General features: G+C 39.4%; 2 protein-coding genes, 1 long non-coding RNA gene and 1 pseudogene across 3 annotated transcripts in view; 3 read left to right on the top strand and 1 right to left on the bottom strand.

Annotated features, from left to right (window-relative positions):
• VWDE (von Willebrand factor D and EGF domains) overlaps nucleotides 1-10,763 on the top strand; it is a 52,518-nt gene extending 41,755 nt beyond the window's left edge. The window contains 6 exon segments of the mRNA XM_059711270.1: nucleotides 2,597-2,692; nucleotides 3,999-4,094; nucleotides 5,588-5,683; nucleotides 9,345-9,440; nucleotides 9,545-9,640; nucleotides 10,380-10,763. Of these exon segments, the coding sequence (XP_059567253.1) occupies nucleotides 2,597-2,692; nucleotides 3,999-4,094; nucleotides 5,588-5,683; nucleotides 9,345-9,440; nucleotides 9,545-9,640; nucleotides 10,380-10,513 (614 nt within the window). The 3' untranslated portion in view covers nucleotides 10,514-10,763.
• LOC132242989 (ribosome biogenesis protein NSA2 homolog) lies at nucleotides 10,377-12,303 on the top strand (annotated as a pseudogene).
• Nucleotides 12,304-43,973: 31,670 nt separating this feature from the next.
• On the bottom strand, nucleotides 43,974-68,032 carry TMEM106B (transmembrane protein 106B). The gene is made up of 8 exons (XM_059712437.1): nucleotides 67,858-68,032; nucleotides 65,216-65,437; nucleotides 62,158-62,221; nucleotides 59,810-59,969; nucleotides 58,799-58,939; nucleotides 58,337-58,386; nucleotides 49,094-49,147; nucleotides 43,974-47,797 (listed from the first exon to the last, which is right to left on the bottom strand). The coding sequence occupies exons 2-8, from the start codon at nucleotides 65,433-65,435 to the stop codon at nucleotides 47,659-47,661; spliced, it is 828 nt and encodes a 275-aa protein (XP_059568420.1). The 5' UTR covers nucleotides 65,436-65,437; nucleotides 67,858-68,032; the 3' UTR covers nucleotides 43,974-47,658.
• Nucleotides 68,033-68,052: 20 nt separating this feature from the next.
• On the top strand, nucleotides 68,053-125,949 carry LOC132242988 (uncharacterized). The gene is made up of 3 exons (XR_009454755.1): nucleotides 68,053-68,178; nucleotides 87,681-87,775; nucleotides 125,912-125,949. It is a non-coding gene; the product is annotated as an uncharacterized LOC132242988 (long non-coding RNA).
• Nucleotides 125,950-144,179: the final 18,230 nt, after the last annotated feature.

Raw genomic sequence — 144,179 nt, 5'->3', positions numbered from 1 at the left:
TGTAATCCTATCTAATAATAGACAAACATGGTAATTAACCATAGCTCCAACACGCTTCCCATTGGCTAATCAGGGCGATATGCAAATTAACTGCCAACCAAGATGGCGGCCGGCAGCCAGGCAGCTGAAGCAAACAGGAGGCTTGCTTGCTCCAGTGATGGAGGAAGCCAAGGTTCCCCGCCTGCCGCTGCCAGCCTCTGAGCTTGCACTCTAAGAAACAATGTTGCAATTATAGAAGTTAAACAAAACCCAGAAACCTGCTTTCAGTCAGCCGGGCTTCAGCCAGCAGGATCGCAACAGTGTTACAATTATAGAACCCAAACAAACCCAGATCCCTGCTTTCAGCAGCCGAGGTCTCAGAGCTGCAGCCGGGCCTCAGAGCTAAAGCTGGCTCTCAGCTCCAGTGACAGCCATAGAAGGTAAGTAAATCCCAGAATAAAAAAAATAATAAAAAAAAGGAGAAGTTCAGAGCTTCAGTCGCCTGCCAGCCTGAAAACGGCCCTCAGCCCCTCACCCAGACTGGCCAGGCACCCCAGTGGGGACCCCCACCCTGAAGCAACAAGATGGCGGCTAATTTGCATACTGAAGGCAGGCGGCAGCGGGCAAGGCTGTCCGTGGTCCGGGACCCAGATCTGTGACCTGGCGGGCGGGGGGCAGCGCTTGAGGCTGTCTGCGGTCTGGGACCCGGATCCGTCACCTGGCGGGCAGGGGGCAGCACTTGAGGCTGTCCATGGGACCAAGACACGGATCTGTGACCCTGGCGGGCGGGGGGCAGTGCTTGAGGCTGTTCGTGGTCCCGGGACCTGGATCCATGACCCTTTCCAGCGGGGCGGCAGCTCGCACAGGGGCAGATTGGCCAGGGTTGGGCAGGGCAGGACGCCTGTCTTCCACCCAGCCCCAGTCACTTTGGGCAGGTGAGCAACACAGAGAGCCTCTGGACAGGGGAGGCAGGCCGGCGGAGGGCGGCCTGTACTTTCCACATGGCGGTGGTGACAGCTGTGAGCGCGCCAAGCGGAGCCTGCAGGCTGAGCTGAAGTAGCGCCTGCAGGCCATCAGCGCCCAGGAGTGGCTGCGCAAGATCTGCCTCCTGGCCCAGAAGGTGCAGGATCGCAGGGACAGCCACCGTGGCAGGCCAGACTGATGTCCTCCTGGCTGCACCACGGGGGTTTGCGGATCTGCAAAGCCAGAGGCCTCCAGTGTGCACATCCTCCCCTGGAGTGGGAACATCCCCCAGCACATTGTCACCCTCCCGCGCCTGCAACAGTTGCAAACCAAGGCGTGCACAAGTTCCCCCCGCCTCTCCACCACACTTCCATCAACCCAGCATGCCTAACACCCCCACAGGATGTGCACACATCCCCTCTGATGCGCTCACATCCTTTGGAGAGTGTCTGGGTGTTCTGGGTGCTGAGGGTGGACGCCTGTGAGATGACAGTGAGAGGGCGTAGTGGTGATGCCCTGTTCCCATGGAGGCCAGTGCAGCTATGAGATCACCTCTATGGGGTTAATGCAGGTGCTGAGGCGGTAGCAGATGCAGACAGACACACCTGGTGGGCGCGGGCAGCCCTCGCTGAGGTGCCTTTGGTCAGCGTTCAAGATCAAGAACCCAGAGGTGGAGAGGAATTCCGTCCTCTCAGTGAAACAGTGGGATAGTCGGGCCAACTGTAGAGGAGGAATGTGCACTTTGGGTGCCAGCACCCATGAGCAAAGGTTGCCCTGACTGAGCCTCGCTTGCTTGGGGCCTAGCGCACTCCTGCCAGGCAGCGGGTGACAGGACGTGCTTTTCCAAATTAATGAGAGAAAACGTTGATTCTCCTGCTGCCCACGAAGGTGGAAAGTGAAGTGGGGAGACGTGGGGAGTGAGCGAGGTTCCCTGTCTGGGGGTTCCAAATCTGCTGTTGGTTTCTTTCACCGCTGACTAGAGATATACAGGGTGTCCCCCCAAAATGTATACACACTTTGAATACCTACTAATTCCAATGGTTTTAAGCATAAGAAAGAAACAACAATGGAGCTATTATCTGTTAAAAGTGTGGGCACAAACAAGTAGTTGGACATTCCCTAAGGGGTCTCAGATTGGAGAGGGTGAAGGCCAGACTGAGGGGCCCTTTCCCCACCACCCCTACCCCAGTGCACGAATTTCATGCACTGGGCTATTAGTTATTAATAAAATAGAGCCATATTAAATGCTTTCATAAAAAGGTACAAATTAACAAATTAAACTAAATCTAGAATAAACCAACAGAAATAGTCAATATCAATAGCATATGAAAATAATTATGGAAATATAAAAGTATTGTACTTGTAAGCTAGAATGCATATGTCTAAGTATCACTTTCCAGAAGAAAGCTAAGATGATATATAATCTTATCAGTTAATCATAAGTTTTATAAACCAAGACATGCTAATGATTTGTGGGTGTTTTTAGAGCCCAAACTCATAGTGAATCCTCCAGAACAAAATTTCATAGTAAAAGATAACTGAGCTTATTATAATTTGCTCTTACAAAAAGCTTTTATTGTGGCTGTATGTTATAAACAAAAACTGACTTTTTTAAAATTGAGAGCTGACTTAATAACATAATCTGTGTCTGCAGAATATTGTAGCCCACCTTGTCAACATGGTGGCACCTGCTTGGCTGGAAACCTCTGTACTTGTCCTTATGGTTTTGTGGGACCAAGGTGCAAAACAAGTAAGTAAAGCTCTTCTGGACTCATATAATGAAATTGCTCCTTTGAATAGTTGATGGCTTTAATGCTAATTGATATAAACCCAACCCCAAGGAAAAACCACACATTTGTGATTTATTATGACAGTTACCATTCAGCATACTACTGAGAGTGCTGGGTGCCAAAACTAAAATGAAAGTTTCTTCTTTTTTTTTTTTTTTTTTTTTTTTTTTATTTGCCCAACCATAGGTTTGATATGTACTGTGTTTACAATGATAACTTTTTTTTTTTTTTATTGCTTAAAGTATTACAAAGGGTATTACATATGTATCCATTTTATCCCCCCGCCCTAGACAGTCCCCTAGCCTCCCCTATCACCCAGTGTCTTATGTCCATTGGTTATGCTTATATGCATGCATACAAGTCCTTTAGTTGATCTCTTACCCCCCTACCTCCTGCCCCCCAACCCTCCCCGGCCTTCCCGCTGCAGCTCGACAATCTGTTTGAGGCAGCTCTGCCTCTGTATCTATTATTGTTCAAAAGTTTATAATGGTCTCTATTGTCCACGAATGAGTGAGATCATGTGGTATTTTTCCTTTATTGACTGGCTTATTTCACTTAGCATAATGCTCTCCAGTTCCATCCATGACGTTGCAAATGGTAAGAGTTCCTTCCTTTTTAGAGCAGCATAGTATTCCATCGTGTAGATGTACCACAGTTTTCTAATCCATTCATCTACTGATGGGCACTTAGGCTGTTTCCAGATCTTAGCTATGGTGAATTGTGCTGCTATGAACATAGGGGTGCATATATCCTTTCTGATTGGTGTTTCTGGTTTCTTGGGATATATTCCTAGAAGTGGGATCACAGGGTCAAATGGGAGTTCCATTTTCAGTTTTTTAAGGAAGAAAGTTTCTTCTTATAAGCAACTCTTTTTTTGGCCTTCCATGACCATTTCTCCATTTTTTTTTTTTAGATGACAGGAATTCAGTTTGTTGAATTACATATAAATGTATCTCATTTAAGTTATGCCTGTGATTACTTTCATTAGTAACTAATAATTTTTCCAAATGGCCATTTCTTGTTTACCATTCAGCTCAATGGTTTCCTACTTTCCCATCTCTATCAGCAAAATAAGTAAAATAAAAATAACTTGATGTGAGAAATGGAGACCTTGTAAAGCCAATGGAAAAATTATTTTTATCTTTCTTTCTGATATTATTCATTAAAGATGTAATAGGCAGTTATGAGCTAACCAGGTAATAATCAATAATATAACCAATTCCAAGCCCAATCTACCTTTCTTTTATTTGTGTCCTATGATCTTAGTGGTTTGTAACAAGCACTGTGAAAATGGAGGTGAATGCCTTACACCAGATGTTTGCCAGTGCAAGCCTGGCTGGTATGGCCCCACCTGCAGTACAGGTAAAATAAAAAATATTTTCAATAAATATCAGTTAAAAGAAAATTTAAATGCATCAATATCCTAAAAACTTGTACCCCAAATCATAAAACTAATCTGACAAGATTGGTATGAAGTTTTTTATTTCAGACATATTTTTAAAAACCTATCTTTCATCTTCATTCTTTTTCTTCTTATATTAAACCATAGACGGTATAACAGCTTTATTGTCATCCAAACTGACCAATATATTTTTTTTATTTTTGCTTCTATATTTTCTTCATCCACTTGCCTCATGGTGGAGAGACATATCTGTGTTGTATCTTCTAGACCTCAAGTTGTTGTGGGATTTTTTTAAAATCACAGACATTCTATTTCATTAAACATTCAAGCAATTTTGAGTTAAGTGGGCACCATCAAATGAATTCATTTATCACAAAATCAGGCTTACTTCTTGGCAGCAGTGTTTGCAATTATCTATGTTTAATCTAATACATTGTATTCTAATGACTTTTTTCAACATAGATTTAATTCAACATTTGTAGCTTGCCAACTATGTGCGAAGCATAATGCAAAGGGAAACAAAGATCAATCTGATTTTGCCCTGCTTTTAAGGAGCATATCATTAGTGAAGGAGAACAGGACTGCATTATTAAAAAGACTCTGATACAAGTTGAGTTATAATAAATTATGTAATTAATGTACAGTTTCTTGGAAGCAGAGAAGAGGAAAATTAATTTTGGCAAGTCATTTTGGAGGGAAAAGGGTTTCACTCATATGTGGGGTATAAAACAAAAAGCAACAAATGAACAAACAAAATAAACAAACTTGCAGATACAGACAACAGAATGGTGGTTACCAGAGGGGAAGGAGGTTGGGGAAGAATGAAGAAGTTAAGGGTGTCAAGGATATGGTGATGGGAGGAGACTAAACTTTGGGTGGTGAGCACACAATGCAGTATTCAGATGTTGTATCATAAAATTATACACTTGAAATTTGTTTTAACCAGTGTAACCCAGTAAATGAATTTTTAAAAAGAAAAATGTAATTGGGGGTACCTTTTAAAATGAAGCAAAGGTAAAGAAGCAAAAACGAAGATTGTTTTTTAGTGTGCTAGGACTTGAGTGCAGTGTTCCTTATGAATTGGGAAGGAGACTTAAAGAGGTCCGCATGGCCACTTGTACCTGCGCAATTATAGACCATCCTGTTAGAGCGTTTGAATTGCCTTCTCCTAACTTCTAGTCACCCTTTCAGCTTAACAAGGGCATTCTGAATTCTAACCATAATCTTAGCTTGGTATTATTTGTAAGCTTGATGAACAGACTTTCAAAGCTATTATCCAGTTATTTTATTCCTCTTGTATTTGGCAAATTCTAACTAATTGTAAGTTATGGGTTTTATTTGCAGTAAAAATAAAAAATATTTCATTATGCACCATTTTGCACTTCCATGCAGCTTTCATTTTTTTTTAAATAATAAAACTTTTATGGTCTCTCTCCTTCCTGCTATTCATTAGCTTTGTGTGACCCTGTTTGCCTCAACGGTGGTTCCTGTAATAAGCCGAACACTTGCCGCTGTCCAAATGGATTCTTTGGCGCACAGTGTCAGAATGGTAATTATTCTTTCTTTATAAATAAAAAGGCTAAGGGGAAGTTAGACATAAACAGAGATCTGAGTAAATATAAAGACAAGTTCCAAAGGAAAGATGCTATTTTTTTTCTCTATTTCTTATGATGTTGCAAGTTTGGTCATCAAAGGATCACTTCATAGAAACATATCAGAGTTATGATGAATAACGATTATATTTATTCAGCATATGTTAGGCTCACAACTATGGCAGTTGTCTGTGCAGTTTTATAGAACCAAGGTGTAAAACAAATAAGGAAAGTTTTCTCACAGTCTAGTATTATAATGAAATGGTGTCATTTTTGTTGCCTTCACAGCAAAAATGTTTGACTTGTGCTCAATTTAATGTTCACTTTTATCTCATGATCTCTCTTGACTTCAGTTTTATTAAACATTTATGAAGAGCCAGATATGCACAGCACTATGCAAGGTGATATGTGAACATAAAAATGCATCATTTCCCCTTTATGGCCTGTTATTTTAATACTTTCCCTCATAATGTTAATGCTATGGGTTTTTCAGAATAGTGGGCATGCCTGAAGTTGTCAGTGTAGACATGAATTAATGTCAATAAATGAAATTTAAAATGCATCTTCTGATCTTCATATTTTTTTAGCTAATGCAAAGTGTAGGGTAGATTTTTTAGTAAAAAACAAAAAGCAACAAATGAACAAACAAAATAAACAAACTTGCAGATGTCAGAACATGTCAGAACTTAATTCCTAAAATGTATACTTTTTTTGTCCTGTTACACTTTGATTTTATTCCAATTTTTTATTTGGATGTTGGCTAGAAGTATTAGGTGGCAATTGAGGCAGAGAAAAAAAACACATCATTTTAATACTAGATATGTGCACATTGGAAACGAGTTCCTATAATTCAAATTTCCTGTAAGAAACTAAATAGAAAAAGAGAAGAAAGTAAAGACAGAGATAAGGCAAATCTTGAAAATTAAGAGACTATGTTTAAGCCCATGTTTATGAGTTATAGATATAATGTTAAGTGGAGAATGTTAGAAGGGAAACGAAAAGCTTACATCTCTTATACTATTTGAAGTAGATGTAAAATATAATTTTAAAGTTCTCTACAAATTTTTAAGTTTATTTTATTTTCTAAATTTTTTTAAAAAATATATTTTTATTGATTTCAGAGAGGAAGGGAGAGGGAGAGAAATATAGAAACATCAATGATGAGAGATATCATTGATCAACTGCCTCCTGCAGGCCCCTTACTGGGGATCGAGCCCAAAACCTAGGCATGTGCCCTGACCGGGAGTAGAACCATTACCTCCTAGGTCATTGGTAGCTCAATCACTGAGCCACACTGGCTGGGCAATTCTCTAAAATTTATATGCATGCCCTAGCTGGTTTGGCTCAGTGGATAGAGCGTCAGCCTGAGAACTGAAAGGTCCCAGGTTCAATTCCAGTCAAGGGTACATGCCCGGGTTGTCTTTTGATCCCCAGTAGGGGGCGTGCAGGAGGCAGTCAATCAATGATTCTCTCTCATCATTCATGTTTCTCTCTCTCTCTCCCTCTCCTTTCCTCTCTGAAATCAGTAAAAAATATTTTAAATAAAATTTATATGCCAACAGTTAACTAGGAGAGTATTTCTCCATAATAAAAAATAGCAACAGCCCTCGCCATTATTTAACATTCATTTTTAAAACACACACTAAAATTTATTTATTTATCATTTAGGAAAAATTAAATTTAAAATTGCCTATGTATTATTATTTTTAAAACAACCACATTTAATTGTCATAGCTAGAAGAAACATGAAGCAATATAATAATCCTTTCATAAAAGATGATATTAGATTCTGAGCTTCATAGAATATATATATATATATATATATATATATATATATATATATATATCCTATCTAATAAAAGAGAAACATGGTAATTGGCGTACGACCGATACCCTTTTCATTGGCTAATCAGTGAGATATGCAAATTAACTGTCAGCCAAGATGGCGGCCGGCAGCCAGGCAGCTTGAAACTAACATGAGGCTTGGTTGCCTCAGTGACGGAGGACTCCAACGTTCCCCGCCTGCCACTGCCTCTGAGCTGGCAGTTTAAGAAACTCTGTAACAAATACGCCCAACTTCAGCCAGCAGATTCACAACATTGTAAGCAAAGGCCAGAAACCTACTTTCAGCCGGAGGCCTAAGAGCTGGAGCCAAGCCTCAAGCTAAAGCTGGCCCAGAATTAAAAAAAAAAAAAGGAAAAAAGGAGCGTTTGGGAGTTCAGTCACCCCCAGCCTGAAAACAGCCCTCAGCCCCTCACCCAGGCTGGCCAGGCACCCCAGTGGGGACCCCCACCCTGATCCAGGACACCCTTCAGGGCAAACCAGCCGGCCCCACCCGTGCACCAGGCCTCTACCCTATATAGTAAAAGGGTAATATGCCTCCCAGCACCGGGATCAGCGGAGCCACGAGGCCTCCTGGCACCGGGATCAGCGTGACAGGGGGCAGCACCCAAACCCCCTGATCGCCCTGCGGCTCTGTGTGTGACAGGGGGCGGGGCCACAACCTCCCTATCCACCCTGCTCTGTGCCTGATAGGGGGGAGCTCCCCCACCCCCGACGGGCCCTGCTCTGTGTGTGACGGGGTAGAGCCATAACCTCCCCATCAGCCCTGCCCTGAGTGTGAGAGTGGCGGCGCCCCAACCCCCTGATCCGCCCTGCTCTGTGGGTGATAGAGGGCAGCACCCCAACCCCCTGATGGGCCCTGCTCTGTGCGTGACAGGGTACAGAGCCCCAACCCCCCTGATGGGCCCTGCTCTGTGTGTGACAGGGGGTTGCTCCACAACCTCCCCATCGACCCTGCCTTGAGTGTGACAGGGGTCGGCGCCCCAACTCCCCAATCAGCCCTGCTCTGAGCCCGACCAGGGGCTGCACCTAGGGATTGGGCCTGCCCTCTGCCACCCGGGAGCAGGCCTAAGCCAGCAGGTCGTTATCTCCCGAGGGGTCCCAGACTGCTAGAGGGCACAGGCCAGGCTGAGGGACCCCCCCTCCCCCCCCCCCGAGTGCACAAATTTTTGTGCACCGGGCCTCTAGTATATATATAAAATACTACAGTATGTTCAAGATTACCCAATAAATATTCCTAACAAAGCCAAGGATTTACTGTTTAAAAGATTTTTACCAAACAGTCACAGAAAAGTCACATTTAAAGCTCTACACTCATTACCTCGGTAGGTATTTAAAAGTTAAAGTATTTTCCAAATATTATGTAACAGATTATTTAGATTTTTCTGATTTCCACAGGAACAGATACATTCTTACACAGAGCTAGGTTTTGACATATTTTCTTGGTTTTGGTCAGATCATTTCATTCTTTACTTAAAGTGTGGTAAAACATAAGATAAGGTTCATACTATGTGCACTATAATACCAAAGACTCCATTTGTTATGACCAATTCCCCAATCCATTGCAAACTGTGCTAACCCACTAGCAGCTTATAGCTCCAAGAATTGTATTTTGATTTAGAAGGGGTGATTTTAGTACTTGCAGTTGTGATCTTTTATTTTAATAGCACATCTCTCTGCCTTATGGCCCCACAGATAACAAGCACACGATGCAATATGTAATATATAGCAATTGAATGTGTAATATTCACAGATTGCTGCCATGTATTCTTTTAGCTATCTGTCACCCTCGCTGTAAGAATGGTGGCCACTGTGTGAGAAATAATGTGTGCACCTGTCGTGAAGGATACACTGGTAGGAGATGCCAAAAAAGTAAGACACCACTACATGTATTTGCCAACTACAGGTAAATAAAACACATTAAATAGCTAAACTATTGCTATTGAAGACCTGACATTTCATCTTTTTACCTTAAGGTCTCTGTGATCCCATATGCATGAATGGAGGAAAATGTGTGGGACCAAACGTTTGCTCTTGTCCTTCTGGTTGGAGAGGGAAACACTGCAACACACGTAAGAGGAATACTCAGTGCTAACACCTCCATTATCTTGTGAATATGAATTCGAATTTAAGACAAAGAACATCTTCCTTGTTTTTATTTTTGCTTTATTTGTTTCTATTTTAAGTGATATCTTTAAAAAAAAAAAATCTGAGTAAAATGCCAAATCCGTTCAACTTGTTCTTTCGAGTTAGCAGAGGAAGCAGATATATTGTATTTTCCAGTCTGTCCACTGCAATTGCCAGGATAAATAGCCACTCTTTAAGTCCTGGTCTTCTAGTTTTAAAGAGGAGTCAGGAGAAGGTTTTAAAAAATTACTAATTTCATGGTCCCATCTCAGACCAACCAATTTAGAACCTCCCAAGGTGGGGTGCCACTGCTTTCAAACCTGGTTAGTTTTTTAAATGATAGCAGCTCTCCTTATTCAAATATATTTTTCCTTTTTATAAATTATTAGTTAAAATGAGCAGCTATGATAACATATTGGTCAAAGAGAAAAATGAGAAGCAATATGATGTCTAATTGGAGGAAAGTTAAATCACTATGCACTTTATCAATGGAACATTATACAACCATTAAAATCAAGAATAAGTAGTGACATTGGAAATATTCTGGATAAAATGTTAAGGGAAAAGATCCTTTCATCACTGATTTTAACTGTCATTTTATTTCTCTAATGAACATTTCTGCATTTTATGATAGGATTTGTTTAGTAAATCATATTTTTGACTTGTGTATGTTTCTGTTTGCAGCTATCTGCGTTCAGAAATGTAAAAATGGTGGTGAATGTATTGCTCCCAGTATGTGCCGTTGTCCTGCCACCTGGGAAGGAATGCAGTGTCAAATACGTAAGCCTACAGCATTCATTTTCTACGATAGATTCTGACTCTCAATCTGTTATATTGATTAGCCAGAGAGCAGGGAAGAACCAAACAGCCATCTTGGGTTTCCCATAGCCCCTACTATTTGTTTAATTTAAAACCATTGTTTATCCATACAATATACCCTAGAAGTTTTCATCACTAATTTTATGATGCTTCCCATGCAATTTCAAATATTTTGAGGTATTCCAGGGGTCCTTCTGAAATACCACCAAGTTATTCCTACATATATTGAGATTTTTAAACCCTTAAACTCAATTTCTAGCAAGCCTCTGAGACCCGAGAATTGAGAGCTTCTTCTCGCGGGGGACTGCACCCGAGGGCCCAGCGGCTGTCACCATGCCACAAAAAGAGTATATTGAGTTACCCTGGAAGCTCTATGGATATCTTTTGGATTACCGTGAGAAAAAGAGAAAGAAGGCAGGCCGAGAGGTTCATGAACATTAAAAGGCAAAAAAGATGATTGGTCTGAAGGCTAAGCTCTACCATAAACAGCACCATGCTGAGAAAACACAAATGAAAAACGAAACACCAAACAAAAGAATGAGGAAAAGACTCCACAAGGAGCAGTACCTGCATACCTACTGGACAGAGAGGGACAGTCGCGAGCCAAAGTACTTTCCAGTGTGATTAAACAAAAACGAAAAGAGAAAAGTGGGAAAATGGGAAGTCCCTCTGCCCAAAGTTCATGCCCAGGGAGAAACAGGTATTAAAAGTTATTCGAACAGGAAAGAGAAAGACAAAAGCATGGAAGAGGATGGTTACTAAAGTCTGCTTTGTTGGAGAGGGCTTTACTGGAAAACCACCTAAATACGAGACTCATCAGGCCAATGGACATACATTTCAAGAAGGCCCACGTAACACGTCCTGAACGGGAAGCTCCCTTTTGCCTGCCAATACCTGGTGTAAAGAAGAATCCCTTCTCCCCACTTTATACAACTTTGGGTGTTATAACCAAAGGTGCTGTCATCGAGGTGAACGTGAATGAGCTGGGCCTTGTGACACAAGGAGGCAAGGCTATTTGGGGAAAATATGCCCTGGTTACCAAGAGTCCTGAAAATGATGGGGGCATAAATGCAGTCTTCCTGGTTTGACAGCAGTTTCATACAAGTAACTCTTTGTAATTGTTGAAGACTATGCACCAATCAGCTCCTTTACTGTGCTGTTCCTGAGTGCTATCAAACAGCGTATATGTCTGCAGTCATCGAGAGAATCATTTATTCTATCGTAAAGAACATTAAAATGGGCCAGTTTTACAAACTGGTCTTTATTTTGGGGTCTGTTTATCACTTAGATCAGTGGTTCTCAACCTTCCTAATGCCGTGCCCCTTAATACAGTTCCTCATGTTGTGGTGACCCCCAACCATAAAATTATTTTCGTTGCTACTTCATAACTAATTTTGCTACTGTTATGGATCATAATGTAAATATCTGATATGTAGGATGTATTTTCATTGTTACAAACTGAATATAATTAAAGTATAGTGATTAATCACAAAAACAATATGTAATTATATCAGTGTTTTCTGATGGTCTTAGGCGACCCCTGTGAAAGGGTCATTCGACCCCCAAAGGAGTCGTGACCCATAGGTTGAGAACCGCTAGATGTTCATGAAATTGAATGATTAAAAAAAGCAATTATAGCAAAAAAACAACAAAAAATTTCTAATGAAACCTAAATAAGCAAGTAGAATCCTTTGGCTTGGAAATTTTATAACCTCTAGAAACATTAGTTATATTAGACCTAAAAGTCATTACTAACATGGAATTATTTTTTTAAAACTGGACAAAATAAATGTCTGTTTTACTTAAACCAACAAACTTAAGGTAGCTTTTATTTACTACTTGAAAAGCATTTGTGTTAGCTTCTATATTTCTGAGACTTTTAGAATACCCAAATATTACAAGCCTTCATCTTTGAATTAATTTTTAACAACACCATCCAGAGGTAGAAAATTATCTCACATGTACAACATGGACAGACACAAACAGAAACCATTTGACCATTAGAAAAACTCACTAGCTTATAAAAGGACAACTGAATCCAAATTTTCCCTGGAGGCATTTACAATTTACATTGTAAATTCCATGACAAGTCAAGTTCCAAATGACCAGCCCCCTTTTAAAGTTAGGACAACCCTGGACAGCATGGTTCAGTGGTCAGAGCATTGGCCTACGCACTGGAGGGTTGTGGATTCCCCTCACACCCCCCACCCCCTGCGTTTTGGTGCATGTGGGAAGCAACCAATTATTGTGGTTTTTTTTTATTGTTTAAAGTATTACATGTTTCAACCAATCGATGTTTCTATGTCACATCGAAGTTGGTGAGAATTTAAAAAGATAAAATAAAATTAGGACAGACATTTTTTAAAACAGGTTTTTATTGATTTTTCGAGAGAGGAAGGGAAAAGGAGAGAGAAACATCAATCAGTTGCCTCCTGCATGCTTTCGGGCCCCCAACCCAGGCATGTGCCCTGATCAGTTGGTGCATGAATCGACACTCTACCACTGACCTGCACTGGCCCGGCCGGACGGACATTTTTAATTCCTTGAAGAACTGGGTTGACCAATGACATCCTAGTTGAAGTATTTATCTAAATCCTCTTTTTGAAGCTTGGGGAGACCAATACATTTTCCACTCATCCTGCCTAACATTATAGCCAGCTTTTTCTAATGTGCACAGTAAAGTTAATTTAGAACTGTCAAAGGATCCCCATTTCAGCCACGTTAGTGGTTTTTTTAGTGTTTTGTTGGTTTTTAAAAATATATGTATTTTTTTATTTTAGAGAGAAAGGGAGAGAGAGAGAGAAACATCAATGACGAGAGAGAGTCACTGACGGGCTGCCTCCTGCACGTCCCACCGGGGATCGAGCCGGGCCCTCCTGGTTCACAGGTCGGCGCGCAGCCACTGAGCCACACCGTCAGGGTCACGGAGAGGCTGACCTCGCGTGTCCTATCAGCCGCTGAGGCATGATTTCCCGGGATCACTGTGAGACCTGCAGGTCTAACGAAATTCTAGGGAAACCAGGCCTACATGCCTGTCTCCGGACAAGCCGAACGCAGTGGGCCTCCTTCAGCCCCGCCTTACGCAGGAGGCCGCTTTTCCGCAGGCGAAGCCTCAAACACCCTGGTTCACCTCCGAGTCCGGGCAAGGGCCGGGCAGAGCTCACCGGCCGCCCGGGGCCACCAGGCTTCCCGAGGCGGCCCTTCCCGAGCCTCCCGGGGTGCACCCGGCCCGGGCCGCTGGGGCCGGCCGTCCTCACTGCCCGCCACTCCGGATGCGGAGGGGTGAAGTCTGAGTGCCGGCACCTCGGCCATGGGGGCTGGGGAAGCAAGTGTCCTCTCTCCTGGGGAAGTGGGAGCTGGGTCTCGCATGGGCCCAGCGCAACGTTCGTTTAGCCTCGGATAGCAATCCGACGACAAAGCCGAAATTAGAAGCGGCACCTTTTTTTTTTCTTTCCCCGGTGATCTCAACCCTTACCCACCTTGAGGGTTTCTGAAGAGCAGCTTAAATACAGTCATGGCCGGCTACTGAGAGCAGGAGGCCGAGAGTCCTGAGAGAAACGCACGGTTGGCGGGATGGGAGGCAGAAGGCGGCGGGCTTCCCCGGGTCCTGACGCACCGCGCTGCGTGCCGTCCGGTGACGTAAGGACGTCCAGGCCCGCAGAGAATTCTGATGAGCTTATTGGAGCCAAACTGATGACATGTGCAGGGGCGAGGGGTGGCAATAGGTCAAATGCTCCTCCATTATGTCTCTCTTTTAAAAATCCCCTTCCTCAAAATGCTTTGTTTCCAACTATCCAGAAACTAAGTATTGATGACATTTTTAAAACACAGGTTTTTATTGATTTCAGCAGAGGAAGGAGATGGAGTGAGAGATAGAAACATCACTGATGAGAAAGAATCATTGATCCGCTGCCTCCTGCACGGGATCAAGCCCACAACCCAGGCATGTGCCTTGACTGGGAATCGAACCGTGACCTCCTGGTTCACAAGTCCATGCTCAACCACTGAGCCATGCCAGCCCGGCTTGATGGCATTATTTGAATAAGATGTCCTACTGTCTTTTTCAGGAAAATTGTTTCATAAGTATTCAAATCCATGATGTCTGTGACGTGAACAGCTCTTCCTTAGCTGTGCGGCTTGTGCATTACACATCCTGCCCAACCATTCATGTCAGTCCCGATGAAAACAACCTGTAAATGCTGCATTTATACCAAAGGGAGTATTATTTTGGAAGGCAGCTATGCTCACCACTATACCACCAACGCCTTCAAGGGAGTATTATTATGAATTATACCAGTTTGCAGTATGAGCTATTGAAGGAGATACTTCTCTCATGAAAAATAAGAGTGGTGATTATAAATTTATATTATGTTTATTTTCACTCAATATTATTTAAAAGCATGTCCATGTCCTTAAAAACAAACACTCAATGGTATATTAAGTTCTATAATACTAACACTACAATTCACTTGACCTTTCCCCCTTATGTGGAACATTTATTTAGAAGTTATTACTATTATAAGAATTTTCTCAGAGGCCATGACGATGGCAAACTCCCATACTTACAGCCTCCCACAACCACATCAAAATTACAACTAAAATACAGAACAACCATCATACAGAAGTAACGAAGAAAGAACACTGATGTTGTGCCCAGGTTTCAAGATTCCCAAGACCCCCAGGGAGCCAGCCAGTCCGATGCAAAAGCAAAGAGTCCTTTTAATTCAAGCCGGCTTGCGCTCCCCGTTCACCAGACTCACCGACACAACGGCAAGCCCAGTGGCTGAGAGAGCGAGGCCTGATGGGATAGGGGGTTTTATAGGGGGGTGGAGTAAGGGCAGGAGAGCGGACTGTGGGCCCCGCAGATTGGCCAGGCACGAGTCGGTGTCTCATTATGCAGGATGTGGTCATAGTGATGGCGTGCACTTCCCTTGATTATTATTGGTTAGTCCAGAGAAATCCTGGGTGTGGCTAGCAGAGGCTTCTTCCTGGAAGAAGCACATGGCTCTGTCCAAAAATGGAGGACCCAAGGCAAGATGGAGGGCGAGTCCGATCGCCGGGGGGTCCAGCAGATCGACCAGTTCCAGCCCAGACAGGAAGTCCACATCCTCCGTCTCGTCCCCGGGGGCGCGGCGATCGCCTCCTCCTCCTCCTCCTCCTCCATCTCCTTGGGCCGCCGCCACTGCCACGTGGGTCCGGTCCGGGGGGCAGCGGGCAGGTGGCGGCCCACGCTGGGCTCCCACTATGGGCCGGGGAGTCGATGCCTGAGGCCACCAGCAGCACGGCTAGGCCGTGCCTCATGGGGCCCGGCGGCCGGCCCACGCAGGCCCCGGCCCCTCTGACCGGGCCCTGAGGGCTGCATGGACCCCCGGCCCCAGTGCGGGCAAGCCAAGTGGGGAGCCAGCCACGGGGGAAGGGAGGAAAGAGCCAGGCGGTGAGGCCTTCCGCTCCCACGACCTCCCGGGTCGGTCGCCACTTGGCCCCACCCCTCGGCCCGCCCCCGCCGGCCGCGCACAGCTGATCCGGACACTCGGACCCACTCTGGGGAGGCCAGGCCCTACGGAGGGCACGGAGGGGTTCCAGAGCCCAGCGGCCAGACTCCTCCTCCCACACCGCCCAGATTGGCGGGCAGTGCGCCTTTCAACTGACACTGGTAGGGGGTGCAGAGGTGCGGAACAGACTGGTCCAGCACCACATGTGCCACTTTTTTAATCAGGAGAGAGGTCATCTCTGCGGAGGCCACCCAGAGGAAGAAGGGGTCCCAGCCCCACACAGGGTTGCCCAGCCCAGTGACTCAGAGACTGCTGGAGACCCAGCTGTTCCTCTTAAAAGGCCAGCGCACAAACTGAACTTACAAAGTCCCGCTTCCTCTGAGCTCCAACACCAGGGCGAAGCTCTGGGGGACACAGACACATACAAGGAGGAACTGGAGGATGAGGAGGAGACGGAGGGTGGTGTGACATAAGGTCGTATTAGACGGTCTGGAATCCACACAGGTGAGCCTGCATCCTGTGGAAATATACAAGCATCTCCTCTCCCCCAGGTTAAAAGTACATCAGGTCCCCTCCAGGCTCCTGTAAGTAAGTCTTTCCATTTGACGAAATAAGTGAGTTTCTGCTAAATGAAAGGTTTTTTTGCTGATTTACTCAGAGTCCTTGGACTTGGCTGAGAGAGTAGCTTCCACTTCTTGCTTTTCTACCATCTCTTGGGCCTCAGTTGTTAACTTCTTCAGCTGACCCCATGTTGGCACCTCAGACCCTTGCATAGCCTTTCTTTTCTTCTTTTTTTCCGCTTTTCTGTCATTGGGGCAACTCTAAGTCTTTGGAACGATGGGACAAGGAGCTTCTCTGGGTCCATTGTGGTGACGCACGTAATGCATTTACTCAATCCAAAGCAGGCATTAAAAAGAAAAACCCCAAATGCTCTCTTGTATCCATTTTAAGAGTAGGATTGGCGCTTTCTGCTATTACCTGAGTCCTGATCTATCACCCCAGGGAGAGCTTGCCAATCCTGCACTTTCCCGGGGTGGAAAGGCTGCAATGGGGTTAAGGATAAGGCTCCTTGGGCCTACCTTCTCCCATGCCTTTACATTTACCTTTCCAGCACCTTTCCTTCCTCAGAAAAGTATGGACATACTTCTTGTATAAAACGTTCCATCTGACTGGGCGTAACCTTAACTCCTTTGCTAGCAAGCATATGTGTTAAAAGATCAATACCGAGTCTTTTTTCTTTAGAGTCAGTATGGCACATCTTCTTAATCTAAAGATCAATACAGAGTCTTCTTTCTTTGGACTCAGTATGGCACATCTTCTCAATCTAAGTTCTGTACTATCCACCTTCTTACCCTACTTATCTTCTATAGGGGGGATCTGCAGCACCCTGGTGGAGTTCTCAATGGGGCGGGGGGGGGGGGTGCTTACCTAGGAGAATCCTGTTCCAGGGGTTCCCAAAGGTGTGGACGGAGTCGGCAAAGACTATCCACCCTCTTCCTATGGTGGAGTCCTATCTGTCCCAAGTGTGGGGGGGCTTACCCAGGGGAATGGGGGGCTTACCTAAGGGTCCCTGTTCGGGCGCCAGGTGTTGGGGTCCAGCCGCAGCAGGTCCAGGGGTTCTCAAAGGTGTGGACGGAGTCGGCGAAGAAGGAATGACACACAGGCAGCGTTCAGGTGATCATCATAGCCAGGTTCTGTAGTCAGGTTCTATCCAAGTTCCCTTCCACCTTCTTAGGTATAATAAATATAGGCATATTCCAAGGGCTATTGGAAGGCCCTTGACCAAAATAGAACCCAGGACCTTTCAATCCTCAAGCCAATGCTCTGTCCACTGGGCAAAACTGGCCAAGGTTCTAAACCAGCACTTAAAATTTTTCATAAATATTTCCTAGGTCCACACCACAAATCCCAAGCTTTCATTAAAGTATTAATCAGTAGGCTATCCATTTATAATAGACTAGAGGCCCACTGCATGAAATTTGTGCACTTGGGGGAGGGTTCCACTGCACAATTGAGGCCGGGGAGGGACACGGGAGGTTGGCCAGCCAATGAGGAACCACAGGAGGGCTCCAGGGCATGCCCTGCCCGTCATGCTCAGACCCCAGCAGCAAGCTAACCTACTGGTCAGAGAGTCTGCCCCCTGGTGGTCATAGTGAGCAGTTGAGTGGCCTTAGCATATCATTAGCATATTATGCTATGATTGGTTAAATGGGTGACCAGACAATCGGACACTTAGCATATTAGGCTTATCTACACTAATAAAACAGAAACATGGTAATTGGCGTACGACCGATACCCTTTTCATTGGCTAATCAGCGAGATATGCAAATTAACTGTCAGCCAAGATGGCGGCCGGCAGCCAGGCAGCTTGAAACTAACATGAGGCTTGCTTGCCTCAGTGACGGGGGAAACCAACGTTGCCGCCTGCGGCCGGCCTCTGAGCGGGCAGTTTAAGAAACATTGTAACAAATACGCCCAACTTCAGCCAGCAGATTCGCAACATTGTAAGCAAAGGCCAGAAACCTACTTTCAGCCAGAGGCCTAAGAGCTGGAGCCAAGCCTCAAGCTAAAGCTGGCCCAGAATTAAAAAAAAAAAAAAAAAAAAAAAGGAAAAAAGGAGCGGTTGGGAGCTTCAGTCACCCCCAGCCTGAAAACAGCCCTCAGCCCCTCACCCAGACTGGCCAGGCACCCCAGTGGGGACCCCCACCCTGATCCAGGACACCCTTCAGGGCAAACCAGCCAGCCCCACCCATGCACCAGGCCTCTATCCTATATAGTAAAAGGGTAATATGCCTCCCGGCACCGGGATCAGCGTGACAGGGGGCAGCGCCCAAACCCCCTGATCGCCCTGTGGCTCTGTGTGTGACAGGGGGCGGGGCCCCAACCCCCCCCCCCCCCCGGCCCTGCTCTGTGTGTGACGGGGTAGAGCCATAACCTCCCCATCAGCCCTGCCCTGAGTGTGAGAGTGGCAGCGCCCCAACCCCCTGATCCGCCCTGCTCTGTGTGTGACACAGGGGAGCTCCTCAACCCCCTGATGGGCCCCGCTCTGTGCGTGACAGGGTACGGAGCCCCAACCCCCCTGATGGGCCCTGCTCTGTGTGTGACAGGGGGCAGCGCCCCAACCCCCGGATTGGCCCTGCTCTGTGCGTGACAGGGGGTTGCTCCACAACCTCCCCATCGACCCTGCCTTGAGTGTGACAGGGGGCGGTGCCCCAACTCCCCAATCGGCCCTGCTCTGAGCCCGACCAGGGGCTGCACCTAGGGATTGGGCCTGCCCTCTGCCACCCGGGAGCAGACCTAAGCCAGCAGGTCGTTATCTCCCAAGGGGTCCCAGACTGCGAGAGGGCACAGGCCGGGCTGAGGGACCTCGCCTCCCCCCCGAGTGCACAAATTTTTGTGCACCGGGCCTCTAGTATTACATAGAGTTTAATAGACCTGTATATGCTAATAATGAAGAAATGCTATAGTTTACAGATTTTATGAAAGCACTCCTATGAAAGCTAATGACTTATGCAAATGAAAGAAATGTTTTAGAAATATAATGAGTTTAGAAAAGAAAGTAATTTAATAAATTTATGGAAAAGAAATTTAACTTTTTGCTTATTTTTTAAATGCTATTTTCTCACCTATTACCTGCTTACATTTAAAGTGGCTGTATTTGAATGCACATCTGTCTCATATAGAGGGCTATTATTTCTTTATTTCAATGGCATAGCATCACTTATTTTTTTAAAACATATTGTTATTGATTTTAGAGAGGAAAGGAGAGAGTTAGAAACATCAATGATGAGAGAGGATCATTGATTGGCTGCCTCCTGCACGCCCCACACTGGGGATCAAGCCCACAACTCAGGCATGTGCCCTGACCAGGAATCGAACCATGACCTTCTAGTTCAGAGGTTGAAGCTCAAACTGGGCTCACTTATTTTTTTTAAAAGCCAAGAGTTTTCAATGACTTTAATGGCTCATGACCACTTGATAAGGGATCTTACTTCAGTATCTTTCCCTATTTTTTCAATCCATGTCATGGGTAGACAGAAAAAGCTATGCCTTGACTTTCACAGAGTTTCACCTCCCTCTATATTTAATTCCTTCACTTGTAAGAAGAAACGGGTGTTTTTAATTTAAAATGAGATTATTATAAATAATTTTTTCACAATGAGTGTCATTTAATAAGTACTCAATATAGCCTGGCCAGCATGCCTCAGTAGTTGAGTGTCGACCTGTGAACCAGGAGGTCATGGTTTGATTCCTGGTCAGGGCACATGCCTGGGTTTGGGCTTGATCCCCAGTATGGGGTGTGCAGGAGGCAGCCAATCCATGATTCTCATCGTTAATGTTTCTATCTCTTTTTCCCTCTTCCTTCCTCTCTGAAATCAATAAAAATATTTTTAGATGCCCAATGTACAGGTTTTATTATATGTTTTTGTTGCTAAAAATGAATCAGTGGCCTCACTGGCATGGCTCAGTGGGTGAGCATCGACCTATGACACAGGAGGTCACGGTTCGATTCCCGGTGAGGGCACATGTCCGGGTTGTGGGCTCAGTCCCTGGTGTGCAGAAGGCAGCCATCAGTAATTCTCATCATTGATGTTTTTATCTCTCTCCCTCTCCCTTCCTCTCTTAAATCAATGAAAATATATTTTTTAAAAATGAATCAGTGGAACCACTCTAGGAAATGATGACAACTTTCTCATTTGGGTTTTAGGTTTTCCAATGATTACTGTTTACTAGTGTTTCTTGTTCCCTAATTAAAGAATTTAGTTTTTAAAAGCATTGATTAAACAATGTGTGAGAAAAAAGAAAGATATGTGAACATAAATTTTAAATCATCTCTGGCATAGCATTTGTAAGAACCAGACAAAAAGGCTAAAAGCAGTCGATATATAATGACAAATTTTCTAAATTGGCAAGGATTTATAAGGATTAAGTTGATTATGACTCCTGACTCTTCGTGGTCCTTCAGCATTGAGCAATCAGCCTGCCAGTAGGACCTTTGTGGGCTCTAGGCACATGTGTCTTCCCAGACCCCTTTCTCCACTTAAAAACATTAAAAAATTATATTCTATAAGATGGATTGGTATATTCACATCATATGTTAAAACATTTTCCTTGACCTAGAAGTTCATTTTTATTTCTGAGTTTAAAAGAAATTAAAACGTTCCCATGAGCCTTTAAAGGTATTGTGGACCCTAGATGCTGTGCCCCCTGGTCCCAATCAGAAAGGTGGCCACTGTGAACGCTCTGAGAGAATAAAAGGAAGACAAACTAGATAGCGTTTCAGTTTATATTTTTATTGTAAGCACAGCCCTCTCCGTCATACGGAACTAATTTTAACCTCAATTGTAAAACTTTTGTGAAATTTGCTGCAGATCTTTGCCTGCAGATGGTGCTAGATACTCAGTTCCCAGGTAACAGGCCTGAAATGAAAAATTCAACTTTGGAAATGGAGCATATTAAACATTTAGTGCAAACATGACATCTTTTCAAAAATAAAATTCTTCATTGACACAACATGGGTCTTTTCTGTGAGCCTAGAAATCTTTCTTACACCTAGTGATTAATCAATAACTGTAGTCACTTGACTGAGTGCTGTTAACAATCCCTACTTGTGCTAGGAAGGGGTGTTACTTTCATTTGAAGATCTGATACATTCCTCAATATATATGAGATTAAAATTGTTGTGAGTGGTATTAAGATAAGCAGAAACATTTTGTTTTTCATATATACATTGAACTTGGAAAATTCTACCAATTAAAACAGCCAATACTTTCAGGTATTTCAAAATGATATATTTTTTTCCTTGTCACTGACAAATAATCATAAATCAATAGGCAGCACACCCTGAGAGAAAAAAGCCTTTTTAAAAAATATATATTTGTATTGATTTCAGAGAGGAAGCGAGGAGAGAGAGATACAAACATCAATGATGAAAGAGAATCATTGATTGTCTGCATCCTACATGCCCCTTACTGGGGATCATGTGCCCTTGACCGGAATCAAACCCTGGATCCTTCAGTCCCAAGGCCAACACTCTATCCACTGAGCCAAACCGGCTAGGGCGAGAAAAACGTCTTTGTAAAGGATAATGCTTTCCTGAATATGCTCCTTCTTGACACCATGATTTTGTCTGAAGTAAGGAGGGTCCCCTAGCTATACATCTTATACATGGCAATGCCTGGAGAACCTTTGACCTGAGACACTATGAACTTGAAAAAAAATACTAAGACTTCTTAAACATAAACATTATAGTGAGAATAATCCCAATATACAATAGCTAGATAAATAGATACGGATAAAGATCAAATGTTTACAGAATGAATTCTGCTATTCAGCTTCCATCTTCCTCACCAAGGAACCAGTGGGAATCGTGTTAGTGTGGCCTAGCAGTAGTCTTATGGTCTAGTTTGGATTCTCATTCTAGGATCTAAGGATCTCCATCTGCATTTCCTTCACGGCTTCTTGAGCTGAGATGTTCCTCTCTGGTTGAGGGCTCTGATTAGGAACTTCTTAGGGTTTGCCTTTTTCCATGGCCCCAAGTTGTGATTTTAGCCACCAAGACCTGCCCTTTGTTTCTAGGGAAGACTTTGATGATACCTCCTATATTAGCTAATGGAGATGGCAGCTGCCAAAGACTCATCCCTTACTGTGACTGCTCTTTGCCACCCCAGTGTTCTCTGCTGATGCTTTCTAACTGATGATTGACAATTTCTGAGGACTGTGGAAATGGACAGGATCTTTTTTAAAATCGCTTCTTGCGATAATAACCAATTCTTTCTTTGGAGTTCACCTGAAACCTATCTCTCCATATCAAAGAATCCAGCCATTTTCAGTGCAATGCCATAAGCATACCCTGCTACAGCATTACAACTGAAATAAATAAAGTATTAGACATGACATGTATAGTCTGACCTCATTTCCTACACAGTGGTCTACATGGAAGAGTAGAATGGTTCAATCTAGGAAAAAAGTTACAAGGCAGCAGCAAAGCTTGGTCAAAAATCTGGGCACCTTCCCGTAGAAAATGCATCATGCTTCACATGAGTCGGACAAGTATTTTAAAAAGACATGCTTTCATTATGTTTTTCTCCCCATAACAGAAGAAATAACTGTAGGAAATGGAAATTGGCATTGCCGGAGCATAAAACCGGAATTGCTCATTTTGAGGGTTGGCGTATGGCTGTGTGCCTGGCTCTGCAGAGAGGTTTTTCCAGAGCCATATGGTTGAATCAAGAAGGGCAATGGGCTAGAGCAGACTGAAGGCAGTTTACAGTTAATGATAAAGTCCTGATGCATAATATATTTGAAAAAGCTCCCAATCTTAGATGCACATTAAAAAGGAGGCAACCAAGAAATACCCTGATGTTTTTTTCTCCTGCAATGAGAAAACAAAGATGCCAGGCAGAGCACTACCTGTCAGCTCTTCTTAGATGATCTACCTTCCAATTACTGTGAAACCAAACTATTAAGAGAAAATTCCTATTCTAATTGTTTTAACTCCATGATAGCCTTCCCGATGGGTAAATCCTGAGTTTCCGCGAAAACACAAAAATCCTTTACCAATCCGTGGAAGTGGACAGGGTACAGGCTCAGCCTGTCTATCTCACTAAGCACAATGGAGACAACTTTCTAGAAAGAAAGTTAGGTTCCCCAACCCTCAGGGAAAACTAAAATGACAAGCGTGGTTGACACTAAAATGAATAATCAGTTTGTAATTTCTGATGGACTACTCACGCTGAAAATATTACAGATGAGATTTTTAACTAATTAGGCCCCAAGCTCTTTGCAAAAGCCGCATTGCAATTAATTAAGATGATTGCTGCTCATTATTTTTTTAAAGAAGCAAATTCTTGTTTATATGTACAGAACTGCCAGAGAAAAATAAACACTCTTACACTACCATATTATGGTTTTTATGCTAAAATAAATAAAATATTTAAAACTATTTTTAAGCTATTCATTTGAGTTGAAACTGGCATACTGTTATGAATTCTTTAGCTAATATGTAATCATAATTGAATTAACAATGAAAATTAAAGTCAAGATTTGTAACCTCTTATTGAGGCCCAAATATAAAGCCTATAAAATCCACTAGTAAGAGCAGTGCTATGAAATTCCTACCTGTAAGTAGGAATTTTGAGAGAAACAGCAATTTAAGGGAGGACATAAAAAATTTAAATATTACTCTTCTAATAATTCATTTTAATTATTAGAATAACAGTTTCAGAGCCAAGAGTTTATTTTGGCATTTTTTTTAAATACTAGAAAATAAAGATTAATACATAAAATATTTAAATAATATCAACAGAAAAATAGTTAAATGATTATAGATCCAACTATGGAATTTTTATATAGTCAATAAAACAGTGATTCATGTAGCGTTGTATCTTATAAATATGGATATTTACTGTTGAAAAGGCAAATTTCCAGACCACAATTATGGTGTTGTCTCATTTTAAAATGTGTATGTGTTTGCATATGTGTAAACACATATATGTTTTTAATAACAGAACATTTCTAAAAAGACAAACATCAAGTTTTTAAAATTTGTTACCTCAGGTAAGTGGGATTAGGAACTGAGGGTTGATTTAGATGGATTTTACTTAATACTTCATATATATTTGTACTGCTTAAAATTGTATAGTAGTCATAAGTTATTTTGTAATTTATGTTTTTGTAGAATCTCCCATTTGCCTCCAACAATGAAACTTTCTTAAAATACCAATTAAGAGACATTCAGAATAATGTAAATTGAAAATCAAAGAACTGCTACATAGTTTTTCTTAACTGAAAAGGGGCAATAAAATTAATTTAAAAATTTGTGTCATTTTCATAAAATTTTTGTTGTGGAACTTATAATTATACTCTTTTTAGAGTAAACGATTTTGCTAATTCAGTACTGCATATATATTTGAGTAGGAAACCAGTGAATTTAAGTTAATGAGAATGGTTTACAATCCCATGAGTGTTATCATAAGATTAAAATTAATTGCTCGGAATTTTCATGAGGCCAAACTGGACAGGTAATCAGTCATGGGCTAATGTCATTAGCTTGATTCATGTTATCAAACTATATTTCTTATAATACCAGGCAATGGGATAGATGGGAGAGAAATATTACATATCAAAATGATGGAACCAGGTTCTTTTGTTTGCATTAATTCTAATATTTACAGGTCACATTTATAGCAAAGAGTTAGGTTTATTGAGTCATTCAAACACAAAGCTCACATTTGCCTAAATTTATAAAAGCAAAGACACCACAAAATAATGTTTCCTCTTATAAGTTTGTAGAGTGCTTTTAATATGAAAATTTTGGAAACTTTAAAAGACTGAATTAAAGATACTTTAAAATGAGTTCATGAACATTTTACTTTAGAGATAGAATTAAAGCACACTATTCATTTGACATATATAACCCGAGGTGTGAAGGAATGAAGTGACCTTCCTCAGAATTCATAAATCAGATGAAATGCAATGGCTAATTTTCAATAGGACCTAAAGTTATTAAGGGTCAGTCTTGAATATGTACAGATGTTTTGTTTCAGAAGATGAACTCTTTCTTTCATTTTGAAAAAAATATATTTTATATACATGAAGGAAAATAATATTGTATCTATAAAGTTAAAAAACATATCAAAATGAACGCCTACAATTCAATCATCCAATTCAGAAATATGCCAATGCCAACCTCTAGGCTCCTCTTAAAATCCTGCTTCTTTCCACCCCAATAAACACAAAATACATCCCTGTATTTTGTGTTTATTGCCTATGCTAGACAATCTCTAAGATGGTCCCCGAAGACTACCACTTTCGGTTATTCACACCCTTATGTAATTCCCTTGCTTTGAGGGTGGGCTGGATTTAGTGATTCACTTCTAACAAATAGAATATGACAGAAGTAATGACTGTCACTTTGGAAATTAGGTTATAAAATTACTGGAGCTTCTCTCTCTCTCTCTCTCTCTCTCTCTCTCTCTCTCTCTCTCTCTCTCCACTCTCCTCTTGCTCTATCTTGCTTGCTCTGAAGAATGTCATTTGCTGAGAGGTCAGTTTATCTATGAAAAGATCTATATATTTCCAAGAACTGTCTCCAGCCCAACCAGGAAGAACTGAGGCCCTCAGTCCAACAGCCCAGGAGGAACTGAATCTTAGAGACCTAAGGCCAGGAGAAGGGAGTTGTCAAGGCACTTAGTTCCCTCTCTCTACCTGAATACTGTTAATGTTTTTACTTCTTTGTGAAGCTGGGCTTTATTCTTTTATTTATGAAAGACACAAAAGCACAAAAGGTATTTTTCCTCAAACTGCAATGGGACAACCAATGGGTCTGGGCTGCCTGTCACTACTTGAGCCAATGAAGCAGAGACAGGGTTGAGTCATATATGAGCATTTATTCCAATGCTGCCAGCAGAATGGGAGAGCAGCTGGTCATCCACAAAAACCTGCTCTGCAAAGGACAAAGATGACCTGGGGAAGTAGGAATTACAGGCATGGGGAAGTAGGCAACGGGAGCTGGGACAGGACTCCATCCTTTATGCAACAAGGTTGTTAATCTTTCCATGTTAATAGCAGTTCTTTAATGAGAATGGACCGCATTCCAAAATTGGCTCCTAGGTCCAAGGTTGACTCCCAGGTCCTAGGGGTGTACAACTCCCAGCCAAGTTAGAATGTCCTTTCTTTAATCAGAACAAGGCAATCACAATTAACAGAGCATGATTAATATTTCTTATAACTATAGCTAGTCCCCAATATTCTATTTTTGTCCCTAACAAAACAAGACTGAATTGAATTCTTTGGAATCATGAGCAATTCCCAAATAAACCAGGAAAAACAAATAATTTTTTTTTTTTGCTTCACCTGAATATTGCCACGCCAATCATCACTGAGTATTTTATGTGAAATTGCTTTAAGAATATGAAAGATAAATAAGCAAACCCTTTTCCACTGTAAATAAAAGGGGCAGAGCAATTCTCCAGATGTAGCACCTCTGGCAACAGAATGGACATTGTTGAATGGAAATGGAGAATCTCATAAAAAAGAAAAAAAATGTTTAGAGATTTGGCCTAATGTGATCATGTTACAGAATTTACCAGGAGACCAAAAAATACACAGGGAGTACTGGGAGATCCAGGAAAAACCCATTTATTCTCAGATGTACTAGTACAGTGACTCAGGGGGTCATTCTCCAAATCCTTGAGTGAATATGGAGGAAGCTTTTCCTTTATCCCTTTTGGTTTCTTTGTCCTCCAAATATTGATCAGACTTCCGGACCTTTCGTGGGCTTTGCGAAAAGCCCCGTGTGTTGGGATGGGGGACGTGAGACCACACCCAAAGGCCTGGCCTGGCACCAGAGCTGACAACTCCCTCCCGGGTTTGTGTATGGTTCATGGTTTATAGTCTGTAAAATGGGAGTGTTCTGGGAAACAGGTTCTGCAAGACAGGACAGGCATCCATGGAGTTAATTATCGGCTAGTAAGAGTGTGCGTTAGAAGGCAGGTTACTGGCACAGATTCAGATTGCTAGCCCCCCAGAAATGTCTTATATTCCCCATCAATCAAAAGCTTTCAGAAAAAGAAAAATAAAGACTACTGAAAAGTGAATTCATAATCCAAAATGTTTTTTTCTTACTGATGGAAAAGATGGATGCCAATCATAAAAATGCTTTGCTAATTTTGTATACAGTTTTATTTCTTATTTATAGGCAATTACTATATTAATGACATATATAAAGAAAAAAAATCACTGTAAGTTAAGAAGGAAGAACAGAATAAAAATAAGTGGAAGAAACTAATTCCATACCATAAAGGAAAGCTGTCACATTAGCACAAAACTTCTTCACTCCTGTCTATATTTTATCAACACTCCCTGACTACCTACTTTTAATACATGTGAGAATGGGCACTGCCATAGTCCAGGGTCATTTTAGGCTACCTGGAAAGTGCAATGAAACTGAAGCATGTATGCACCATTTCCAGAGCTTGTTTTTTCACTCCCAACACGCCTACTTTTAGTTGTTAGTAGGAAAGCTTAACCAACTACCCTGGTCTACCCAATGGTTATTTCAAAAAACATAACCTGTCATAGTCTCACCCAGGTCCTTGAGATGAGAATTAACTAGGTCCATTTGTCCACTCCAAAGCATCTCTAACCAGTCCCTCTTTCTTGGGCTTTCATTCTGACCTGACTGTGCTTTCAACTATCTGACAATGACAGAAATAAAATAGTAATAAAGGCTACTATGACAACTTTTTACCTTGATATGCATGCTTCTAGTTGTTAGGTCAAAAAATATTTTAATGCTTACGTAAAGAAAATTATTTACAATATTTTAGCACAGATAAAATATAGTTCAACTATGACATTATAAAGTGTGTAGCTCAGCCAGTGTGGTTCAATGGTTGAGCATTGGCCGACCTATAAACCAGGTCACGGTTCAATTCCTGGTGGGTCTGGGCACATGCTTGGGTTTCAATCTTGATCCAAGTAGGGGGCATGCAGGAGGCAGCCAATCAATGATTCTCTATTATCATTGATGTTTCTATTTCCTTTCCTCTGAAATAAATAAAAATATATTAAAAACAAAACATTAAACAAACAAATATTTAAATCAGGGGAAAAACATCTAATAAGATCTTGTCTAGTATAATTCACGAGACTAAAAAGGACTGGTATTTATGTTTTGGAGGTAATGTAAGCTTGTCTCAGAAGTTTTAGATTTAGCTAAAGAGAAATCCCCAATTCAGAGGATTATTGACTAAAGTTACAGTGTATTTCTTTTAAAACAATGTTTAGCCCTAGCCAGTTTGGCTCAGTGAATAGAGTGTTGGCCTGAGGACTGACAGGTTCCAATTCGACTCCTGTCAAGGGCACATGCCCTGGTTGTGGGCTTGATCCTCAATAGGGGGCATGCAGGAAGCAGCTGGTCCGTGATTCTCTTTCATCATTGATGTTTGTATCTCTCCCTCTGTCTTTCTCTCTGAAATAAATAAAAATATATTTTTTTAAAAAAATAAATAAATGTTTAAATTAAAGTTTACTACAAACCAACAAAGGCATACTTTGTGTTTTCAAAGTGCTGAGAACATGGGAAGTATAAATATTTCTAAAACTAAACTCAATTTATTCTAATCCTATATAATAAAAGCAAAGTAGGCAAATTGTCCCCTTGACTGGGAGTTTGTCTGGGAGTTTGACTAGGGGGTGGGGCTGGCAAGGGGAAGGGAGGGAGGCCCTGGCCAGCAGCTGGCAGCCCATAGGGACCCTACCAGTGCACGAATTTTGTGCACTGGGTCTCTAGTTTTAAATAGATTGACTGGAGTGTAATGTCAATGAGAAAATGTGAAAAGCACTCTCTCTGTTGCCTAAAGTTAGACAGGGAAAACCATGAACAAATGTATCTGTCTTGAAAAATACATAACTGGGCTCAGCAAATAGGTACTTTTAGTTAATTATTAAGGATGCATGTAAAGGGAATTTTTCAGCACACTTTTCTTCCGCCCTCTACCTTATAATTTTAAAAGCTCCTTGTTCCTTCTGATTAATTGTCCTGTTTGTGCATTCTAGCCTCAGAGTCAGAGTTAAGGGGACAGCTAAAATTAAGGGACTAAGAAACAATCTGTCAATCTTTGCCCCTTGGGTAGAAGGCTGCTATAAAACAAATGAAAAATGAAGCATCATTAAGAATAAATTGTAGGTTTTCAGTACATTGCTTTATTCTCAAAATGGGTTTTCTTTTTAGAGAATCGTCTCTTTCCATTTGAATTGGCTTGTATTATAAGCTGATTGTGGCATTCTGTTTTCATCTGAATCCACCCAGATGTTCCTTTCATTTACAGGAAAAATTTCTATTTCACATACAAAGTTCTGTATTTTTAGGCCCCATCTGATGACCTAGGTTTCAAAATCCTAGGAAAGTTCTCAGAAGCTTACAACTTTTTTTCTTTGAATCTGTATTTTGCTTTTTAATTTGAACAAAACTTTTGTTGACCTTTTGGTTTTGTTAAGTTTGGAATGTTTTCTCCCATATTTCCAATCAGTTAAGTTTGGCATTTCAAAGCAGCATCTTCATGTTATTTAAAAATGTAACCTAGAGTGGGGGAGGGGCGGGCGGGGGGCGGCGGTTGGGCAGCATCTCTTGAGAAATAAAGAAGAAAAAAAATAAAATAAAAATGTAACTTAAATATTCAGCTCTGAATGTGTCTCAATATTCCCATAGACGGGGAAGAAACACCTTGAGGTAACTCTAGTAACTGACAGGAGGCTAACGTCCAGACCCCTGTCATGGCAGGAAGCACGCTACAGGTTATGTCAGCAAGAAGAGAATAGTGACAACTCCCCAATAGCCCAGCCACCCTGCAGATCGTGTCCCACCAGCTAGAGTGGCCTCTTTCCTCCCCAGGCTTCTCTCTCCTTTCCCAGGCAGCTGAGCACCTGCATGCCCAGACCTGTGCATATTTTAACTGTCTCTTATACTCCATTATACACTCCTAGCATCATAACCACGCCTTATGTATATAGTAGGTGATCAAAAAAGTGTCTGGGGGATTCATGAAGGGATCAACAGAGCAATTTAATTCTATTTAAAACATAGATTGACACAAGATGTTTTAAAAATTAAATTAACACAGCTAATAATAGTAAATCGTGCTTATCTTAAGGGGATTGATCATGTTTCTTTTAGAAAACATATCTTCAAACTTATAAAAACTAGGTGTAATTATTACAAGAAAGAGTATAAGTGATTCCAGTATTAACTTTTACTGATTGAAATGCTGTTATAAATTTTTAAAAAAGGCAGGATCCTCAGTTACCTAGTGCAAACTGTTGGGCCATCAGTTTTCACCACACTGAAATTTAGTAAAAGTGTAGAATTTTTGTCATAAAGAGACTCTGAGGCCAAATTACATGTCACTTTACAAGAATTGTGTTCTAACTGTGACTTGGAAATATTTCTTAGAGGGGACATTGTTTAAACTCCAACATTTTTTAGATACAAAGTGTTAACTATAAATCAGAGGAAACTGAACTTTGTTTCTAGGTTCTGAGTTACCCAGGAGTGGACAATTGTGAAGAGAAAATACCAATATTTTCATGTGTACAAAGCTGAGTCTATATTTGGAGAGAAAATAATTACTTTATATCTTCAAACTAGATTATGTAGAGGTCAGAGAGTTATCCCGGCCATCTTTATCTATGTTACTTTTTCTTTCAAATTATGCTGACATGTGCATATCATCATCCCAACTTTTCTTTTAGTGTGGTTATTCCTTGGGACTCTTTTATAGCTTTCCCAGTGCCAAGATGAAAGAGATGGCACACAGTGGATTTACAGGCAGTGGAAGTCTTTTTAAACATTTTTGGGAATCAAACCTGGGACTTCCTGGTCCATGGGATAACCCTCAATCCACTGAGCTATACTAGCCAGGCCAAAGTGACTTTTAAAAAAGTCAGTTGCTTATACTTGTATATAGGGGTTTCTGGTAGCAAGAACTAACCAATCAAATGCAGCCTTATTATGCCATGTGACAAATAAGAAGCAACTCTATTATATGATCCATGTATTTATGGTTCAAGATGGCATTCACACCAGACAGCTTTGGTTGTGTTGGCTGTTGTCATTTTTAAATTTGACAATCTACAGGAAAAGAGGCCAGTGCCCCTGACTAAAGAGTCAGGTATTGCAAATTAAAAAAATTTTTTTCGCCCCAGCTGGTTTGGCTCAGTGGATAGAGCGTCAGCCTGCAAACTGAAGGGTTCTGGGTTAGATTCTGGTCAAGGGCACATGCCAGGGTTGCAGGCTTGATCCCCAGGAGGGGGCATGCAGGAGGCAGTCGATCAAGATCAATGATTCTCATCATTGATTTTTTTTAAATCTCTCTCTGTTTCCCTCCCTCTCTGAAATCAATAAAAATAAAAAGTAAAAAAAATTGTATGGCACCCTAATTGCAAATCACTGCCCTAGATGCACAAAAACAATGGACAGGGCTTAGTTAAGGTAAATATAAAATTTGATCTAATAATCAAATTGACACGTGACAGATTAGTAGGAGAAAAACAAATAGAAGTTTAATAGCATGTGTACCTCCTGTGTACTTGGGAGAGACTGAGTAACTCACCAAAATTACTAAGGCCAGCACCTTAAATACCGTCCTCTGTAAAGACAATAGCAGATGTTGGGGAGCAGGGGAGGCAGTGGTGGGAGATTACCAGGAAAAGCCCAGTAAGTAAGAGTATAGTTGTTATGCAGATTTAAGTCCTTGCCTATTCCAGTGATAAGAGTTTCTGGATATGTCATCTACCTCTTCCTGGTACAGGGCTGAAAACACCCTGAAGAAGGTATATGTCTAGGGCATGACTACCCACTGTGCTCTGTCCAATTGGGAATTTATGATCAGATCACCATATAAGCTTACTTGCTGTAGAACCCCTTTTCATCTACAAATATATACTTAAACCAAAAGTCATCATATGGTGATATTTTCTTAAAAGCTAGGATGCATGGGTCTGGGTACAAGGCACGGGAATGGGGGTAGACTCTCATCATCACTCCTACTGACCCACCTGGGGACTGTGTGCTTAACTGTCTAACAACTTTAGACTCTGCTGAACTCGAGGTACAGGTCTGGAGAGAGGTATGGGATGAGATGCTTTCTATCAGGGACACAGCAAGGGTTTGCAACTAAACCTACAGTGGTGGTTGCCACCTGGGCATTTTAGATTCCTGCTACCAAAAGACAAACGAGCCCACAAAAGTTACTATACTGGGAGGGGTCATGGGACCTGATTATCATGAAGAGATAAGGTTGTTGCTAGTAGCAGAGTCAGGAAAGAGTGTCTGAAATTTCAATGGTTCTATTAGTTGTCTCTTGCTACTTAGTTACTCCCAGTGATAGACAATAAACTATACACAATCAGTTATCACATTGATAAGGAAAAAACTCAGCATTGTGATGCTGGATTGATATATAGAATTTTTAAGATACCGAGAAAAAAGCAGTTTCTAAATTCAGTTGAAATTTAAAGAAACATAATTGTTATTCTTATTATATTTATCATATGGAATATGATTTTCTTAATTAGAAAACGGGTAATGGACAAGGCACAATTAAAAAGATAAAGTTGTATATACAAAGTCCACTTTTCTTTAACACTAAAATTTGTTTGAAAAGCTGCTGTGTAATAAAACCTCAACTGAAAATTGAGAAGGTTAACCTATTTGTCAGAGAACACCTATTTCTAATTTCAAAGGTTATTAAAATCAATTGAGTAACTGTTTCGCCATATCCTTCCATTCCACTTCACAGCACTCATATCAAACCCCACAGGGCTAGAAAAATCACACCAAGCCAGTTATCATTTTAGTCTGTTGGCAGATAATGTAGTCATTGATTTTTTTCTAGAGTAATTTTCATATTTCTGATTAAACCTTTCCATGGATTTATTTAAAAGGTGTGGAACACATCAGAGATGTATGGTATAGTAAATTAAGCCCAAGTTGAGACCTCATTTAAAGCACTATGTTATATCGTATTTTAACACATTTAACTAATTGCTCCTGCGAAGTAGGAATTTTTTTGAGATATTCATTTATGTTTTGTTTCCATTGCGGTACTGACTACCTTCTCTGCATGCAAATACCTTCTCCATTTTTTCACTCTGTACCGCAGGATCCTGAATCTGGAAAACATCAGTGATTCCCTTGCCCATAGGCTTTGGCTCCAGCCAATGGGACAAAGCTAGGAGTTTAGAGCGAGTGAGGAGATTCATTCTTTCATATTGCCCCATGTGACATCACCTCAGGTTGTCTCTGGTCTGCTGACAGAACACCTTCTCTATAAAGCTTTCTTCTCCGAGAAAACCCCAAGAAGGTGGGAGAACGAAAGGAGGGGACTAGATTACAAGATAGTTAACAAGATTATGTGTTCTCTTGAGGTTAGCTTCTGGGGAGCGTCCGAAAAAAAAAAGACTTTTCAAAGGTATTAATTTAGATGCACAGAAACAATGGATAGGACTTGCTGAAGGCAGAGATACAACTTTTACTAAAAAAGTGATATGCCTGGGGTGTGGCTACCCACATTGTTCTGTCCAGTTAGGAATTTACGATCAGATAACCCTGTGAGGTTCCTCTTGGTTACAGCACCCCTTTTTCATTCACAAAAGACACAGCAAACAAGCCAACAAATGGTTGAATAAAATAGTGTCTACTTTTAAAAAACAAATATGCCACAACCTGCATGGCTAGGATCTGAAGAAGAGGCAGATGCACAAATGAAAATGCTATACAAGAAATATGGATTTAGAAGGCATTGGTGGTCAGGGGTGTCTCTTTCGTGAAGAGCACACACCGCAACTCTAGCCAGTCCACTTTTTATTCAGTTTTAGATACACATCTTGCCCTCAGTAAAGCACGGCAAACAGGTAGCAGAAAGACCATCTCAAAGGTCAGTAAAGATCAGTAAAGATTCAGTAAACATTTTCTTTGAGGCTATTAGGTCAGGAAATTGCTTCAAGCCATCACTACCTCAACACAGCCCTGCTAAGTCCAAGGTCCACCGGCCTTCCGTGTTCCTTGGTGCACTCTTTTGACAGTATTGGGAAAGCAGTGGCTTCCCACACAAATACAGCTTTAAAACAAAAAATTTTTAAATGTGGGTGAAAAAAAAACAGTAAGATAACACAATTTCAAAATTAATTTAGTTATTTGCTAAAAACACAGAGGCAAGGCAGCCTAGGCAGGAAAAGGGAATCTGTCTTGAAGGCTTTAATGTTTCTCTTTATGCAATCTGGTCAGTACCTGGAATCCCAGACTCCTCCTCCTCCTGGGTTCATCTTTAAAAAGTCTTGAAAGAAGTTTGAGGCTGGAAGGCCAGGTTCTAACTGAACTTCTCAGAATTTTCTTTGTTCTGCAACTGAATGTGGGGATGGCAGGATTTGATCCCCTTCCTCCAGCTTTCTTTCTTTTTTTTTTTTTTAAATATATTTTATTGATTTTTTACAGAGAGGAAGGGAGAGAGATAGAGAGTTAGAAACATTGATGAGAGAGAAACATCAATCAGCTGCCTCCTGCACATCTCCCACTGGGGATGTGCCCTCAACCAAGGTACATGCCCTTGACCGGAATCGAACCTGGGACCTTTCAGTCCGCAGGCCGACGCTCTATCCACTGAGCCAAACCGGTTTCTGCCCTCCAGCTTTCTTCATTCCAATTCCCACTCCTCTTCCCTGTCCCTCCCTACCCCAACATCACCATGCCCTTGAGGGGTCTTCAGGGCCCATAGGACATCCTCAAAGCCAAGATCCATAGACGTCCCACAGTCTAGAAGTGTTGGCCCCACTGCAAGCAGGCCTGTGTGAAGAAAGACTCTAGGAAAGAACCCCAGACGGCTGAAAAGTGGACGTGGGACTTGTGGAACAGACCGTGCTGAGTCCCAGGTACCCATGGCATGGTCTAGAACAGTGGTCAGCAAACCCTGGCTCATGAGCCACATGCGGCTCTTTGGCCCCTTGAGTGTGGCTCTTCCACAAAATACCATGTGTGGGCGTGCACATACAGTGCGATTGAAACTTCGTGGCCCATGCGCAGAAGTCAGTTTTCGGCCTGGGCGAGTCTATTTTGAAGAAGTGGCGTTAGAAGAAGTGGGGGGTGTCGGTCGATCAGGCAACAGGAGACATGGCACAGGCGGGTCGCGGGATAAGCAGTGTGGGGGAGGTACATTGTTTTGAGGTCCATTTGCTGAGGTCGAACCCTTCCAACTCTCCTATCTGAAACAAGTATACAAGACGAGTGTGGATGGGAGAGTTGGAAGGGGTCGACCTCAGCGAACGGACCTCAATCAGATTGAGGACGTTTTTAGCAAAGGCCAGCTTAGGAGTACCCTAATTAAGTTAATAATAATGTACCTACCTATATAGTTTAAGTTTAAAAAATTTGGCTCTCAAAAGAAATTTCAATCGTTGTACTGTTGATATTTGGCTCTGTTGACTAATGAGTTTGCCGACCACTGGTCTAGAAGGTGGAACACAGTCTCTGGTTGGCCACATGCCCTTGGCCCTGTGGGGAGTGACATGGTGAAGGACAACTCCAGCACCTGCTGGGGTAGTGGCCCCTGTGGTCCACGTCCAAGAATGATATAGGTCATAATGCTACTGGAGTGACAAAATTTAGGATGTTCAACACATGAAATATGGTTAACTGTATTCAAACAATGCTGTAAATAAAGTGCTGGCAAGAATATTCAGTGACTGGAAAACATGATCAGAAGCATAGGACTCTGATGCTTATTGGCAATCACATCTAGTCCTAGGTAGAACATAAAGTGTGTGGGTTTGGTACTGGTGTCCTCACATCTCTCTGTGTCCCCTCTGCCCTCTGTCAGGATGAGGAACCTGCTCTAAGTTTGGTATGGAGTTATCCCACTCGGAATTACTCTTCTCATAAAAAGGTGACATTATTTTTCTTTTCCTTCTCACCCTGACAAACTTCCTTTGTCTTGAGGAAAGTGATGTCAGGTAGGCGAAAAGGAAAACAACAAAGGATGAGAAGAGCAGTTTCCTCAACATAATCTTCTCAGGAGATTTTTCATTTTATTAATATTATTATTTTAATTATAATTTTTATTGATTTCAGGGAAAAAGGGAGAGGAAGAGAGAGAAACATCAAAGATGAGAATCATGAGAAATCACTACTATATATTATTTAATATTTTATTTCTTCTATAACTTTCATCTCATACAGTGCCTACCTTAGAAGAGACTATAAGAAGAAATTATCAGGAGAAATTCAATGAAATAACAATGGTATATATGTTATTCATTTATGCTTACAGAACTTTAGAGGTTCCACAACCATTGAGTCATCAAATCTCAGTAACCCTGTGAGTGCACTTGGCTGTTATCATTGTAACTTACTGTAATTCAGACAGGTCAAGTTTCCCCCGGAGTGCTGAGTGTCTCTTGCAGAAAGTGTTGGCTTTTCAATATTCTGCATCTGAGAATCACATTTCACATTTATAAAATTAGCTCATTTTCCCTAGGATTGTCTCTTGTGAGTTTACCAGCCATCATCCACTCCAGGTAGCATAGCAGAAATAGTGCTCACCCAGCTTTTAGAAATCCCTCAAGTTCAAAGGCCATTTTGTTTCCTTCAAGAGATATGGAGAAGACGAAAAATACTTGAGGGGATAAAAAGTGGTCAGTGGATGGTTTGCTTTCCAACACTACCAAACAATGCTCCAATTCTCAAAGGACACTGCCTAGGTATGCTACGGATTTAACTCACTTCTGACATTATCTCCCTGGCGATAGCATCAGATCCCACAGGTAAATGGCAGGTTAATCCTCAGTCCCATGAGGCGGCCCCTGCTTCAGACACCAATTGCAAGTCCAGGTTGTCACCTTATTTCTGACCTACTGGCTAAAATCTGCGGTTCCCATGACCCCTTCCTTGGATTCAGTAATGGCTCACAGAGCTCGTTTACTTAGAGTTACCGGGTATTACAGAGGATATCATAAAGGACACAGATGAACGTGGGGCCACAGGGTCCTGAGCATCCTTGCTCATGGAACTGAGTTTTACTACCTCCCAGCACCTAGATACATTCATCACCTGGAAGCTCTTCAAGCCCTGTCTTTTTTTGGTGTTTATTTATTTATTTATTTATTTATTTATTTATTTATTTGAGGCCCTGTGCATGAATTCATGCACAGGTGGGATCCCTTGGCCTGGCTGGCAATCGGGCTGATGGGGGCCGGCCCTGATCGGGGCCCATTGGCTGGCCGGGGAAAGCTCCAGGGTGTGTCCAGCATCTCTTGCCCAGTCCTGACAAGCCGGACCCCAGCAGCAAGCTAACCTACCAGTTGGAGCATCTGCCCCCTGGTGGTCAGTGCACATCACAGCGACAGATTGATCAGACACTTAGCATATTATACTTTTATTATATAGGACTAGAGGCCCGGTGCACAAAAATTTGTGCACTCAGGGGGGAGGGGGGTCCCTCAGCCCGGCCTGTGCCCTCTCGCAGTCTGGGACCCCTCGGGAGATAACGACCTGCTGGCTTAGGCCTGCTCCCGGGTGGCAGAGGGCAGGCCCAATCCCTAGGTGCAGACCCTGGTCGGGCTCAGAGCAGGGCCAATTGGGGAGTTGGGGCACCGCCCCTGTCATGCACAGAGCAGGGCGGGTCAGGAGGTTGCGATGCCACCCTCAGTCACGCTCAGGGTAGGGCTGATTGCGGGGTTGGGGCACCGCCCCCTGTCACACTCAAGGCAGGGTCGATGGGGAGGTTGTGGTGCCACCCCCTGTCACACACAGAGCAAGGCCAATCAGGGGGTTGGGGCGCTGTGCCCTGTCACTCACAGAGCAGGGCCCATCAGGGGGGTTGGGGCTCTGTACACTGTCACACACAGAGCCGCAGGGTGATCAGGGGGTTGGGGAGCTCCCCCCGTCACACTGATCCTGGTGCCAGGAGGCCTCGCAGCTCCGCTGATCCTGGTGCTGGGAGGCATATTACCCTTTTACTATATAGGATAGAGGCCTGGTGCATGGGTTGGGGCCGGCTGGTTTGCCCTGAAGGGTGTCCTGGATCAGGGTGGGGGTCCCCACTGGGGTGCCTGGCCAGCCTGGGTGAGGGGGTGATGGCTGTTTGCAGCTGGTCACACACCCTTCAGGGTGGGGGTCCCCATTGGGGTGCCTGGCCAGTCTGGGTGAGGGGCTGAAGGCTGTTTTTGGGCTGGTGGGTGACGGAAGCTCCCAACCGCTCCTTTTGTTCTTTTTTTGTTTTATTCTGGGCCAGCTTTAGCTTTGAGGCTTGGCTCCAGCTCTTAGGCCTCCGCTGCTGAAAGCAGGTATCTGGTTTGTTTCCGTTCTATAATCAAAACAATGTAGAACTCCAGCTCTGAGATCCTGGCTCGCTGAAAGCAGGTTTCTGGGTTTTTTTTTTTAGCTTCTATATTTGTTACAATGTTTCAAACTGCAGGCTCAGAGGCCGGCAAGGCAGGCGGTGAACGTTGGTTTCCTCCGTCACTGAAGCAAGCAAGCCTCATGTTAGTTTCAAGCTGCCTGGCTGCTGGCCGCCATCTTGGCTGGCAGTTAATTTGCATATTGCCCTGAATAGCCAATGGGAAGGGTAGCGGTTGTACACTAATTACCATGTTTCTCTTTTATTATATAGGATTATAGAGGATTTTTATGGAGGCTTCATTACTTAGGCTTGATTGATCAAAATATCAACCACTGGTGATTAAACTATGAGTTGGAAATAGATTATTTATTTTCAGTCTTTTTATTTTCTAATATATGCATTTTAAGATATAATTTTTCTTGTCATTTTTGATATATTGGACACATTTAAAAATGTAATGCTCTCAGTTCAGTTTCAAGTATTTTCAATTTGTCTTTTTTTTACACCTTTTAATTTTCTATTTTATTTTTTTTAAATCCTCAACTGAGGATATTTTTCCATTGATTTTCAGAGTGGAAGAGGGAAGGAAAGACAGAGAGAAATATCAATGTGAGAGAAACACATTGATTGGTTGTCTCCTACACAGGCTCCGACCAGAGCCCTGGCCGGGGAAGAGCCTGCAACCATGGTACAGGCTCTTGTCCAGAATCAAACCTGAAATCCTTTGGTCTGCAGGCCAATGATGCTCTATTCACTGAGCAAACTGGCTAGGGCTACACCTTTTAATTTTCGAAAAAAACCCCAAAAAACAAAACACAACCCTCATGAACTTGTTAATGATTCTTCTTTCTCCCTTAATTGGCTAGGTAGAGCATACCCAGGTAATCTCATTATCCTCCTTATTCTACCAGGAGATAGATAGATATATATATATATATATATATATATATATATATATATATATATACCTGGTGCACAAAATTTGTGCATGGGGGGGGGGTTCCCTCAGCCCGGCCTGTGCCCTCTTGCAGTCTGGGACCCCTCGGAGGATGTCCACCTGCTGGCTTAGGCCCGCTCACTGGGGGATCGAGCCCAAGCTGGCAGTCAGACATCCCTCTGGCAGCCCGGCAGCCCTCGGGGGATGTCCACTTACCAGCAAGGAGCAGACCTAAGCTGAAGTCGGACATCCTTAGTGCTGCTGAGGAGGCGGGAGAGGCTCCTGCCGCCACCGCTGTGCTGGCAGCCATCAGCCTGGCTTGTGGCTAAGCAGAGCTCCCCCTGTGGGAGCGCACTGACCACCAGGGGACAGCTCCTGCATTGAGCATCTGCCCCCTGGTGGTCAGTGTGTGTCATAGTGACCAGTCATTCCCAGTCACTCTGCTGTTAGGGTCAATTTGCATATTACCCTTTTATTATATAGGATAGAGGCCTGGTGCACAGCTGGGGGCCAGCTGGTTTGCCCTGAAGGGTGTCCCGGATCAGGATGGGGGTCCTGCTGGGGTGCCTGGCCAGCCTGGGTGAGGGATGATGGGTGTTTGCAGCTGGCCACACCACCTTCAGGGTGGGGGTCCCCACTGTGGTGCCTGGCCAGCCTGTGTGAGGGGCTGATGGCTGTTTGCAGGCTGGTCAAGCCCCCCCAAGTGGGGACCCTCACCCCATGGAGGTTTGGCCAGCCTGGGTGAAGGGCTGATGGCTGTTTCCAGGCTGGCCACACCCCCGTTAGGGTGGGGGGTCCCCACTGGGGTGACTGGCCAGTCTGGGTGAGGGGTTGAAAGCCGTTTTCAGGCTGGCAAAGCCCCCATGTGACAGAAGCTCCCAGACTCTCCTTTTTTTTTTTTTTTTTAAATTCTGGGATTTATTTACCTTCTATAATTGAAACTTTGTAGCCTTGAGTGGGGCTCAGAGCTGGCCAGGGCGGGGGGGAAGCTTGGCTTCCTCCATTGCCAGGGGCAACTCAAGCCTCCTGCTTGCTCTAGCTCCATGGCCACGGCCGGCTTAAAGCAGGTATCTGGGGTTTATTTATCTTCTATAATGGAAACTTTGTTGCCTTGAGTGGAGCTCAGAGTTGGCTGCGGCAGGCGGGAAGCTTGGCTTCCTCCATCACTGGAGCAACCAAGCCTCCTGCTTGCTCCAGCTCTGTGGCTGCCGGCCGCCATCTTGGTTGGATTAATTTGCATATAGTCGCTCTGATTGGTTGGTGGGGGCTTAAGGCATAGCGAAGGTATGGCCAACTTGCATGTTTGTCTTTTATTAGCGTAGATATATTTTTCACAACTTCAGAACATACTATTTTTTAAACCATAATTAAAACACTAACTCCAAGCTGACACTATTTTTTTCAGTTTAAAACAAAAAGTTTTGAGTTAAAAAAAAAAATTTCTGTGATTGGGCAATTCTTTTAAAAGTACACATTGGGGGTGGGGAGAAATGTCACCAAATGTTTTAGTATGTTTGGAGGGAGAGAGGGGTGGAACACCCAGCTGGGCATTGAAAGAAATAAGATTATGGGATTAAAAATATGGCCAAATAACTTTATTGGAAAAAAGACTTCAAGTATGAGACAGACTCCAGAGATATCAGAGATTAAATAGATAGAATTCACCAATGAATCAGAATCTAAGTGAATGAAAGAAAAAGAAATCAAAGATGATGTTAACATGGAATCTGAGTAAAGGTTGTAAGGACTTAAGGGCTTTAAGCTAAAGGGCTTTCAATATCTAAACTGATTTATTTATGTAAAGATAATTTCAAAAGCATAACCAACATACTTGACTAATACAACTTTTATTTTACATGCTAAAATTTTTACAAATTTTATTGTGTCATACACAATTACAAGAGTTAACAGTTACAAGTGAATTAAAAATAATAGTATTTGGGGCCCTTCTCATTTTACTATAATAAGCGTGTTTTGTTACATGAACAGCAACAATAGTTAACTGCTTGACTTGGAAATTTAATAAGTGTTATGATGGAGGCTAATGTATAATATGAAGAGTAAATACCCTATACACAGTCTCATATCTATATTACTCTTTACTCCATAATTAGAATCATGGGTTAGAATCTACCCAGTAATGCCATCATTCAAATATTTGACCAGGGAGGTCAAGTCAGCAAGCATTTCAAATTATTTTCCAAAATCTTATGTAATTTAGTTCTACAAGGAAATATAAAACAAAACACTCAAGATATGGCTTGCTGATACTTTATGCCTAAAACAAACCATTACATAATGAACTTATGCATGTTTTGCAAGTTGGCATATGCTCCATGTCACATAATAATTTTAAGATGAATCACCCAACTACAGCTGATGCTGCATCTCCCAGACTTCTAGTTTCTAAAATTCTGGGGAAGTGAAACAATTTACACTGTAACAGTCTACATGGTAGTAATATTACCGCTTGGCCATTGGCTCAATACTAATTCCTTTTGTTTTTTTAGTATACAAAATATGCTGAAAACATTTAAACACATTTCATTTAATGTAATTAAACAGAAGGCAACAATTTCCTTCTAGAAGAATTAGATTTAGCTATGAAAAACTTGACGTTTGTTATATTAATTTATGAAATATTTTTTTGGATCAATACAGACCATAGTATATTTTTAAACTTACAGCCTGTGCTAAACACATGTAAAATGAACTACAAACATAAGCAATCATATTATTTGTTTTAAAAAAATTAAAATTACCATTTTCCCCCAGTAGTAACTTTATAAACATATTATTTGCTTTCTTCCAAATTAAGGATAATTTTAAAAATCCACTGTGAAATTTACATTCTGACTAAACACAAAAATACACAAATATTAGTTCTAATCAGAAATTTCAGCTGACAAATGAAAATGTTTATTTTGAAAATAAGAAGCTCTTGGATAGAGAAGTGAAATTTTTGTTCCAAGAACACTGTAAATATATTGTTTTCATGTAAAAATACATTTTTTAAAGAAATAATGTTTAACAGTCTTTTAACCCTACCTTCTCAAACACATTTTTCCCTTAAAATAAAAGTTTAAGATAAACATCTCATTTCAAATATTTTACAAGATAAATCAAATTATTTTTTCTTATATGAATGTGAGCCAAGTATTTGCTGCTTTCAAGACGTCATGACCTAATGTAACAACCTTTGGCTTGCAACTTAATAGCTTGAAAGTCAATTTATGCTGCTAATCAAAGAAGGTTGATATGTATTTGTAAATTTAAAATTTTTCATCTTTTAAAAGAAATAAATCCTAAGAAATAATATATTTTAAAAATCAATGATAAACATTTTTATTACACCAAAGATCAACAAAACAATAAAGCCTCCTAATATTATTTTTGAAAACAGTTGATCCTTGAACAACACAGGTTTCCACTGCAGAGGCCAATTTATATCCAAATTGAACAGTGTAATTTAAACCCATATTATTCAAGGGTCAACTCTGCGGTTGGTTGAAAATCTGTATATGGCCTATCAAACACCTCAAAGTTTTATATGTTAAGTGCAACAACCAATATATTTTTGCAATCACTTTCAAAGACTGGAAAGAAAATATGCTAATTACAAGAGCAATAATGCTTGAGTTACAGACTTGTAAATCTTGAATCTGCCACTTAAAATCTTAACTATAACTTCCTTAAAAGTCAATTTTATCAGATATAAAGTGGGAGGTAACAACAGTATCCACCTTAGAGGGCTCTTCTGAGAAGTAACATAATGCACACAAAAGATTAATAGAGTATGTGACACAGGAAGTAACAATAAATACTAGCTATACCTAGCAGTGACTTAAAGGTTAAGTACCTAACAAATTATATTCTTAAATACGATGTAATCATTATTTAAAGAATTAAGAACTCTCAAAAAGAAAAAATAGCGTGGGAGACAGTTGGGGACATGCCCTCCAATGAAATATCCAGAATTATATTGCAATAATAATAAGGCTAAGAACCACAAAGGGCTCATTAGACTAACATTTGAAGTCTCCTAGGTTACTTTTATTGTGTTTTGGCAGTCATTTCCTATACATTTTAACACTGCACTGTGTCATTTTCAAACTACAATTCAGAAAATCTGAAGTGAATTTTATTTTCTTTTTTGAATTTTATTTTGTCATGAATTTTTAGAAAAAATTAACTCACTGACCTAAACAAAAAAGGCATAGAAAAACTGTACACAAATTAAAAGTCATTTACATGTTATGTATTATATAGTAACCATTTTAGCAATTTCAAGTAATTTGTCTGGGATCTAATTAATTTTCATACTGTTCATATTTCAAATCTCAAAAAATCTCTATTATTTATGAATAGTCTATTCTGATGACATGTCATATCTTTATTGGAATGATCAAGTACTAAATTTTACAAAAACATTAAGCTATAGATTATGGTCCAAAATATTTTATTGGTGTTAATTTCTCATTTAAAATATTCCAGGTACTAACTTAAGTTACCTAAACCATAGTCCACAATATTATTTCGAGTGTGACTATTAAGCATGTGAACAGTCCCTCTAATTTTTGATCATACTAACCTGAGTCAATGACATTTCCAATGGATATATTAAATGACAGAGCACAGATATAGGAGACAGAAAAACTAGGTCTGGCCCAGTCAAAGTATTTACTAAATATGTTAAGTTCAGCATGTCCTTCAATTTCTCCATGCCTCTCCTTCCTATTTCAAAAGAGGAGGATCCTACCCTCTTTTGTCTAACTCACAGGGCTATGGTAAATCACCTAAGAAAAATATATGAAAGTACTCTGAAAAGGACACAGTGCTATATACATGTGATATCAACACACACGGGCTTGTTATAGTATTATACCTTGTTAGAATGGCCAGGCTATTAAAAGTGTAATTTAAGAGAAAGTTATCCTTGGAATTATCAGAAAAAAAATTATAATATCTTTACCATGTCCTTTGGATAAGGTCTGAGAGCAGTTTTAAAACAATGCACTGATACCTATCCTATTACCATGTAAGAAACTAAATCAGACAATGACCTAAGAAAAGATAAGCCTCATTTATTCTTCCCAGATTTTTAAAAAATGACTATAATTCGGCCTTACCAGAATGTGTTTCTGTAGTGTTATTAATATTAATTTATAGCCAGCTGTTTTAGGCTTATTCTGGTAGTTACTTAATCCACTCTGAAAGTAGTCATAGGTGATCTTTATTTCTCCACTACCTTTTTAAAAAATACTTACTTTAAATTATTCTAGGTTTTTTTTTTTTTCTGACTTAAACTCACAGAAAGTAGGTATAATAAGTTTTTAAAGAGAAAAAAAATATTCAAAACTAAATTAATAAAAAGCAAATGTTCCCTCACTTTCCCGCCTCTTCATTAGATACTATGAATCCAAAGGAATTTTAGAATCACAAATCAACAAAAAAATCCATTTAATTTACACTATATAATTTTCCAAGGTTAAAAGATACAAAGCAAGAAAATAAATTAGGATTGATTTTTGTAGAAGATGATTCTGAAGAAATGAATGTGATTTTGAAGGAAACAGGATATGAGGACAAGATGAGAACAAAACAAAAAGTAAGATTTTGTAAAACATTGTTTGGTTTTAGACATAGTCACTGAAATATTAGTATCTCTAAGTCACTAGCTACATGGGAAACTAGATGGGTAATCGATCAGGCATGTGGAAACAGATTTGGAAGATCTGATATAAATGATTGCATTGTTGAAGTCACAGGAGTAGAAATTATGAGGTGAAAGACTCAGGGTCTAGATAATACTCATTAAAAGATGTCAGAAGAGAATGAGGGAAAATGAAATGACAATGATTTGAAAAATATAAATAGAATTAATACACTAGAGAAGTGTGGGATTTCAAGAATGGGAGTAGTCAAAAACTAAGGAAAAAACTTAAAAGATTGGGTTTGACCAGAATTCCATAATAAATGTGAAGAGCTGATTTTAGCAGTAACACTGGATTAAATTAGCAATAAATTAAGGGAAGCTTAGTTAGAAAGGAGGGCTTCATAATAATTATTAATAAGTAAATAATAAATTCAGTATTGAGTTATTAATAGAAATAATTTAATACAACATGTTTCAGAATTGAGTCAGACTGTTTAATAATTATGTTTCAGACTTAAGTTAGACATTTTGGGGGAGGTGGCCAGGGGAGCCTTATTCCTGTAAGGAGGCAACAGAAAGATACTAATCAAGCCACCCCCTCCCCCTTTTTTTGAATAGCATAGTCAGCCCCTACACTCAGTGGTATGTATTTAAAAGGTACTTAGACCTTAGTAAGTAAAAAGGCAAAAAGCCCAGTTGGTAAGTGGTATTGAAAGCATAAACAACAAAGTGAATAAGTCAATAATTTACAGTTGAAAACAATTTTAAATAAAATTCAAACCAAAAGTAGAAAACCTTAAAAATGTAACTGCTAGAGGCATGATATCCATGTTATGTGCAAAGTGATTAAATATTTAAAAGCATAATATAGATTTTATTTTGATATAGCCACTTTCATTCAATGACAGGATTTCTTGGATAATTTTAACCAAAGAAATTTCTACCTCAAAGCATCCATAAAATTGATAATTTGGGTACCTAATAGTTATGAAAAGTGTCTTCACAATTTTTAGTATGAAAAGCAATATTAAAAAAATGGAGCATCAAAATATTTTATTTAAAATTTATTTTATGCCTAACCTAATATGTAAATGGAAATATATCCACATTCTATAGGTTTCTGAATTTCATTTCCTATTTTATTTTTATGAATATCTTACTTTCTTTTGAATTTGTATCATTTGACATTAAAGCTGTATAAAAGCCATGCAGTTTATTTACAATATTATACATTAATTATGTTTGAAGATTATACCAAAATTTCACAAAATTATAATTAAAATGAAAAGACAAGTGAAACATTTAGAGACTTTAAAAATTTTAGGTATAGAATTTTGCAAAGATTATTTTGGTTTATTTGTAAGTGTTATTCAAGCACTGGCTTGAAATAAGATGGACAAAAAATGCAAATGAGTAGAATTTCAACAAATGAAAAACTAAAAATGTTTAGCTAAAAGATGAAATACAATACCATATAGATGAAATACTTCCTTGTAGCAATGGGAATTAGAAAACAGGAAAAAAGGTTATTCCTTAAAAGTCTTTCATAAAGAATAAGCTACCAATAATAAGTCTATAAAAACTTTCAGAAATAAAGTTTCTTGAATTATGTTAATCACCAAACTTATGTTTTCAGTAGTGATTGGAGCTATGAACCTTAAATATTTATTTTACTGTAGGGAGTCTCAGTTTCCACCTTTGGGGAGTGGGGGTGAAGGGGTAGGGGGAAGAGAAAACCAGTCAGTAACCTTAGATTTAAGTAAAGATCCTGGTACCAATATCATGTACTTGGGAGTAGAGAGCTACAGAGACTTGCAAGTCCACATACTTTTAGCTGTATAGAATAGTGTAAATACAGAGTAGTGTAAAATTTAGGTTGTTCAATGTATGATCCCCTATCAAAGTAAGTCCCTCATCCTTCAGAGTTTAAAAGATATCAATAGGGCCCTGGCCAGTTTGGCTCAGTAGACGGAGTGTCGGTCAAGGGCACATACCTCAGTTGCAGGCTCAATCCCCGACCCCATGTCTCTCTAAACATGGATGTTTCTCTGTGTCTCTCCTGCTCCGACTCTCTCTAAAAATCAATAGAAAAATATCCTCAGGTGAGGATTAAAAAAAAAAATCAATACTGTTTCTTCTTCTCTAGCAGCATCTCGTCCAGCTTTCACTGTTGTGGCTGAAGGACATTCAGGTACTCAGACTGCCCCAGCTGATAAGTCGTGTTCCTTCCACAGTCGACGTACTGGTACCTCTCCTGGGATATCTGTTCAGAGTGTCCAAAGTATGTTGTTGTCACAGTGACTCTAAAAATAAAATAAATGCGGGGAAGCATTGAATAGTTACATATAAAAAAGTGTTCTCAATTGAGAATACTTTTATACATTAAAATTCTCTCCAGAGAGAGATTATTTGACTGATGATAGCTTCATAGTCTGGACATGGGTCTCTTAGGGAATATTTTCCCAACAGACAACAGAAATGCTGGCTGAGCAAGCGCTATCCAAATAATTATATACAACAAATGTATTTTTTTTCAAAACACCTATCTTTAGTTAAAAATATAGCATAAGTTCATTATGTTATTAAAAATCATACAGTTATAGAAAAAGGGTTCATCAAATGTTAGGCTCATGGCCCAAATTCCAAACCTATAACCTACAATGTTTTAACAGCTTAGGGCAGTGGTCGGCAAACTGCGGCCCCTTGAGTGTGGCTCTTCCACAAAATACCACGTGTGGGCGCGCACGTACAGTGCGATTGAAACTTCGTGGCCACACTCAAGGGGCCAAAGAGCCGCATGTGGCTTGCGAGCCGCATTTTGCCGACCACTGGCTTAGGGTAACACCCAATATACAAACCAGTAACATTATTTCTCCTCACTAACACTAATGATCATTTACCAAAGAGAGCAAGGAATTGGATGCTAAGTTCAGTCCTCCCCTCTGTCCCAACCCCTGACATTTCCCTGAGGTCTTGCAAGGTCCAGGTTCACTATTCAGCAGCATGTGATCCTGTACTAATACTTCTTGAGCTCCCATCTCCTCATTTGTAACATGGGATAATAGTTATTTGACATCAGAGCACTCTTGTAAGACATAACACCCAAATGAGATGGCATTGTAAAAATGCTGCGTATGCTCCAAGTCAGTGATTTTCAACCCTGTTCAATTCAAGGCACACATAATCTAATTACTAAAATTCTGAAACAGACCAAAAACTTATTTGCTGATCAAAAAAAGGGTATATTTTTGATTTACAAATAAATAAAATAATAGTGATTACCTACCCTTTTTGTTTCAAAGTAAGTCAGATGCAAACTTATTATGCAACATGACCAATGAGATGCAACTCTATTATGTGACCTATATACTTATGGATCGTGACAGGGCATTCACACTAGAAGGCTATATTGTGTTGACTGTTGTCATTTTTTTGTATTTGACAATCTAAGAGAAAAGAGGTCAGTGTCCCTGACTAGTCAGGTATTGCATGCTTTAAAAATCTTCAGAGTACACCAGTAGAAAATCGCTGCTCTAAGCCAATGTTATGAATCTGAAATTTAAACAAAGAAATGTCTCTTTCAAAAAATTCATACTCACTGCATCATGAGAACTATGTTATGCACTTTGATGGACGGCAGTGTACAGAAGTCACTGTTAAAGAGAAAACAATGTGAACACATGATACCTATGACATAAATGTAAAAGTTTAATTACAATTCTTCCTATGTTAAAGCTAAGTGATACTATTAAGATATAATAAGCAGTATTGGTTGATCATTTCCTCTATCTCATATAATGATTAATATTTTCATGCCTTCTTATTCTATAAACAAATATGCTTTCTTACTATAGCAGTTGTAGAGCTGTTTTAACATTGGCCACAACTTACTTTCACTTTTTAAAATGTTTTTATTGATTTAAGAGAGAGAGGAAGGGAGAGAGAAGGAGAGCCAGAGAGAGCGAGAGCGAGAGCAAGAGCGAGAGCAAGAGCAAGAGCGAGAGCGAGAGCGAGAGAGAGAGAGAGAGAGAGAGAGGGAAAGAGAGAGAAACATTGATGTGAGAAACAACAATTGGTTGCCTCCCAGACCAGGATCAAATCTGAAAACTGGGTATGTACCCTGACTGCGAATGGAACAGGTGATGAGTGCACGGATGACGCTCAACCAACTGAACCACTTTGGCCAGGGCAACTTACATTTACTTTTTAAAAATAATTATTTTTTTTATCGATTAAGGTATTACATATGTGTGCTTATCCTCCCATTGCCCCCACTCATGCCCTCACTCCCCTGGTGTCGGTGTCCATTGGTTAGGCTTATATGCATGCATACAACAAGTTTTTTGGTTGATCTCTCCCCTTTACCTTCACCCTCCTCTACCTTCCCTCTGAGGTTTGACGGTCTGTTCGATGCTTTTCTGTCTCTGGATCTGTTTCTGTTAATCAGTTTATGTTGTTCATTACATTCCACAAATGAGTGAGATCATGTGATATTTATCTTTCTCCGACTGACTTATTTTGTTTAGCATAATGCTCTCCAGGTCCATCCATGCTGTTGCAAATGGTAGGAGTTCTTTTCTGTTTTACAGCAGCGTAGTATTCCATTGTGTAGATGTACCACAGGTTTTTAATCCACTCATCTGCTGATGGGCACTTAAGCTGTTTCCAAATCTTAGCTACTGTAAATTGTGCTGCTATGAACATAGGGGTGATATCCTTTCTGATTGGTATTTCTGGTTTCTTGGGATGTAGTCCTAGAAGTGGGATTCCTGAGTCAAATGGGAGTTCCATTTTTAGTTTTTTGTTTTTTTTTTCTGTTCATCAGATTATTTATTCACTTGACTCTTAGCTTCACTTGTTGATAGATACATATTTGTTGTTCATAATTTGTATCTTTACCTTTTTCTTCCTCTTCCTCTTCTTAAAGGATACCTTTCAGCATTTCATATAATCCTGGTTTGGTGGTGATGAACTCCTTTAGCTTTTCCTTATCTGTGAAGCTCTTTATCTGACCTTCAATTCTGAATGATAGCTTTGCTGGATAAAGTAATCTTGGTTGTAGGTTCTTGGTATTCATCACTTTGAATATTTCTTGCCACTCCCTTCTGGCCTGCAAAGTTTCTGTTGAGAAATCAGCTGACAGTCGTATGGGTATTCCCTTGTAGGTAACTGAGTTTCTTTCTCTTGCTGTTTTTAAGATTCTCTCTTTATCTTTTGCTCTTGGCATTTTAATTATGATGTGTCTTGGTGTGGTCCTCTTTGGATTCCTTTTGTTTGGGGTTCTCCGCGCTTCTTGGACCTGTAAGTCCATTTCTTTCACCAGGTGGGGGAAGTTTTCTGTCATTATTTCTTCAAATAGGTTTTCAATATCTTGGTCTCTCTCATCTTCTGGCACCCCTATAATTCTGATGTTGGTACGCTTGAAGCTGTCCCAGAGGCTCCTTACACTATCCTCGCATTTTTGGATTCTTTTTTCATTTTGCTTTTCCGGTTGGATGTTTTTTGCTTCCTCGCATTTCAAATCATTGACTTGATTCTTGCGCTCTTCTGGTCTGCTGTCGGGCGTCTGTATAATATTCGTTATTTCAGTCTGTGTGTGCTTAATTTCTAGTTGGTTCCCCAATATAAGATCGAGGGTCTTATTAGTTTTCGTGTAGATCTCATTAAGTTTATCGGCAGCTTCTAAACAGTTCTTGAGAGACCTTAAAAGTGTGGTTCTGAACTCTATTTCTTCCATTGACAATTTTGTCCTGTTTCTTTGTCTCCGCATTTTGTTATGCTTCCTTGGTGCACCCCCTAGTGGTCTTTGTTCGCAGTCTTATAGATAAATCTTGATTGTTGTAGCTAATTCCAGGGAGGGTTTGACCTCCAGGCCAAGTGGCTATGAGAATCAGCTGTGTCAGCAGTGAGAGAACTTCTGTCCTCTAGGGAGGTGCTAATCTAGCCTTTGCCTGAGGCTATCCGGCAAATGCCTCTGTGCAGGGCTTGGGCGGGGCGGGTCGCACAGGATCAACAGGGTGGGCTGGAGAGAGCAGTTATGGCGGCTCTCAGTCCTGTCCCCAGGGGCTCTGCCTCTCTGAGTCCCAGCACCCGCTGCAAAGCTCGGAGAGAAAGCTGCACTCGCTCTGACCGAAGCCAGACAGTCCCGCTTCTGCCGTTTGAGTCTGGGTCCCTAAAGACTCGCCTGTATCTGGAGCTCAGAGTCTGCGACTCCCTCCCGATTGAAAACAACAACCGCGCCCTCCGCCGCCAGCCCGCTCCGCGCACTCCGCACCTCAGAATTTGACTTCAGCACTGCGCCTCCTCTGAGTGTCCGTATGCGTTTCTCTTTCCTCCTAGTTGTAGGACTTCCACTCAGCCAGCGTTCCTGTGGTTCTGGGTGATGTCCCTTCCGTCTTTTAGTTTTACTTTTGAAGTAGTTGTTCAAAGCAGCAAACTTCGGCGTTAACCTATGCCGCCATCTTGGTTCTCCTTCCATTTTTAGTTTTTTGAGGAAACTCCATACTGTTCTCCACAGTGGCTGCACCAGTCTGCATCCCCACCAGCAGTTCCTTTTCTCCATGAGGGTTCCTTTTTCTCCACATCCTCACCAGCACTTGTCATTTGTTGATGACAGCCATTCTGACAGGTGTGAGATGGCACCACATTGTTGTTTTGATTTGCATCTCTCGGATGATTAGTGACTTTGAGCATGTTTTCACATGTCTCTTGGCCTTCTGTATGTCCTCTTTCGATAAGTATCTATTTAGGTCTGTTGACCATTTTTTTTATTAGGTTGTTATCTTCCTTTTTTTAAGTTGTATGAGTTCCCTATAAATTTTGGAGATTAAACCCTTATCGGAGATAACATTGGCAAATATATTCTCCCATGCAGTGGGCTTTCTTGTTGTTTTGTTGATCGTTTCCTTTGTTGTGCAGAAGCTTTTTATTTTGATATAGTCGTATTTGTTTATTTTCTTTTTAGTTTCCATTGCCCTAGGAGCTGTATTGGTGAAGATAATGCTTTGGCATATGCCTGAGATTTTGCTGCCTATGGATTCCTCTAAGATTTTTATGGTTTCCTGTCTTACACTTAAGTCCTTTATCCATTTTGAGTTTATTTCTGTGTATGGTGTAAGTTGGTGGTCTAGTTTCATTTTTTTTTTTGCATGTATCTGTCCAATTTTCCGAACACCTTTTGTTGAAGAGACTGTCTTGACTCCATTGTGTGCTCTTTGCATCCTTTGTAAAATATTGAGCATAGTGGTTTCTGGGTTCTCTATTCTATTCTATTCTATTCTATTGGTCTATGTCTGTTCTTGTGCCAGTACCAGGCAGTTTTGAGAACAGTGGCTCTGTAATATAGCTTGATATCTGGTATTGAGAAACATCCTACTTTGTTCTTCTTTCTCAAGTTGCTGCAGCTATTTGGGGTCTTTTTTTTATTCCAGATGAATTTTTGAAGAGTACATTCTTGGTCTATGAAATATGCCATTGGTATTTTAATGGGGAGTGCACTGAATCTATAAATTGCTTTGAATAGTATGAACATTTTAATGATGCTGATTCTACCATTCCATGAACACAGTCTGTTCTTCCATCTGTTTACATCTTCCTCTATCTCTTTTTTCAGTGTCCTGAAGTTCTCCGAGTACAAGTCTTTTACCTCTTTAGTTAAGTTTATTCCTAGGTATCTTAATTTGTTTGGTGCAATGGTAAATAGGATTGTTTTTTTAAATCTCGCTTTCCGTAAGTTCACTATTGGTGTACAAAAATGCCATAGGTTTCTGGACGTTAATTTTGTATCCTGCTACATAGCTGAATTCATTTATTAAGTCTAATAGTTTTTGATGGAATCTAGGATTTTGTATGTACAGTGTCATGTCATCTGCGAATGACAGTTTTACATCTTCTTTTCCAATTTGGAAACCCTTTATTCCTTCTTCTTGTCTAATTGTTATGGCTAGCACTTCCAGTACTATGTGGAACAGGAGTGGTGAAAGTGGGCATCCCTGTCTTATTCCTGTTCTTAGGGGAAATGGTGTTAATTTTTGTCCACTGAGTATGATGCTGGCTGTGGGTTTGTCATATATGGCTTTTATTATGTTGAGGTATGATCCCTCTATTCCCACTTCGCTGAGGGTTTTTATCAAAAATGGGTGTTGGATTTTGTCAAATGCTTTTTCTGCATCAATTGATATGACCATGTGATTTTTATCTCTCAATTGTTTATGTGATGTATCGTGTTTATTGATTTGCGGATATTGTACTATCCTTTCATCCCCGGGACAAATCCTACTTGGTCATGGTGTATGATCTTTCTGATGTACTGCTGAATCCGATTTGCTAAGATTTCTGTTGAGAAATCACTTGATAATCTAATGGGAGATCCCTTTTATGTAACTTTCTGTTTCTCTCTTGCAGCCTTTAAGATTCTCTCTTTGTCCTGAATGTTTGCCATCATAATTACGATGTGTCTTGGTGTGGGTCTTTTTAGATTCATCTCACTTGGGATTCTCTGTGCTTGTGTGACTTTTTTCTTCCCCAAATCAGGGAACTTTTCTGACATTATTTCTTCAAAAAGGTTTTCTAACCATTGTTCCTCTTTCTGTTGTTATGATATTCCTATTATTCGTATGTTGCTTCTTTTCATGTTGTCCCAAAGCTCCCTTAGGCTCTCCTCCTGTTTTTCAATATTTTTCTCCAATTGAAGTTCAGTTTGGGTGTGTTTTGCTTCCGTCTTCTAATTTGCCAATTCGGTCCTCCACTTCTCCTAGTCTACTGTTGAAACTTTCCATAGTGTTTTTTTTATTGCAGCTATATCACTCTTTATTTCCTCTTGATTCTTACATAAGTTGTTTATTTTTTTCATCCATCTGGTTTATGAACTGTATAACCTTTATGCTGAATTCTTTGTCTGACATATTGCATGCTTCCGTTTCACTTAGCTCCTTTTTTGCAATTCCTCCTTTCCTTTGGGGGTTTCTTTGTTTTCCCATTCTCACTGAAGTATCTAGGTGTCGAGTCATGCGGGGGCTGCTCCTCGGGTTGTTGAAGCTCCTTGGGTGGCAGCTTCTCCTTGGGCTGTCATGGCAGTAGCTACTCCTCAGTTGGCAGTGGCTCCTCTGCTGTGTGCTGCTTGCGCAGATGCTCGCAGCAGTGGTGGCTCCTCTGGCTGGTGGGGGCAGGCTGCTCACGTGGCTGCTGCTCCTTGGACGGCAGCGGGATGCTCATGCTGCTGCTGCTCCTCAGACAAGGGTGGGCTGCTCACATGCTGCTGCTCCTTAGATGGGGGCGGGATACTTGCAAGGCTGCTACTAGTGTAGTTGTGGTGCCCGAGGCCAGAGCATTGGACTGGCCAGAGGGGAGTGCGCCTCACAACTCACAGGAGCCCGTGGCCAGGGTGGCTGAAGTCTCGGTGACCATAGGACCACAGCTGAGGCAGCAGGTCCTTGGTGGGGGTGGCTGTAGACCCTGGGTGGTGTCTGAGGGCACCCTGGGTGGAGGTGAGGCTGGGTTCCCAATCACAGCAGCTCTCCCCTTCAAGAAGGCACGGCCTCTGCAGTAGAGCCAGCCACCCGGGACTGTTTGCAACAGTCCTGCAGAGTCCAACTGCCCCTCACTCACATACACACACACAGACACCCCTTTTGTTCCCTCACTCACTCACACTCTCTCCCTCATTGACGCCATCTTCTTGCCCTCTGTAGTTGTATCTGGAGTGTTATCGACCTGTTCGTGAATGGAGTCTCCTCTCTGGGTGTCTGGTTATGTGGCTTGCTCTCTACCACATTGACCAAATAGGAGAAAATGCAAGACACAAAACCCAACACAAAGGCAACAAAACACGAATGTACTCACAACACTGATAACCCCACTATTAGTGACCACCAGAGAAAAGAGAATTGGGGGAGAGAAAAGAGAGCACAAATGGTATCAAGGAGAGAAAAAATCGTAACAGAGAAAAGAAAAAGAATAAGAAGAAAAAGGAAAAAAATATATATGGGGAGAAAACACCACTGAACAAACAGATAAACCAGTTCAGTACAGATGAAGTCGAAAGAGGATGAGTGGATAAGAAGAAAGATGTTACACCTGTCCAAAGGGACACGGCCTTGGTGCCCTACGGTTTCCTTCCGACCCTCCGGGCTTGGAGGTCTCCCGCCTCTCCAGCTCAGATCCCTGATTTTACCGTTCTCTAGGCGCCCTCTGCCCTTTCCGGCTGCGAATTGTCTCACCAGCTGTGTTCACTTTGCCAATTCAGGGTGGATGTTATTCGATTTAGTTGCTCCCTCAATCTGCTCCATGACAAGGCTCGGGACACATCTGCCTATTCTGCTGCCATTTTGTCTCTCTCCCTACTTTTACTTTTCACCTTTTGAAATTTCACTAATCAGTTTGTAGTTCAGAAATTTTATATCAGGCTGATAGAGGATAAAAATTTATCACTGTTTTACTTAGCAAGAATTAATAATCATTTAGAACCAATTTATAAGCTTTAGAACATCAAAACAACAGAGCATTACACATTACAGTGGAACATCGGTTTGAACTTAATTTGTTCCACAAGCGATTTGTTTGAAAACCCAAATCATTTTTTCCTAGTAGAAATAATGTAAATTGAATTAATCCATTCCAGACCCCCAAATGATTCCATTTTAACCTTTCTTACATAGAGTACATGTCTAATGTACTGTTTAATCTAAAATAAACACTTTATTTCTTAAATTTATCAAACCACCCCTTACTAGCTTTTAAGGAATCACTTTCAGCACTTGGTCCAGGGGTGTCATTCAGGTCAGCATGCAGTGTCTTTGCTTGTTCATATATCACTGCCTCTGAGATGCTATCACTGGCTAATGGCTTTTCATTTATCCAAATCAACAGCAGTTTTTCTACCTCTTCAATAGCCTGTAATCATTGTTTCTTTCACACCGTTAGCAACACTAGCACTCTTTTTATTTTCCCCATTTTTTTAAAGAACTTTACCTTCTTTTCCTAAAATATCAATGTCATTATATATTTTATTATTTTAATTTTTTAAATTTAAATTCTTTATTGTTGAAAGTATGACATATGTCTCCATTTCCCCCGTTGACCTCTCCTGCACGCTCTGACCCTTTCCTAATGTTTTTATTGATTTTAAATAGGGAGAGGGATGGAAACACCATTGATTTGCACGGCCTCTACTGGGATTGAGCCTGCCTCCCAGGCATGTGCTCTTGACCGGAATGGAATCAGGAACTCTTCAGTCCACAGGCCAACGTTCTATCCACTGAGCCAAACCTGCTATGGCCATTAGCACTTTTGAGGACCTTTTTATGTTTTAACACATTGTATGCAGGAAACGTATTTATACGTTTTACGTTGACTGGTAGTAGAGCGTGGGACACGTATTTTATAGATGCGGGATACGGTTTTTATAGACTAGCGGTAGAATGCGGGTAACATATAAATACGTAAACTAAAGTTATCGTAATTTTACTGAACGTTGCCATTTGCGCAAAAAATTAGCAAAAATGGCCCACGCCACCTGTTAGCACGCGATAAAAACTACCGGCAAACAATGTGTTAAAATTGTACTAATGGTTGATTTAGCCAGCAAAAAAAAGCATTCTCTCCCAGTTGCCTGAGAGAGACTTTTTGTCATGCTGAGGTATTGCCGGGAGCCAGTCCATCCTTGCTGTTTCAAAGGACCTGGCATATATGGCATACTGTTCTTAAAATGTTTGCTCACCTTCTTGGCACTATGTGTTTTAACCAAGGTCTCCTCTCTGAGAAAGGTTGTTTCCCCAGGTAGGGATTTTCCCCTGAAGTTAGGAAGGGAATAAAACCCCTCAACTAAGTGCCAGGCGGGTAATTAATCACTACGAACAATCATGCTTAAGCTACATAATCTTTACTCCCTGGAATGGAGATAAGAAACGCCCTAACCTTTGTAATAGAGCTTGATAGGATTGAATCAACTGGTATAAATACAGATGTAACAAGACAGAAAGACACAGAACTTAGAACACAGAACCAAGAGAGACAGAACTTAGGCACAGAACCTACACAGAACGTTCTCTAGAGACAGAAGAACTTCGCTGGAGAGAACATGGCAAAAGATCCTGGACTGAACCTGACTACAGAAATTGGCAAGAGAACCTGGCTAGAACCTGGTGACTGAACCTGGCTGGAGAACCTAGCGAGGGAACATGGCTGCAGAACCTGGATGGAGAACCTGGAGAACCTAGCAAGAGAACATGGACACAGAACTTCGCTGGAGATCCAGACCAGAACTTCGCTGGAGATCCAGACCAGAACTTGGCTGGAGATCCTGGCTAGGCTGCTGATCAACTGAACGCTGTCTCCGTGTCATTCCTTCTTCGTCGACTCCGTCTATGCCTTTGGGAACCCCTGGACCTGCTGGGGTTGGACCCTGGCAAGGTATCAGCATAAACATTGAAACCAAAGTTTGGTTCATTTTGACCCAGATTTTTTTTTTTTTCTGTGAACTGGGTTGAGAACAGAATTGTTCGAGATGAGAGACATTTGAGAAATGAGGCTTGACTGTATTAGCATTATTAATCTTCCTATAATAAAACATCAACAAATAATAGAATATAGGAGAATATGATTTTAAAATAATAAACATAAAGTGACATGGTATATATGATCTTAATTATGAAAAAAAAAATCAGGTATTGCCATAAATGTCATGTATGTTGAAAAGGGAGAAGAGAAAAATAGAGATGAGCAGAAGCCAGAAGGAACATTCCAAAATGTGGTCTTGTGACTGCTAAGATTATGGGAGATAAAATATATACATATTTACTTCATATTTTATAATTTAACGAGAGAAAATAAAAGTCAGAACTTACTACATGTAACTCATTTCCTCTGCTATGATAGTTGGTACTGTGTAATCAATCTGAAAGGCAAAAAAATAAAAATAAACAGAGAGAATAGGATCAATAATCAAACATTTCAGATACATTCCATAACTTCAAAGAGTTCAGAAATCTCTCCCTTTATGAGTCTGATTTACTCTCATATATTCACTAGAGGCCCGATGCACAAAATTCGTGCAAGGGGCCCGGCCTTCGTAGCCAGAGCAGCTTGCCTCGGCCCTAGCAGCCCCAGCTTTATCCAGAAGGTCATCCAGAAGGACATCTGGAAGGTTGTTCGGCTGTCCGGTCTAATTAGCTTAATACGCTTTTATTATTATAGACGGGGCATATTTCAAAGTCAAGTTTTTGAGGAAAACCCCACCTCCCTCAAGGTAGTACAGTAAAGCTGAGACTCCTTTAACTTATTCAAAATATTTCATGACTGAAGCTTACCTGTCTCATATCCAGTGGACCAATGTTTGTTATGTTGTTTAAACGTGACTTTCCAATAACTGTTTTTGAAAACTGAACTTGTGCAGTGATGTTTTCAACTTCAACAGCATAATAGTTATTGTTTGTTATATTTAGTGTGTTCTGCAAAAGAAAGGAGGCAGAAAATGTGTAAGTTATCTGAAAATAAGCAAAAGGAAGATGTATTCAAACTAATAAAAATGACTTTAGTTGTGCCATGCTTCATTATTAGAATAAAAGTTTTAACAAAAATGTCAAAGAATATCAAATGAACCAATTCTTTGGTTTTATGTGAGTCCAATGTATTGAATATGCTACAATAATGTAAAAATAAAAGACCCAGAAATGGTATAGGCCTAGAATGTTAGAAAAGGTATTTGTGGCATTAGCAAAAATTCAATAAAAATAATTTTTAAATTTCATCTAAATGTTTACTAAATGTTAATAAAGTTATTTCTTATTCTAATAAATACAAATATGGCCATATAGCAGTACTTTAAATAAATTTTGTTTAAAAGAAATTGGTATTTTAGCTTATAAACAAATAGAAATTTCTACCAGGTCACCATGGAGAAAAAATGGAAAAGGAGTAAGTCTGTTTGGTTGGAAAAAAGATAAAGGTGCACCACTTCTATACTTAGGTAACACAAGGTTCAACTTTTTTTATTCTAATTCACAACTGTCTCAAATTCAGAAACAAATGTTGAAAAATAAACAGATTATAAATATATTTTTTGGTAGCAATTAATTGTTTAATTCATTTATCCTCCTAAAGGCATTTTCAAATGCTAAATGATTGTGCATACACAATTGACCGTATTTATTATTCAACACTTTCAGCAGAACCAGAAATGAGAGAAGGTCAATACTGTAGACACACAGAAAGCAAACTGACCAGCGAGCTTCACATTTAACCTCTCAACAAGGACAAAGGTTCTAATTAACATCATAAAGGAATGAAGTAATCTATTATTAATATAAGTTTTTACTTACTGTGATATTTAAATATATTGTACGCTTTTCATCATCATAACCGACGTATGCTGATTTGACACCAATGTATTTCACGTCGATAGAGCGAGGGAAAAGGAAAAACACAGCCAATCCAGAAATCAGCAGACAGACAAACACAGAAGCCATCACATACAGTTTTCTGAAAAAGAAAATGGAGTATTTAAATATATGTCCACCAAAAATTACACAATGAAACATTTAGAGAGGATATTTTCAACTTGAATTTCCCCCCTATTATGCTAGCTGTATAAGATGTATTTTATCAACTTTTTACATTATAAAAGTATTGAGTAGGCTTGGGTCTGAGTCTACTAAGTGCTGAAATGTTCTCTTTATAAGATGTACTGGTGTTTACCTTATTGGAGACTGGGATTTCAGGCTTATTACAGATATAACATCACTGCAGTGATTCCCAAACTGGGCTGCACATTAAAATCAAGACAGGGAGCTTTAAAAATATAGATTTCAGGACTTCCTCCTGAATTCCCTAAAGCAGAATTTTCACAAGTGAATTTTGCCACTGTGTTTCCCTAAAGTGACTACTTATCAATAACCACCTCTGACGCTCTTAAAACAATGTGATATCAACACGGCTTATCAATTTCACCTCAAGTTTATAGCCATTCTCTGTTGTTATAAAAGGTATTAAAAGATGGCCAGTATGAATATCCACTTCTATAGTTTTGAGAGTATTTCCCTAGGTGCTGAATCTTTTCTCCCCTTTATCCATATTCTTGCCCTGTGCAAACTGGATTCTACCCCCAGCAGGTTCTTCTTAGGATGTGCTTGTCCTTTTTGTAAGAGTTTTTATCCAGTTTCCCTCAGGTCTTTGAAGGCTTAGGATGGCCCAGTTCTCTCTAATCTTTTCATGGTCCCTTGCTGGATTCCTGTGGCCTTTTTCACACTCTCTCCATGCTGGAGCATGAGGAGCACTCCCATTTTAACAGGTTATTCTCAAAGGTATTTGCTGGAAGTCCTCTGAGTGGGATCCCCTTCTTATAGGTATTTGCTTTGGGTATCAGTGGCATTAGGACTCTTAGGAACTCTCTATTTGCTTCCATTCACAATTTCCACACAGCTGCTCAACATGTTAAGTCTTTGCTGTCATCAAGGTTTGAATACCCATTTTTATCCTGTGGCTAGTGGGAACACCCATTTTTAAAAAATAAACATGTTTTCTCTATGTGTGTTTCTTACTATTATTTTAAGTTTGTCTGTTTTAATAAATGGATTTGAGAAGATTCAGATACTATGCTGCTTTCAAGACCTTACCCCAACCAGGAATCTTTTCTTTTTTTTTTTTTGATGACACAAAAGCATATGAGAGCATTACTTAACAACCTGATAGCATTTTTCCCTTTTAATAGTGTTAACCAGAGTAACTATTATATAGTAGAGGCCTGGTGCATGAAATTCATGCACGGGGGGTTGGGTCCCTCAGCACAGCTTGCACCCTCTCCAATCTGTGACCTCTTGGGGGATGTCTGACTGCTGGTTTAGGCCCAATCCTTGAGGGAAACTGGCAGTCGGACATCCCTCTTGCAATCCGGGACTGCTGGCTCCTAACTGCTCGCCTGCCTGCTGGCCTAATGGCCCCTAACACCTCTGCCTGCCAGGCTAATTGCTCCTAACTGCCCTCCCCTGCCGGCCTGATTGCCCCTAACTGCCCTCTCCTACTGGCCTGATCACCCCTAACTGCCCTTCTCTGCTGGCCTGATTGCCCCTAACTGCTCCCCGCTGCTGGCCTGATTGCCCTTAACTGTCCTCCCCTGCTGGCCTGATTGCCCCTAACTGCCCTCTCCTACTGGCCTGATCACCCCTAACTGCCCTTCTCTGCTGGCCTGATCGCCCCTAACTGCTCCCCGCTGCTGGCCTGATTGCCCTTAACTGTCCTCCCCTGCTGGCCTGATTGCCCCTAACTGCTCCCCGCTGCTGGCCTGATTGCCCTTAACTGTCCTCCCCTGCTGGCCTGATTGCCCCTAACTGCTCTCCCCTGCTGGCCTAATTGCCCCTAACTGCTCTCCCCTGCTGGCCTGATTGCCCCTAACTGCTCTCCCCTGCTGGCCTGATTGCCCCTAACTGCTCTCCCCTGCTGGCCTAATTGACCCTAGCTGCCTCTGCCTCGGCCCCCGCCACTGTGGCTTTGTCCGGAAGGAAGGCAGGACAACGGGAAGATGTCGGTCAACCCAGTCTAATTAGCATATTACCCTTTTATTAGTATAATTTGAAAAGCAAAAAACAAAACAAAACAACAAAAAAAACAAAAAACAAAACAAAACCCCCACAGCAAAACAATTTGCCACTTTCTTACTAGTATAATCACTTACGTTCTTCTTGGCCTTAATCTCTGATCACTATATGGAATCAATGCCACCAGCTGGTTTTCTTGCCCTAAGAGTTAAAGAAGTTTAAAAATTTATTAACATGGTTAATTAAAAATGCAGTGACTGCTCAACAAAGTCTGGTTTGAAGAGACCAAAATACCATGTGGTTCTCATCACATTCCTTTAGTAAACTGCTCTCAAAATCTCCAGAAATTACCCAACTTGGATCTTTGTATTAGCCATTAAAGCAACAAAGTTAAATTCTCTTTCAAAGCTTTCCATAATGCTTCAATTATTCCTCCCTGACCCCTCCATAATCCTCCCCTCATTTACACTACCCCCAACACACCCACATATAAATATATATTTATTATGTATATATGTCTCTTTGTGTATATATACATATTGCATCTTGGTATTCATTTAGCTAAACTACAATCCTGGTTAAAACCAACCCTTTAGCTACTGTGCCTATAGCCACAGTTAAATGTGAGAGAGAAAAACATCCAACTATACTTACTGGTCTGATTTTAGATCACTAATCTCAAGTAGCCCTTAATGATGCCAACAATCATACTAATTTCCTTAGTTCACACTCCCAACCTGACATACCAAGACCACCATTTCATAACTTAAACTTTTTTTGAAACATCCAATATCTTCTTCCCCATACTCACTCTGAGCACAGAATGTAGCAAACAGAAGAGAACTTTCGCAAGCTCCCACCACCACATCCATCTAAACTATCTACTGCCGTGTCCACTCATTCTAACTTCTCTTCTGTTACTAAGAGTAGCCCTCTGCACTAGGTCTAATTCTCCTGGCTCCTGCATTATCAATGCTTTCTCTGTGCATCATTCTCATTAGCAAATATTATTCACTCCATCTTATAAAAAGCCCTCTCCTGACCTCACAGCCCCCTCCAGCTATACCACTTCACTCCTTTTTTACACAGTAAAACTCAAAGCAAAAACTATCTTCCCACTATATAACTGCTCCTCCTATGTACTTGATTCCACTCTACACACAATATACATACTTTTGCAGGCTACCAAAACTTTACAGGTCCCCAGTGGTCTTTACATCACCAAATCCAATGGTAAGTTCTCAGTCCTCACATTAATTGATCTATCAGTAATATTTAACACAGTTGATCAATTTTTCTCCTTGGTATATGTTCTACATTTACCTTCTAGGACACCAAATACAGATTTCCTCCTTCTACACTAGCTGCTCTGTCAGTGTCTGCTAATTCTTTCTCAAGTAACTGATCTCAAAATGTAATGCTCGAGGGTTCAGTGCTAGGGTTTCTTCCTTTTCCCCCCTATACTGCTGAACTTGGCGCTCTTGTTACCTGTGAGACTACAAGACCTTGGTTCTTATCTTCTTAAAGGAAAGATTTCAATCAAGAGACGAAGTGCAGAAGAGCAAGCAAGACTTTATTGACGGTAGCAAAAACACATTTAGAAACAAGGAAGGGCATAGAAGAAGCAACTGGAGAACCTAGGCTAGGCTGCCTTGGCTCACTGGGAAGTAAGAGAAAAGGGGGCCTTGGAGACAGGTTCAGGGTTAGCCTGGGACAAATTGCTGCAGCCCATTGCTCCCCTGGTTGCAAGTCTCATGGGGTCCCTTAGAGTTTAGGAGATTCATGCCTGTGGGGGAAGAGAATGGCATGGCCTGCTGGGACCTTTGTTTTCATGGGGTTTTAAAGGGTGGGCATTTAGGAGAGGCCTTAAGGGAGGATCAGCAGAATACCCATTAGCTTTATGTGGATGTACCAGAATGAGATTTAGTCTCTTAACCTGTCTGTCCTTGGGTGTGGTTAGCAAATGGCAGTAATTGGATTTCTGTTATTTGTCTCCCTGAGTAGAATGATTTATACTATTTACCCTCTGGTTGGGGAGAAGTACAAACCATTTACTCTTAAGTGTCCTTGTTTAGGGAAGATAGGATTTACTAGGTGGCTGCAAACTGCTGTTTAATTATCTGTTTAGTTTCCCAATTTCACTTGTCCTAAAATTTTCCTACCTTCTTACTATCCTATAACGCTCTCATCCATCTCAGATTTAAGTATCACCTGTGTACTGATGACTCCAGCCTACACGTTGCACTTGAATTCCAGGCCCTCATTATAACTGCCTATTGCACATACCCACTTAGATGTCAAATATGCATCTCCAAACATACATAACTAAAACTGAGCTCCTGAGCTCTCTCCTGACATACACCTTCAAACCTTTTCCCTATCCTAATAACTAGTCCATTCTTCCAGTTGCTCAGACAAAATATACCTTTGGAGTCATCCTTGATTTCCCACCATCCACTTCCAGCTGCCAAAAAAGCCCACTGGCCATACCTCAAAAACATATCTAGGTAATCTTCCCCTCCCCTAGTCCGGTACATTAATCCCTTCAACGAAAATAGTCCTTTTATTCTCAGTCACTATCACTGCAAAGATAAAATCATCACATTCAAAGGCCAACTCAAATATAATTTTTCCCAACCCAAGGCATTTATCAGAGACTCTGCTAGACCTTATACTGCCACTCTGTCCTTCCCCTGGCTTCTCCAGAGTCACATCATCAACTCTAACCAAGCAGACAGTGGAAGAGCACAAACGTACTTTTACTATTTCTATTGTTGCCATTGCGCCTAAAATAGCCTGAAGACAGCACACGGGAATTATTTCCTTCTGATTTCTATGATATTCCACAAACTGATATTTTTTTTTCCTATTTGACTCATCATCATATGCTATCCCTCTTCATGCAGTTCCTCTTTTGCCAATGCCTAAAATCATTCTTTTTTTAAAAAAATGTATTTTATTGATTTTTTACAGAAAGGAAGGGAGGGATAGAGAGTTAGAAGCATCAATGAGAGAGAAGCATCGATCAGCTGCTTCCTGCACACCCCCTACTGGGGATGTGCCCGCAACCAAGGTACATGCTCTTGACCAGAATCTAACCTGGGACCTTTCAGTCGGCAGGCCGATGCTCTATCCACTGAGCCAAACCAGTCAGGGCTGAAATCATTCTTTAAAGGGAAAATAAAGGGCACATACCCCTAGGAATTCTTCCTGTTCCTTGACAAGTGGGGCAGGTGACACTATCTCTTCCTGTAAATTCCACATATGGAAACTGAGAGACATCTCCACTTCTTCCATCTTCATTATGGACTTCATTACTAACCAATCCATTCCTCATGTTTTCAGTTGATGCGACTCCACCGTAAGCATCTTCTTTATTTGAATGCAAAGGCAAATGGGATAAAGACTTTCCCATGTCTAAAGAAAAAGAATAATCTTATAGTAAACTTCACACACAAAACATGTATACGCAAGAACCGTATGGAACATTTATACGAATCTAATTAATTTAGAAAACTTCAGGGGAATGTTCATTCAGACAGACTACTTTGGGAATTAGAATTATATTTAATCAAAGTAATGTCTGAAACAATGAAGCCACTTACTTGAGTCCAAAAGTGTTTATCTATCAAAATATCTATATATATATAAAACCCAAATATGCAAATAGACCAAATGGCGGAACAACCAGTTGCTATGATGTGCGCTGACCACAAGGGGGCATGCGGGGAACATGGCAGGCATTAGCCGTGGTGGGATTATGGAGCAGGTGAGTGGGGGCCAGACCAAGGCAGGGCGCCAGACCAAAGCAGGGTGCCCATCGCTATCATCAGGGTGAGCCTCTGGTGGTTACTGAAAATTCTTTGCTCCCGTGTGCTGTGGTCCCGCCTGGTGCTCGATACCATCAGTGGGTGTGAGCGGCAGCAGCTGGCCCCGATCTCCCCTCAGAGATTCTCCACCTCCCCCTGCTCCTGGGTGATCGGGGTAGCAGCCACTGCTTGCACCTGCTGATGGTGCCGGCCCACTCACAACCGCTGCTGGCGACGGCCCCAATCTCTCCACACTGTCAGCGGGTGCGAGTGGGGTCGGCGCCATCAGCATGTGGGAGCGGCGGCAGCGGGAGTGGAGTTGCCAGCAGACAGGGGACCAGGGGCCATGGTGGAGGGGCTGGGCGGGGGTGTGGAGGATGGGCCAAGACCTGCCCCTGTGCCCACCGCAGCCTAGCGGTCCACAGTTCCTTTCAAGTGCATGAATTCGGGCACTGGGCCCCTAGTTATGAAATAGACTTGTGATGAGAATGGGCTTTCAAACAACATTATAATTTAACAAGTCTATACTTCCTCTGAAAAGTAATGTGGGCTTCACATTTCTTAGAATAAAAAACAAACACATACTACCTTTAAACCAATTAGCACCAAAGGCAAAAGTTTCTTTGGGCAGATAACAATTAGGTATCACCAAGCAAATTAAAAGTAGTATTTTTCAATCTTTTAAAATTCATGCTCCTTTGTGATAAATAAAATTTACAATCCCTCTCATCCACACAGTTCTTTGCTTTAAACACTTAGACACTTGCAACAAAAACAACTCAAAAACCAAATTCTACATGTTTTTCTCTCATTCAGCAGTGGGCAGAGCTAAAATTATGAAAGGAACATTCCAAAATATTGACTATAACTTACCCCCACAAAACATCAATTTCAAAATTTTAGCATAACAGTGTCAAAAATAATGTGGGGAAAATTAAGTATAAATTTAAAGCCATTTTTATTATGTGTAAGTTCCAAAACATAACTTATGACTTCTACAAAAATGCATTATCTTCTCTTGATTTGTTTCAATGACACTCAATCCCAGCCAAATCCATTCTTGCCAGGCACAGGTATTTCCCAGGAGAGAAAGACACAGAAGGCAAAACCAGTGGCCTTCTGGGCCTCATTAGCAGTGGCCTTGAAGAGTCGGCCTCAGAAAGGTGTGCTTGCCCTGCCTGCGTGCCTCAGGCATGGCTCAGCTCAACCTATGAACCAGGAGGTCAAGGTTCCGCGGTTGCAGGCTCTATCCCCAGTGTGCGGCGTGCAGGAGGCAGTCGATCGGTGATTCTCTCTCCTCGTTGATACTGATGTTTCTCTCTGTCTCTCCCCCACTCTCCCTTCCGCTCTGAAGTCAATAAAATTAAAACGAAAGAAAGAAAGGTGTTTGTTTCCAGGCTAATGGACAAACACCAGACCTTGTGGGGTACTGGGCATCCACACTTCTTACTGAATTGTCCTCGGACCCCTTCTGACTTTTAAGCACTTTTATTCCTGGCGGCTGGTTGGCATACAGAGAGGTTCTAAGCCCCCTTCTCTTCCGTGTGCTCAGAGTGTTGTTTGTTTGTTTTATCGCAGCCGTTTAATGTACTGAAAACCAATATGGAACTCAGACTCGGTATGAAGAGAGAGAGAGAAAAGTACAGCAGTCCATCCCATTTAAATGGGTCGTAACTTTCTGCGATAACAAGGAAGCCAGTCCCTTCCGTAAGCTACACAAACAAAACAAAACAAAACCCAGCAGACAGTCTACTCCGGAAAGGTTAACACGAAGACCCAGTCAACCGTGCGAGAAAACTCAAAAATGGCAAAACCCGCGGCCTCACAAGGAGGAACCAACCCAGCGCGTCCAGGGCTTGGCGTCCCCACCGCAGGAGTCGGGGTCAGGGCAGGAGGCGGAGGTGGCACTGCCCCTCCATCCACACCGCCCAGCGCTCCGCCCCTGTCGCCAGGCGGGCCCAGCTCCCCGCGGTCTCCCCTCCTTCCGCTCTGGAAGGGGACCTGCGGCCGCGCATCGGGGTCGCTCACCAGCGCCGCGTAGTCCCGAGCTGCTCCGGCGCGGACGGGCCCGAGGACAGGGTCGCGGAGCGCGCGGTCAGGCTGCTGGGCTGGAGCGACTGGCCTGCAGCAGGGTCGCCGCGGAGTCAGGGGGCGGGAGCAGCGCGGGGACGGATCAGCTGATGCGAACCCTGTTGCAACCTGCGCCCGCGCCTGCGCAGAGCGCTCTCAGAGGCGTGTGCGGCCAGGACCCGGCCCGCGCATGCGTCCTTCCTCCGCCTGCAACCCGAAGCGCAGCGGCCGGGAATGTGCGCGCTTGCGTTTCTTACCTAGGTCTCCCAAGACTTGAAGGTAAAAATTGGTCGCCTGGCCCTAGAAAATTTAAAAGTAATAGTGTGACTCACCCCCCCCCCCCACTCCCCGTGGAGGCCATTTCCCTTTACAAAAGGAAAAGACGTGCGCTCTGCCTCCGCCCTCAGCTGAGCTGTCGTCTCGTCCTCGCTCTGCAAATCGTCCCTGACTGTCGCGGCGCTGGGAGGGGGATGAACTGGACGATAGACTCACGTCTGTTTTAATTTAATTTAATTTAAAAGTCGCACTTATTTTAACTTGGAGCCTCTTGTTCAGTAGAAGGAACATGTACGCAGGAGGCATCCAGCTGGTGTTCGTTTTGGTTTTGGTTTGGTTGGTTTTGCACACGCGCCCCCCTTCCCCCGTGGCGGCTGGTTAACCAGAGTGTGAGCCCCGTGCTCCCCGCATCCGTGTAACTTGGGCCGCTTTCCTCCGCGTCTCAAAGGGTAGGTTATCGCCTTTAGAAAATGAGAGTAACAACAGTACACAGTTCTGAGGGTTAAAGGACATACAGGGAATCACTGTTCAGCACAGGCGGGACTCATGGCTTGCAGAACGTTTGACATTTCATGCATTTAAATAACATTCTCTCCTAGTATTTGTATCTTAACTGGTAGCTCCTGTGTTTGTAGTTTCAGGTTGTGTATTAATTGAATCAGAGCAGCAACCTCAGGTGAGACAGTAAGTGACCTGGGAGACAGTGGGGCTCTTCAAGGTGGAACTCTAGTCATAGGGAAATCACAGAAATTTTCTTCTTCGGAGGCCATAACTGTAGCTGAAGTCAGAGAATTAGAGGCAAGATTTGTGTGTTCAGCGGGGCAGTCCGCCAAATCCAACAGGTCAGCCCAGCTGGGATGGAGCACTTCCAGATTACAGGGTTAGACAAGATGGTTAGAATTAAAGAAAAAGGTTTCAGGAAGAGGCCATCCTTTTTTAAAAAAAAAATATTTTTATTGATATCAGGGAGGAAGGGAGAGGGAGAGATAGAAACATCAATGATGATAGAAATCATTGCTCGGCTGCCTCCTGCACGCCGCCTACTGGGGATCCAGCTGCAACCCAGGCATGTGCCCTGACCTGACGGGAATCTAACTATGACCTCCTGGCTCATTGTTTGACCCTCAACCGCTGAGCCATGCTGGCAGGGCCATCCTTAAAACAGTATGACAACCCTGAACAAACAGCCACCATAATGCAAGTTAAGGATCTAGGCAAAATGTTTGAACAATACATGTACGGTAGGTACTAAACCAAGAGTGGAGCTTAATAAACCAAGGACCTTTAAGGTAAGTTCTACTTACATGTTTCCTAAGAAAGGTCAAAATTGTTCTCAAGTACAGGGAGGCCCAAGAGAATCATTGCTCGGCTGCCTCCACCCAGGGGATGGAGCCCACAACCCTATTGCAGAGGTAGAAAAAAGGGAAAGCATGGCTGGAGCCAGAGGCTCTGGGAATGAGAAACAAGGCCAGATAGACAAGTCACAGTGGGGTCCAGTGGCTTTTGCCTATGCGAATGCAAAGGAGAACAGTAAGTTAAGTGGGAAGGGGAGAAAAGGAGTACTTTCAGTCTTTTAGCGATTGTCACTACTACTTAATAGAGGCGAATTCTGTTCAGGAACCCTGGAGGAGGTATTCTGAAACGGTTACAAAATAAAAATAAAGAGACCAGTCAGGATTTATAAAGTTATAAGAGACTTGCTCCACTCCACAACAAGTACAAGCCAGAAAAGATTTGTTAAAAGCAGTTACAAATGATCAGAACTGAGGGCACAAATAAACATTCATAAACTTAAATCCAGATGGTAGTGAGAGCTAAGAGAGGAGGGAATGACAGTTTTTTTCATTTCTTACAGAACAGTTTATGGTACATCTAGTAACTTTTACTACATGAATGCATCCTAAACAGGTAATAGGAGACCATCCAAATGTTGAATGGTTGTGTGTGGGCTGGAATGCTAGATTACATGCTCATGGAGCTCCAGTCCAGAGTGAGTCTTCTGCACCCACCCTCTAACTCTGTCCCAAAGGCCATAAGTGCCCAAAATTAGCATGTGAAAGTCAGGATGGAACAGTCCCTTTGAGGACTCCAGGCCTTTGTTAGGTGTCCAGAAGCAATCCTCTGAAGGCTGGGAGAGGGCAGCAGGATGGAGAGAATTCTTCTGAGGCACAGAAAGAAGGATAAGACTGGAAAACACACAACAAATATCCATCAAAGGATATACAGTTCCCATGGAATACTAGTCAGCAAAAAACAGGAACAAACTACTGATAAAAGCAACATGATGACTCTCAAGAACATTTTGTACAAAACAATCTAGATGCAAAAAAAAAAAGCGTACAATCACAATGTGTTTCCATTTACATGAATTCCAAGAAAAGGCAAAACTCATATATAGTTAAAGAAATTGGAAAGTAATTGTCTTAGATAAGGGCAGAAATGGAGAGGAAAGGGGGCAAAAAAGGAACTTTCTGGGGTTATATAAATGTTCTTTGGTTTGGTTTTTGACAATAGTTAAAAGGTTTCATGCAACTGCCCAAACTCATTTAACTGAACAGTTAGGATTTTTAATTTATTATATGTAGCAATACTTCAATAAAAAATTAAAAATTCATACTTAGAAAAAGTATTAGATGAACTTTTCTTTCTCATCATGTTACTTCATCTTCCAGCCTGGAGGTTCCTATTTATCTTGGATTTTCATTACTGACATTCAATACTTCATACTTTTATACTTCAACAATAGGTCATAAATTCAGTTCATTAGTTTGGGGCCCTATTTGATGATGATATTCTATAGTTCCCATTACTATTCAGAGTTGGGCTCTAAATTCCTATTATATAGAAGATTTGCCTTTATCTGGCCTGTGTTGCCCAGTCTCTGCTCCATTTTCTTACTTCTGTTGTCCAAACTGTTTTCCTGGATTTAGAACCTATTGCCACTTCTGACCATCAGTACCTGCATGAACTTTAGAGCCTCCTCTTGTGCCTGTGTATCCTTATCATTCACTGCACTATCTCTGTAATGCTGCTCCATGAGATAGAGGAACATGTTGGTTTTGAATACTATAAATTTGAAAGAAATTACTTTCAAGAAAAGTAAATTAAAATAATGAGGGTGAATAATAAATAGAAGTTGACACTTTGACTCTGTATTTATTATTTTGTAATAATTCTTCATTGTTGAAAGTATTACATATGTCCCCTTTTCCCCCCACTACCCTGCCCCCACCCCAGGCCTTCAGCATCCTATTGTCTGTGTCCACGGGTTATACATATGTGCATACAAGGTCTTTGGTTGATCACCTCCCACCCACCCACTTAACCCCGCCTTCCCTCTGAGATCGGCACTCTGTTCCATGCTTCCATGCCTCTGGATCCACTCCATTCATCAGTTTATTTTGTTACTTAGATTCCACATATGAGTGCGATCATGTGATACTTGTGTTTCTTTGACTGACTTATTTCGCTTAGCATCATCCTCTCCAGGTCCCTCCATGCTGTCTCAAAGAGTAAGAGATCCTTCTTTTTTTACTGCTGCATAGTATTGCATGGTATAAATGTACCAAAGCTTTTTTTATCCACTCATCTACTGATGGGCACTTGGGCTGTTTCCAGATCTTAACTATTGTAAAGTGTGCTGCTATCAACATAGGGGTGCATACATTCTTTCTGATTGGTGTTTCAGGTTTCTTAGGATATATTCCTAGAAGTGGGATCACTGGGTCAAACGGCAGTTCCGTATTTAATTTTTTGAGGGAATTCCATACTGTTTTTCATAATGGCTACAACAATCTGCATTCCCACCAGCAATGTACTAGGGTTCCCTTCTCTCCACATTCTCACCAGCACTTATCATTTGTTGATGGTAGCCTGACTCTGTATTTGAATAGATGCATTTTCTCTTGTACACCTGGTCTGAGCTTATCCTAAACAGTTTGGATGAAACATTTACATTTAATACAAAATCATTGTGTATTATATATTTTAAACTCTCATATTTACCATTAGTTATTTTCTGATTTATTTGTAGGATCTTATTGGACAGTGACTAAGAAGAGAAAGAAAATAGGCATATGTAATATCCAGAATTTTGAAACAAACTATAGATATTGAGTCCTATAAACCAACAGCTGACAGTGGCTTTAACGAGCTGATATGAGATGATGGCAGCACCATGCCATTTGCACTTTATTCTAGAGAAGGAGTTAGAGAATATTGTCAGGTACTAGAAAAAAGAAATGAGAATTATGTCCTGCAGAGCTGGCTCTTTAATTCCACACAAGTGTGGCCTTTTATTGTTCATCTGGTCACATTTGTTGTAACTTTTAGCCCCTCAGGGTCTGACCCTGGACATATGGGTTGAGTGTTTACTAGGATGGCTATTTATTTGTCAGGATACTGATACTTCAAATGGAATTGTGCAAACACTCTGCCAGGACACTACAGTCCTTGCTCTTCTGCATTTCTGCGTTTCCTATCTTGTTCTTCCTGCCACTGTGGTTTCAATCCTGTTTGGCTTTCTGCTTGGGATGTGCTCATCACCTTCCAGTCTTAGTTTTACATGTTTTTACTTCTTAATCATTATTTCCCTGCTAATGGTAAATACTCCAGTGTCTTCCTTTTATTATCCTTATTGATAGAGTTAATGATCTTGCCCAGCTGGCATGGCTCAGTAGTTGAGCATCGACCTATGAACCAGGAGGTCATAGTTCGATTCCTGGTCAGGGCTCTATCCCCATTGTGGGGAGTGTAGGAGGCAGTCGATCAATGATTCTCTCTCAGCATTGATGTTTCTATCTTTCCCTTTCCCTTCCTCTCTGAAATCAATAAAAATCTATATATATAAAAGCCTAAGTGACCATTCGGCCATTTGGCCATTCAACCGGTAGCTATGATGCGCCCTGACCACCATGGAGCAGACACTCCGGTTGGTAGGTTAAGTTGCTGGCTGTGGGTTAGCTTGCTGCTGGGGCCCTGTCAGCCCCGCATCTGGTTCACCCGCACCCCGGACCCAGAGAGGAGGGAGGAGGGAGCCTGATTCCTTGTGGAATTGGCCATGGGTTAGCTTGCTGTGATATTAAAATATGTCTTCTAATTAATTTCATTTTAATGTGCAAAATCTTTGCACCGGGCCACTAGTACTATATATATATATATATAATTTATGAGTCCTAGCTCAGTGGATAGAGCTTCGGCCTGCAGACTGAAGGGTCCCGGGTTCGATTCCTGTCAAGGGCACATGCCTAGGTTAAGGGCTCTAATCAATAAAAAAATATTTTTTAAAAAAGAAGTGCCAATTAAAATTAGATTTTAAAAAAGAGTTAATGATCTACATGGAAGTGCTTCCCTTCCCCACTTGCTTGTACTTGAACATTTTTGTCAATATAATCATTTCTATGACATTTGGCAACCTATTTTCATTGAAGTAATTTGGAAAGCTCATAGAATACTTGGAAGCAAGACTTTGAGTCACAAATACAAAAGTAAACAACACATGGAACATTTGAACAGACTTTGGCACCAGCCAAATGAATGAATTGAAAGACAATCTGATGCTTGAACCTAGTACCTGATGACGAATGGAAAATTACAGAGCCTCACTTCTAACCTTGACATTCCTAAGAGGTTTTAGTTTCACAAGAGGTCAGGCATGCATAGATAATAAGTGGAGCACCCAAACAAAAATAAGCCTTGTTAACAACAATCATCTGTGAGAAGGTTCTACATAATTTGTTTTTCCTGCTCCTGGCACTAGAACATGGCTAGAGTAATAATGTAGAGGTCATTGTTGCACATGTGCCTGAGAGGATTGCTTTATTGGTACTCTAAAAAGACTGTATGTTTATGTTTAAAATCACTGAACTCACTATGGAATGATAACTATATAAATTGTACTGTGCAGTTAACTGGGAACATAATTATGTGCACTAGACAATGGGTTTACATATAGCTTTTCCCTAAGAAATTGCCATAAAATTTACCCTGTGTATGTAAGGACATCACTTTTTAAAAATAAAGTCTGGGTTCATTTCTTGTGATTTACAAATAACTTTTGTCTCTTGAGCAGCTCTTGACCAAGGAGAGACCGCCATAGAGGATGTATGGATTTGTTATCCAAGCATTCTTCATCTTATGAAACAGAAAGATCTAAAAAAGAAAATGAAATGAGATTTCACTTACTATAAACTGTCATATACCTTTAAAAAACCCCACAAAACACTATCCTGGACAATAGCACCTCTAGCTACAGGTTTGTACCTTTTATTTATTTTTATTTTTAGAGGAAGTGGAAGAGAGTGGGAGAGACAGAGAGAGAAACATCTATGCAAGAGAGACATATTAATTGGTTGCCTCCTGCATGCACCCTGACCAGAGCCTGGAATGGAGCCTGCAACAGAGGTACATGCCCTTGACTGGAATCCAACCCAGGACCCTTCAGTCCTCGGGCCAGTGCTCTATCCACTGAGCCAAACCGACAAGGACTAAACTGTCAATATACCTTAACAAATTGGTCAAAAATATTTTTGTTTCTTTACAATAAGATGTTATATATAAGGAACTAGGAGGATTGTCTCAAATTTGGACCACCTGGAAAATATTGAAAGTGAAAGCAGTACATTAATTCATTTTTTTAAAAAAAACAGGGAAACCAAGGTAATTTAAGTTTTATCGATTGATTTGAGAGAGAGAGAGAGAGAGAGAGAGAGAGAGAGAGAGAGAGAGAAACATCAATATGCTATTCCACTTACTTATGCATTTATTGTATGTGCCCTGACCAGGGATCGAATTCGTAACCTTGGAATATCAGGACGATGCTCTAACCAACTGAGTTTCCTGGCCAGGACTACATTAATTCATTTTCGTAAATAGTTTTCTTTTTGTGTGTGTGTTTAATTAATTTAAGTGTTCATTTTAAAATACTAAAAAAAGCATGTGGTAATTAATCCTAAATTTGAATGTTTTCAGCTTTTGTTTCTAGGTGGTGAGATTTCTGATGTTTTTATAAGTCTTTATTTTACTTTGTCATAGTTTTGAAATTTTTGAAATAAATAAATGAAGTCTTATAACTCAAAATATGAAATAATCTCTAGTTTGAAATTTTTCTGAACCAGGCAGGGCTGTCAGGAAAATGGCAGTGTAGGAGTTTCTAGCGCTTTCTCCTGCTAGAAGCATCCATTTGAATAACTATCCATGCACAGAAGAATCTTCACAAGAGCTAAGGATACCAGATGAGGGATTCCTGGCCCCTGGCTTATCCCAGCACCTGCCGGCTCTAGGATGTTGAACAGATAGATACTTGTACTCCCATGTTCACTGCAGCATTATTTACAATAGTCAAGACAGAAATACTGAAGGCACTGGGGGGCAGAGAACATCCATCCTGCTATGCTTTGCTTGAATTTCTACCCCGCCGAACCTATGAAGATAATAATAGTTGTTTGGAGTAATTTGTCACATAGTGTAACTAGAACTGAAGGTGTAGCCTCTCTCTTCAGGTTATAGCAGTCGATAAATAGAAGTTGGGGTTCCCTTATCAATACATTTTATTTAAGTATAATATAAGGAAAAGGCCAAAAATAAATATCCAGATAATGAATAATCAAAAATGAAAACGAGGAACGAACACCCAGGAAAAAAAGCTATGTTCAGAAATGACTTATCTGTGTTTTTTCTCCCATTCGTCCTTTTGTTATCAGTGGAAATAGGGTATCCCCTTCACTACTGGGTGCTGGGGATGGGCTTCTTAAAATATATAGGGAAAATAATCTTCTGAGGTCTGCATGGGAGAATGAGTGATCTTTATTTGCATGGGTTTCCAAAATCCCATTTCCTTTAATCCAGTCCTAGAAGAAATGTAACTGGGGCTTCAGCTAGGAGTAAAGACAGTGTCCAAAATTTCCACTCCATGTTGGAGTTGGGTCCGGTATAGCATCCGACTACTTGCAGTCCGTTAGTCCATTATGTGGGGTCTCCAAGGCTCTGGGCCATGTGGGTGAATGTAGGGAAGCCAAGAGAGCACACCACCTGCAACAAGAATCCCAAGGGAACCAAGAGCACCAGGAGCCAAGAGCATGACAAGAGAGCCAACTTCTTTGTGTAGGGGATTAAATATCTCAAATCGGCTTGCAGTGGCCACACATACTCTGGCCAATGACCTGTTCTCAGGTGTGTGATTGGTACGCAAGTACCTTTCCCATTTCACCCAGACTACTGGGCATGCATCTGTTCTCCCCTGTGCAGTCCCTTCCCCCTGTGATCTGTGAAGAATAGACTGGTGGCTTCCAGGGGAGCATTAAACTGCAGCTTCCGGGCAAAGCTGCGCAGATGTCATGCCTATAATACTTGGCCTCCCCTTTGCTCCTTTCCTGTTATGAATAACCAGATTAATTACAATGGTATCGCTTCCACCAAATGAGATACACGAATTTTCTCACCATCTGCCAACTCACCCTTCTCCCTATTGAAACCAAACAATTCTTGGTTTTGTATCTCAGAATGAGACACCTATTTGGAGAATGTGTTCTGTCAGCAGTGTCAGGGATGTACAGCTGGGGGCATCCTTTCTCCACAGTTTCCTGCATTCCGTTTTACCTGAGCTGCTTTTGGCAGTCCTTTAATCTGTTGTTTGTTGACAGTGAGTTTCACATCTCTGTTCTCTTCTAGCATCTTTTGAGGGCGATTATGACTTCTGAGAGAATAGGCAAACACTGTATTTATTTAAATAATAAACTATTAAAACTTAAAAAATCCCTTTATTTAAATTTTTAAAAACTGCATTTCTTATGTATTTTATGTAATTTGGCCTTGATAATGGGATGGGATTTTGAGAATGGAGAGAGTCAGTGAAAGGAGTGCCCTCAGACGTCAAACACCTCTCCATTTCTACTTTCAATCTGGGCAGATCAGCATGCCTCAGCCAACTTAAGGTTTTTCATTTTAATGGGATTGTTTGACTTACAGAATTTCAAGTATTCTCCATATATTCTGCAAAAACAGTCATTTATCAGATACGTATTTTTCTACGAGTGTCCTTTTTTCTATTCCTAGATCCAGTCCAGACTATTGTAATGTGTTTAGGCCTTATGTCTCTTAATTTCCGCTGGCATTTTCTCAGCCTTTCCTATATTTAAAAATATATTTATTGATTTCAGAGAGGAAAGGAGAGGGAGAGGGAGATAGAAACATCAATGATGAGAATCATTGATCGGCTGCTTCATGTATACACCCCCTACTGGGGATCGAGCTCACAAACCTGGACAAGTGCCCTGACTAGGAATCAAACCTTGACTTCCTAGCTCATAGGCCCATGCTCAACCACTGAGCCAGGCCAACTGGTATGCATTTCCTATTTTTCAATACCTTAGGACTGTTGAAGATTACTGGTTAGATATATCATAATTTGGGCATAACTAATGTTTTCTCATAATTACATTGAGGTTCTGGGTCTTGGGGAAGAATGCCATATAGATGAAATGCCCTTCTCATAGCAGCCTACCAGAGGCAAGTGATACCAACTCCCATTATCATTGGTGAGTGTAAACTTGATTACTTCTTTCAGATTATATCTGCCCGGTTTCTCTGTTGTAATGTCACTATTCTCCCTTTGCATAATTCTGTTCTTTTCAAGTGAGTCATTAAATCCAGCACACTCTAAAGAGTAAGATAATTTGGCTTAATTTTCTGAAGGAAAGAATATCAAAAAGTCTATGTACATGTTAAAATGACCGTAATAATTAATACATATTTGGGGGGGGGGCTACTTTGAAGCTATGCATCTATCCAGTTTCTCCTTAAAGTTTTATCCACTAATTTTACCATTCATCTGTGAATCTTGTCTGCAGCAATTATTACTATTCTGTTCTAATGGTTTTCTGTTTCTCACACTTCTTCTTTATTTAACTTTTAGAGTTCTTCTGTAAGGGAGTTTTGTCCTTTCTCCCCCACTTTTAAATTTAATTCCAGGAGTTGGAAAAATTTTTCTGATATGGACTAAATAGTAAATATTTTAGACTCTGAATGCTGGATTTTGGAGGAAAAAAATAAAAAAGTATCTGTTATTCTACTAACTTGGCTCAAAGAAAGACATGTTCCGAACTTGGTAACCTTTAATGATTCTGACATCTGTTTAGTCTAATGTTAATTGGGTATGTGTAAATGAACATTCCATCATAAGACATCTTTTAAAAAATTGAGACATTTGGACATTACTTTCTGGATACCTTTTAAAGAATGGAAGGTGAAATGTACTCTTGGATGAACTGGTTGGTCTTTAAAGATTTGATTATTGGGAGATTTCCCCCCTCCCCCCTAACTGGAAACACAATTATCTTAAAGCTTCAGCTGCCTGACAGGTGTGTCTCAGTGGTTGAGCATTGACCTATGAACCAGGAGGTCTTGGTTAGATTCCCAGTTAGGGCACATGCCTGGGGTGCAGGCTCTATACCCAGTAGGGGGCATGCAGGAGGCAGCCAATCAATGGTTATCTCTCATCATTGATGTTTCTGTCTCTCTCTCCCTCTCCCTTTCTCACTCTTAATATAAAAAGAGGAAAAAAAAAGCTTCAGTGATTCAAAAGTTGGTTTCTTTATTTTACAAATGGCAAAACCAAGGCTTGGATGACTAAGTAAATTGTGTGAGGTCATATGTACAGCTGGGACCAGAATCTTCTAGACTCTAATGCTAGTAAGTTTTTTCTTTCATTACCCTTTGCTGCCACATATAGGAAGAAATAAATATGTCAGATTTAAATAATGTAGGGTTAAATTATTCCTTAAAAAAGTTTTGCAACTAAAATGATTTAAAAGTGGCCATTATATATAATATTGGAAAAAGAAATCCTGGTTTATTTGGTCTTTATAACTGTTCACTGCTATGAAAGGTGGTGAGCAATAAAATAAGTTTACAGAAATAAAACAAGTGTTCTGGCTACCACTTATTTGGCAATTGTCAGGAGAGATGAATTAATCAGCACGAATCCCCCAGAGGGGGCATGATGTGTAAGACTAATAAAATGATACCTGATGATTCCCTTGGAGAGTGAACAAATAACCTCAAAGAAGAATCAGAATTAACAAGAAATGAGACCAATCTTTCACAGCAAGGTGAAGGTTAGAAAGATAAAGCTTTCGTACTCCAAAAGCCATGAAATTACTTCCAAAGGCAATAATCGATTTAGTGGGAAACATTAGAAAACTACAAGTCAAAAACAGCATCAACAAGAATGGTAAGCCCTGGAGGTCACAACTGTTGAGAAAGTGCCTGGTAAATCCTGATTCTGTCCTCCTGCTCCTCAGCTAAGATTGATTCTAAGCTGAATCCTGAGCCTGAAACAACTGTTTCTTGAGGGGAAACCATTTTACTTACTAAGAATTACCCTTCCTTTACTTTTTACAGAAAAGGAAGGGAGGAAAGAAGACAGAAGGAAAGAAGGGAGGGACAGAGTGAAAAAGGGGAAAAAAGAAGAGGAAAATGTCTGCTATTGTCTGCTTGCTTTCTTGATTATTTTCTTTACTTGCTTGATCAAAAAATCCTTCAATGAAATAGTTTAACTGAGTGTTCTCACATTCTTTACAATAATATAATTGTGTAATACATCACAATTAATGATTTTCTTTATAATTTCAAGTCTTTTCTGAATAGTATGCTTTGCTCTGTGCTCTGATAATCTGCATCGACTTCTCACATTCAACTGTCAGTGGGGAAATTTCAATCCATATTATTTATTAAACTGGCATTTTGTTATATTCTGTGAATACTGAGATAGAAGATAGTTTCAGTATTCTAGCTAAACACTGATGTCTAGTTGAGTAGTTTCTTATTGCATCTAAGATCATCATTTCCTGTGTGAGACAGAACAGCTCTAGACATTGGCTAAGGAAGTGTAATAAAGGTAGAGGGATAATTTTCTGGTTTTGTAAAATGAGTACATATTTTTTGTTAATCACAATAATATTAAATATTAAAAGAAAAATTAAAGACATCAGCCCTAGCCGGTTTTACTCAGTGATTAGAGTATTGGCCCACGGACTGAAGGGTCAGGGGTTTGAATCCGGTCAAAGGCACATACCTCAGTTGCAGGCTTGATCCCCAGCCCTGGTCAGGGCACTGTGCGGGAGGCAACCAGTCAGTGTATCTCTCACATCGATGTTTCTCTCCCTTCCACTCTCTCTAAAAAATTAATTGAAAAAAATCCTTGGGTGAGGATTAACAATAACAACAAAACATGAAAGACATCAAAACAGAAATTAAGATGATTGAAAAGGAGAATGTGTAAATACATTTTGTTTCTTTAATTTCACTTTTACATTATTTTATGTAAAAAAATAAATACAGATACCTCACTCCCAAGTTCTATTATCCAGAGAGAGGCACTTTCAACTCAGTTAATGGTTTATTCTAGTGCTTTGGTTCCTATTTCTAAATAACAGGCATACTGATATTTCCTGATTGTCCATTACAGATGTCTATTTGACATTCTAACTTACGAGAAATGAAAATAAATCTAAGGCCAAACTTAATTATTACATGCATATTTGGTTTGTTACTATACTACATTTCAGTTTTAATTATTAAAAATCTGAAATAATAATTATTTTATGTTGAGAAAATTGAAAACTCTGACTATAAATTACCTCAGATAATAAAAATGCTAGTCAGACAACTGAATACCAACCAATATTACATGTTTACTTTAGGGTTTTGATGAAGAATATTAGTATAATGACAATTCAGGCCTTTACTCACAAGCGAATTTTTTCCCCTCACTGCAAAGTAACTATCATTTCAGGTCCAGTAAGCAAATAAACACTACCCATTCATTTCATGCAGGCCTCTGATGAGCTGCCTATGGAAACGAATGTCTCTCCTTGCTCAACTAGTTTGGGTTCAAACTGGTGACTTGGAGGTGAAAGGTTGTGGATTCTGTTATCAATCATCTAAGCTACCCATTGCTCATCAGCAAAGCACGGACTCAAGACAGGAGAGGGAAGAATTATTTGATTTCATTTATTGACACATTATACAACTCTGTTAGCATGTAAGATCTTGTATAAATTATGAACATCAGAAAAAGCAGCTTTCTTTTATTGAACATGTGGAACATGTGAAGAAAATGTGCAAAATACAATGTTCTGAAAATGCTATGAACTGATCGTGAGAAAATTCATTTGCGGTTTCTAGGTATTTCTTCTTGTCTGTAACTGTCAAACAATGGCAGAGTGATGGATTGAGTCCCCCCATGCAGATCTCCGTGAACACAGTCTCTGGCGTCTGTCGGATAACATTACAGACCTGACTTGAACACTCAACTGCTCACATACTTGGGGGAATAAGTTATTTTACTTTTCTGCTACACTATTTTTTTTATTGCTTTGCCATAAATACACAATAGAGAGTATAAAATGATTGTTGAGATGTAGCTGGCAGAGAAGTCAAGAGTTGCACTTTGGGTATGCATTACTTCATGAAGATAATTCATCTAAGTAATTTATCAAAACAGAGTACAGAAAGATGAAGACAGAATTTAGTCTTGAGATTAGTTAGCATTACTCAATAAACATTTGAAATACACTCTTGTGCTTTTCTCTGAGATAACTTCTAAAAGCACTGAGGCAGACTATCTTTTCTGGAAGGATTCCAAATGATTTCAACTGCAATTTTATGCCAAATTGATCAACTTCTTACTTTGTGCCATTAGTGTTCTAGAATATAGAAATAAAATCAACAAGTTACTTAGCATTATGTAATTTATTTTCTACTTAGAAGACAGGATATAAATGGATAAACAAATGATAAGGATAGTTTTAATAAGTCCTATAAGAAATGAAACCTAAGGCAAGAAAGTGAAATGGGAGTATTGTAGTTTTCTACTTTTGATAGCTCACTTAAGAAAGGCCTGTATGAGGAGCTAGCATGTGAGCATAATTTTAAATGAAAAGGAAAGTAAGTTGTGAAAATATTTAAGGGAAAAAATTTTAGAGAGAAAGGACAACAATTTAAAGGCCCATAGTAGGGAATTTGCTTGGAGTTTTTTAGAACTGGCGAGAGGATCCATGTGGCGGGAGGAAAATGAATGAGGGGAGGAGACGAGGTATGAGATAAGAGAGTTATTCCTGGGCCAGATTATTTGGAATCCCAGGTCATATAAAATACTTTGGATTTTGCTCCAAGTGTCATGGGGGTGTTTGGAAGGCTTGAGAGCAAGGAATTTATAAATTATTTACTTTTTAAATGGTATCTCTGGCTGTTGTGAGGGCATAGACTCGAGAGGGTCAACACTTGAAGAATTAATGGAGTATGGAACCAGATGACTGAAAGAAGTATTCTTATTTTGGATGTAATGTGTAAGATTGATAGGATTTTTGAGTCTCAGAAGAACAGAGCCATCAGGATGTTTTACCTGATCAGCTGGATGAATGGTGGGCCATTAACTTAGGGAACACGAAAGAAATACAGATTTGAATGGCAGGAGGACCAATACTACTCTGTATTAAACCTCTAATACAGGTTTAATTTGTGAGAAGATGCCTATTAGATATTGCATTTGTTTTCTACACTGCGTAATAAATTACAACAAAATTAGCAACTTAAAATAGCACACACTTATTATCTTACAGTTTCTATGAGCCTGGATTCTGGGCATAACTTAGCTGGGTTTCTGCAAGCCTGCAAACAAGGTATCTGCCAGCTGGGTTCTCATCTGGTGCTTCATTAGGGAAGGATCTGCACTCAAGCTTACTCAGGTTGTACACTGACTTCCTTTCCTACCATTTTTAGGATTTATGAAAGGTTACTTCTTTAAAATCAGCAAGGAGAGTAAGACTAGAGCAAGCCAGCTAGCAAGTTGGAGTCATTTATAACGTAACATAATCACAAGAGTGACATCCATCATATTCAAGCCCTAAGTCCTGTCCACATTCCTTCCCTCTCTCTCTAAAATCAATAAAAACATATCCTCAGGTAAGGATTACAAAAAAAAAGACTGCAGAAAAAAATTGTAGGGTCAGTTTTTCTATTTAATAGGTCAATTCTTGTCTGCTTTAACATGACTACCACTCCTCACTAATAGTTTGCTGATAGCAGATGCATAGAATGTGCCACACAAAAACTGTGCTAAGAGCTTTATAAAGGTCATCTTACTTTATTCCTATAATAAACTTATGAGAGGTAATATTGTTTTTTAAAGATGAGAAAACTGATACTCACGATCACACAGCTACTAAGCGATACAGTCAATGTAGTGTGACTCAAAAACCTACACACTTAACTGCATCCTTTATAGGACCTCTCTTTGTGGCTTGCTTAGATCTTTGATTTCAAGTTTCCACTTTTGATAATTGATTGGTATTCTTCATGCCTGTATGGTTTTTCTATTATTCTTTTTTTTTGTTTTACAACTTTTTATTTTGAAATAATTTTAGACTTACAGAAAGGTTGAAAAAATAGTACAATTTTATTCTTCTTGATTTATTTTCTCTTGCTTCCATCCAGATCATAGCAACTTATTTCCTTCTTCCCTAGGGAGCTCTCAACTTGTGTCTTTGCAGGCCACAATAGCTTTAACACTGTATAATAGTCTTTTACCAACTTCAGTCTGTTCACTAAAGACCAAAATACCTGCAAAATTAAAAAGTGAGTTAAGCTAGTGCACAGGATGGAATCAGAAAAAAAAAATCTGTTAGTTTGAACCTAAAGAAAGAGGAAGCCCAAGAGGAAAGATGGAAAATATTTTTGAGTCTTAGCTGGTTTGACTCAGTGGATAGAGCGTCAGACTACAGACTGAAGGATCCTCAGTTTGATTCTGGTCAAGGGCACATGCCTGGGTTGCAGGCTTGATCCCCAGTAGGGGGAGTGCAGGAGGCAGCTGATCAGTGGTTCTCTCATCATTGATGTTTCTATCTCTCTATCCCTTCCTCTCTGAAATAAATAAAAAAATATTTTTTTAAAAAAGAAAGGAAAATATTTTTGAGTAGGAGAAAAAGAAGTAAACATATTCATCATTTTTATAATTATTATATGGTAGGTTCTATGAATTATACATTAGAATAACCTAGAAATTATGGCTTGAAGAATGAAGCCATAACTTACATTTACCTTCTCAAATATTAAAAAGGATGATACAAAATATGTTTCTCATTATAATGGAATGCTTTATAGTAGAAATTTTAGTTGATTTCTTTTTGTTATTTTGTACTCAGCTTATGATGAGTGGTTATAACTAATACATATTGTGCAAGGCATGTATTTACTGTGGTTCAAAATATATAGAGGATGTGGTTTATATCTCTTTCACTCTAAGGGTTGTTATCCTTGACTCAATGTTAGCAGTAAGTTGTGTGTTTATTGCATATTCAAATCAAGGTGTGCAAGAACATAGAAAATCCAATTTCTGACTGAAAAACAGTTCAAGATAAATCATTGTAATGAGAAAAAAAGACCTCTACAATTTACATTAACTTTTTTAATAGAAATCCTTAATCCAGTTTTTCTGCATAAGTAAAATACACATTTTACAGAATATAAGAAAACAGTAAAATCTACTGAAAAAATCTGACATGTCTGTGGCGTCACACTTTCAGATTCAGTAGTACATATATAGGGATGTGACATCCTTACTGTAACAAAGAGCCACAAGCTGATGACTTAAAACAATAAGCAATTTCTTGTCTCACAGTTCTGGAGGCCAGAAGTCTGAAGTCAAAGTCTAGGGGAGGGAATTTCCCTGTCTTTGTTCTGAGGCCCAATTCTTACAGTCTCAGGCATTCCTTGGCTTGTAGATGTATCACTCCAATCTTCATTTGACATTCTTCCTGTGTGTCTTTGGATCACCTTCCCTCTATTTGTGTCTGTCTCTGTGTCCAGATTTTCCCTTTTTATAAGGATACTAGTCATAGTGGATTAAGGCCAGTATAATGACCTCATTTAAACTTGATTACCTTGTATAGACCTTATTTCCAAATAAGTTTACATTTGGAGGTACTGAGGGTTAGGATTTCAACATATCTTTTTTGGGGATACACAATTCAACTCATAACATGTATATAAAAAGCTTCACATTTAAAATCATATTTTAAAACATTTGTGCTGAAATATTGAATTCAGATTATATAATTGAAATTTATGTCCTCAGGTTTACCACCTCATACAGACTAACCAAATTGTTATTTAACTTATTTTTAATTAAATTTATTCAGATTCCTATACATTATTGAACATTTATTTTTTTATTTCTTTTATGTGATTCAACATGACAGAACATAGACTCAAGGAGAAATTAATAGTATCATCATAGCAATAATCTAGAGGAGAAACTCTAAAAGCAGTAAGCAACAAATATTTATCACAGATCTTAACTGTAACATCAAAATTAAGATACATAATTATGAGCAATATTAGACATCAATTTATATTTAAATTCATGTTAAATAAATCACCTGTGGTTAAGATAATATACATGTGATTTTAGCTATAGGCATGAGTTTAAAAGGTAATCCCAGTCTCTGAGTCTACTTTATGTTCTGAATATACCCATATAGTACTGTTTAGAGACAAATTATTAACGTTTATAACTATCAAGCCATTAGAAATTCAATGAATTACTATTATGTATATGTTTCATTTGTAAAATTTTTTCTGGGTGCATTTTTGCCTTGATTAGAGGTGTCCATCAATAACTCAGTACCCTTGTTAAGATACACTGCTGCTGCTAGTGGTACTACTACTACTATTACTAGCTAACATTAAATAGCAGTTTTTATTTCTTATTTGTCATAACACTATGAGGTAGATACTACTATAATCTACAAAATAGAGAGGAAAAGGAGGCACAGAAAGGTTAAGTGACTTGCCCAAGCTCACACAAGTTATCAGATCTGGGATTAGAAACCAGATAGTTTGACTTAAGAGGTGATCTAATTATTACTATGATCAAAGAATATTACAAGTAATCCATATGAAATTATAATGTATCATGCTCTTTTGTCATTTTCCCTAATAATAATTATTTCAAGTCTAATACAGTTTGTTTTCACAAAAGAAGTAGAATTGGAAGCCTTTCTTAAAAAATTACTTAACTTTTTTAAAATCAATGTTTACTTCATTTGATTTTTAGATTTTAGTCATGACATGGAAATGAAAGCATGCATTTTGTAGTTCTATCTCGGATCTTGGGATTCAGGAGCAAATGAAACAGGTGAAGATTCCCTGAGCAGGTAGTCGTCACATCCTAGTGAGGGAAGAGTGCACCAGCCTCTTAAACCTGTAAACCCCCCCCTTTTTTTTTTTTCATGGTATGCATTTTTCTCAGCACTTACTCCTACCTTTTTTGAACCACTTGGCTATTTTGCCATTTTCACCCAAAATTATGGGTTGAAAAATTTAAAAGGTCGCTTAGATTTGTGTCTAAGTAGAAATGGATGAAAATTTTATACTAAGCCTATTCATTAAAAAATTACTCCTATACAGTAGCATGAAATGACAAATTACCCTAAAATATTTTAATTTTAGTGATTTTCAGTTGTGAAGTATCTAAAGATAATAAAGTTTAGAGACACCAAAATACTTTACACAGCAAATTCAAATTCATTGGTCTCATTTTTCAAATGTTTTGAAGAATAAAGAATACAACTTTGGATGATTCTAGATATATGCAAATCACTTTCATATCAGAGTTATAGAGTATATGCCTTATAAACTAATGCATGACTAATGTTTAATTTCTTTACAGAATAAGTTGCATATAAAGTCAGTGTTGACCTTTCTTGAATTCCTTCATCGTAGTAACCTGAACTAAAGATGTAAATATAATCTGTAGGGTTGATTGTTTCTAAGAAGGCTTTTAAAAAATAGCAAGCATAATACCAACAAGTGTTATTGATTGAATGAATTCCACCAAGACCAATAGTTTATTTTACTCATTCTTTATGTAGTAGAATTTGCTATAATTAAGGGAATAATTATAGTCTCTAAATACAAATGATCTCAATTTGCATAACATTTACCTGATGTAATTAATTCTGATATTTTACTGCATTTACTCTGGAGTTGTATTCTTTTCTATTTTTTTTTTTTTTTGCACTTTATCTTGCATTCTATGGAGAAAAAGGGATTGAATACCAAGTTCTGTTTTTTAAATTATAAGTCATTCTTTCCTCATTGTTTCTACTTCTAATTCTGTCCCAGGATCTTAAAAAAGGAAGTTAACTCAATTGTCAGAACTATGCATTTGAGACCTACCTCCTCAAAATAAACAAGAAATAATCCCCCACAGATTTGCACTGTATTTGGGCAAGGATGTTGCAGGTTGATACTAATTTTGCTCACTTTCCAATCCGCCCAAAGAGCAGACTGACACTAAATACTACTGGGCCACACTCTAGGTTTTTTAACTTTTGAATCAATGTGTATTTACTTTGTAATAATGTAATAGAGACACAGAAGTGATAACAGATTTATCAACAGTGATTGGATAGTTACCAACCATCTCACTTTTTTGTGCTTTGTAGGAAAACATCAGTACAGAGAACTCATGCTTGCTTTTCTGAACTTGTGATTTTTTTCCTGAAAGGAATTATAATCTCTGCTTAAAGGAAAAAATATGGTAAGTGGCTTGAAGAAATTACACACGCACCCACCCACACACACACACACACACACACACACACACGCACACACAGTTAGTGCTAGAAATTTTCCTCTTGGCCACTGCTTTAGCTATCTTCTTCAAATTTTGATATGTTTTATTTATATTTTTAAACTATCATTTAGATTTATATGTATTGTTTAGGAGTATATTTTTCTGCATGACTTTTTTAGTAGTTGCTCTATTATATATATGTATATTTATGCATGTCTAGTTTGTATTAATATACTAGGGGCCCAGTGCACGAAATTCGTGCACTGGGTGTGTGTGTGGGGGGGAGTGTCCCTCAGCCCAGCCTGCCCCCTCTCACATACTGGGAGCCCTTAGGCGTTGACCCCCATCACCCTCCAATCGCAGGATCGGCCCCTTGCCCAGGCCTGACGCCTCTGGCCTAGGTGTCCGGCCCGGGCAGCGGGGACCTGCAGCTGCAGCGGCCCCACGATCGTGGGCTTCGCTTTAGGCCCAGGCAAGGGACCCCTAGCTCCCGGGACTGCCAGCTTCGACCATGCCCAGCTCCCATCGCTGGCTCCACCCCTACTTCCTGCTATCACTGGCCAGGGCGGAAAAGGCGCCTGATTCTCTGATCATGGCTGGGGGGCAGGGCAAAGGCGGCCCCAGGGCCGCCTTTGCCCTGCCCCCCAGCTCTTAGCTCCCCCCTGGGTTTCCGATCACTGTCAGTGGCAAGGGGCTTCTTCCTGCTTTCCCTTTCGCCTCCCTGCATTGTGCCTACATATGCAAATTAACCGCCATCTTGTTGTCAGTTAACTGCCAATCTTAGTTGTCAGTTAACTGCCAATCTTAGTTGGCAGTTAATTTGCATATAGCCCTGATTAGCCAATGAAAAGGGTAGCTCGTACACCAATTACCATTTTTCTCTTTTATTAGTGTTGATAGCACAGTCTATTGGTATCATTTCTTCAGTATTGAGTGAAATATAGAAACATTGTCTCCTCTTTTATCCCCCATTTATAATTTTAAAAAATACTTCATCTACATGTATTTAAAACCACATCAACAAGTCTTAGAATTTTTGCTTTAACTACCTATCATAATTTTAAAACTCAAGAAAGGAAAGTCTATTTTATTTACCCATAATTTTGCCTACTGTGTTCTTGAACAACAAATTTTCTTAGTTTTCCTTCATCTGATGACATCTTGAATTCCCTTTTACGTGAAAGGATATTTTCATTGTATTTAGGACTGTAGGTTGACAGTTTTTTACACTTGAAAAATATTGTACCACTCTCTTTTGCCCTCTATAGTAAGTAAGGTATTCTTTTTCTCTAGCTATTATGGTTTCCTGATGGTATTATTTCCACCACCAGAAATTCCTCTTATAATTATGAATACAGCAAGAAGTGACATACTTGTTCAGCCCTTTCTCTAATCATAGGTTTTTTTCTTCATGAGAAATAAATTAATGAGCACATTTAGATTTGAAAGTAATTCTGATATTTTTGTTTTAGATTCCTTAGATGTTCATACAAAATTAGAAATGTTTTAATAAGAAATAAGCCATTCAAATTACCTACCCATTTCTCCTTAATAAGGGCAGTTAAAAAGTTTGACAATTAAATATTTAATATTCAATTAGCAGTCTAGTTTTAAATCACCTTTGTGATCCTAAGAGACATTTTTTCCATCTGAAAATTTGCCTTCCAGTTTTCCCAAGTTCAGTAAAACTCTCTACTGTATTTCATATATTTAACCCAGAAATAAGCATAATTCTGGACTCATCGCTCATCCTACTCCCCAATTCAATACATTCTCCCATCCCCCAAAACACACTCTTTTTTCCCTTTCTATTGAACTTATTGGGATGACATTAGTTAACAAAATTATACCAAAAAAGTCACTCTTGAATCCATCCATTTCTGTGTTCACTGTCAACTAGACTGCAGTCATCACAGCCATACACCCCTGCCTATCGTCTCTATTCTTCATGGGCAGCCAGTGCGATTTCATGGCCTATGATAGCTAGCATTCCTTTCTATGAGTTGTGACTTCTTCATTGCTGCCTCAGCTTCCCCTCCACTTGGGGCCTAACTGTGCATAAAATGGCATCTTTTCACAGATTTCTGGATAATATCCACAGATGGCCAGAACTCAGTGAGTGTGGGAGACAAGAGATTTGCACAGGTCGTTTTTCTTAAAATCTTTCATCAGCTTCCAAGGTTCTTCAAATAATGCCCCCAAATCCCAACAACCCAACCTTTAGTTGCCTTTCCAGTCTCTTATGCACAGCCCTACTGTTTGCTCTTCATGCTCACCACTATGGGTTTCTGTTTGAGCATCCTATGCTTTCTCCTGCCTCACAGCTTCTGTGTATATTATTCTCTCTTCCAAGAATGTTCTACCCTTTATCTTTACCTTAGCTTATTGGTGGTTCTTCAAAGCATAGAATTAATATTGCTATGCAGGTACATTTTTCTAATGCATTTGAATAAGGTAAATTCCCCAATTATACATTTCCTTAGCAGAACTCAATGTAGCTAGTAAATACTGGCACAATATTTTTCCTTCTCTATCAGTTGTTGAGTGTAAACTGAAAAGGAACTATTTTCTTAACCATGTCCATCATCTGAATGCACGATATCTGGTAGATAGTAGGCACACAATAAATATATTCTTTAGTCAACAAATACCGTAATTTAGAATTTATTATGTACCTAAAATTTTCTTCCAAGTTTATTTGTGTCCCTGACCATGCTAAGTTTTGTCAAAGTAGTATGTGAGACTAAATAAAAAAGAGAAAATTGGATGAATAGATTGACTGTAGAGCTGCAGAGTAGGAAAGCAAAGAGAAGGTAAAGGAGAAACAATGATATTGGAAAAGAATAGTCTTCCTCAAAACATAATAAAACAAGATCCAGAAGGCTTCTCCATTTTTTTCTTTCAACACAAGCTTTGCAATATAGTTTAATATTGCTATTTAGAGGCTAATTAACTAGACTAGTGTCTCATATCTCTATTCCTATTCACTTTGGCATTTATATTGGCCATTAGCACTTCCTCTAAGTGACCATGTGAAGGAGTGGGTATGAAATTTAAGCCAGGCAATTTACTTCTTGTTGACAGATTTTGTAATATGATTGATGGGGGCAGAAGGTGAAACTATCTGGTAAAATGAGTTTTTTTGCATTATCTATGTATTTCATATATCAATGCCAGTATTTCTCAAACTTAAGGTCAAGACTCAAGAGGGAAGGGTTACAATATAATTTAAGGGGTTTCATATATGGGAACTATTTGCAGGTGGAAATTGTGGGCTTTCTTGAGAATAGGAGTCTTCTTTCCCTCCCCCTCAATTCTCTGCACTTCCTTCTAACTAATGTGCTAAAATTTAATAAAATTATGCCAATTAGAGTTTATAAAATCTGTTATATTATTTATAATATAAACACATTAAAAGCAAACATTGAAGAATGTTGAAATCACCGGTTTGAACAATGTTGCCTGCAGTACCCTACACAATGTGTTAAAATCAATTAAAATCTATAGCTTGATTTTCTTTCCATTTACTCACAGAAATAATATGACTATATTAAGAGAGAAAATAATAAAAATGTGGGTTAGATACTACCTATCATATTAATTACTGATTATCCTAGAGAAGAAAAATTAAAACTGTAAAAACCTGGTTTTATTTTATAAAGATACTAGAGGCCCGGTGCACAAAAATTTGTGCATTCGGGGTGGGGGTGGGGGGGGTCCCTCAGCCCTGCCTGTGCCCTCTCGCAGTCTGGGACCCCTCTGGAGATAACAACCTGCTGGCTTAGGCCTGCTCCCGGGTGGCAGAAGGCAGGCCCAATCCCTAGGTGCAGCCCCTGGTCAGGCTCAGAGCAGGGCCAATTGGGGAGTTGGGGAACCGCCCCCTGTCATGCACAGAGCAGGGCTGATTGGGAGGTTGCGATGCCACCCCCAGTCATGCTCAGAATAGGGCCGATTGGGGGATTGGGGCACCGCCCCCTGTCACACACAGAGCAGGGCCCGTGGGGTGGGGGTTGGGGGCGCCATCTTCTATCACCCACAGAGCAGGGCCGATCAGGGGGTTGGGGCTCCACCACTCTCACACTCAGGGCAGGGCCGATGGGGAGGTTATGGCTCTACCCCGTCACACACACAGCAGGGCCGATCAGGGGGTTGGGGCGCTGCATGCTGTCACACTCAGAGCCACAGGGCGATCAGGGGGTTGGGGAGGTCCCCCCTATCAGGAAAAGAGCAGGGCTGATCAGGGGGTTGGGGCGCCTTCCCCTGTCACGAACAGAGCAGGGCGGATAGGGAGGTTGTGGCCCCGCCCCCTTTCACACACACAGTGGCAGAGTGATCAGGGTGTTTGGGCGCTGCCCCCTGTCATGCTGATCCCGGTGCCGGGAGGCCTCGCGGCTCCGCTGATCCCGGTGCTGGGAGGCATAGTACCCTTTTACTATATAGGATAGAGGCCTGGTGCATGGGTGGGTGCCAGCTGGTTTGCCCTGAAGGGTGTCCTGGATCAGGGTGGGGTCCTCACTGGGGTGCCTGGCCAGCTTGGGTGAGGGGATGATGGCTATTTGCAGCTGGTCACACACCCTTCAGGGTGGGGGTCCCCACTGGGGTGCCTGGCCAGTCTGGGTGAGGGGCTGAGGGCTGTTTTCAGGCTGGCGGGTGACTTAAGCTCCCAACCGCTCCTTTTTTTCTTTTTTTTTCTTTTTTATTCTGGGCCAGCTTTAGCTCTGAGGCTTGGCTCCAGCTCTTAGGCCTCCGCTGCTAAAAGCAGGTTTCTGGCCTTTGTTTACCTTCTGTATTTGAAACAATATTGCGATCCTGCTGGCTGAAGCCCAGCGGACTAAAGCAGGTTTCTGGGGTTTTGTTTAGCTTCTATATTTGTTACATAGTTGCTTAGAGTTGCAGCTCAGAGGCCTGCAGCGGCCGGCGGGGAACGTTGGAGTCCTCCGTCACTGAAGCAAGCAAGCCTCATGTTAGTTTCAAGCTGCCTGGCTGCCGGCCGCCATCTTGGCTGGCAGTTAATTTGTATATTGCCCTGATTAGCCAATGGGAAGGGTAGCGGTCGTACGCTAATTACCATGTTTCTCTTTTATTAGATAGGATATTAAGCTACTAATAGAGTATTAAATCCAGGATTAAACAGATTTCCCAGGGTCTCTTTTAAATTTTGTGTTTGATTTCAGGCCTCATTTATGCTACTGTGTTCTATCTTTCCATTACCTCTATTATATCCTCGAAAAATGTCCTTTAATTTATGGACCATAAAGATTTCTATTACTACCAAAAATTATATGGCCTAATTAGACTCATATTGAGTCAAGCAACTTTGGTTGAATATTAAGCCCATGTAAATGTTTTTCTTTTTAGTACATAAAAATGGAAAAAATAGAAGAAAATGTTAACTATTTTTCTTATTTAAACATTACTAAGAGAAATAAAGATTATGATGATAAACTTTTATATTAGGATTATTACAGGTGACATTATTATTATCTGACAATCCAATTGGAATCTCATAAATAAATAAGCTAATGTCTACAGTCATATAATCTATTTTCCTGTAAGCCATTATTATAATGAAATAAAGGGAATTCTTTAATATGCACTTTAAATATCCAAATTATATAACACACACACACACACACACACACACAAAGACACACACACACATGTAAGAAAAACAAACAAACAAAATATATGTAGCAACAGTTTTCAAGAAACTGGACATTAGGCAATTAAGATAGAGATCTCTTGATAGAGTTTTCAAACCATAACAGGAACTTAGGTGGAGTTAGTAGACACAATAAGTTGAGGATATGGAACTGAGAAACTAGTGAACCAAGGCAGATAGAGTTCACAGAACAAATTACTGTAGAGAAGGGAGCTACGCAGACAGAAGAATCCAGAAATCTTAAGAGGATCCTCCATTGAGTATTCAAGTGATTATGATCAGTACATGTGTGTGAGGATGAAGGGTTGGGGAAATATCCTTCCAAAATGTAACAATGGTCAGTGCTCACACAAGGCCAGGAGTAGTGCCCAGCAAACACACTGGAAAATCTTAAGCGTCATGGGACACTGGGCAGAGTACAGAGAAGAGTATTTCCTCAGTAACAGAGATCAGTTGATCCTGGAGTGAACACTACATTGTTTCCATATAACAAATATTGCAAACAAGATCAAGAAAGATGACAGTGTTTCCAAGTAAATTAACTGGATCCTAGCAATGAATAGAATAGGAGAAAGAAAAATGAGTAAGGAAATAAAATATTTGAATAACACTATCAATTGACTTGACCTAATTGTCATTTATAAAATACTCTACCCAAAACAAACATTCTTTTCAAGTACACACAAAATATTTACTGAGACAGATTGCATTGGACTATAAAAAATTTAAATAAATTTAAAGGCATTCAGGTTGTTCAATATAAGTATTGAGCACAAGAGAATTATGTTAAAATGTTCTCTGGAAAAATCCTTCAAAATTTAGAAATTAATATACTTATAAATAACATATGGGTCAAAGAAAAAAGGAGAAATTAGACAGTATTTTGAATTGAATGAAAATTAAAATGCAGCACAGCAGAATTTGAGTGATACTACTAAAGCAGTATTATGAGGGACATTTATAGCACTAAATGCCTATATTAGGAAAAAGAAAGGTCTAAAATGGATGACTTCAGTATCCATCCACCACAATAAACAAGAAAAAGAATGGTAAAATAAAACCAAACTACTGTAAGTGGGAAAAGGAAATAATACCAGAGCAGAAATCAATGAGAATAAGAGCAAGGTGGCAGAATAGGAAGATCCAACCCCTGTTCCTCTGCAGAGACACTGACTTAATAATATATGGGACAAAATATCTGAATGAGAACTTTTGAAACCTGTCAAGAAATATGCAGTACACCAGCAGGTGAAAAGTTGGGGACAGCCGCATTGAAATGAATGCGAATATTTTACTTTATCTCCCACTGCCTCAAACCCAAACCAGCACAGCTCAGTGCCTTTGGAAAGAATTTCAGCTCATGACTTCTCCCGGGGGGAGAACGAGAAGAGTAGAACATGTGTCCAATGTGTAAGATTTTCTGAGGGACTGTTTCTCTTTGGTCTGACTTGGAGCACGGGCATAGTTGGAACCAGCATAGTCTGTATGCAGGCGGATCGGGAGGGGTGCGCACAGAAAGTAACAGGGAATGGGGGTAGCTTGCTCTGGTACCAGGAGACCCGCAGTGCTGCAGACCCAGGCCAGGATAGCTTGGTGCTACGAGGAGAATGCAACCAAGTCATGGATTCTGGGGGCGAAGGGAGAAGAGTGGAGCATCCATCCAGCTTTATGGAGAGCTGCTTGAGAAACTGGTTTCTTTCTGGCTTGACTTGGACCCTGACAGGGAACCAGGATACTTTGGATGCCTGGCAGCCAATGAGAATAAAATGGAGCTGGACAACTTGCTGGGGCAGTACCACAGAAGTTGCAGTATTGCAAACAGACACCAGGGGGAGCAAGAGATTATGAGCTCCTGAAAACGGGGAAAATCTCTCTAATTGGGAAATTACATGTGTAAACCCAGAGAAGTTGCCTCCCCTTGAAAAAGGTTTTGACGCCCCCAGAATCTCTAGTTGTGTTAACTGGGTCAAAGTCTTTCCCTGTGCAAAGCCAACCCATAAAAATTGGAAGAAGTGCTGTGTTTTCAAATGCAAAAACTCAACCAAAAAACCAAAAAAAAATCACAGGGACACAAAGAAACATGGTCAGACAAAGGAACAGAATAAAACTAAAGGAACAAGATCTACGAATTACCTGATTAAAAAAATTCAAGATAATTGTCTTAAAAGAGGTCAGTGATCTACAAGAGAACACAGACAACTAAACAAAATCAGGAAAATGCATGAATGAAATGAGAATATCAACAAAGAGACAGAATGTATAAAAAATAACCAAACAGAAATTCTGGAGCTGAAGAATACAATAAATGAAATGAAAAATTCAGTAAAGGGGTTTATCAGCATATTTGATTAAACAAAAAAAAATCAATGAGCTCAATGACAGGTTATTTGAAATTATTGAGTCAGAGGAGCAAAAAATAAAGGAAGAATATATAAAAGGGAGAAAGCTTAAAGAACTTAAGGGACACCATTAAGCAACCAATATATACATTATAGGAGTTCTAGAAGGAAGAGAGAGAGAGAGCGAGCATATTTGAAGAAATGATGGTTGAAAAATCTCCCAAATTTGAGGAAGAAAATGGACACCAAAATTCAGGAAGCATTAAAGAAGTTCAAGTAGAATGAATTCAAAGAGGCCAACACCAAGAAGCACATTATAATTAAACCATCAAAAGTCAAAGACAATGACAAAATCTTGAAATCAGCAAGAGAAAGAAAATTTTTTATGTGCTAGAAATCTCCCCTAAGATTATGACAAGATTTCAGTGCTGTTTTTATTAATAAACCTGACAATTTGTCTAATTACTATACAATAAAATTTGATATGTTAACTATTTGGGGGCTGTTTTGAATAATGAGGTACTTACCTGTCTTATGCGTGTAAATATCATTTTGGTGATGATACCTAAGGGTAGAATTGCTAACATTTCATAAGGACATATACATTCAGCTATGTTTAGCTTTAATAGGTGCTGCCAAATAGTTTTCCCAAGTGGTTTTATATGTTTTGAGCAGCATAAGATAATTTCAGTTCTGAGCTTGCTCACCTCCACTTTGTGTGGTCAAACCATGTATTCAGTCTTCTTATGTAGCACTCTCTTATTGTTTTTTTGTATTTGAAGGCCACTAAGACTGTGAGTATATCTTTATTTGATCACTGGCCACTTAGATAAGTGTACTCTCATTAGTGAAATGCCTGCTCAAGTATTTTGCACATTAAAATATTTTCTTTCCATTTTTTACTAATTTGCAGGAGATTTTTTAAATATATTATAGGCATGAGTATTTGCTAGGTAAATATATTATAAATGTCTTCTTTCAGTTGTGTGTCTTCTGATGAACATAAATTTCTCATTTGAATCAAGTCTAATTGAACAGTCTTTTCTTTTATTGCTGGTGTTTTTGTGTTCTATTTAAGAAAGTATTGACTTTCATTTGGTTATAATATACTTTCCTAATGTTACTAGTATCTTCTGACTTGGGGCTGAATGTAAAGATTATTAAAATGGAGAAAGAATGGAGGGATGAGGGTGTTAGAGTATCTCATCAGTGGTTTTCAAACTTTGCTATACACTCAGAGACACCTTGAAAGTTAAAAAAAAAAAAAACCCTGATGCTTCTCCTGCACTCTAAACTGTGATTCAGAATCTCTTGGTTTGGAGCTCAGGCATTGGTATATTTTAATTGGTGTAGAGAGAGAGCATTTAAGCAGAGAACATCAGCCAAAAAAAAGGACAGTATGGAAGCAAATTTGATGAATATCAGTTTGGGCTAGAGTAGACTCTAGGCTCCAGAGAGTAATGTAATTATGAGTCACATCAGAATTAAAGCTGTGTGGTTTGGAGAATTTTGAGTCCTGAATAAAGATTTAGTTGAATTCAACAAATAGTGGGGGTTGAACATTTTCTCTTTTGAGAAAATGAATATGATTCATTAATACATTAGGAGGATTAATGTGGCAGTGTGGTAGAGGTAGATTGGAAGTGGGAGGAAATAAGAGCAAATATTCAAGCTAATCCCTGCGGTCTGGCTTCTGTAATCCTGCTAATCATCTGAAACTGTATGGTGAATTCTGTGTGGAGGATATTTCTGGCAAGAGGATCTAAAGCTATCATTAGGTTTTCAAAGGAATCTGAAAAGTTTCAAAGGCTAGAAACAACTGAATTAGGGAAGGAAATCAGTTTATGGTTATTACACTTTGCCATTTAACATTATTGAACACCCAAACCATGTTTGTGGAAGTTGAAGTGGAAAAAAGACTGATGATAGAGATGTTTGTGGGTGAAATAGGATGTGTTAAAGACTGATTGAATGTGTGTTAGGGGGGAATATAAAAAGATGAAAAATGGGGAGAATTAAAATATGATTAAGAGGAAAGTGATCAACAGGAATGAGCAGTGGAAGAGATATTGAGTTAAGCTTTTAAACCTTGAATTAGATAGCTGGAACTGAATTTCCAAATAATCTGAGTTGAAGTTAATCAGAAAGAAAAGTCAATAGTCAATCCTGGCTCTTTATGCATTTTCCTTAAGTATTCACTGGTTATGACAGGTAGAAGACTAGTTGTCATCTAGTCATTTGTTCTATGCCAATAAAAATATATCCTTTATTTTCTGGTTGTGGTTTACACATAAAATAATATTTAAAATATGTATTGAAAACAGAATGAGATCTTTTAACCATAGATTTCAAGAAAATAATTATTTTAAATGATAACAATGTATACTTAAAAGTTTATATTTAGACACACTGTTGAAAGAGCTTAGGAATTCATTATAATTATGAAAGGATAATTATTTTTGTTCATATATTTTGTAGAACTATTTTCTTTTTTAAAAAAATTATCTTTATTGTTGAAAGTATTACAGATGTCCCCTTTTTTTATCCCCGTTGACCCCCTCCACTCAGTCCTGCCTCTCTCACCCCCGGGCCTTCACCACACTATTGTCTGTGTCCATGGGTTATGCTTATATACATACAAATTCTTTGGTTACTACCCCTCCCCCCACCTACCTAAGGGGTAAATTTGTTGTTGTTGTTATTGCTTAAAGTATTACTTATGTCTCCTTTTTTCCCCCATTGACCCCTACCCAGCCACTCCCACCTTTAAGACAAGCCCCCACCGCCCTAGTGTCCCTGTCCATTGGTTATTCTCATATGCATGCATACAAGTCCTTTGGCTGATCTCTTACATCCCCCCATTACCTCCCTTACCTCTTAGGTTTGGCTGTCTGTTCGGTGTTTCCCTGTCTCTGGATCTATTTTTGTTCATCATTTATGTTGTTCATTATATTCCACAAATGAGTGAGATCATGTGATATATCTATGTTTCTCTGACTGGCTTATTTCGCTTAGCATAATGCTCTCCAGTTCCATCCATGCTGTTGCAAATGGTAAAAATTCCTTCTTTTTTTATAGCAGCATAGTGTTCCATTGTGTAGATGCACCACAGTTTTCTAATCCACTCATCTGCTAATGGGCACTTAGGCTGTTTCCAAATCTTAGCTATTGTAAATTGTGCTGCTATGAATATAGGGATGCATATGTCCTTTCTGATTGGTGTTTCTGGTTTCTTGGGATATATTCCTAGACGTGGGATTACTGGGTCAAATGGACATTCCATTTTTAACTTTTTGAGGAAACTCCATACTTTTTTCCACAGTGGCTGCACCAGTCTGCATTCCCACCAGCAGTGCAGGAGGGTTCCTTTTTCTTCACATCCTCGCCAGCACTTGTCATGTGTTGATTTGTTGATGATAGCCATTCTGACAGGTGTGAGATGGTACCTCATTGTTGTTTTGATTTGCATCTCTCAGATGATTAGTGACTTTGAGCATGTTTTCATATGTCTCTTGGCCTTCTGTATGTCCTCTTTCTAAAGGTGTATCTTTAGGTCCTGTGCCCATTTTTTGATTGGATTGTTTATCTTCCTTTTGTTAAGTTGTATGAGTTCCAAGGAGTAAATTTTTAAAAATCCAAAATTTTCACATAGGGGTACTTAAAATTAGTGCACAAGTAACTGACAAATGAGTTGAATCTTATCACTGCTTTACAGTTAAAGCTATGGTGAATGAAAAAATTTGTGATTGATGAGAAGAAAATGGAAGATTCATATCTTCAACCATATTATGAATGTTTAGGGCCAGAATAATAACATTAGAAGTCCTTGGGTTAAAAAGCAGCAAGAGGAATCATAGATTTGGTTTTTGGAGGATTGGACTCATAAAGAAAAACCACATTCAATTTGTACCAATCAAATACGTTGAGTGTTGCTCAAGAACAGAGGTTGCCACTTCAAACAGAGCGAGTCATCACAAAGTTCATCTGTGCTTATCATTAACTTGCCACTTGATTTGTACAGCTTCAGTAAGCACATCAGCTTTTCATGATAAAATTAATTTAATTTTCTAAGATTTGACAATCTGATAACTTCATAGGGGTTTAGTTTTCTTTCTTTTCCTATACCTCTCCATACCCCCAGTTTTCTTCTTTTTTACTTGTGATGCAGAAATTTGTTAGGCATTACTGAAATCAGGGATCAGGGAAATTGGAAAGTTTTAATCTGTTTCACTATAGTTGGTTATTTTTTAAGCATACCTTAGCAACCTAGAATCAAGCTCACAGATGGTGGATACTGTGGATTTTAGCAGATGGGTGGGAGGAAAAGCCAGAAAAGATGTCATAGGCAGATACTGATGAGAGTGTTTGAAACAAGAGGCAGTGGGATCTGAGCTAGATAGGAAGGACATTAAAAGTAAGATGATGCCACCAAGCAAAAAAGATGTAGATGTTGGGGCCATTTAAATATGTTTTACTAGTAGAGCATTGAGAGTGGGAACAATTAAAGCAATATAATAAAAATCTGGTGTTTATACTCAGAGTGTGCAGTCTAAAGTCTTTTATAGAGTAAATACTCAATAAATACTTTCTAGTGCCTTTTTTTTTTATCTCACTAAGGATAATTTGATGTGTGATATTGTCTGACTCCTTTGATTTATAAAAATGTGAAATTATTATGCTTTAAAATGATTTCTAATGCTACATAAATATAGAGGTACAATGGCTATGACATGTTAGGAAAGGAGTATAGTAAAAGAAAGTGCCTTTTAAATGACTAAGACATTATGTTTACTTTAACATTAGTTTTTAGAGTCTCTTTCACTGAGATAATTATAGTGTTCATTTTTTTGCAATGTACTGATTAAGCACAGTTGGAATAAGAGCATATGAAGTACTAAACTACTGTAAAAAATATCACACTATTAACCAATTTTTCATTTCATATGTATATTAAGTAACTTGAGGTATTAAATTATAGATATTCAAATTACCTTTATTATCGCTTTATGGAAAACTTACTTAAAGATAGTATAAAAATCTATCTACTGTAGAAGTGAGTAAAGATACATGCTGCAGTATATTAGCTATGATGCCAAATCTTATATGGAAAACCCTTTTGGGGGGGATTTTATTATAAAAGTAATAACAAGAGGCTAACATACAATTAGAACTGCTGCTAGATGACAGGATAAAAACATTACAAAGGCAAAACGTTAATTTATGATGAATTATAATGCCTGATATGATCCAATTAAACCTTGGTCAAACTCATACAGTATTCAGCTTTGTTAAAAATAACTTAAACTTAGTTGTTGATACCTTTATTTCCCTTACCAACCTAAGGTGTGATTGCTCTCATTTTAATGAAGTTGGGAGAGGGCCAAATATTAAACAAACAGAGATAAAGAGAGGTTTTGCTTTACCATTTATTTCTATTGTTGACAGCTATTCAGAATTTATACAAGGGTTTTGGTGGTTAAAAATAGATTGAAGTTTCTGGCAAAGCAAAATGTCCTCACATGCAGATGAGGGTCTGAATAAAATTTATGCCTATGCAAATATAGGACTCATAGTGATTAACATACTTTTTAAGCTGACTGTTACTCATAAAATAAATAGTTTCTGCTCTCAAGGAGCTTACCATCTAGAAGCATAGACAGATAAGGAGATAAGGTGTCTTGAAGCTACCAACATGTATGAGGCTTAGGACTGTTTTCATTAGACTAGGGAATCAAAGGGAGCTGCACAAGGAAGATGATACTTCAGTGGAAGCTGGATGGGCCAATTGGATTTCATCTGTTTGGGGAGGGTTTGTGGGCCTATAAGAATAGAGATAAGAATTGTAGGTTGGGCCAGGATATTGCAGACAGAGAGATCAGATTGTGCAAAAGTCTGGAGGCGTGAAGGAATGTTTCACATGCTAAATATTAAAAATAACTATGTATGGCAAGAAATGTAAGAGAATTATGAGGGATGAAGTTACAATATTGAGCAGGGACATATTGTGGAGGGATTTATATGCTAAGGTAAAGAAATTTATTGTTCAGCCTACAAAAGGCAAATGAAGGAGAAAAAGCAATGGAAAGATTTTATTTTATTTATTTAAAATAAATAAAGGGAGAGGGAGGTAGAAGCATCAGTGATAAGAATCATTGATCGGCTGCCTCCTGCATGCCCCCTACTGGGGATCAGACATACACCCTGGGCATGTGCCCTTGACCAGAATTGAACCCTGGACCCTTCAGTCCACAGGCTGATGCTCTATCCCCTGAACCAAACCAGCTAGGGCAGCAATGGAAAGATTTTAGAAAGGCTCCTCTGGTTGTGATGTGGGAAATGGATTAGAGAGTGTATCTGGAGGGGAAAAAAGCTTTAGAAATGTAATAAGCTTGTGGAAATGGCAATGGCAATATAATCTATAATAATAAAAGCGTATTATGCTAATTAGGCCAGACAGCATGTGGGATCAGGCCTAAACAGGCAGTCGGACCTCCCCCCGAGGGGTCCCGGATTGTGAGAGGGTGCAGGCTGGGCTAAGGGACCCCCCTCCCCCATGCACGACTTTGTGCACTGGGTCTCTAGTAGAGAAATATTTTCAAATACAGTACCTTATCACAGAAAATTGAAGAATTTCTTTGCTGTCATCTTGCAAACTATGTTCTCATGATTCTTCTAAAACATTAACTTATATATGTGACTTTCCTATTGAAAAACTTTCAGTGCCTATCTGACTTGTTTTTAGACCTCCAATATTAGGTCAGGCATTATCCCCATAAAACTGAATTTCTCATGCCCCTGCGTAGTCCAGGGGATTGGCATGTGAAGCATGTGGGACTTGGGACTAGATCCACTGAATATTTTTAGAACTAGGTCTAATTAAAAAAACTCTATGCCAAACTCTGGTGGTGAGGATAAGAAGATGAGCCTAGAGCATGGCCATTTCTCCCCAACTAGACAGAAAAAACTGGCCTTCATTAAAAATTACTTAAATCAGTAGACAGAGAGAAGTTTAGAAGAGGAACAGAAAAAAAACTGGAGAGTTCTTGATTTCACTTGCTGTGATTCCTGAAACTATGTTACTTTGTGTATTTTCAAGGCTTGGTTATTTAATTCTTCCTCCATTTCTGGAAGGTCTTCCAGTGCATTGTCTCTTTTTGCTTAAGTTTCAGTTGGGTTTTTGTTTCCTGCAACCTGCTAATATTTCCTCCTTCTAGCCAACCATGTCTCCTATAAACATGACACTCATTCATTTCTCTGTCCTTTTCATGATATAACCTACTTTATATTAATATCCCATCTATTGACTCAGTTTCAAAAATACAAATGAATGTATTCTATGTATAGTGATGTATGTTGTACACTGTTGATGCAGAAATGAGTAATACACAGTGTCTGATCTTGAAGGGCTCACAATATATGAGAAAGCAGACATACTTGCAGAAAGGACTAACTTAAGTGCAAGAGCTATTTTAGGACTAAGAACAAATTATTATGGGACACAAGGAAGGGAGCCAGTCCCTAGGTAACCATGCTGTCAGTGGAATTTTATTAGAATAATCCAGTCTATATTAATCAGCCTCTTCTGTGAACTCATGTTGCCTTCATTTTGCCACTTAATACTGTACTGTCTTTTGTTGTTGTTGTTGTTATTCAGTGGTTTTGTGGTTTCAGATGTATATCTCTTTCCCAAAACTGCATTTTAAGCCCTTGCTGGGTGAGGAATGTGATGTTATTTCCCTTTGTACTTCCCCAAGCACCTACCACTATGTGCTGCATTTATTAAAGCAAATAATACTTAGACTTATAGATGCAGTGTTATAACAATTAAATAACAAGAACTCAGGTAAAGGCATTGTTTTTCTTAACAGAATAGGGAACAGTGTAATCATTGGAGTGACATCTCCTCACCTTTGCCATATTCTGCTGGTTTGTTTTGGTTGGTAGCAGGCCACAGATTCTGCTTACACTCAGGAGGAGGGGGTTATACAAGAATATGCATCAGGAAGCCACCTTAGAATATGTCCTGTACACATACATTCATGATGTTCTTGATCAAAAGTAAGAATCCAGTAACTAATTCTGTTGAAATTGAATTATCTATTATGTTTTAGAGAGTGATTTTTTTAAAAAATATATATTTTTACTGATTTTAGAGAGGAAGGGAGAGGAAGAGAGAAATAGAAACATCAATGATGAGAGAGAATCATTGATCAGCTGCCTCCTGGATGCCCTACACTGGGGATTGAGCCCACAACCTGAGCATGTGCCCTGACTGGGAATCGAACTGTGACCTCCTGCTTCATACCTGGTAGGTTGACACTCAACCACTGAGCAACACCAGCCGGGCAAGAGTGATGTTTTTAAAATACAATTGGATTCATAGTCTTCAACCATATCTCTCCTCTTGCTGCTTATGACACTGATAATTTCCTAACACGGATAAAGGCCAATTTTTTTACTGAGGTCTATAAACCAAAATGAGTTGGCTAGTTAATAATTTTCTATGATGTTCTCCCTTGCCCCTGTGCCCCAGCCATACTCTAAATTTGTTCTCGGTGTAGGCCTTTGAAATAGTTATTCCTTCTTCCTGCTTTTCTCCTTCTTGAAGTAAATGTCTTCCCAGAAGCCTTTCTCTGACTATTCAGTCTAGAATTTTACCACTCCTCATTGAGTATATCATAACCTGGTTTCTATTGTCTTTTGGGAACTGGTCATTGGTGATATTTTCTTTTGGTTTATATTGGTTATTGCTGGTTAGTCCCCACCTCCACTACAGTAGCATACAAGATCCATAAGCATAGTCTTAATGTGCCTTGTTTACCTTTTTATTCCTAGCACCCAGAACAGTTTGACTCATTAGTGGGCTCAGCATATATTTGTTGAATTAATCTATGTCCAACATAAATCTCCATTGGAAGCAGCTTTTACTATTTCTAAGAAAAGCAGATTCACACTTTTAAAAATGCTTATTTTACCACATGTGTTTTTGGTTTGACTCTATATAAATTATCAAAATCTTAGTAAGCACTGTGACTTGTAATCACCACAAACCTTCAGTAATCACCACAAACCTCAGGCAATGAGGACATAATTTCTGATGCTGAATATGTGCTGGTCTCTTTGGACATAACAACTCTTTTTTTTAAAATTAGTAAATGTGCTATTTTCTTTTTTATAAATATATGAGAGGGGGAGAGAGATAGAAATATAAATGATTAGAGAGAATCATTGATTGGCTGCCTCCTGCACGCCCCCTACTGGGGATCTAGCCTGCAACCTGGGCAAGTGCCCTTGACCAGAATCAAGTCCAGGACCCTTCAGTCTGCAGGCCAACACTCTATCCACTGAGCCAAACCGGCTAGGGCCATAACAACTGTTTTCATTGAGATGTAATCATGGATTACCTATTTGCCATATTTATAAGATTTTTTTAATAAGTTATATTGTTATTAACTAAATATATTTTGGCCAATGTAAATGTATTCCAAGAAAAAATAATGAAGAAACCTATTGCAGCTGCATTCTATTTATCTTCTTAAACCCAAACATGACAACACCATGTTTAAGATTAATACTATCGATATGTGGTTTAATACAAATATCTCAGGAATTTTAGTGATTTTAAAGTATACTACTGTCTTTGAAAGGGACATGATACCTCCGCTAAAAGAAAAAAAAGGGATTTTGGTTAAGTAAACATATTCTGGGACTGCTTCTAGCTTGTGCAGTGTTGCTGGGTAATGAGTTTGATACAGAGGTTGGTTAGTGTTTGGAGTACGATCTATATTACTGGTATCAAAGACTAGGAAAAATAGAGATCTGGAGAGGAACTTAATGAATGTTGGGTTGCACAGAGCTTGCCTTTATTTTCTATGTGGGAGCTATTCAACATTAAGAAATATATATATATACATATATATATATATATATATATATATATATGTATATATATATATATAGAGAGAGAGAGAGAGAGAGAGAGAGAGAGAGAGGGAGGGAGAGGGGGAGGGAGTCTAGAATAGTTTTTTTAAACCAAGAAATTACCTATAAAATATAATACAGTTAAATTAAACATTTTTTTTATCAGGATACAAGACTAAAACTTGACTTACAGAAGCACACTTAAATATGCAGGGATTTATAGAAATGTCCAGTTAATACCTTATAACACAATAGTTTGAAAAGAAGTATGAAAAAAATTATATATAATTAAGATCAATGTTTAAAAATGCTGACAATGGAACCACCAGCAAATATCTGTTACAGGAAACTCTACTGAAGGAGCAAAGCTGGCAGAAGGTAATTAATCTTTAAGAGTAAAAGTGTTGTAATAGCCATTGTCCTATTTGAGATATATAATTGAATTTCCAAGAACCATAGAATCATCTACTTTTAAAGGTGAAAACAATATGTGAAGTTAGGACATTTCCTTAGCTTCACACTTATTTTTTAATGAAGAGTCTCAAACCGTTAGTCTAGGTGAGATGTCTGTAATTCCTGATCAAAATTTCTCCAGGGCATGTTGACTAAATAGCTCATGATCATAGCCAGTGACAGAGTTTTAATGGGTTTCATCCACAAGGACTTCATGAGTGCAAGAAGGGATGACTTCTTTTCCTACAGGAGAAACATTCTTTTCTTGCTGATGCTACCTCCTTAAAATATCTTTTCATGAATTATACAAAGCTTACAGCATTTCTTTGAGTCCAACAGTACTTGTATGCCCTCCAGTGATAAAGTTTCAAAGAAAGGACTTCTCACGCATGAGAAATGAGGGGAAGGAAAGTTTCATTCACTATTCAGCATAGTACACAGGGCCAGGCATTGTGATGTGTAAGAGGTTTACATTGCTAAATAAAATAGAAAAGTTTCTTGCATATTGGTGTTTTCTACTAGTAAATAAATAGTTTTTTGTTATTTAAGAATAGCTTGTGCTAAGTCTCTGAATGAAGTGTTCAAGACATAAAACAGTGGAAAAATTATAAAAATCTTCAGTTAGATATATAGAAAGAACAATGGTGCAATAAACTAGGGGAAGATAGTAGAATTTTAAGTAAGCTAAAAGAATTCTTGGATAAGCTAGTGAATACAATATGTAACATTAATGAGTCTGTATTGCCTTATTTTTTAGAATAAAAATAGTAATTTTTGTTAGGAAGAAATCTGTATCCTCCTTAATATATCCTTGAAAATTTTCTGTATTTGTAAGTGTCTCTGTAAAGTATCCTGTTATCCTTGACTATGTGTTTATATACTTCACTAGAGACCCTGTGCATTAATTTGTGGGGTCTCTTGGCCAGGCCGGCAATTGGGGTCGATTGGGGACCATCTCGCTCAGTCTTGATAGGGGTGATCAGGGCCAGGAGGTTGGCTATGGGAGCACACTGACCACCAGGGGCAGCTCCTGCATTGAGCATCTTCCCCCTGATGGTCAGTATGCATCATAGCGACCGGTCGACCAGTCATTCAGTCAACTGGTCGTAACAGTCGCTTAGGCTTTTATATACATAGCTAGGAACCCAGTGTGATCCATTGAGATGTTAAAGGGTTAACTGTGCTTCTGGACTTTGGAGAGCAAGTGAACTCTAAAAGCTTAACATAATAAAATGCAAAGACCAGTTATAAATTGCCCCACAAAAAAAGAAAAGTGGATATTTTCCTCTACGATTTTATAAAAAGCAGAGTCAGGTCATTTAGTTATTTTTATTTTAAGCTTAGGTTAGAAGATAAACTAACTCCTTTTCTTCTCATTATTAAGTTTGTGTAGGTTTTGTAGTAAAATTTACCCCTTCTTTAAAAGTAATAGCAAAAGGGAATACAGTTTTCTATACCTAAGGCTAATACAAAATTGCAACTTAGATGAAATTTCTCTTTCATGCATTCTCTAACATAAATCTAGGTTCATAAAGTTTAACTTTTTATTTGGACTTTTTATTACTATAAAAATGGTAATCTAAGTTGAATTCAGTAGGTGTCTATTTATTTATGTAAAAAAGCTCTGTATACCACATATGTGCATTAATGATGTCTTATAATATTTATCATTGTTAAACAACTATGATACCTGAGCACACAAAGGAAGATATTGGCAGACACAGCCTCTACCTTTAAGGTAGTTGTAGTCTATAATAACATGGGTGAGAACAGTCATATCAAGAGTATTTGGGCAAATAAATAATGCCAACATTAATATTTTGAAATTACAAATGCTCCTCAACTTATGATGGGGTTAAGTTGAAAATATTGTAAGTTGAAAATGCATTTAATACACTGAGCTTACCAAACATTAGAGCTTAGCCTACCTTAACCATGCTTCGAACACTTAAACATTACTCTACAGTTAGGCAAAATCATCTAACTTAAAACCTATTTTATAATAAAATGTTGATTACCTCATGTTATAAAAATAAGACACTTAAAATAATAAGCTTGGGTGTTGCTGCATTTTGGAAGAAATCGAAAAAATAGTTATAGATAAAAATGTAAATTCAGAAAAAAAGTTATTATTCTCTATGTTCTTGGGGAGAAATTCAAAGAAAAGTATGGGATTTTACTGATAGTTTGAATGGTAAAGGAAATAAATCAGAGAGAGCTGAGGGGTAGATGTTTTTAATATCAGATTTCCCCACAATATAGTGATGAATTTCTTCCACTGAGAATATAATTAGACTAGGGGCCCGGTGCACGAAATTCGTGCACTGGGTGTGTGTGTATGTGGGGGGGAGTGTCCCTCAGCCCAGCCTGCCCCCTCTCACATACTGGGAGCCCTCAGGCGTAGACCCCCATCACCCTCCGATCACCTGATCGGCCCCTTGCCCAGGCCTGACGCCTCCGCCAGAGGTGTCAGGCTTGGACAGGGGACCCCCATCTCCTCCCGATCACTGGCTCTGGCCCCCGCCCAGGCCTGAGGCCTCTGGCCCAGGAATAATGCCTGGGCAGGGGACCCCCATCTCCCTCTGATCGCTTGCTCCACCCCCCACCCAAGCCTGACGCCTCTGACCCAGGCTTCAGGCCTGGGCAAGGGGACCATCATATCCCCCCAATCCCCGGCTCCGCCCCCCGCCCAGGCCTGATGCCTCGGCCAGAGGAGTTGACCCTCATCACCCTCCGATCACCAATCACCAAATCAGCACCTTGACCAGGCCTGAGGCCTCTGGCAGAGGTGTCAGGCCTGGGCAGGGGACCCCCAGCTCCCCGCAGTTGCAGGCTCCGCCCCTGCCCAGGCCTAACGCCTCTGGCCTAGGCATCCGGCCCGGGCAGCGGGGACCTGCAGTGGCAGCGGGGGGCGCCGCGATCGTGGGCTTCGCTTTAGGCCCAGGCAAGGGACCCCTAGATCCTGGGACTGCCAGCTTCGACTGTGCCCAGCTCCCATCACTGGCTCCACCCCTACTTCCTGCTATCACTGGCCAGGGCGGCAAAGGCACCTGATTCTCCGATCATGGCTGGGGGGCAGGGCAAAGGCAGCCCCAGGGCCGCCTTTGCCCTCCCCCCCAGCTCTTAGCTCCCCCCTGGGTTTCTGATCACTGTCAGTGGCAGCTGGCTTCTTCCTGCTTTCCCTTTTGCCTCCCTGCATTGTGCCTACATATGCAAATTAGCCGCCATCTTAGTTGGCAGTTAACTGCCAATCTTAGTTGGCAGTTAATTTGCATATAGCCCTGATTAGCCAATGAAAAGGGTAGCTTGTACGCCAATTACCATTTTTCTCTTTTATTAGTGTTGATTACATATCAGCTATCAAATGCAGTTATATGATGAAGTCATTTTAAACAACAATTGAGAGTCCCATAACAGGACATGATAAGACAGCAAGAAGCAATATGGACAAAATATCCAGTATTATTTAAAAGCACATTCTGTGATATCAGACAATTCCAATATGGGCTTGGCTACTTATCATAACTTAATCTCTAAAACTACATTTCCTTATCTGCAACATAGAGATAGTAAATAGTTCCTACAAACCCTCTCTGCCATATTAGCAGTAATGGTCTATGGTTTGGATTGATCATCAAACTCATGAGACACAGTATCTTTTGACCAACACCAAATTGTTCAGCTTTAAGGAAGGAGGCGGGGTGGGGGGTGGGGGGAAGAACACAGCATACAAAGCAACATCACAGCAGAGGCAATGTATTCTCCCCAACTAACATGCACTGCTTTTGATGTCCCAGGCATTCCATATTTGGGACAATGAGATCATGAGATAAGATGCTGAACAACCCAGGCTTAGAGTAGTATTCAGCGCTGCATTATCTTTAGCTGTTTTCTTTATTGAGACACACAGTCACCTCAGGTGCTCATAATTAGCCCCAATCTTCAGAAAAGTTGCTACTCATCAGTATAGATTATTTATTACTTGCTCTGGACAATAAGTCAAGTGTCTGGTCCAATAAATAGTTCTTGGCTAGATTCTCTTCTTCCATCTAGTAACCTATTTTACTATAAATTTTGTGAAGTTCAGGGTCTCCCTCAAAAATGTATAAACACTTTAACAGCTGATAGCTCAATTGATGTTTCTTACTTTTCAGATTTAACCCATTGGAATTAATAATTATTCAAAGGAGAGTTGACTAGGGTTGACTCAGGCATCCCTAAAACTTGAGGAAAAAAGCACAGATATAGCTATCATTTTTTTGAAGTTTTTTTTTGATATTTAGATCTTAAATATTACATTTTGTCTTTACTATTTTTTTAAATTTCTTTATTGATTAAGTTATTACATAAGTGACCTTATCCCCACATTACCCCCATCCCCCCACTCATGCTCTCACCCCCTTGTTGTTTCACTGTCTACCTCATAGGAACTTAAGAGGATTGAATGAAATTCTATAATTGCAATGAATGTTAAGCACAGTGAATGGCCCATGATGCTTAACAAATATTAGTTAACTATTATCCTTTTAATAAGTCTTAACATATAAGATTGATACTGGGTTTTGAGTATTTTTCTGACCATAATCTATTTAGGGCATGGTATCTGTAGCTGTGGTCACTGCTTTGTAACTACTACTACTACTACTACTACTACTGAGCATAAATACCTCTATATTTTTCCTTTGTACCACATTTGGAAGCAATGTTTACATTGCTTTTTAATCAAGAATTGAAGATACTTAATTTTTTATAATGTCATCACTAAGTGAACAGATATGTTTATGTAGCTATTATGGAGAAATAACTGGTTGTGATATTAAAACTATGTTTATTTTATAGCATTGGCTTTTTAAATTCTTAGTCTTCACTCAAGCAAAGTTGCTAAAGATCTTTTTCCTATATTCAACAAGTTACTGGAATAATTGTCAAATTCTAGTGAAGTTCACAAATAGAAATTGATGTTCCATAGGATTAATTTAGATGCACACTTGTCCTTTAGTGTTATAGCTCTAGAAGCAAAGCAGATGGGAGGTTACAGCATTAGTCTCCAGAGGACCATGGACGTAGAGCAAGAAAGGAAAGAAAATAAAGTAGTTCTTTAGATGTTTGCACGGCTACTTTTCTCCCATGACTTCCTGAAATCTGTAACATAGAGAAATATCACACTTCTGAGTATCTGGGTGTCCTCTGACCCTAGGCTCTCTTATTTTTCATATTTTAAAGTTTTTTTGAGAAAATGATTAGGGAAAATTTATTTTTAATTATATTCTTATTTCTTTTCTCTTTCTGCCATTTCTCTTTCTCTATTCTCCTTATCTCCAGTTTAGTCTGATAATCTTATAATTACCTCAACCAACAAGTTGAATTAAAAAAAAGTAAGAAAGGTATAAATGTTTTAAAAGTACAAAACAATAACCAACCAAAAATTGGGACGATTCCTCTTTTATATTCAGGGTGTGTTTTCTCTTAGAAAGGATGCTTATTTCTGTATGAGGAGAATCCCTTCTCTATGCTACTTTTTTTGGGTAAGTAATCTGAATTCCTAAAGGTGAGTAGGACTGTTTTTACTATACAGGCAAAGACTGTCTTTGAATGGAAGTGCCCAGGAGATCAAGGGGCAACTCTCTATCTTCAAAGATTTTGTGCTTAAATGATGAGACTGTATTTCCCAGCAAGACTTAGAACTCAGTAACAGATAATGCATTCGTTTCTCAATGAGTTCATGAGTTAGTCAGGACTTAATCATGTCCTAGCACATGCAGACTTAATAATAATGTATGCTGAGGTCCTACAATTTCAGACTGACAAAAAAAAAAAAAAAGGGGAAGTAAAGATCCAACGTGTTAGGGCAGGAATATGAATACAGCTGCAGAGCTGGATCTTGCAGTAAGTAACTACCTGCATGTCATCTGAATGAGTTGGAGAGAAATCATGGCAATTTGTGGCTAATGATAGAGCCCTATCAGAAGCAGAAGTCTAACTGGCACAATGTAAATTTGGTGACATTATGGTCCAGGTGATCTGTCCACCATGAAATAATTCTGGTCAGTGATTGGGACTGGGATGGGAGTGTACTGCACCTTGAGGTGATAGCAAGAGTTAAGGTAAGACGACACCAGAACCAAGCAAAGAATGTGTGGCTCAGGAGACCTTCCTTCCCTACTGAGAGCTGATGGTGACATGCGAGATGGAGTGAGAATCACAGGCTAGTATGTATGAGCTCATGAGCTCATCCTGCTGAGAAGTTGGTGTAGTCTGTGACTATACAGGCCTGACACCACATACTATGTGGATAGCTGAGAGGTCAGTTATAATCCCCAAAGGCTGGTAAGCAGAGGAGACTGGAGAGAAGTCCACTCAGCTTCCACCTCCTTCACTCACTCATTCCCACTCTTCCATGGGATCCTTAGGGACCCGTGGGGCACATTAGCAAAATGAGTAATTTTAGGAATAGATCAGCTGAAGTATATAAGCATCTACTATCTAAGTCTTTAAACAAGCTTGGTTTAATGAAATGATTTCACAATTTGAAATATAGCCAATAACTGTGGTAACTTTTTGCCCAGCATTTATTTCCCAATCAGCAAAGACCTCATTCTATGATATGAGCACTGCAGTGTTGGTGTTTTTTTTATATACTTGGCACTCATTTTTAAAAAAACTTTTCTCTCTCATTTTTCTCAAATACAAAGAATTCTAAAAATCTCACTGCAGGAACTTTGGGGTTCCTTGGTCTGACATGTTTGAATGTTACAAGGATGGTATTATGACCTTGAAAAGATGGCGCTGCTATCTATTGAAGATTATAAGTTTATGACCTTATAACTTGCTCTCCAAAATGTTAGACATCACTTTTTAAAAATAAAATTGAAGGCAGATTACATTTTAAACTCAATGGTAAGGATCTATACTGCATTTTGCTGTATATTCTTAAAAAATGAATTAGATCAGCCATTTGATGAAAACTATCTCTATTTTCAGGTTACCCCTCCATTTAACCATTTTTCTATGTTAGAAAACTTTCGTGGTGCATGTGAAATACTCTTCAGTAGTCTATGTCTTAATTCCCAAACTCATATGTCAGAAACACCTGCAATGCCTGTTTCAACCGTAGACCTACTTCACTAGGTGACTGATTGAATTCAAAGTTTAGGAATCAACTAATTGTGGGTCCATTCTTCACCCTGGCTCTTCCCACTATAATTGACACAGCTTGTTGAACATTCAGCAAACATTTGTTGTTTGCCTACTATGTGCTGGAGACTTTGTAGGTACCAGTGATCCAAAAGGATTAAGAACAAATCTCTGTTTTCAAGAGGAACACCACACTCTCCATAGAGTTCTAAAATACAGCACAATGTGATACACATTGCATTAGTTAAATGCAAAGTGCCACAGAAGACAAGAAAAAACCCCCACCTGCCTCAGGAGAGAAGAAAAGCATGCGCTATTTCGCAGAAGATGTGACTTGTGAGCTCGGTCGAAGTACGTTTCCAGAGAAGCAGATATGCCCCGGAAGGAGAAAAGTAGATACCCCCTATATGTTCAGAGACAGTGAAAAGGCCTTGAGGCTGGAGCCTAATGTGCATAAACAGAAACCCAGGGGTTTAATTGAGAAGGGCTCTATGAATTATAGTAAGGAGACTCCCACTCTGTAGGTGATGAAAAACATTGAAAGATTTTAAGAAAAAGTCACATGACTGAATAGAGGTCTGTAGTTGCCTAAGTATTGAAATGAAAGTAATTTCTTAAAAGGACGGTTGTGCTTTAAGGTCTCCACTGCATCGAAACAACAAAATAACTTTTTTAAAAATATATTTTATTGATTTTTTTACAGAGAGGAAGGGAGAGAGATAGAGAGTTAGAAACATCGATGAGAGAGAGAAACATCGATCAGCCGCTTCCTGCACATCTCCCACTGGGGATGTGCCCGCAGTCCAGGTACATGCCCTTGACCGGAATCGAACCTAGCACCCCTCAGTCCGCAGGCCGACGCTCTATCCACTGAGCCAAACCGGTTTCGGCAAAATAACTTTATTATGAATAAATACACAGCATAAAATAATCAGTCCTGATAATTTAAATTTAAATGATTGGATTACTGCCGTCCAGGACACAGAATCAAACAGTCCAGTATTTTATTATGGGCACAGTTCCCAATGAAGCACACTCTGTATTTTTATATGATGAAAAAAAGCAGTAAGTTTATAAACATCTGAAATGAAATAAAATGGTGTTGGTGTTGTTTTTTAATTCTCTTTCCTATTGGAGTTTTTTGCTTGCATGTGGAATTCTTAAATGTGAGTCAGCTGTGACAGCCACAGGGCTATCACACAGCACACCAAAGTGGCCTGATTCATGTTTGTCCTTCATCAGCTCAGAGAGTCCTTATTCAATCTCCAGGGACAGAGGAGAAATGAAAAAAAGCCTAAGGACAGGCCAAGGAGACTCAGACTATTTATAGAATAACCTTATGTTAGAATCAGCTCTTCAAAGAAAGGAAACTAAAGCTTTTTGTGTGGGTTTAATAGAAGCAGCAGCATTGTGAAATGCAAGGAAACAACTCCTCTATCAAAGGAATACTTTGTAATTCTAAAATAATACAGGGATAAATGTAAAATTAACAATGAGCTAAAGCGGAATGACTGTTCGTGTCAGCTTTTCTTTCTTTCATTGTTATCTTGGGGATGGTATATTTTGAGAATATTTTTGTAGGCCAACTCTGCTGCTGCGCCAAGACCAGCCAAAACAGCAGAATATTACAAAGATAGCTTCACTCTTACACCTTGAGTTTTAGCTGTATACCCTTGTTGAATTTTTAAATATATTTTTACTTTTATTGATTTCAGAGAGGAAGGGAGAGGGAGAGATAGAAACATCAGTGATGAGAGAGAATCATCAATTGGTCGCCTTCTGCACACCTGCTGCTGGGGATGGAGCCCGCAACCCAGGCATGTGCCCTTAACTGGAATCAAAGCTGGGACCCTTCAGTCCCCAGGCCCACGCTGTATCCACTGAGACAAACCGGCTAGGGCCCCCTGTTGAATTTTTGGTAAGTATAAAAATTGATAAATATTATCACATAGTGGCTTTAAATAAATTATTCCATGTAAATATTTAAAATACTTTGCTTTAAACCCCTCTTGTGAATCGTAAATCCGGCCCAATTTAAGCATTGAAAATGTAAGAGATAGACTTTGTTCCTTTTTCTTTTTGTTTGGAACCAATTCCATGGAGCTGTAGTTTTTTTGCAACACTTTTATTTTATAACCGGGCCCAGAAGATCCCCATCCCCCATCTGTTCACTATAATGTTTTCTTCCCATTTTATTCCAGGAGATGCCAAGACAGCCTCCTGGTGGGTTACCTTAGCAACCTCATGTGTCATGTTTTAGAATGTCCCAGGGCTGCAGTTTTATTTCCATTTGCATGCATTTCAGTCAGCTAACTGTAAATTAAAAAGGCCTATTGGAGAATAAACCTTTTTTCCCCCTTGCAGAATGAAAAACAGATAATTAGGATTACTGTTCTGTAAAATCCACTTATATTTAGTACTCTAGGAAAAATCGGGTTACTCTTACCTAAAGTCAAGGTATTTTTTACGTGGAATTTCATAAAATGATACTATAATGTCACATAACATAACACACACAGTGTATTATGCACACAATATAATACCCAGTGTGATTGCTTGATCTGATCTTTGGAAAGCATGTCACTTTGTAATCTTCTGATGACAACCATACAAGACTTTTATTAATGAAGCTTTTGACATGTCAATCCGTGTAAGACTGCAGTGACTCAAGATTATTTTTTTACTCCAAGCTATACATTTCAAATAGCCTCCAATCAAACAAATACTGAAAATATTCCACTTTAATATTTTTCATCTGTATAGTTCCATCTTTTTATTTCTGTCTTTTGAAGATTAGTGACATCATTCCTTTTTTATGAGCTTAAAATACTTTTAACATATATTGGTGGTAAAGAGCTAACAATTTGTGTTAATCTTTAAAGATAGATTGTTGCAATTTTATGAAAAACAAGAGGTATGAAAAGCCTGAAATTTTTGTAAAGTTGTATATAAAGTTAATAGCAAAGCTGAAATGGAAAGCAATTCCCTTTGAAACTCCAGTGTTTGTGAGTGAAAACGATAGATCAATGTTTTCACCTTAGGAAGAAAACTACCTTCATATTTTCCCCAGTCTGCAAGATATTTTTTGCTTCTTGGGAAAGAGTTCAGGTATTCTGTGATCACTGATAATATTCTAGTAGGATATTCTACTATGGAATAGTGACATTTTTCTGTTTGACCCAGACTCGGTGTTACCCTGAAATTAATAACCTTCTCTTTCTAAGAAAGGGTCTCTGAAGAGCTTTTTCTGAGTAATTTTGAGTAGGACCATAAATTGAACTCTCTTTCCTCCTTCATTCCTTAGGGGCACTGGCTGAACATGCTTCAATATGTGCAGGGTAATTCAGTTGCTACTTTCTTTTACAGTGTTTCCTTCTAGGCTTGAATATCCTTACCATGTCATATTTTAGCTTAGAATTTGATAAAAATGATGGAAACAGATGATCATTGTTCATGACATTTCTATTTTCTAAAGTTGTCCCCATCCTAAGAGTATTAGGAGGATCTTCTAATATAGTGCACTCATTAAAGATGTGTGTGTGTGTGTGTGTGTGTGTGTGTGTGTGTGTGTGTGTGTAGCCTTAGAGCAATATGGTTCCTTTCGACATGCGTTTAAAATGGATAATTCAATAGGGGCCCAGAGTAAGAGATGATCTTTTTTTTTTTTTTTACTCCAAAAAGGAATAAAACCTGCTTGGTATTTTATTTATTGGTGTAAAAATCCTTTGAAGTAGATCATAAGGAGACAGAAGGACTGGTGCCAGACTAACTTTGGCAGTGTCACTCAGCTTGGTCACGGTTGATAAACTATCAAAATCTCAATTTTCTGAATCTAAGTATTCTTAAAACACTATTAAAATCTCTCGAAACTTGCTGTACAGGACACCAATAATTGCTTCTATTTCTTTTTTTTTTTTAGGTTATAGTGTTAATGCTTGCATCTCAAAGGCAGATCATTTCTCCTATAATCATAATAAGGTTAACTAGCACTGAGTGACTAGTGGAGCACTGAACTCTCTGATTCTGAGGCTCCATAATTGAGAGCACTGAGTAGATCTTCTAGACAAGCATGATTTTTTTAATTTAGAATATTTTTATAGGACTTTTGGTGCAGAGGGATACACCTAAACTCAGCTTTCTCTGTTCATGGAATATTATCAGTCAATGTTGCGCCATGCAAAGCTCCTTTCTTGTTTTCATTCTTTGTTTTTTACAACTTTATTGTGGTATAATTTACATAAGACAAACTACATGTACTTAAAGTGTATGATCTGATGCATTTTGACATATGAATACCTGTGAAACCATTAGTATAATCAAGATAATGAGCACATCCATCAGTCCAAAAAATTTTGTCTCTTTGTAATTTCTCCTTCCCTATAGTCTCCCAACCATGGGTATTTATTTTTATTTTTAATCACTATAGATTAGCTTGCAATTTCTAGAATTTTCTATAGACTGAATCATATAGTATGTGTTAGTTTTGTCTGGCTTCTTTCACACATTGTAATTATTTGGAGGTCCACCCATGTAGTAGAGTGTATTAATAATTCCTTTCTTTTATTGCTGAGTAATATTGCATTGTATGGAATTTTTTAATTCATTTGTTAATAAATATTTGTGCCATTTGTAGTTTTGTCTATTACAGATAAAGTTGTTATAAGCAACCATATATGTCTTTGTGTAGACATATGTTTAATTTATCTTGTGTAAATACTTAGGTATGGAATAGTTGAATTATATAGATGAATTTTTACTTTTTTAAGAAAGTGTCAAATTGCTTTTGGTGTTATATTTAAGAAATCTTTGCTTAACTCAGGTCACAAAGGTTTTCTACTCTAAATGCTTTATAGTTTTAGTTTTTACATGTAGCTTTATAGTCTAGTTTGAATTAATTTTTATATGTGGTACAAGGTATGGGTTGAGTTTTTTTTAATTTTCTTCTTCTCTCTCTTTCTCTCTCTCTCTTTCTCTCTCTCTCTCAAAACACACACACATACACACACACACACACAGATGCCCATTTGTTTCAAGACTATTATTTTCCATTGAGCTGACTTTGCATCTTTGGTGAATATCAATTTCTTATATATGTTTGGGTGAATTTCTGAGCCCTGGACTTTCTCTTCTATTCCATTGATCTATGTGTTTCCTTTAATCTTTGTTTTGTTTGGTTTCCCTTTTCTCCTATCTCTACTCCTATTTTCTCACCCCAGTATAGGCTTGTTATTGTATGTATGTATGTATGTATGTATGTATGTATGTTGTATGTATGTGTGTGTGTATACATATAACATACATATTTATATTGGTATATACATATTCATCTATATCAGCCGTGGGCAAACTACAGCCTGCGGGCCGAATCTGGCCCATTTGAAATGAATAAAACTAAAAAAAAAAAAAGACCATACCCTTTTATGTAATGATGTTTACTTTGAATTTATATTAGTTCACACAAACACTCCATCCATGCTTTTGTTCCGGCCCTCCGGTCCAGTTTAAGAACCCATTGTGGCCCTCGAGTCAAAAAGTTTGCCCACCCCTGTATATTACAAAATATATTGTGCTGCGCCAGCATGGCTATGGGGGGTGAGGCGGTGAAGAATTAGAAAAGACAGACAAGAGAATAAAGCTGGGCCTAGGTGGGACGCTGCCCTCTGATTAGAGAGACAGTGCCATGGCCTGCAAGCTGAGTCTTTATTTTATAGCCAGATTCCACGAGGCAAAGTAAAGGGTGTGGTCAAGATGTTTACAACGTTCTCACAGGTTTCGAATCTCACTCAGTTACATGCACCCGAACTCTTATCAAACCCACATCACACAAGTTTGGACCATAAGGTCAAGCTTACAACTATAGCCTTTGGCTATAATTGTGCTGGGACTTGCACGTGGCTTTGTCATGAGAGGATTGTGCCCTCTCATTAGCCTGAGGCTTGAACCTGTCCAAACGCTGTAGCTGCTCTCCATAATATATAGTTATTTTGTATATGTATGTTTTAATTTATATAAATATTTTAATATCTTTATCCTGTTTGGTACTTTTTATAATAAATACTTATAATATATTTAATATATATTTAGATATTTATTCATATTTTTCTGTGTAAATTTACCTAAAGAATTATATCTAATTGCTCCATAGTATCTGATAGTGCATATTCACTACATATTGCTTATCTGTTCCTAGAAGAATGGATTGCCAGTATGCATATGCCTTCAACTTTCTGGAACTACATAGAGCACTACAATGAATATCCTTGTATAAATACCTTTATGAAACTGAGAGAATTTCTCTGAGGTAGGACCATGAGGGCAGAGTTTATACATATACTCAGTTTGACTGTATACTGCTTCCCAGTTAAACCAGAACAATTCATGTTCCTCCTAGTTATTCATGAGGATTTCTAGTTCTTTATGTCTCTGACGACACTTGATATTATACCACATCAACATCAATAGGTATGGAAGTATAACCTTTTAATTTGCTTTTCTTTGTTACTAGTAAATTTGAGCAACTCATTTAACTACGTGGGTTTCTCTTTCTGACTTATCTTTTATTATGTTTTAATTTTTATTTTATTTTTATCATGTTTGCTATTCTTTTCCAGTTAATTTGTGGAAGCCCCAAGAATTTTTTGCAGTGATGAAAATGTTCTATGTCTGTGCTAATATAATAGCACTTGCCACATGTGACTAGTGAGTACTTGGAATATGGCTAGTTGCACTGAAGAAATGAATTTTTTGTTTTACTTAATTCCAAGTAATTTATATTTCAGTGGTCAGGCTACGTGCTAAAGAGTCCATTTCTAGACACGGGTCCCTTGGCAGTGTTACATACCACAATAGGCTCCTTCCTGGCTTTTATCTGTCTGCTACCTTTTCCTGTGGTCTTTTTCATTCAACAGACATCTTCACTTTTGATCTATTCAAACACAGCAATTTTTAGTGTATGATTTTCAGTTCCATGGTTTTCGTCAATAACATGGGTTTTCCCATGTTGAGGTCACAAAGATATTTTCCTGCATTTTTTTTACTTATGATGTCAGTTAATATACAGCAGGGGTCCTCAAACTACAGCCCACGGGCCACATGCGGCCCGCCGAAAACATTTATCTGGCCACCGGGTGTTTTTGCCGCCACTGCCTGTTGCTTAGCAGCCGACTTGTCCCGGGCCCACAGTGTGCATCTGTGGAATGTGCGCCGCACTCTCTGACTCCCCTCCTTCTCTCTGTCTCTCGACTCCTCCTCTCAGTCTCGGGTGTGATCAGACGAGTCACGAGCTTGCCTGTGCAGAGCCTGCTGCTGCCTGAGGACCAAGGTAAGAGCAAGTTAGGATTTTTTTTTTTTTGAAGTTAGAAGGTCTATTTTTTTTTTTTTTTTGCAGTTAGTAGGACCTTTTTTTTGAAGTTAGGAGAGCCTTTTTTTTTTAAGTTTTGTTTTTTTACTTCAAAATAAGATATGTACAGTGTGCATAGGAATTTGTTCATAGTTTTTTTTAAAACTATAGTCCAGCCCTCCAATGGTCTGAGGGACAGTGAACTGGCCCCCTGTTTAAAAAGTTTGGGGACCCCTGATATACAGTATTACTATATATTAATATATAATATTAATTTTTAGATTAATATATAAATTTAAGGTATATAAATTAAAGCACACAAATTCCCTCAATTTTCTAATTATTGTTTATTTTTAACCTGATTTCCTTATTTTATTTTTTACTTTCCTGATTCTTCAAGGAGATCATTTTAAAACCACTGTTTCCAATCCTGGCAGTACAATCCTGACTGAGGAGGTTTTACAACAATTGCAGGTCCATACAGATCAGAATCTATGTACCCAGGCACTGTTATTTTTAAAGTTCTACATGTGGTTTCTATATACAGCCAGGGTTGAGATTCACTATTCTGAAAGATGCTGGAGTATGGGGCAGGTGTTGTAAATATTGAGGAGTGGCTGTGAGAATCACCAGGGTCACCACCCTCTGCTCACATAGGATCTGCTGTGCTGGAGAAGTCTAGGTGATTATGAAACACACCTGTGCACAGCACACATAACCACAAACCTTAACACACGCTTTGGTAAGATGAAACTTCACCTTTCAGTCATCCTTATATTAGATGTTCAGTATTGAAACATACTATTTCTCATGCTGCCTTAGTGTCTAATGATGCTCTTTGCTTTTACCTGTTCTACTTTTTCACCATCGTCAGCAATGATCTTCATTTGCTGACTGCAGTTTGTCAAAATATGATTGAAGAGAGGGTTAGATTAAAAGGCCTCTAGTTGTGCCCTGGCTATGAAGTTCTGTCATTCCTAGAAGATAATAATTTTCTTATTTAGCTCTCTTAATTAGTTTTGAAGTTTACCAAACAGCTATGCAGTCATTTTGGGTGAAACATTTTTTCCTTCATTTTTTTGCCCCCATCTATCCTTTTCCTTTATTGTCTGAAGAGAAATGCAGAAAAAGCTCCAAGTGTTCATAGTCTCAATAAGTTCTTTTGATTTTTCTATTAGGAGAAACCCAAGATTTTCAACTTCCTTCTCTCTTCCTTTCTTGTTCTTATTTATTCATTCTTCTTTATGTTTGCTAACCACCTGCTTTCATAAGAGGCATATTAAAAGAACTATTTTCAAAATTTCATAGATTCTCATTAGCAAAGTGAAATTTTCTATATTCTTAAGATTATCTTGCGTATACTTGATGGGGTAGTTTTCAAGTTCATCAAGAGAAGAGCCTTCCCATGTATCTTTTTGATCTTGAAATTATGGATTGTTATGAGACAACTGAGACTCCAGAGTTATCCAAAGTCACAGAAAAAGGTGGCTCTAGTCTGAGCTTGAATCCAGGTTTAGAAATTTCTGGGTCTTCAAGTCTCAACAAGCAATAGAGAGTTTCTTTATTAAATATGTTGAGTCTTACTGTGTATTTTGGAGTGTTCATAAACAGCTGTCGGTATCAGCCAGGGTCAGTGAAGTAAAGAAAGGCATTAAGTCAGTTTGGAAGAGTGGAAAGAATAGAGGATCAAGAACAGGTGTGGGTCTGGGACAGGATGAAAGAATATAAGATAAAAAATAGACGTGTACTGGCTCTTATTTACTGACTTGTTGAGGAAGGGCTTACATTTTTAGAGCTTTTCTAAAATGGAAGACAAATTTTTCCCTACTTATTTCAGATACCTATGAGTAATAAATGAGGTAATAGATCTGAAAGTTCTTTGAAATTTGAAAAGTTGAAGACACATGGAGAATTTATGAATGGTAAAGTGAAATCATTGCCAGGAGAGTGAACAAGTTTTAGCAGGATGTCCATGGAGGTGAGTCAAAGCAAGAGCTCTAAACAGAGTCCAGTTTATGGTGATAATTCCATAATCTTTATTGGCTGTCTTTATTTTAGCTACTTAAAAACTTTGTTTCACATAATTCATTGCCACAGATGGAATTAATCTCTTAAAAGTTATATGAATACATTTAACATAATTATTTTAGAGCAGTTTTTCCTCCATATTAAGGAAAATAAGGACTGGTATTAGACCTTTTATCAGAAAATAAATTATATGTATTTTAATCTAATGTATGACACATTTTCATTAAGTTGGTTTTATAGATGAAATAAGGTCTGAAACCTTGTCTATCACAGTATGTTGCATTTTTCCCTTTTTTTTTTTTTTCAGATTTAACCTGTAAACTTTTTAAGCATTTTCTGTTTAGGTGATCTATAATTCTCTTGTAGTGCATCCATCCATTTCCTCACATACAGTTTATTTATTTATTTTTTTTGGCTTCCTATTAGTCAAGGAAAGGAAATAAAACATAAAATGCCAGTAAAGAAATTACCATGCACTCCATTTGCTTTCAGTTTTGAATAATATAGGTAGATAAAATATATATGATAGCCCCAGGAAAACCCTCAATGTTGTCTCCTTACCACTTAAAGCACACTAGGAATAACTTATAATGTAAAGAAGTAGATTTGTCCAAGTTACTTGTAGAATTCAGTACTTGAAAGGTTTAGATCTGTGGTTCTTTTTTTTCTTTTTAAATAATTCTTTAGTGTTGAAAGTATTACATATGTCCCAATTTCCCCCCCCATTAACTCCTCCAGCCTGCTCCCGCCCCCTTGCCCCAGGCTCTCACTGCCTCATTGTCTCTGTCCATGGGCCATGCATATATGCATACCAGGTCCTTGGTTGATTATCTCCCACCCACCCACCCTCCCGCACCTTCCCTCCAAGGTTCTGCACTCTGTTCCATGCTTCCATGTCTCTGGATCCACTCTGTTCAGTTGATTTTGTTACTCAGATTCCTCATATGAGTGAGTAGATCTGTGGTTCTTGAAGGGGAAGGGGAGGTGGTTCTACTCCAAAGAAACTGGTAATATCTGGAGATATTTTGGATTGTAACAAGTTTTCGGGTGCTACTTCTCTCTAGTTCGTAGATGCCAAAGCGGCTAAACGTCCTACAATGCACAGGAGAGTCCCCTCAAAACAATTATCCTGCCCAAAATGTCAGTAGTGCTGACATTGAGAAACCTTGGCTTAGATTCAATGGGTGATAAAATTCCATGATTACTTGAAAAGAGCCTATTCATTGAGGATTTTGGATGGAAAAGCAGAACTTTCATAAAAACAGATTGAAATAAGAAAAAGAAAGCTATGGTTTCAGCGTCACCCCAGGTTCACCTGACACTTTGAGAAGTTAGAGAAACAACCCAAGTAGACTTTTAATAAATTAGATCTGAAAGCTGTTCTATTAAGGGTGTTAGGGGATCAGATCCATGGCCGCTGTGGCCTTCGCGTATCACAAAGGATGGCTAGGAAGAAAAAGAAATGGAGAGGAAATTAGACTAAGAACAAAATCCAAAGAGGAAAGTGGGGGAAGGGAATGGCAACACAGTGGCATCTTTTGTTCTATTCAGTGTATTCGAGGGAGGGAGGGAAGTGGGTGTCGCAACAGAAAGGGCTTGGGGACGATGTGGAATGTTTGACTCAGGATCCGTTTTGAGTGGAAAACTGTGCCAGTTTCTCACCTCAGCCTTAGGTGGTCCTGGTCCTGGGACCGGCTAGGGCGCTGCCACATCCCGTTTGGTTTCCGAGCTTCAGCACAGGTCCTTGGTGGACCCTTGCAAGGAAGGTGACTCTTGGTGCTGTGAGAAGGTTGTTCAGGAAAGGATGAGACGTGCTGAGGCGGGCGCCACCCGCTTCCACCGGGTCAGCAATGGCGAGGCCTTAGGGCACTCGGGCTGGTTCAGAGCGGCTGGAACTTAATGGCCAGAAACAGTGGCTGGGGCAGCCCATGCGCCAGGCCCTGCGTTTCTCTGTTAGGCAGGGTGCAGGGGACTGTATAGCCTCAGGCTGGAGGCGCAACCAGCAGGTGCCCTCGCCGAGAGCGCAGGGCCTGCCAGGCTCCAGGAACCAGGCGCTTCCCAAGAAGTTTCTACCTCCCTGGGCCCGCTGTCCTGCGTCCTGCGTCCTGCGTCCTGCGTGTCCTTTCCTTGAGGGCACCGCAAGGAGCCCTAGGGTGCGCCTCAGGCACACAGCCCCACCAATGCCTGATCCGGATGTCACACCGAGAGGGACCCCTCACTCCTCAACCCTCACCCCGCACGACCTCAGCTCTGTGCCCATGTCTTTTGGGCAAGAGCCCATAGTCAACACTGCTGCTTGTAAGTATTGTCCGCTTAGTTAGGCAACATCCCAAGAACTGAACTTCCAAAATAGTCCTATTTATTGATTGATTGATTGATTGATTGTGTGTGTGTGTGTGTGTAATGGGGCAATTGGACCCGATGGAAACAGTAAATACCTTAAATTAGCGCATTTATGGTTTAGTTTCATCATTCCAAGCTGTCATCTTTTATCCCCTTGGACAAATATGACCTCAAGTTTGACTTAGTGAAAAAGTGAAGTTCATATCTTGAATAAAATGTGGAGGGTTCTCATGAGACAAGCAGACCTAGTTAATGGATTCATTCTATTCAGCTGAGACAGGGCTGTTAACAAAATGGCAGGATAAGTCATTTCAACATTTTAAAAGTAAGTCTCCATCATCTCTTTCCTGTCTACTTCTAGAGGTAACATTTATTTTATATGAAAAGAAAGTTAGGGTTAAGTTCACTAATTGAGTTATACAAAACCCTGGCTCTGTGTATATTTTATTGAAAAAAAACACCCCCCACCTTTGAACAGTTCTGTGAATGTAACCTATTTGGAAGAAGATCACCAGGAGGGAGGGGTGTGTCAGTTGGAGATGAGGAAACTTTTCAGGAATATGAAACAAATTTAATGCCAAACTCATAAGCCAGGCCACTTTGATACAACTTTGGTTTCATGTGCAATAGAGTAAAAGGAGTCTGAAGATTTTGTTGGAGCTTTGCCGACTAACTGTATGATCTAAAACAAATCACTTTGGAGCCATTTTCCTCAGTTTTGAAAGACAGTTTTTTGATTGTTGGGGATATGCTGTATAGCTATTTTCTACACTGTACAAGCATAATTAGCTTTCCCACCCAACAGCTTTAGGTAGGTCGGGGGGGGGGGGGTAGGGTGTTCCCAGGTGACTCTGATCATGATCTTCTTCCCTCCCGCTCAGGTAACCCTTGAATCCTTCTGGACTAGAGGCTGGGTAAGTAGTCATTTGAATTTATAAACTCCTGAATATTTTATTTTTCTGACAAAGATTTTTCTTCAGTCTTTTGTTTTCCATCTGAGGCACAAAAGTAGTAAAACCTAGGTTTAAACAGGGTGGGGTGGTGATTACTTTACCTGGAGTTGTATTTGGAATATTATTTAGTTGAAATATTTTTGTGTCTTAACATGAGTATGTCATACCACACATGCTAAATTCACTGTGTGTTTGTGCAGGCTTAGACTTTATTTTATTTTATTTATTTTATTTTAGGAAGGGAGAGAGAGAGAGAAACATCAATGATGAGAGAGATAATCAGGTGCCTCCTGCATGCCCCCCACTGGGGATCATGCCCGCAACCCAGGCATGTACCCTGACTGGGAATTGAACCATGGCCTCCTGTTTCATAGGTCAACACTCAACCACTGAGCCACACCAGCTGTGCAGGGATTGTTTGTTTAATAAATGTTAAGGAAGAATTGGCAATACATTTGGAAAGAATTAATAGATTGTGGATGAGTTAAAATATAGGGTGTGCCAAAAATGTATACACACATTTTGAATAATGGTAAAGATAGTATCTATTAAAATATATTTGTTTTTCAAAATTGTGCTATCAGCTATTCATGTGTATATATATTTTGGGGGGATACCCTGTATATTTAGTAAGAAAATATTTTAAATTCAGATTAGATTATATTTAAACTAATTACTTAAAGAGGATCTTAAGCTTGTTAATGTACAAAATGATTCTTATGATTTATAAGAGAAATGATTGTATTAATAGTGTTATTAAAATCAATACATTTTTACATAAAACAGTGAATAAACTTAGCATTCAGTTTTCCTTAGAAGCTTTTGAGAGTTTATAATTTTATAAGCATTTGTCTACTCTTCAATCTTTAATTAAAATTTTCCTTCTCCAGTCACCATGATGTAATGTAAATCAACTTTTGCATTGGGTAAAAAAATGATTTCCTTTAACCAATCATGTGACAGACTTGATGTGAAAGTAGGTACATAACAATGAAAGCTACTATTAGAGACAAATATAAAATACATTCACTTGTTTCACAGGGATTTTCATCTGTTTAATGCGTAGTGATTTTAAGATCATTGGGAGTACTTGAGGGAAGATTTGGGTCATTAAGTAAAAGGTGGCTGGTGGTTCATTATGTCAGTTCCTGAAATTGGTAATAAAATGCATCATGAAGTAAACTTATCCCATTTGCTATTGTGTCTTTAGGTATATTTGATATTAGACTACCAGGCTGAAATTGTGGGACTTAAGCATTTAATTGGGTGATTCAAATCAGATACATTAAGTATAGGAGTCTGGGACATCTGTGAATATTTTAAACATTGTGACTTAATATGTCATAATATATTTAAAGAATGATTGAAACTGGGTTATCTTCCATAACAGTTCAAGAATCCAGAGTTATATTTGGTTCTAAAATTACATGATCACGAGCTTGTAATCATTATTGTTGGTTTATCATAAATCAAAGACAGTGTTCTACGAGCATATATCAATTGTTATTGTCATAATAGTGCTTTAATCACACACACACTAGCAATTTCATATTGCTATATGTTGGAAGGATGTTGCACTCTTGATTTTAAAAAAATAAAACAAGCAAATAAACAGAAAAACTAGTCCATTAATAGTGAAAAATGTGGATACCAGAACCAGACAGACTGCATGCAAATCGTGGCTTCCCCATTTCCTGGCCTCATGATTTTGGATGTAGTAGTAGTAGTTATCCCCAATGAGGCTCAGTCTCTTTATTGTTGAAGTGATACACTATTTATACGTTCTTCAAAGCATTGCTGTGAGTATTTAATGATTTAATACATATAAAGCACTTAGAATGTTGCCTTAGTAATTATCAACAAATATTAACCGGCAGCTAATTTCCCCCCTTTTCTGTCCTGCTCTAGTGTATTTAAATTATCTTGTGCTAAATTTCACCTCTTACTTTCTCATTTTAGTTTCTTCTGTGAACCCTATATTTAGAATCTAACTTCTCTAACACAAAATTGTGTGTTGTGTGGACACATAAACATATGTAGAAGTGTGTGTATGTGAGAGACAGATAAGTAATATTTTGATGGAAGATACAGCAGAAGCATTTATAGGGCTCCTCTTTACCGTAAAAGAGCCATCTTATTGTTAGAGGAGATTGTGTAAACTGTTCCATAAATGCACTTGGGCACAGTGTTTAAAAGTCTTCATCAGAGACACGCACAGGACCTGCACACCTCTCATTGTGTACAGTAAATCACTTGTTCCCAAATGTCTTTGAAAATATTTTAAATCAGCGGTTCTCAACCGTGAGTCGCAAGCCCTTTGGGGGTTGAACGACCGACCCTTTCACAGGGGTCACCTAAGACCATCGGAAAACACATATATAATTACATGTTGTTTACGGTAGCAAAATTACAGTTATGAAGTAGCAACGAAAATAATTTTATGGTTGGGGGTCACTACAACATGAGGAACTGTATTAAAGGGTCACGGCATTAGGAAGGTTGAGAACCACTGTTTTAAATGACAGTGTGAAACAGAACATGATAGTCAAAGAAATAATCTTTCCCCAAAAGGATACTAAAAATTCAACATGATGGTTAAGACTATTGACTGAAGATTTGATAAGAATCCTGCCTCTGATACTTAACAGCTGTGTAATCTTCCACAGGTTACTTAACTAGGACTTCCTGTTTAAAATGGTTTGAAAATTATACATTTCTCATCATTCATTTAAATGCATTCATAGAAGTCATACAATGTTTCTCATAGTTCAAATAATGATTAAAACATGAGCTGACAAAGAGTAAATAGTGAAAAATGTGATTGTGGTTGTCATTGCTCTATACTTCTCTTACCACTGTCTTAAATGTTTACCTTTACAAAGGGAGCTAAGAAAAAACACATCATTATTTTCCCATAAGTGAAGAATTCTCCAATAACATCTCTAGTAGTTGACCAGTAAAGCATCTTTATATATGAACAAGAATTTTTATTTAATAGAAGTAATATTTGCAAAACAGCTTATTTTAATTTGGAAACATGAAAAATTATTTTCTTAATGTCAGGGTGCAAAATTAGACTGTATCCCATACCTGAAATTGTTTTGATAATTTAAGTAAAAACCCCAATGTCAAATAATCTGTCCAGTCCATAAATTTCTATTATTTATTTTTCAACTCTGCTACAGAATAATCTTACTTCTTATCAGCTGAAAAGTTATGAGAAGTGCCTTAGTCCTCAATTTTGCTTTGATTGGAACTCAGCCTTGGAAGTATTACCTCTGGATAGACCTAACCATGTCTTTTCCTGCCAAGATCTAAATGATAAGAGCAGTCATTTCTTATTATAAGACTAGCAGCCCGGTGCACGAAATTCGTGCACAAGGGGGTGGGCCCCTCAGCCTGACCTGCACTCTCTGCAATCTAAGAGCCCTCAGGAGAGTCCTCTCCAATACGGGAGCCCTGATGGCTTAGGCCCATTCCCCGTGAGTCTCTGCTCTCTGTGGAGCCTGGCTGCTCTGTGCCCGCTGCCCAGAGGCCCTCCACAGGTGGGGCGAAATGCTTGCCTTGTTGCCGTGGCGACGAAGCAAGCATTCCGCTAGGCCACTCATGCTGCCTGCTCTTGGCAGCCACCCCCCCTCCCCCCCAGGACTGGGAGACTCCAGCGAGGCTGAGGGGATTGGGTGCTGCCATCTTGTGGCTATGTATGTCACCAATCTTTGTGACTGAGTGACAGTTAATTTGCATATTGCCCTTTTATTAGATAGGATAAAGCAATTTGTGAATTCCATTTGAGTATTTTAACAAAAGTTGAGACTTTGAAGAATCTATTAATGTAGGGGAAATTAAAGATTATGATTATTGAAAGACACCCAACTTTAAAGTTAATCTCAGTGAATAAATCCCAAAATCAAAACCCAACTCAGATTTTTTTTAAGTAAAAGGTTGACAAAATAGAAAATAAGTTTTATTCTTCAAATATTAAGTCCACATTATTAGAGTTTTTTAGAAAATTAGATAATAGACCCAAGTACAATGAAAGGAAATGTGTGAGCTAAAACTGAAGAATTCTGAATGAGCAAGTATTAAGGCTTTCTTTCATGAAACTGGACAGCTGCAGGGTTAGCAGCTTTATGCTAAGTCAGACATTTATGGGATATCCAGTGTGTGTATTGAATTCTGAATAGCAGCAACATCTATGGATTATATTGAATAATTGTAAATCTTTAAGACATAAATTATTTTAAGTTGCCTTTTCAAACAAGGTAGAGGACATTATAAAATCAAGCATTATGAAGGCATTCTTGTTTGAATGTAAAATTTATTTACAGGTCCTACTTCTAGTTGTGACACATACTAATAATTAGCATGAAACCACCTTAGGTTTAAATAGGAGGTTAAGGTTCGATTCCCAGTTAGGGTACAGGCCCAGTTGCGCACTCAATCCCCAGTGTGGGGTGTGCAGGAAGCAGACAATCAATGATTCTCTCTCATCATTGATGTTTCTATCTCTCTCTTCCTCTCCCTTCCTCTATGAATTCAATAAAATATATTAAAAATATAAAATTTAAAAATTAAAATCTTTTAAAAATACTATATTATAATTATAGAAACACTAATTAGTGACATTATTAATTAAATATAATAATACTCTACTACTGCCATGTTGTAGAATTTGAGTTCTCAAAGCCTTCCTAGATGTGTCCCAAATTTTTATCAATGTGTAAAACTTACTTTTTTAAATATATTTTTTAATATTTCAAAAATGGTTTTGGGTATCAGCTAGAATGCTGAACCCAGTTGAGGAGATGTGGGCATTGGCTAACCAAACTCAGAGCCAAAGCTGTTTGACAGTGAATAGCAGTGACAGACAAGGAGGTCACAGACTAAAGGTGGTGCAGAACCAGTGCGAGATGCTTGGTATGTTGTCTTCTCTTTCATGCTCCCTACAAATGTGTGAACAGGGCAAATGTTCACAAGAATGGAGAGATTGTGGCATCTTAGTATCAAAACATAATTGTATTAGAAAAATCCCACTATAAGTAAATCTTTTAGAGATAAGGATCAAAATGTTATAGTAGGCATTGGGGTGGGGGGTGGCAGAGATTGCTAGGATATCATCTTTAAAATAATAAAAAATATGGAGGTATTTATTTTCTCTTATTTGTAATAGTTTAGGGTATTTTCTTACTATAATTTTTCTAAACAAATAATGGGACAGTATGACCTAATCCTTTCTCTCAATGTTTGAGTCCTGAAGCACAGTAAATACAAGAATCCCTTTTTTGGGGGGGTTAATCCTCACTGGAGGATATTTTTTCCATTGATTTTAGAGTGGGGGGGGGGATTGAGGGAGAGAAGAGAGAGGAACATTGATGTAAGAGAGCCACATCAATTGATTGCCTCCTATACTGCCCCAACCAGGGTGGGAAACCTGCAACCCAGGTATGTGCCCTTGACTGTCATCAAACCTGAGACCCTACAGTTCTAGGGCTGATGCTCTAACCACTGACACACACCAGCCAGGGCACAAGAATACCTTTTATTTATTAAAAAAAATTTTTTTTATTGCCCAAAGTTTTACATATGTCTCCTTTTCCCCCCGATTGATTTCCCTCACCCCTCTCCACAGCCATTCCCACCCTCGAGGGCAAGCCACCACCGCCCCAGTGTCTCTGTCCATTGGTTATGCTAATATGCATGCATAGAAGTCCTTTGGTTGATCTCTAACCTCCCCACCTCCCCTGCCATTTGTCTCTGGATCTATTTTTGTTCATCAGTTTATGTTGATCAAAGAATCCCTTTTAAAAGCATCTGATATCAGACAGTTTTCCAAAAAATCATTATTAATGCTTTGATATTCAAATTATCTGTTCCTGAAGTTTAGCTTGGTAGATTGTTCTTTTCTTCAGTTTGTAATTGTTTAACTCTGGTGTACCACCGTTTGTCCATGACTTTACATCTAATTCTATTTTCCAACATGACGTTCAGTAGTTTGCTAGTTTTATTCTGTAATTGATTTAAAATTTATTTTATGCAGTACTACGGTCAATGCTTCAGTTGACAATCAGTGAGGGACTGAACAATAGCTAATATTAAATAGGGATAGCGGTGTTAACGGTTTCATAGGTCATTAACTCACTTATGAATATTTTTGGGGTTAGCGCTTCCCATTCTTGAAAATACTCTAAACCTTTATTCAGTGTGACGGAAGGGCTTGGATTATCTCACTTATTCTTGGTCCCATAATAAATCATTTTCTTCAGGATGCACCTCACGTTGGAAGCCCAATTTAACATCTAGCGGAAGCAACTCAGAACTTATTTTTTCTTAAGATATTCATAGTTATATCAAGAATGCCCCCGTCTTCTTTTTATGCCACAATACCTCTCAAAGAATGACATCTCCAAACCCTTCAATGTTATCTGTCCTGTTTTCATCTGGATACCATCTAATTGATGAGTCTTTAAATATGTGGTGAGCAAATACAACTACCAGACCAACTGAAATGCTAAAACAACAGAGGACACATATTTGTGACATGTATATGTAAGTCAAATGAAATAATTTATGCTTAACAATTTCAAATATTTAATCTATGAGAGGAATCATGGGTTCTTTTAAAAAAGAGGAAAATAGGAGAGAGCTAGTTGACTTCTCAAGAAAGTGCTCTTCTATGAAACAGCAAAAGAAATTTGTTTATAAATTATATGTCTAGAGAGAACTTTTTAGATTTCTGTTCTGTGGTCCTTAAATTGCTAAGTATTGAAAGCATGACCTACTTATCTCCAACTTGTGCCTCATAGTGCGTATTTGCTCTATTTTGTGAACTGCTATTTTCTCCCTGAGTTAGTGTTCTGCAGAAAGCACTTCCAAAATTGACTCATTAAAAACAGACAGTTCTGTGAATCTTAATCAAAGATTTGTAGTTTATATTCATCTGGTTCACAGCTCTTTGAATTGCCAATTTTTGTTGAATTATTTACATAAAAATGAATACATTTTAAATGTTCTCTAATTGTCAGTATCTAATAATATCTCCTATTGCTACTAGCCTTGTGGACGTTAACAGAATGGTTCTGAAAAATTAAATTGCATTTTGGGAAGCTGGCCTAGATATCTGATTTCTGGAAAATTACTGATTTACGCCAGAACATTAAAAAGCTCTTAAATTACCTCACTCTTTTCTTCTATCTTCATGGACTCTATCTATTTTTGTTTTAAATTGTTTGTCTTCTAGCTCTGGTTGGGTAGCTCAGTTGGTTAGAGCATCATCCAGATATGGCAAGGTTGTGGGTTCAACCCCTGGTCAGGGAACATATACAAGAATCAAGCAGCAAATGCATAAATAAGTGGAACAACAAACTTATATTTCTCTCTTTCTCTCTCTCTCGCTCTCTTGCTCTCTCACTCTCTTGCTATCCCTTCTCTCTCTGAAATCAATCAATAAAGGAAATTGTTTGCCTTCTAACAACTGAACCTGGAAAAACTTAGGGAAACACAAGCCAACAGAAGGAAAATTCAATAAACATCATGTGACATATTGGCTAAGAGCATAGAAACCATAAAGCCAAGCTGAGGAGATTGGAATCCTTTTCTTGTCATTTTTCAGTTGGATAGGCTTCTTAAATGTGACTTTGTTTTGTGTGGAAACAAATAATAGCACATATCTCACGGCATAGAGATGAGCTAATAAACATAAAAGGACTCTCAGTGCCTGGGATGTGGAAAGCACACAGTACATGTATCTGTTTTAGTATCTGCAAAATACAATAGCTAGAAAATCATCTTCAACCCTTTGTCTAGCAGTAACAGGAATCCTAAACCATTTTCAATGTTTTTCACATACATAATAGATGGAGATTAATTAACTGAACTTTTTTTCTGTGATTATCCTTTGCATCAGCCTTAGGATACTGTCTTGAGAAAGTTAAAAAAAATTAACCAAACCCAGGACAGAAGCATTTAAACTGACTAGATGTTTTATTTTAAGAGGTATTGGCCACAATTCAAACCATATGGAAAAGAGGTTCAGAAATGTTGTTTGCTGTTTAGGATGTTTGATCCTATATTGTAGGGACCCCTCCCCCCCAATAATTCTCAGTAAACACAGACCCCATTCTAAAAAGAACTCCATTCCAAAGCAATTACATGTCAACTTTCTGGTGGGGTTCTGGAGTTTGTGGTTCCCTCACTCGCCTCTCAGAGGGACCTCCAACACCTGAGGGCCTGTGCATTACAGAATCTGTGGCTGGGGGTTGGTGCTCTGGATCTGATGGTAGCTTAAACTATCTTCTTTGCCTTTAGAGAAAATTATTATGAAGAGCTACTCACATGCCCTTGTTTACATGTAAACTTTCCTGTTTACATGTTTTTTCCTTGTTTACTCTTCTATTATTTTTTAAATTAAGATCTTTTTATTTTCACATATGATTACTCTTTTAAAATTTATCTTTATTGTTGAAAATATTACATATGTCCTCCCCTCACCACACTATTGTCTGTGTCCGTGGGTTACACATATATGCATAGAAGTTTTTGGGTTAATTTCTCCCTATTCCTCCCACCCCCGCCTTCCATCTGAGATTCCTCAAAACCTAGAGATCAGACCACAGGAAGGGTGTATCACAATGAGGGGGAAGGTGGAGTGTGTTTTCCCAGTTCTCTCCCCAGCCAGCGCCTGCAGAGCTCATGCTCATCCTATCCCACACTATACAGAAAACTCTGAGGATAAAAATTCAAAGTAAGATCCAGAGATGGTTTAAAAAACATCTCTGAAGTGACAAAGTTGAGTTATTTTTCTGATATTAATACAACTTTAAAATGGCAAATGGCTTCTCCTCAAATGTATCTTTTTCTAATACATTGAATATTTCATAAGTTATAACCTGTATGGTCAGTAATGTTACACATTTTAAAAATAATTGACCCACAGATTTCAATATTGATCATAGTTCTACATGAATCAATACTAATCTCTTAGACAAATTAGTTTTTATATTGACCAAAACATAGTCATTATATGCATATTAGCTAGGTGCCATAACATACATTGAATTAATTTCAGAGGTGAGTGAAGAAGGTACAGCTTTTTATATAATTTGATATATAAAATCAAATGGCTCATTAAGTGAAATAAAATGTGTAAAATGTCCTGTACAATGTCTGGCACATAAAGGGGTTCATTAAATATTCTTACCTCCCTTGATTTTTAACTTTCAAAATAAGGGTATTAATAATTTAATGAAATCCATTTTATACGTATAACACCAGAGAATTTGGCATTGGAATCAAGGACCAAAAGATGCCATCTGATGTGACTGCCTTACTCTTTGAGTGGGGAGCTGGATGGAGATTTCAAACTGGGGAAGTAGTGAAATGTTTTATAGGAACATTTAATAAAAAAAGGTCACCCCCTCCTCTGCCCCACTCAGGGCACGACCCATATAATCTGTGTGTGTGTGTCCGTGTTTCTAGGACTTTGAAGTACTATTTTCGTTGTCTGTCTCTGCTACTGCCATTTCCCCCTCAACTGCTTGTTAGTGTTCTTAGCTATACCCTCAATTCTGTTCTCATAACTTGCATTGCTTAGTGGAGTTCTCTTTTTACTTCACTTAAAGCCCCCCCTCTTTCATTTCTGTGACTAAAGACAGCTAAGCCAGCGATTTTCAACCAGTGTGCCGCAAGAATTTTTAAAATATGCAATACCTGACTATTTAGTTAGGGGCACTGACCTCCTTACCCTTAGATTGTCAAGTAAAAAAAGACAACAGCCAACACAACAGTAGCCATCTGATGTGAATGAATCAACATTATATCTATTTTTGTCAGATATGCAAAAAATAATACAATTTTTGGTGTCACAGAATTTTAGTAATTGGTTTTATGTGTGCCACGAGATGAAAAAGGTTTAAACTTGCTGACCTAGGTTAATATTTTTCTTATTGATGTTTAAAGTTTTAACAAAAAAAGGGGAAAAACTTTGACTTAAACTATGTCCAGCAAAAAATTATCAGAGACAACTAAATAAATGCTAAGGGCCTAGTGTCCACTTGGAATGGAAAAGGAAGGTTAAACAGTAGAGAGTAAAATAAGAATCCAGATCTTAAAAAGAATTTGCTCACATGAGTGATTTAATCTTTTGCACATTATATAAGGAAATGGCAAGTCGGTTTTTTTGTTTGTTTTTTTTACTGCTAACAACTTCACATTTGCTTGGGTGCATGAGGCAGAGTTGCATGTGCGTGGGAAAATTGATGGTAAGTAAACCAGTGCTTTCAAACTCTTGCAGGTAGTAGTGGAATACATATTCTTTAGATGAAGTTTGTAGCACAAATTGTGGTATCAGGTTTGACATTATCGAAAAAGTATTCAAAGTATGTTAGAACTTTGTTGCTGTTTTTAATGTCCATTGTAATCTTACAACAGAACAGAAAAATAGTGTCTCACAAGGGGTTCTTCACTGGCATCCCTACGCAGGGAGTTTATTTGAAGAAGCGGAGAAATTTGATTCCTCTTTGGAAATCAATTCCCTGTTTCTTATGACTAAAATTTCCTTACTTAGAAAGAAAGCCCTTATTGTTTTCCCCTGAAACAGAACTGTTGTGTCTACTATTTTATCTCATGAAGGAACATTTTGTTTGTGAACCAAAAAGTAATTTCTTGTACAATAGCAAGTGCAGTTTCATTACTGTAAATTTAATTAGTTCTTGCTCAACACATTTGAAATATGAACACATGTGGCTATAGAATAATAAAATGGTGTTTCTCTCAAGTTGTTTTCCTATAGTACTTAGAGAGAAGGGGGAGAGGAAAGGAGTAAATGGGGAGAGGGAGAGAAGGAGTAGAAGGGAGAAGGAGAGGGAGAGGAAGAGAAATAACTATTCAGTTGTAACTATTTAGGTAAGAATGTAGGTATGTGTTTCTGACTGAGGTCTAAATAGTATCAATCAGACCAGAATCATGATATGCTAATGTCAGTGATAGCTTCACTAAATCACTGTGATAACATAATGCCTGGGATTTAGTTTCAATAGCTTCAAGATGTTTCATATTCTTATTTCTGCCTGAATTTCTATATAGTTTTTATTTTATTTTACTAAATCCAAAGCATTATAAGAAATGACAACATTTTACTTCCAACTAAAAGCTATTTGTAGTTAAAAAACAGAACATTAAGTAGTAAGCTACTTGAATGATTTAAATTGCTTGAAAAACAAGGAAGTTTTTTTCCACTGATTTATTTCATGTTCTATTGAGTTAGGAATTTATATTTTTCCATCAATAGTATAATCTTTTAGAAAATTGATATGAATAATATCTGCTTCTAAAAACACTGAATCTAAAAATATATTATTCCAGATACATCATTGTTAATGAAAACTGAAATCAAGTTAGATTTCCCATAATTTCTATTTCTCAAAAGCCAACTTAGATATAAAATTTCCTGTATTATTATTGTAAAATGTGTAATAGTTATTTAGATTCTTGACAGATATTTTTGTTACAAATATAAATCTTCAGACTAATGTAACTATATAAATAGGTTAGATAGATGTAGAGAGATTCAGGTATATGAATATGACACAAAAATAAAGCAGAATATTAGTTAAAATTGTCAGTGTGTTTGATTTTAAAATATGCAGAGCATTCAGGCATTGGGGTTGAATTTAGGCAGTTTTACCTAAATTAAAAAATTATTATGTCATGTTAAGGCATATTTATATAAATACTAGTGGCCTAGTGCATGAAATTTGTGCATGGGGGGGGTTGTCCCTCAGCCCAGCCTGCACCATCTCCAATCTGGGACCCCTTGGGAGATGTCTGACTGCTGGTTTAGGCCCAATCCCTATGATCGCAATCCGGGACTGCTGGCTCCTAACCGCTCATCTGCCTGCCTGCCTGATTGCCCCTAACCACACTGCCTGCCATCCTGTTCACCTCCAACTGTCCCCCCTGCCGGCCTTCTCACCCCCAACTGCCCCCCCCCCCGCTGGCCTCCTTGTCCCCAACTGCCCCCCTGCTGGCCTGCTTGTCCCCAACTGCCCCCCCTGCCGGCCTGATCACCCCCAAATGCCCCCCCTGCTGGCCTGCTTGTCCCCAACTGCCCCCCCTGCCAGCCTGATTGCCCCCAAATGCCCCCCACTGCTGGCCTGCTTTCCCCCAAATCTCTCCCCCCCGCCAACCTGATCACTCCCAACTGCCCTCCCCTTCTGGCCTGATTGCCCCTAACCTCCTCTGCCTTGGCCCCACCACCATGGCTTTGTCTGGAAGGACATCCACAAGGTCTCCCGGTCTAATTAGCATATTACCCTTTTATTAGTATAGATAAAGGCCTGGTGCACGGGTGGGGGCTGGCTGGTCTGTCCTGAAGGGGGTCCCGGGTCAGGGTTGGTTCCCTTGGTGGGCGGTGCTGGCCTGGGTGAGGGGCTGGGTGGTTTGTAGGCTGGCCACACACCCTTCAGGTTGGGCATCCCCACTGGAGGCCATGGCCAGCCTGGGCGAGGGGCTGATGGCCGTTTGAAGGTTAGCCATGCCCCCATCGGGGTGAGGGTATCCACTGGGGTGGGGTGGCCTGGGTAAGGGGCTGATGGCTGTTTGAAGGCTGGCCATGCCCCCCATCAGGGTGAGGGTCCTGATGGAGGGGTGGCCAGCCTGGGCAAGGGGCTGATGGCTGTTTGCAGGCTGACCATGCCCCCATCAGGGTGAGGGTCCCTGCAGGAGGGCATGCCTGGCCTGGGTGAGGAGCTGAGGGCCATTTGCAGGCTGGCCACACCCCCATTGGGGTGGGGGTCCCAACTAGGGGGCATGGCCTGCCTGGGCGAGGGGCTAAGGGCCTTTTACAGGCTGGCCACATCCCCTTCAGGGTGGGGGTCCCTGCTGGGAGGTGTGGCCGGCCTGGGTGAGGGGCTGATAGCTGTTTGCAGGCTGGCCACGCCCCCATCGGGGTGAGGGTCTCTGCGGGGGCCGTGGCCAGCCTGAGCGAGGGGTTGAGGGCTGTTTGGGGCAGTTTTCAGGTTAGCCAAGACCCTGGCTTTGTCCGCAAGGTCTCTGGAGGGTCTCCCGGTCTAATTAGCATATTACTCTTTTATTAGTATAGTTGTATAGAGAGCACCTAATACAGTGATGCCGAACCTATGACACACGTGTCAGAGATGACACGCGAACTCATTTTTTTGGTTGATTTTTCTTTATTAAATGGCATTTAAATATATAAAATGAATATCAAAAATATAAGTCTTTGTTTTACTATAGTTGCAAATATCAAAAAATTTCTATATGTGACATGGCACCAGAGTTAAGTTAGGGTTTTTCAAAATGCTGACATGCCGAGCTCAAAAGGTTCGCCATCACTGACCTAAGATGTACTTGGAATAGCTTTGTTTTTTCCTCTGCTTTGAGCATGCATAGACATACTTTTAAACAATAATTATAAAAGTTATGTATATGGAATTACAGACAATCTTTAATCAATAAAGGTAAGCAACATCTGAGTTAAATAGCTTTTGAGAGGCTTTAGATAGTATCATCTTCATGGTGCACTGTGTACCCTGATAGATATTTTGTAATCCATTTAGTTGGAGTTCTGCATTGGCTGACTGATTTAAGGGGAAAACCAGTAATGAATGTCAGGCTCTATCCCTTCTGTCTGGGATCATGGTCTCAAGTCCAAGACTTGGTAATTCTCCAGAGTCTTTAAAATGGTGTAATTTGGACTTTGGACAGTTTTCCTAAAACCAGTGCTCACCAGGAGCATTGGTCTGTAAGTTTTTCTGCAGACCAGTTACACAATATATTATTGAATATGCAAAATGTAAAGTTGCTTAAGTATATTATTTATTTTAGAATTTGTGATAACTGATTTCAGAACACATGACTAGTATATTTAAAATTATTCCTTCTGCCTAGTAAATAGCTGCATGTTACTGGGAGTGAGTAAATTAATGTACTTAAAGACAACATATAATGGATAGTGGATAAGTTGGTCCTGAATTGGTTAAATCTGGATTTTCAAGTCAGATCATAGCCTATGTTTTACACTACAAAATTATGCCATTGAAAAAGTTACATAAATGTATAACCTGTGCCTAAAGGTCCATGTTTTAGCTAGAACCCAGTGTTGGCAAGATTCCTGCTGTGGCTCATGTCTCAACTTCACCTATTTCATTTTTTATCATAGAAATCAAATTTTTGTCTTGTAATAAATTTGTATTAGGTAAAGCACTTGAAGTTGAGTAATAGTAAAAGTAATGATGACAAGTATAAAAACCTGGAAATGTATTAGTATATCTTGCTCTTGACTGTTAGTCTCAATGTAAATTCACATTTCTTATAAAAATGTCATTTCTTATTGTTCCTGATGATAATCTTCTCCTTCAATAAATTAGAGGAAATGCCATTTTATTACTTCACATAACTCAACGCTATGAATTACTACAAATGCGCATTAATATACCATTTCCCCAGAAGCCTATTTCACATAGCTTTGGAAACAAATGAGAAAGGCACATGAAAGAAATTAGATATTTAATCATTTAGAAGCACTTCTAACGTATGGCTTTGACATGACACTTTAACGAAACAATGAAGTGATTGATTCAAGAAAAATAGTTAGACTACAAATTACACTCTGAAATATTTGGCTTCAAAAATTTCAAATGTGAGTCATTATTATTATAATCTGTGGGCATTAATTTAAGTATTGATGCCTTTTATTGATTGTGTAGTCAGTCTAATAAGGAAAACATTTCCTCCTCATTACTACTGCCAAACCACACTCACCAATTAAGGGGCATCTATAGAAGTGAGGATGGTTGACTAAAGCATTAGCATATTTACGTACTAGAGAAGTTTGTGTTCTAATGTAGTTTTTCTGGTGCCTGAAAAGTAATAGTAGCACGACTTTCACTTGAGATGTATACAGTAACTAACATCCTATATGAATAATTTGTTGAGGCAACTTCTTATCTTTGACATGTTATCCGTTTTGATGAATGGGTTAATGTCACCATTCTTTATTTTATCATAGTGAGCATTAGCCCTGAGCCTGAGAATGAAAACATACAATTCTATATAAATGTTCATATATTATTGCTTTCTTTTGCATTTATTCATATGCTGAATAAATCCCAAAGAATTTAGTGTATTCTTGCTAAAATAAAATTTTGGTTTTTATCTTTTAGTACTAAGTGGCTATCAGTTAAAATGCATAGAAGTTTTCTTTTAATATTTTAAAATTTATCTTTATTGTTGAAAGTATTACAGATGTCCCCCTTTTCCCCCACTGACCTCCTCCACCAGAACTGCCCCCACTCCAGGCCTTTACCACACTATTGTCCATGTTCATGGGTTATGCATATATACATACTAGTATACCTTCTTTGGTTAATCTCTCCCCACCAAGAGACAGGAGGGAGGGAGGGAGGGAGGGAGGGAGAGAGAGAGAGAGAGAGAAGGGGAGGGGAGGGGAGGGGAGAAGAGAGGAGAAGAGAGGAGAAGAGAGGAGAAGAGAGGAGAAGAGAAGAGAAGAGAAGAGAAGAGAAGAGAAGAGAAGAGAAGAGAAGAGAAGAGAGAGAAACATCAATGATCAAACATCGATGGTCTCCTGCCTCCTGCATGACCCCTACCAGGGATTGAGCCTGTAACCTGGACATAAACCCTGACCGGGAATCTACCATAACTGGCAACATCTCGGTGCATGGTTAACTAACTGAGCCATACTGGCCAGAGCATGTTTATAGAAGTTTCTATAGGCACATGAATGCACTTGGTGCATTCCAGCATTGATTCACTTTAACCATAGTTTGAATTCTGTACACATGTTCTTATATAGATACAACAAAATGTTTGGATTGTTGACTAAGAATTATAGAAATAAATGCTAGCCACCAAGATCTGCAGAAAAGAAAGAAAAAATACATAATTTAAATAAGATAATCATAATCATTACTATTATAATTATGTTATATTAAGAGATATTGAATGCTTATGAAATGCTTAGAGTTCCTGACATTTTAGCATGACACAATGAAGGTCATAAAGAAGGAATGATAGTGACTTGATTGTCTTCAGAGATGGAATGGGCCATGCTAAAGAGCAAGGCTAAAAAAAATACAGTCTTGGTCCAAGCATGTGTGATATCAAGTCATGGACCTTTATCATTTATATATTACTATTCATACTTTTAAAAAAATAATTTTATTTATAAGATTTATTACCTATTTGGATATGCAGTTTGACCTCATGTATGTAAAATTGTATTTATTTTCCATAATAAGCATGGTTCTTAGTTGCACATACCAAATCTGAGAGGTGACAGCTCCTGACATAGAAGCTTCCATTCGTCTCTTCCACTTGACATGCCCTGAGTAAAGAATTTTCCAGACATCTTACTATCTTTCTAGAATGAAGTGACAAATGAATATAAGCACTGAATATTAGGCATTGTGAGAAATCAATAAGATATGGTTCATTTCTTCTGGAACCTTAAAACAGAAAAGAAGTAAATATTAACCACAGGTAAAATAAAAATGGAATTCGCTAAATTGCAGGTTAAAAAAATAGAAAGGGTGGAAGTTGAAGGAAGGAAGGTTTCCCTCTTGTAGATCCTATGCTCTTGAAACAGAAAAAAATGCACTGAACTTCAAGGACCTCCGATAATTAATCTTCATCCTTAAGAGAATGAATTCCTGTCTTCTTTTGTGTTGTAACAAACCATCCAATGATCTCTTCTCTTCTGTAATCCTAGATACACACGAGGCCCCACTTTTAATGTTGAATCCTATCCACACTGCCCTGCATCATCTCCTTTTTCTTTCCCTGGTTTTACAGAAGTGGCCTCCTCTAGTAATATATTTAAAGCAGGAAAACTGTTCATTTACAAAGTAAACTTTGTCTTTTTCTGACTGTTTAAGTAATGCTGTAAAAATAAAATCCTATGTGGCTCTACATTTCCCTGCTCTCTCTGGCAGAAAGGAAGTGGGGATAAGCAGGGAACTAGATAAATGTACCTAAGTTTGCAGAAAGGTTTTGGTGCTTACACTAAACTTGATTTGTATCCTGATGTATGCTAATAAGCACAGCAGGGTTCTCTAATAATAACAGGATCATTATTATGCTGCTCAGGCTAAAATGTTAGCTCATGTGACATGTTTATCTTGTCCTTGTAAAGGGATTGATGTCACCATAACACTAGTGAATATGATGAATTTTTAAAAGCAGATTATTGTTTTAGTGTGAACTCAAATGTCTTGATAAACAAGGGATATAATTGCCAGAAAGTAGGTTTGGAGTTGGCCAAGATAGGGGTAACAAATATAATGCGAGTAAAACAATAATTAAAATGTGAGCAGGCACATTCCCTCAAGCACTGTTTTAATGATGGACACATTCCAAGAGGGCTCTTACCTCCTCAGGGCAAAGGCTAGAGGCCCCTTGTCTATCTCAGACAGGAGGATGGCATCTCATTTTGGTTTTCAGGTACACATGTTGGGAGAAAAGAATCTAGACATGCACCAAAAGCATGCTGCTTTTTGGGATGGAGAAATGCTGTGGCTGTGAGGATCAGCTTCTTAAGAGATTTCTTGTTTTGCTTTTGCATATATGAACGTCTGAGCATTTGGGACAAAAGCAGATTTTAAAAATTAAGACCCTTTTATATTTAGCCAAAAGGAAACATTTTTCTTCCTGTTATGCCTTAGACCGAACCTGGAAAGGATTTGGGGCATTTCTCATTGTTTCCTTTGAATGGGCACTTACATAGGTTATTAAGTCATAATCATTTTGTGATAACCCATTTTGGAATGCACTTTATTATGGACATTGCTATGTATGCGTTTATGTACTTTTGCCTGCTATGGGATGCTGAGCACGTCCTCTTAACTGGCTTAGTGCCTCGGCAGCCCTCTCCCGACACGATTGCTGATGACCATAAAGCCGTGACCTTGCCAGCTCTGTGTGTAGTCCCTTGGGAAGGTCTGGACGCGAGGGATTCCTTATAGTAACCCACATTCACCGTCAGCGTTTCCGTGGGGGGCAATCCCTTTGATTTAATCTGTAGTTTCCAATGCTGGCTGTGTATTTGAACCCCCAGAGATTTTTGGTGGTTTGGGTATTAGTATGTTTTTTAAAGCTCCTCAGGTGATACAATGCCCATGCTGGGTGGAGGGCCGTTCACTCATGGCAGGGGAGGAGGGGAGGG

This window comes from Myotis daubentonii, chromosome 10 (assembly GCF_963259705.1).
Source record: "Myotis daubentonii chromosome 10, mMyoDau2.1, whole genome shotgun sequence".
Classification (NCBI taxonomy): Eukaryota; Metazoa; Chordata; class Mammalia; order Chiroptera; family Vespertilionidae; genus Myotis; species Myotis daubentonii.
The sequence above is the reverse complement of the archived record's forward strand: the minus strand, read 5'-3'. Positions and strand labels throughout refer to the sequence as shown.

What these genes read in the sequence shown, in the direction of transcription:
- TMEM106B (XM_059712437.1), bottom strand. Translation starts at nt 65,435, where the DNA reads ATGGGAAAGTCTTTATCCCATTTGCCTTTGCATTCAAATAAAGAAGAT. An exon ending in AGATTAAGGCCAAGAAGAAC is followed by an intron (nt 59,970 to 62,157) that starts GTAAGTGATTAT and finishes TTTCTTTTTCAG; the next exon opens with AAAACTGTATGTGATGGCTT. An exon ending in AACATAGTTCTCATGATGCA is followed by an intron (nt 47,798 to 49,093) that starts GTGAGTATGAAT and finishes TTTTATTTTTAG; the next exon opens with AGTCACTGTGACAACAACAT.